At 38.4% G+C, this 144,179-nt stretch overlaps 5 protein-coding genes and 2 pseudogenes across 6 annotated transcripts; 2 read left to right on the forward strand and 5 right to left on the reverse strand.

Moving 5' to 3' along the window:
- The first annotated feature begins 5,349 nt into the window (after window positions 1–5,349).
- On the forward strand, window positions 5,350–13,538 carry LOC113331441 (annotated as a pseudogene).
- A 42-nt stretch (window positions 13,539–13,580) lies between these two features.
- On the reverse strand, window positions 13,581–16,118 carry LOC113331442. Its single transcript, XM_026578145.1, has 6 exons — window positions 15,704–16,118; window positions 15,262–15,350; window positions 14,955–15,087; window positions 14,510–14,602; window positions 14,285–14,387; window positions 13,581–14,051 (listed from the first exon to the last, which is right to left on the reverse strand). Exons 1-6 carry the CDS (start codon window positions 16,064–16,066, stop codon window positions 13,645–13,647), a joined length of 1,188 nt encoding a protein of 395 aa, XP_026433930.1. The 5' UTR covers window positions 16,067–16,118; the 3' UTR covers window positions 13,581–13,644.
- Window positions 16,119–34,578: 18,460 nt separating this feature from the next.
- LOC113331596 lies at window positions 34,579–35,130 on the reverse strand. Its single transcript, XM_026578295.1, has one exon. The coding sequence runs from the start codon at window positions 35,128–35,130 to the stop codon at window positions 34,579–34,581; it is 552 nt and encodes a 183-aa protein (XP_026434080.1).
- Window positions 35,131–46,126: 10,996 nt separating this feature from the next.
- LOC113331597 lies at window positions 46,127–46,980 on the reverse strand. The gene is made up of 2 exons (XM_026578296.1): window positions 46,348–46,980; window positions 46,127–46,201 (listed from the first exon to the last, which is right to left on the reverse strand). The coding sequence occupies exons 1-2, from the start codon at window positions 46,978–46,980 to the stop codon at window positions 46,127–46,129; spliced, it is 708 nt and encodes a 235-aa protein (XP_026434081.1).
- A 19,096-nt stretch (window positions 46,981–66,076) lies between these two features.
- Window positions 66,077–76,720, forward strand: LOC113331598 (annotated as a pseudogene).
- Window positions 76,721–76,937: 217 nt separating this feature from the next.
- Window positions 76,938–79,499, reverse strand: LOC113331626. Of its 2 annotated transcripts, none has more exons than XM_026578318.1 (2): window positions 78,187–79,499; window positions 76,938–77,374 (listed from the first exon to the last, which is right to left on the reverse strand). In XM_026578318.1, the coding sequence occupies exon 1, from the start codon at window positions 79,359–79,361 to the stop codon at window positions 78,189–78,191; it is 1,173 nt and encodes a 390-aa protein (XP_026434103.1). In that variant the 5' UTR covers window positions 79,362–79,499; the 3' UTR covers window positions 76,938–77,374; window positions 78,187–78,188. The 2 variants fall into 2 exon arrangements, with proteins under 2 accessions (XP_026434103.1, XP_026434104.1); XM_026578319.1 differs by lacking the exon at window positions 76,938–77,374 and adding an exon at window positions 77,383–77,536.
- Window positions 79,500–80,940: 1,441 nt separating this feature from the next.
- Window positions 80,941–83,266, reverse strand: LOC113331447. The gene has a single exon (XM_026578153.1). It carries the CDS (start codon window positions 83,101–83,103, stop codon window positions 81,067–81,069), a length of 2,037 nt encoding a protein of 678 aa, XP_026433938.1. The 5' UTR covers window positions 83,104–83,266; the 3' UTR covers window positions 80,941–81,066.
- Between the last annotated feature and the right edge of the window lie 60,913 nt (window positions 83,267–144,179).

A 144,179-nucleotide genomic window follows, 5' to 3' on the forward strand; every position in this document is an offset into this window, starting at 1 on the left:
CGATGCCTGCAATAGTGAGTTAGGATTTTATTTTCTAGATTATATTTGCTCGAGGAGTAGCAAATAATAAGTTTGTGTAGAATTCAGTAGGTATTTCTGTTAAGATAGAAACACTATTACACGTTCGTGTCGAGTGATATGTTCTAGCGATTAAACACAATATAGAAAACTAAGAAGAACCAAGAACGATTCAACAAAAGATTTCACTTATTCTTTGAAAAACTCTTACACAGATTTCCTCACAAGAACTAGTCACTCAAATCTCTCCCACAATAAATCTTTTGTCGAATCGTTCTTGTTTCTTCTTGGTTTTCTATATTGTGTTTCATCGCTAGAACATCTCACTCGACACGAACGTGTAGTAGTGTTTCTATCTTAACGGAAATACCTACTGAATTGTACAATTGGTGCGGTGAGCGTGGATAGTCGAGAAGGAGTTGCTACGATGGAAAAGTATGGAGAACTGAAGTCTTATAGTATGGAAAGGTTTGATGGGAATTCTTATTTTAGTCTATGGAAGAAGAATATGAAAGATTATCTTGTCGTGGTAGATTTGGATGATGCCCTAAAAGGTCTAACGATGAAGCAACAGAAAAAGAGCAATTCAGATGAGATGGAGATGGTAGAAGATGTTACTGATGCATGGAGAAAGATGGATAAAAAGTGTTTATCGGAGATTCAGATTCATCTTGCAAGAAAGGTACAAGGTCGTGATGCAATCAAGGATGCCAAATCAGCAAAACAGCTATGGGATTCTCTTGAAAGTTTGTTCATGGCTAAAACAATGACTAATAAGATCTTTATTAAGGGTCTTTTAGATGATATGAGGATGGAAGAGAATACTCCGGTGATGGATCATATTTCTGCCTTTGATTCATTAATATCGAAGCTTGAAGTTGTTGGTGACAATTTGAATGATCAAGACAAAGATCTACAGCTGATTTGGACACTTCCAGAATCGTACAAGACGTTTTCACAGAGTTTTATGAGTTGATCATCGTTTACTACATTAGAAGTATGCAACGCTTTAGCTGCGGAAGAGATGATGCGGAAGAGATATCGGGTTAGTACTGTTTCTGAAGATGCGTATGTAGCTGATGGGAAGAGAGTTGGTAACAACAAAGGAAAACGAACTGTTTTCAAAGGTGAGTGTTACAAGTGTGGTCATCCATGACATTGTGCTAGAGATTGTCCTAGGAAGAAGGAAGGTTTTGGGAAAGCTTCGGCAAACTTTCCTAAAGATACTGCAGCTTTAACGATGCTATCGGAAGAAGGTGATCGTGATGAGGTCCTACTGACGCCTGCAAATCTTAAAATTCATGGAGGATGGGTATTAGACTGTGGCGCCGTTGTGCATGTTTGCAACAATCGTTCATTATACAGCAGTTATGAAGATTGCAACGGGTTTGTCTACATGGGGAATGACTCTAGATTGCTGGTTCATGGAGTCAGTGAAGTTCGCCTGGAATTGTTTGATGGCTCAGTTCAAACAATCAAAAATTTTAGACATGTGCCGGAGATGAAGTGGAATCTAATTAGTTTACCTATATTAGAATAGAATCACTTGGAATGAGATACTCTACGAAAGATGGAGTAATGAATGTATATCATGGCAACAATGTAATCTTGATGGCAAGACGGTGCATGAGCTTGTATAGATTACATGGAAGTGCTGCTTGTGGTGGTGCTAGAAGTTTAAGAAATATCTGTTCAGGTGGTGCTGATGCAACAAGAAGGAGGTTAAGCTTAGGTGGTGCTTCTAAACGCATGTTCAAGACAACTCGACGGAAGGTGTCAGTGACTATGTCCTCTTTGGACATGGCTTAACTGTCAACCTATATAATTGAGAGCCCTTAAGGGAGGGCGACCCTGAATAAGGGTGAGACAAAAGAAGATGTTCGTATGCAAAGTGAAGAAGTAAGAAGACAGCTGCTGGTTTTGTTCACGTCATAAAAAGTGGTGATTGTTAGTTTTGTTACGTTAAGTTTTGGAATATTCCAGAACGGGTCAGAAACGTTACTTGGGTGTTTCCCAAGTTATGTGGTTTCCCAGTTGAGTCGGTTATCTATTTTAGGTAGAAAACTAACCTAGGAAGTTCTTGTGGAACAAGTTTGTGTCATCTATAAAAAGGGTCTTTAGGATCAGGGTTTAGATATCTTCTTCTTAGAGAAAAACAAACGCCTGTTTGTGAGAAAACAAAAGAGCAACTAGGGTTCTTATTGTGGGAGAGCTTTGAGTGACTAGCTCTTGTGAGGAAATCTGTGTAAGAGTTTTTCAAAAAATAAGTGAAATCTTTTGTCGAATCGTTCTTATTTCTTCTTAGTTTTCTGTATTGTGTTTAATCGCTAGAACATCTCACTCGACACGAACGTGTAGTAGTGTTTCTATCTTAACGGAAATAACCTAACAATTTGGAGGTATTTGATAGACACATTTTTGTGTTCGATTTATCTCAATTCTATATACTAATATCAAGGTTTGAAAAATGGGTCACATGCCGAGTCACGGCCTATGGACGTGACCGTTATCACGCGTTTTGGGCCAAAAACGCGCTTTTTGACTCTTTTTTTTAATTAAAATAACGGGTGTGGTAACAGTTAAATATGAAAAATAAATAAAATATGATCTAAATTTCCTATCTAACGGTTTGAACATGCATGAAAACGGTTATAACAGGTCTAAATAACGTTGTTACTACGTTTTTTTTTTCAATTTATTTGCTTCATTTTATTTATTTATTTTTGGATTTTTTACATACTAATTTATGAATATTTTGTAAAATTCACAACCATGAATCCATGACTTATAGCAATACTTTGTAGTTACCGTCTACCAACAACATTTATACACACATACTACCACTATCAACTTGATAGTTGATACTATTAAGTTGTCACTTGAATAGTTATGCACTCCCTAATTGTTGCATATTCATATTCAAAAGGGGTCAAAAGACTCAAAACTTTGTTTTCAATGATAAGTGAAACTGATGAAATGTTGTAGTACTAGAGTAATAATACTATTAGCTACTCTGTCGTAGTCATAGTCATAGAATCATAACATATAAGTAAGAATCAAAACAAGTGATTATAAAGAAATAGAGATATGTCGTTCCTTCATTTATATCCAATCAACTTCAGCTAGAGACCGCTACCAAACAAGAGATGTATAGTACTAGCTACTAGACTACCACCAAGGTGCATAGTACTAGATACAAGACTACCCACCAAGGAATGCAAGGGGAAGAGACTATCTAGAGAAGTAAAGAGTGAAGGCATGAGTCGTTTTTTTTTTTTTTGGATTTGGGGTATGTCTAACTGTGCACTCTTGACTCAAAAGTGTTTTCTTTTGTTTTGTTTTTTTAAAAAAGTAATTGTTTTCATGAAGGCATGGATAGCCTGCGTTCCTATACGCATGCAACCAAATTTCCTAATGTTTTAAGAATATATTGATTATCTAGCTACAAAATAGACATCCAAAAATTTTTATTTGTGGACACAAATTAAGCAGAGAGTCAGAAACCAAGTATAGTATTAGTGAATAAGGAAAAATAAATAGTTTGATATTATTCTTTTCTTTCTCTTCCGTAAAAATTATCCTTTAATAAATTCTGAAATTAATAGTGTTGTTATAAGCAAGATGATGTTGCTACTTTAGACTTATTACATGAAGTTATTAATCATATAGGAAACAACAAAATAGAGAGATCTTGCAGATCCGACGGTTACGAACTCGCTAGCTTATAAAGATATGCCGCACATCCGTGTGGGGCAGCATTTGTCTTTCATTTTGAAGGTTATTATTGGGGCATCACATTCCAATAGAGGGGCGTCACCTAATAGGAAAAAAACAGGTCACCCATAAGTAATATCAAAAACCCTTTATCTTAAATAATTTTATAATGACTAAAACAATCCTTATTTAGTTAATCGTAATTTAACGGTTGGAATTAATCCAAACCTAGACGTAAAATCAACTTCTGCGTTTGGAATAAATTCAAACCTGGACGTAAAATCAACTTTTACTGTTTGGTTCAAACAATACCCAGACGTAGACTATATTTTACATTTTACGGTTTGATTCAAACCAAACCTAGACGTAAGACTACATTTTACGTTCGATTCAAACAATACCTAGACGTAAAACTATATTTTACGTCTGATTCAAACAAAACCCAAGCGTAAGCCTACATGCAATTCCTATTTTACGGTTGAATTCAACACGAACCTAGACGTAAGTTCTTCAATATCAAAGTTTACGTTTAGAAACCTAGACCCGAACCCAGACATAACACTAGCAGATACGTTACTGAAACCCTAATTTTACTTCAATTTCATTCAATCTAACCTATTTTAAGCACAAAAATGAGTAAACAAAGATGTGTTTGTTCGATTATTACCTAACGATGAAGTGAATTGAAGTTGAATTTACTGTGGAGGAGGGGAAGAGAAGTAAGATGAGAAGAGGAGAAGTTTTTTTGTTGAATTAGAATAGAAAAGATTAGGGCCTGTTTGGTACAGTTTTGAAAAACAGTTTTCAAAAATAGTTTTCCACTGTTTTAAAAACATACCCTTTTTTCCTTGTTTTCATTTTCTAAAAATTATTTGGTAAACTGTTTTTGAAAACAAGGAAAACCAACTAAATCGGATCAAATGTAAAGATTCGTTTAAGAGATAGTGATATTAGCCATGACTCACTTGCAGTTATTCTCCATCTCTTACTTTGTTCTGAAAAGAAGAAAAGAATAAAGAAAAGAAAAAAAGAGAAAACACAGAAAACAATAATTTGTTGTTTTCATTTTTTTGTTTTTAAAAACAGAAAACAGATAGAAAACATTTTCTGAAAATGTCCTTACCAAACGCATTTCTCCTGTTTTCTGTTTTCTCTGTTTTTAAAAACAGAAAACTGTTTTTGAAAACTATACCAAACAGGACCTTAGGTTTTTAAGTTTTTATTTTAGTTAAAGAGTGGTAATTTTGACATTTTATATATGTATAAGGATATCCCATAATCACTTCTTTGGACACTAAAAATTCAAGTGAAACCCCTGAGTGTGACGCCCCAATAATAGGCTTCTTCATTTTACAGATGGATGGGGTAACAATGTGCAAACAAGGTAAAGATTAGTCACTCCTTGCGTACAAGTTGATGAATCTAATAGTTGAGCATCTAATATTAGGAGTGGAATCCTCCTTAACTCCTCGGTAATATGTTTAAACTTTAAACCGTTATCTGTTTTATGGAAACGGTGAAAATCGTGTTTAGTAGGGCTGTTTTGTCGTTTTCTGGAGTTTCTTCTTATTTGATTTTATTTTCCCTCTTTTGTTTATTTCTCTGCAACTCCGAGATAAAATCTCTCTTTTCTTCTTCTTCTTTTAGAACTTAGTAATCTCACTTGGTTCAGTGAACGCGTCATCTTCGTCATGCACTCTGTAATCAAATACAACTTATTTCTCTTAAAATGCTGGAAAGAGCTGAAATTTCCATTTCGAGTGATGTTAGTTTGGGAAAAATCGAGAAAAATGGCACGATAGTTGTTCGAAGAAATGCCTGTTAAAAGAAACGTGGTGGGCTTCTTTACTTGACAAATGAGTAAGTGGAAAGAAACGGAATACTGTATGTTGCTATAATCATGTATAGAAAACCCTCAGAAATGATGGAGCTTTTCAATTTTTGGATAGACAGAGGGATATTAAGAGGTGCTGAAGCAGGAATACGCGTTAACTTTAATGGTAAGAAAATCCTTTGGGCAATAAATTAAATTAATTATCAGTTTCTATCTTTTTAGACTTTTTTGTTTTTGTTTTTGTTTTTCATTCATTTCTGGAAAACAAGGAAACTACCATAAGTTCTAATTGCTTTTTTTATCTATTTTTAGTTCTACCTATTTCAACCCAAAGAATTGGTGGAATCCGAAACGAAATCACATGTTCTCTGCTTTAATTGAATATAGGAGAAGTAGGAAAAGTGGCAGAAATTATGCAGTAGTGGAGATTTGTTGTTAATAATCTGGAAATCGATATCATCAAGGATACATAGTAACTGTATTTTCCAAATTTAATTAGAAACGCGTTCCCAATGTATTTATGACCTATATATCTAGGTTACTTTCTTGTACATAGCTTTTGAAAGCTTCTGAAGAAAATGGGGAAATCGAGTTTTGGAACCCAAGCCAATGCTTTGTTTCTGAAAAACATTGCATTTCAGGTAAATAACACATGAAAGATATTCTGAAAGGATCAATATCAATTTTGCATTTTTTCCCATTAATTTCTGATTTTCTTAGGATTTTGTGATTTTTATTGGCTTTGCAGCAAAGAAATCTTGTGGAAAATATTAGGCTTATTCTATTCCCTGTTCTTCTATGTGTTGGGATTTTGGTGGCGCAATATGTAGCCTCAAAGTTGAGAAACGTTCATGCGGATGGCAAGGATAATCCGATGTCGATAGTTCTCGGAACTTCTGATGCTATACTGACACCTGAAAAGGTCCCTGTGTTTTTGCAAATACCTCTTCCTGAAGCTCGTGCCGTGAGAACCGGGTTTATTCCATATCAAGACTTGCCTGATAAATCATGTAAAGCAACAGGTTCCTGTCCAGTAACAATACTTGTTACAGGGAAGAATGAATCTCTTGGGAAAAGTATATCTCAAGCACTCCTCTTTGTTACAGTTTTTGTTTTTTCTTTTAAGGATATATATATCTATTTGTTTGTATTCCTAATATAATGTTTTATCAGGTGTTGTAAAGAACCTATTCAACAGTACAGATTTGAACTTTTCTCCTCGGGTTAGTTTTATTTTGGTTTTTGATTTGTTTCATCGTTACGGTAACATATCGATTTGATTCAATAGAAATGATTATTAAGGGGATTCAAAATGTATAGGACAAGTTTTTAGCTTTTTTGATATTAGTAGTAATATTAAGTTCGTTCATTATAATTGAAGCTGACTTTGTTATTTATGTCGATTTTGCAAACTTTCAGACGCAAGTTTCCTTGAATTCTTCAACTCCTATTGATACAAATGATCTTCTCCTGGTTAGTTTTTCTCTCTCATTCTCTTTATCGTTAGGATGAAAACTGTGGGTTGAGAAAACAAATGATTTATTGGCTTCAGATTAGTTAGGCAAAACTGAAATTTATTGGTTTCAAAGAGTTATTGACTACGATCATCATGTTGATTTCGGAACTTGCAGGGGAAAGTGGAACATATACCTAGTTACATAAGAGCCGTTAAAAAGATGACTTCAAAGTACGAAGTAATTAAAGCCCAGTGCAAATATAAAGCTAAGGTTCTTATTCTTCTCCAAACGGCGTCCGTTAATGACACAGCCGGTAGGCTTATCGTATTCGAGATCTATTGGTCCTTTATGTTTATCACCTTATTTCACTATCTCAAGTGTTTGTTTACCTTAGTAAAGTGTGAAATGCATAGTAACCTATGGCTCAACCCGCCCCTGTGTAGTTGAACTATTTTATTTTACCAAATTTTTTGAGATTGTATGACCATTTATGTGAATCTAATTGTTTCAGTTGTAGTTATGTACGGTGTTAATACGTGTCATTACTACTATGAACTATGACATGTTTGACTCTCTTAATTTGTGGTCAATCTCTTACTATTGATGTTATTTACGCGTGATGATGCTTAACTGTTATTATGTTTGAACTGGAAGCAGAGGTAAAGTGTGTTCAAGGTTTAGGCCTATGGCGCAATAGCTCTTTGTTGGTAAATGATGAGCTCTTTAAGGGCTATGCGGAAGGAAATGCGGAAGGAAATTCGGAAAATGAAGCTAACGAGATCCTTGGAGGTTGGCCTTAAAAATTAAAATATGTTTCTTTGTTTAACGTATCTTTCCAGTATAGATGAGTCACGTGCAGCTATCGAACTATTGTTGCAGCTTATGATTTCTTAAACACCGATGAGACTAACTTCAATTTGAGTATCTGGTATAACTCGACATATGAAAAGCATTCGACGATACTACGCGCTGTGAATATGGTAAGCATCACAATTCACAATCTCACAAACGATTTCTATCTTTTAGTCTCAATTCATGCATTTATTCATCTCATCGTCTAATGTCTTTTTTTTTCTTCTTTTGTTAACACGCCCACCCCCTGCTAGTTTCATTTGCATTGGTTTGTTTTTTTCCTTCACTAATACAAATCCTCACACTATCAGTACTTGGTTAAGCTAGCTGTGTATGAACCGCATTTTACTTCAACCCATTGAAATACATGTACATGCAAGAATCATGCCTAGTGGTGTAGCATCTTCTGCACTCCTTTGTACAAATGGGAAATATCATGGTTCCTCTTCCATTAGACCCATGTCGTCCTTGAGGACTTGGTATTTATGTGTATGCTTATGTACTTCTAGCTTGGCAGTGCCTTTTATCTATTTAAAAGACTAGCAGTTATGTGCATTAGAGAGTTAAAAGAGTATTTAGCTGTTGAGATCTTTTACTTGTTAAAGTTACAGGGTGTTTAATTATATCAATTTTTCAGAAAATCGATACAAAGTTTCGTCTTCCAAGGTGAATGTGCATACTTTATTTAGTGATTTTTGGGGAAATAACCTCTTGAAAACTTGTATTTGTAGAAGGAAATGGTTTGTAATCTTTCTTTCTAATTGAAGATATGTTGCTACAATTCCTAAAAGGGCCAATGGGCAACGAAACTTCATGATATGCTTCCCTTAGCTCTTTCTGATATTTGGGCCGTTTTGCAACTGATGTCTACCCTAAACGTCTTGATGGTGCATTGTTCCTGCTAACTGTTTGATTGGTCTTTTTTGTTTTTTAAATATTGTCACATGTGTCTACTGAAATGGTTGTTGTTGTTTTTCTTTTGTATATGTGTGTGTATCTGTGTCTGAATGATGTGTATTTGGTTACTGCTTCATAATATTCTACATGTTTAATAGGCTTCCAATGCGTATCTCAAATTCTTGAATGGCACGGGTATAAAGATGCTACTAGATTTTGTGGAAGGTATGCCCATGCCTCCTCATAATGACTTGGCAGGCGGCTTGGATTCATTCATTGGTGGTTCTCTTCCACACTTCTTCACATGGGTCATCTTGCAGCTTTTTCCTGTAAGTAGGTCTAACTTGACTTTCTACATTACAAGTGTTGTAGTTGTGTTTTATTTTGCATGATTTTATTTGTTTTCTGAGTATTTTCTCCTGTCCTTCTGGATTTTATATATTTTCTGAGGGGATGTACTCCTCTTAAAGCGAGGTTATTATATGACCCATGCTCTTTGAGAATTTGTAACAGTTCAGGAATAAGATTTTCGTAATTACCTGTCTATACCTCATAGGTTTTTATGTTGAATTAAGGAAGTCCTGCATCTCTCCTTATAGTTGGCATCCCTTGATACCATGTCACAGGTGAAAGTAACATGCACAAGATGATTACAAATTTCATCTACTACTCATTTAGTAGTAAACTATCCATTGTCGTCATAATTTTTCCCAGCACCAATGGTGATGTGACTTAACGTTCTAGGTAAAGCTTTGCTTTGCACGTGCAATGCTCTTGTTGTTTTTGATTCTCTTTTGCACCAATGTATAGTACTACACGAACTGACGCGCCTCAACTGTGCATTGTTCTCTTACCCGAATTGGGGCACTTGTATGACAATTTGATTGTTGATGGTTCACACATATCTATACTCATCAAATGATTTGTTGGTCAGCCATCAAAAGCTAAACTTAGATTGTTTATTTAGTAAATAATTTGTTAAAAAAATTTAATTTATGTGTTTGTTACAATGTGCCTCTTGATGAAGGTTATAGTGACAACCCTGGTTTATGAGAAGCAGCAAAATTTAAGGATGATGATGAAAATGCATTGACTTGGAGATGGTCCTTACTGGATGATAACATATTTATATTTTCTTATCCTTTCTTTTGCCTACATGTTATGTCTTATGGTATCCGGTAATCTCATAGGTAAGAAATTTCACATTTCATTCGAATTTTGTTGCTTTAATTCACGTCCTATGCGCTCAAGAATGTCACTAATTAAAAAAGCAATAATCTCCTTCTTTTCAGGGATGTCGATCTTCAAATTTACTGAACTGAGCGTACAATTTGCATTCTATTTCATATATATAAACCTACAGATTTCTTTTGGTTTTCTATTGGCGACAGCATTTTCAAATGTTAAGACAGCTACAGGTCTGTACCCTCCCACCCCCTTACATTCTATTCCTCGTATTATATAACATATTTGAATTTGGTGTCACAGTAATGGCGCACATGTATGTATTTGGATCGGGACTCATTGCAACATTTGTATTCAAGAGTCTCGTCGAATCCACGTCGTTTTCAAGTGAGTTGATCTAATTTAGGTAGTAACGGAAGGAGAGAGAAATTAGTAAAATAAAAAATAACTAATATTCTCTTGTTCGCATTATCTTATATACATATACATCCTTACTGTACAATGTATACTACACTTGTTTCTTAGGAATTTATACTTCCATTAATGTGGTTTAGAATCATCCTATTACATCTTATGGTATTCCCTAATCACATTCGAATGATCTTATGTTGTTATAGGAGGTTGGATTGTCATACTAGAGATGTGTCCTGCCTTTTCTCTATATCGTGGGCTTTATGAATTACAAGACTACTCCCAAAGAACATCTTATGTAGGTCATCTCGTTAAACTGAGTTGGAAGGGTGTGAATGATGGTGAGAATGGGATGAGAGAAGTCTTTCTTCTCATGATCGTTGAGTGGTTTGTAATGCTTATTGTTGCGTATTATTTGGATCAAGTTGTATCCGCAGGTAGTGGTGTTAGAAAGCATCCACTGTTTTTCCTAAAGAAATCAAAAAAAGGCCACCGGCTTCTTATCAGCAACCAACTACCCAGACACAGCAGCCAAACATTCATGTTGAAATTGAAAAACCTGATGTTTCCCAAAACGTAAGTTTGTTCCTTCACAAGCACTGCATACATTGCTCATTCTTGATGCATCAAGATCTAAAAGGTTGGAATGTGTAGCTTTATCAACCCATCCATGAATCGATATTTATTAGCGCGTAGATTTATAGTAACTCAAAGCCACACCTATATTGCATCGAGTCAAAATCTAAGTTCTTTGGCTTAAGCTGTGGCCTATAGATTGGATTCTCATTGTTTCCAGAAGTTTTCTTGTCTTTTATTTTCTATCCTCTGTTACTTGTGCTAATGTTATACTTTGTGCAGAGGGAAAAGGTAAAAGAGTTAATGCTCAAAAATGATACAAGTCATTCCATCGTCTGTGATACACTCAAAAAAGTTTATCCAAGTAGAGATGGTAACCCTGAAAAAATAGCGGTAAGAGGGTTGTCTCTTGCTTTGGAGCGAGGGGAATGTTTTGGCATGCTCGGTCCTAATGGTGCTGGTAAAACCTCTTTCATTAGTATGGTGAGTTTTCAGAATTGTGGATAAGTTAACATTCAGAGGCTTCATTTATTCTTTTCCAGAACCCCCGAAAACATAGAAAAAAATAGAACTACCCTGTGTTTAAAGCCTCTCAACAATTAATGGTTCTACTCTCAGATGATTGGGCTCACAAAACCAACCTCTGGCGTGGCATTCGTTAATGGATTGGACTTAGCAACTGAGATGGACGAAATATATTCCAGCATGGGTGTGTGCCCCCAGCATGAGTACGCAACTATGCTTTTCTTAATTTTCTTTGTCGAGGCACATTGTGTTATGTATTACCAGCAGTATGAAAAAGGATGGCAATTGATTTTGTTTTACGGACAACAACAGCCTGCTCTGGGAATGTCTAACAGCTAGAGAGCACCTTCTATTTTATGGTAGACTGAAGAACCTCAAAAATTCAGCCTTAACGGAGGTAAGTTTTTTTCATTTGTGATCAAAATCGTTAGTTCTCTTTTTTTGTTTCTTATTACCCATTTACTTGTACTAGCACCATTACCTACCATCATCTTAGAAACATTTTGATTTGTTCTTCTTTTGTTTTTATTCTATTATTGAAGGCAGTGGAAGAATCTCTAAAAAGTGTTAACCTATTTCATGGAGGTGTTGCCGATAAACAAGCTCAAACTTATAGTGGTGGGATGAAGAGGCGGCTTAGTGTTGCCATTTCGTTGATTGGTGATCCTAAGGTTTTGATTTTCATCTGTTCTTATTTGCAATATTTGTTGTTTCACTTGTTTGGTTGTGTGCTGTTCATCATGAAATGCTCATGGTGTGATAGGGAACTTAAAATGATCAGCAACTTGTATTTATTAGTTTCAAGTCTTGGCTAATCACATGGTTTGGTTTTCTTCTTAGTGAACACGAGTAACTAATTAGTGAATTTTTCAAGCTAGGTTGTTTTGACATCTTCATGCAGTTTTCAGTTTTCATATCATTCAGTCTTCTTATGTTAGTCTTGTTTTCGTCGTGAAAGGTGGTTTATATGGATGAACCTAGTACGGGACTGGATCCAGCTTCAAGAAACCAGTTGTGGAATATTGTGAAACGTGCAAAGAAAGACCGGGATATTATCCTTACCAGTAATTAAACTTAAATCCCAGAGTTTTACTAATTTTACTACCACTACTGTTGTGTATAAAATTGCTGAAGATAAATACTTGATGGTTTCAGCTCATTCAATGGAAGAGGCGGGAGGCACTATGTGACCGGTTGGGCATCTTTGAAGACGGAAGCTTGCAGTGCATAGGAAATCCGAAAGAGGTAAGATTAAGATTATCTTACATTTCTTCGTCTACTCTGTTTATTTACTCTTTGTCATCCTTGCTCAATACATTTTTTTCCGGTTCAACCCAAATAGAAACACAACTAAGAAACTTACCATAAAAGTAACTTCTTTAGTCGAAAGTCATCCTTCGGGTTGATGCTGACAAAAATCATCACAATTTCTCCCAATTGATTTACAATTTCTAATTTTGATTCCTGAAATTCGTTATAAATGCCAGCTAAAAGCGAGATATGGAGGATCATATGTGTTTACAATGACAACATCTGTGAGCCTAGAAGATGAAGTGGAGAACTTAGTACGTCAGCTCTCTTCAAATGCAAACAAAATCTACCACCTGTCCGGCACCCAAAAGTTTGAAATTCCTAAGAAAGATGTAAGGATTGGAGACGTTTTCCGAGCAGTTGAAAATGCTAAGACCAGGTTCGAGATCAATGCATGGGGTCTGACTGATGCCACCTTGGAGGATGTTTTCATTAAGGTAGCTCAAGCTGCAATTGCATCAACATCTACCATGTAGTAGTCCTAAAAGCGTCTCCTAGTCCCGAATCAAATCGTTGAGATTAGCCGAACTATTCAAATTGGTTGTAAATATACTTGATAGTTGTTGTCTGTAGAGAACCTTCTTTAGGTATGTCTGGTAGGAAAAAAAAATCAGTATAGAGCTTCTTTCTTTTTCCATGTATCTTTCAACTATACAGGGGTGACTTCCATGAGCTTCAGAGGATGGTGTATCACTGATTCAGATGAACCAGCTTTAGTAGGAGCTATTTTGGATAGAAACATGAAATTGCATTTGGTTCTCAGTTCTTTTATCAACCCCCAAGAAGTAAAATAGCTAAAGTTTGAGAGAAAATAAATTTTTGTCATCGGATTAATCTTTGTGCATTCTACAAATTGAAAGAAATTCAGTTTCCAAGTACATTTTTGTTTCTGCTTGAACATGTTCTGATATTATGCCCTTTCCCCTGACATGAGCTACAGATGTGAATCCTTCTATTACTACCTTCAGAAGATATTAAACCTATTGATGATTCAACAACTGGTTTCACTGTTTCCACAACACCATTAGCAGTAGGGCATGTCCTGCTATTATGTCCACTTCGACCGCAGGTTCGACAATTTCGCCGAGTTTTAGTACTTCTCGTCTTGATTTGACTTGACCTTAACTTGCAGCAGGTTTTCCGGTTATGTCCTCTTTCTCCACAAAGCCCGCATTTGAACTTTCTAATTAGTGATCCATCCTTAATAAGTTCTGGACAGTAATGTCTTCTATGGCCTTCCCTTCCACAGTTACTGCAGTAAAATCTTACACCTGCCGAAAATTGGAGCTTATCTATATTAGCTGCTAAACAAGTGTGTAACCTTTTTAACCCAAATGTAAACGCATTATGTCTAGTCTATGGATTTTAAAGTTTGCACCTAAGATTTTGAATAAGCTCAACAATCAAGTGCAAGTTCCGAAAAAACTACTGTATCGCACAAAAATCGGTTTAATATTTCCAGTACTTGCATTTGAATGATCTTAAACAAGAAAGCAAGAAGTACCTTTCATTGCAATGCTTCTCTTGCGACGGTTTTCGGGATTAAGGAAGAAAGCTTTCACAGAATCAGATGCCCTCTTCCTTGCTTCAGCAGTCCCTTTAGCTTTCTGTAATGCAAAAAAAAATAGTAATTCATATGTGATGAAGTTCTGTAATTGTTCTTCCACCAGATTATTTGAGTTCAGACGTAAAGGTTTAACATAATATATCAGAAATGTGCATTCCAGACCTTAATTGCAGCCACTCTCTGAGCATGTAACTTTGGATCGCGATGGAGAATCTTCATTCGCTTAGTAAATAATCCTGTTTTAGCATTCAGATTCTGCAAGCATCCAACTAAACAAGGAAAATCAAACTTATGATTATCTCTCCACATAATCTACCTATGCAATTATCAAAGATTTTGTGTTGCAATAAATAGATGCAAGTAAAGCATGTAAACTTAGTTACATTGTTGACTGGCGCTTACTTTTTTCAGTACACATACGTTTTATTAGAATTCTATGCAAAGGCCATGAATCTGAGAATAGATTCCTAACAAACTCAATTAATATATGAGAAATGACAAGCAAATAGTGCATATGCAGTCAGGAAAAAAAATACATTTCAACCAAAAAAAAGACAACTTCAAACAACGACGTGCATATGCAAGAGAGATTGAGTTGTGGACTAACTTTTAGTGATCTGCTGATCTTCAATCCAACTTCAGGAGAAGGTGAATGGTATATCCGCTTGGACTTTTTCCTGATATCCAACTTTATGTCTAGGTTGTCTACCTCATCATCTTCCTTGACTTTGAGCGGAGATCTGCATAACGAACATCACGCGACAATGAGCATACTCTAACTTGCACAGAGACACAACTCATTTCTGGTGCAAAATATTGGTTGCAAAAATCATCAGACCATGCAAAAAAGGGCAATTTGACCAGCATGCAATCTACTACTAAGAAGAAGCGGAAACAAGGTTTAACGATTTTACATTGAGCGAGCTTTTTCCCATGGTTGCTCGTCGATCGACTCTTCCCATATTACGCAATCTCCCAAGCATTTACTACACATTTTTGTTCCCTGGAACAGGTAAACCAAATACGAAGCACGCATTCTCTAATAAGTAAAGCTTTGATGCTCATCAACAGCTAAACATCAAGGACTTGGGCAGTGAATGCCGTATTCACAGTTGGATCCGCAACCCCTTAGGGTAAAATGCCTGGCATCTATGGTGATTAGGCCACCACATGCACCAAGTCCTCGAACATTCTCGCAACAACAAATGATGTTTAGCAAGTACTTGCTTATTGCCATCTAAACTATCAAGAACAAATCAATTTGTCTATTTTCTTCCTAGCTCATATGAAAAAAAAAAAACAATTAAAAAAAAATGAAGAAGAAAGAAAATGTGATATGTGAAAATGTGCACATACCTTCCCATTACACTGTGAACAGTCTAATTTAGACCTTTCTATGCCACACTCAATACATGGAGTATAACCTCTACCCCTACAACAAGGACAAGGCAATTCTCTAATATACTGTCCATTTGGTCCAAACCATGATCTTGGTTTAGTTGCACCAGCAATTAGTTTCCTTGGTTGAAGATCAGACTCAAGACCAAAGAAGTCCTGGGAAGGATCATAATCATTATTCGCAGAAGATGAAGAGAGTGTACAGGAAATGAAGTCAATTCTTCTTCTGTTTGAATCAAGTAAAATCCATAGATTTGATTTTCTATCTTGTTTACAATTAGGAACTACTAAGAATTTGAAAGATGAACAGATAGTTAACATTTGTTTACAGTGAGATGGTGAAAGAGGGAGTGAAGAGATGTTTTAATGGAGTTGTGTGGTGAACAAAGAGACTAGAGACGAAAAGTATAGTTTTCCTGTGGATAAAATGAATTTGGACCATTTGGTAATTTTGGAGAAATTGGGCATCGGAAATTCTACATCGAAAATGTTTGGTGTACCGAAAAGGAGCACCGTGATGTGCACCGTGATGTGCACCGTGATTTTGATGTGAGAGAAAAAAAGATGGTGAACCCCACCTCCCTGCAAATCTCACTCGGGATTGCCCTAACAGTCCTTGAATTTCTTCACGGTGCAGATCACGGGACACACCTTCGGTGTGTGTATCATCGCTGATTCTACATTGACCGCCCATCACAGGGGGTGGGACCCATTCCCATAAACCTACCTAGGGGTGTATAACGGGTCGGATGGGTCGGGTTTGACCTCACCCGCCACCCAACCCGCTGATGGCGGGTAATTGAACTCATCACCCGCACCCAACCCGTTTTACAGCGGATCGGTTTTCACCCGACCCAACCTTATTGTGGGTTAAATCGGGCGGGTGGCGGTGGGTATACTCATCCTCCTAAAAGAGTTTTAATTCTTCGAACTTTCAGTGAAAACTAGTGAACTGCCGAAAACTCTCTTTGCACACTAGTATTTGTATCATCCACATGACGAAGTGCAAAAAAAACATTATCAAAGTTTTCAAAATTAAACCCCAATTTCTTTGGCAACTAACGCCTTCGCATGAAATCTAACCTTAAAGCAAATAGAAAAAAACTCGTGAAGTGGGTAATTTTTGGTTTTTTCTCTTTCTATCCTTAAAAGCATCCATGAAATTCAGAAAATTTAACCAGAAGATTCTAACCCCATCAATGATTTGTATAAATCAATCAAACATTTCCACTAAAATTCTAATGAAATAAAGAATTTGACATGCAAGCAGCAAAATATTGAAACTTATAAAGGAGAAATAATCAAAAACACAGATAAAAATAAAAAAAGAAGCAGACAGGAGATTTCTATGAATTACAGAGATACATGGATGACTTTATAAAACCTAGAAAATCATCTACTGTGTATATTAATATGAAGGCACATGTAGAAAAATAAAACAACAATCATAGAGTAGCTATTTACAGTGAAGAAGTGGATAAATGAACAATGCACACTATCCTTACAGGCTTGGTATATGGATGATGGTACTATTATCGGGGACACCGAAGAAGTGGCAAACACACTCACAGTTGTCCAGCCGGAAGGGCCTGAGTTGGGGCTTATATTGAATATTAAGAAAACTGAAATCTTTTGGCCTCTTGTGATGGACAGAAGATAAGAGACGAGATGTTTCCTGCTGGAATCTCAAGCCCAAATAATGGGGTCAAATTATTAGGTGGTGCGGTCATCCTTGATAATGGGTTTGTGAAGGGACTTTCCATTCGGAGAGCATAGAAGGCAATAGGTTTAACACAGGTTTTATCCAAGCTCCGCGATCCTCAGAGTGAACTTTTACTCCTACGTGCATGCATGGGGATCTCCAAGATGCTCTTTGGGCTCCGGATCTGTTGCCCAGACTACGCCATAGAGGCAACAGATATTTTCGATAGAGTCCCGAGAGAGGTGGTAGAGGGTATTGTGGTTTGTGGGAGACCGTTCTTTGGAGATTTACAGTGGAGGTTATCCATCCTACCTATAGGATATGGGGGCCTTGGTTTATACACTGCTAAAGAGGTGTCTCACTATGCCTTTATAGCATCACGTGTGCAATCCTGAGGTCTGCAAGATCACATATTAAGGGGGAGTGAAGTAGAGGACATGGATGACAACTTTCATAAGGCTTTGAAGGCATTACAGGTAACTCTTCCTGATTATGACTTTAGCAGCTTCACTAGTAAGGACACCGTCCCTCTTAAAGCACAAAGTAACCTGACGAGTGCTCTTTTTGGTAAAGTGGTTAAAGATAGAGATATAGTTTATGAGTTACTGGACAAACAGAAAGCGGTCTTTGGTTGTCTGCAAACAACGCATGCCCAGGACTTTCTTCTTGCTATTCTGATTGAGGGCTTTGGACAGAAGATGTCACCCGTGGGATACCGGTCCATCCTCAAGTATAGGTTAATGATTCATTTATACCTTTCAGATTCACGTTGTTTGGCATGTATCACAGGTTGTTTAGACACATATGTGGAACACGCAGTTCATTGTAAGGTTGATCCAGGGTTCAAATACAGACATGATCATGTGAGAGATATGTTGTATGATGTGTTACAGAGAGCTGGTATTTCATCTAAGAAACAAGCGGTTGTCAACTTTTTGACAAACCCACTTGAGGGGAGATCAACATTCAGGCCAGCGGACTTTCTTATTTTTGGATGGGCTAATGGCAAACACACATGTGTTGACCTTACTGGGGTTTCTCCGTTAGTAAATATTGGACATGGTACTTTTACAGCTGGCCAAGCAACGCTGAGGGCTGTTTCAGGTAAGATAGAAAAGCATGAGAAAGCATGTGTTGATAATGGACATGCTTTTTATCCCCTTTGCTTTTGATACTTTTTGTTTCTTAGCTCCAGAGGTGGTAGGGCTACTCAAGACAGTTCAGAAAGTCATGCATAATAATGTCATGATCCTCGGTTCGAGAGAGATTGTTTTTAAGAGGATAGGTTTTGCAATTCAAAAGGGGATTGCGGCGCAGCTTGTTGCTCGCTTGCCTGCTATGTAATGTTTTTTTATTATTGTTCAAAATTAATAAAATAAATTAATATTAGGCGTCCAAGTCATCAGAGTAGCTTGGTGGTTCTACTCTTAGCTGGTGATTGATATGTCCCATCTTCGAGCCTTGCCAGTTACCACTTATTTATGCCTTCAATTTTTGGTTTCCACTTCTTATTCTTATGTATTTGAACGGCCAGGATGAGTAATATGAGTGGAATATTATGGCGGGTGGGCGGGTTGGTTCGGATGACAGAAGGTGTCACCCGCACCCGACCCAACATATGTCGGGTATTTGATGTTGCGAGTCATAGTTGACTCGTGTCTAAGTGGGTTGGGTCGGGTGTGGGTTAAAATTGGCGGGTGCAGGTTGGATCGGGTTTGTGCATCCTTAAACCCACCCCATAACATCAATAGTTAACTATTTTTCTTGTCAAGGATTTCGATTAGACTTGAATAACTGAATCCTACATACCCCAAAATTCGGATAAGGAGTAGTTATACTACCTCCATTTCTGGAAAAGAGATACTTTCACTTTTTCAATTTGGCCTATTTTTAGGCTAAAATGAAAAATGTGAAAGTATCTCTTTTCCAGAAACGGAGGGAGTATAAATCTAGGTTTTGTGGGTAGATCTCTTTGTAAACCCTCACGAGACTAAACTCGTTTGTTAGGGTCACCTACCGGTTTAAAAGCTTGTTGCACATGCTAAGTGCAGACGCGTTACCTACGACAATGAGTTAGGGTTTATTTAAGTGTGACCTTGGACTGTTTTTGTTATTTGTACCTCAATCCTTCTGCTTTGTTCCGCAAATAATAATAAATTTGCCAGTGTTTTAACAAACATGCTAAAACCATCTTTTGTAATTAATATTTCAAGCCACGCGTTCCAAACATATACCTAGTGCACCCTAAATTAAAATCAATACTGAAACAACAAAGGCACCCAACCACATTACAGGTGGACATCTACAGGGTTGTCTATAATAATCTGCGCGTTTTCTTGGAAACCATCCCCATAACGCTCCCAAATGTGCTTTGTGAGATCCAACCTCAGGCTTTCCCATGTAATTGGTTCCGCAAGAACACCGGCGTGCATTCTCAGATCACCAACCACTGGTTCAGTTGGTTGTTCCGCCATCATTCCCCAATCCGCTGCAGGATACTCGTTCTCCACAACCATGTTGTGCATTATCATGCATCTTCTCATTATGGACTTCATATCTGATTTTTTCCAATAGATACAAGGATTATTTACAACAGCAAATTTCCGTTTCATAGTACCAAAAGATCTTTCCACATCTTTCCTCTTTGCCTCTTGGTATGTGTTGAAAAGTTTCTTTTTTCAACTTAGGGTCCTTGTTAGAGCATAGCTCGGTTGAACCCACCAAGCGTTGGTATGTCAAGTTAGGTTGTCATATTTTAGTGAATCAAAACTCATTTAAAGAGTCGCTTGATTATATGCTAGAATAAACTTCGTACAAGTTAGCCTGAAAGTATTAGGATATGAGATATTACAAGTATTACGTGAAGACTTGAAGAATGTGAAGAAGTAAGGAGCTATAACGACGACATCATCCTTCCACTTGAGGTTAGTAATATTTGACTTGAACTGTTTCATTCCCTAACGTATCTTTCAAGTAGTGCACATTGAAAACATAACTGCGAAGCTATGAATGATTATACTCTAGTTGGAGGTAGTATTAAGATATCGACATAATCGTTTGAATGTTATTGTGATTATGTATGGGTATGAGGTGAAGATTTTGTCCTAGGAAACAATGTTTTACATTCGTTTAAAGGAAGTACATTCATGAACTTGTTTTGTGAATCGAAAGGGAAATTTCTAGGCATATTGGTATTGTTATTCATTGCATATATTTTGAATTACCAATATGTGTGTTTAGTATAACCGCTCATGACTTGTTTATGTTCTTGGTAAAACTATTCACAAGGCCTGACTTTTGTATTGATATGACTTTTATTAGTGAATCTGATCTTAAGTAATCACCTGAGATGGTATGATCGATTTTTTGTAATTGGTATGACCAACTCTAGACATTGGGGGAACGATCCTAGTAAGAGGTGCAACCGATCACAAAAGGGGAATCGATCCTTATAAGAGGTGCAGTGAGTTTCTACTTATTGGGAACCGATCCTATGAACATATGCAACACGTTTTTAGTTATTGGGAACCGATCCTATGGACATGTGCACCAAATACAAGTTAAATATCATATATATGTGGGAACCGATCCTAGTACCTAGTCAACCAAGTTTTGGTAACTAGCGTGACTAATTCTAGTACCCACATGGAGGTAGAACCGAAACTTGTTTTGGTAGAACCGTGAAACCCGTTTGGAAGTGTGGAAAATCAGTTCCAAGATTGTAAGTATGAAAAAGGACTTACAAAGTAAATATGTCGACATACTTTGAACATGTGCAGTAACGCTTATCTTTTATTGTTCAAAGATATTCCTTAATAGCTAAAGGAGAATCCCGGATTGAAATAAATTAAGAATTTTTTAATTAAGGTTTTTAGTTTTGCATATCTTTAAAAAATAAAAATCAGTAATGTGAATTTACTAGTTGGAGATTTTCTAAGATATTTTCGGTCAATACTTGGACAAAGCATTTCCAGGAATTATGGAAACCGAATTTGGAAATATATTGCATATCTTGAGAATATTTTCGGTTTTGGAAATTCCTTTGTGTCCAAACTTCCTTGGTCTATAAATATTGAAGTTTGCATTTCAAGCAAACTAATCCTCAGAGTCAGAAAAACTACCTAGTTGCGTTGTTACTGGTGGAGCCGCCTATTCGGAGAGGAAAGTAACCTAATTAGGAGAAATCTCTTACAACTACACGGTTTAAAGACTTCTTTGGGATTCAGAAGTTCTATTAGTATCGTTGGTGGGAAACTAGATAATTGCGGTTTATTATTAGTTTTCGATTGACTTGATTGACTAATGGTTGTTGAACTTTGATTGCACCTAGTTTGCTTATGCTTGAGAATCTTCTCTTTTGATATAAGATACACTCAAACTAGAGCGAAGTTTCGACGGGGATCTTTAGACTGTTTGTAATTCTAAAGACGTCTTGTGATGATCCATTGTTAACAGACTTCGTTCTGTGTGTGATTGATCACAAGAGATTTAAGTTGATTGTGTGCAGGTGTTTCTTGAAGATCTAAGAAGATTTGAAGATGAAGAAGATTTCTGATTTGGGTTCATAATCTTTGGTGTGCACAATACTTGTTTCGGCTGGAAAAGGATCCAACTATAATCGATTTATCTTTGTGATAGGTTTGATTGATTAGTTAAGTATATCAACATCAATATAATTCTTTGTGATTAAAAGTATTGATTGCAAAATCTTGAAAATTACTTTGGTAATTGTTATTGGATAGATCTAAGGACCTGAAAAGGGGGTTTATTGGGATAAACGGAAGAGCCTTTTGTCGAACTCATATCACTTGGTTGAAAAGAGTTGTTACCGAACATATTAGTTGTTCCTTTACTGTTTGGAATACGAACCAAATGAATTTTTCGAAGTGCGTGACTTATTAACAAGTTGGAGGCGCAGGGATACAAACGGAACTAGGTGAACTATAGGTTTAGTTGCTTAGTCTCAACTATACGAAGTTGGTTAGATTTTGTATAGCGGCTTAATCCCAAGAGTATTCAATTCTGGACAAGGTCCCGGGGTTTTTCTGCATTTTCGGTTACCTCGTTAACAAAATCTTGATGTGTCTTTTACTTTTCTATTTCCGGAATTATAATTGTTTTATTATAATTAGAAGTAAAATACACAAACGTTAATTTATATTTACTTGATAGTAATCCTATTGTGTTTGGTTAAGTCTGAACCTTTTATCAAGTAAACATACTTCGTTGTTGTATTGTCTCAATCTTGTATCCATAGTCAATCACACAAGTTATCTTGTTGTCGTATTGTCTCGATCTCGTATCCATAGATGATCACACGAAGTGTGAACCAATTAGTTGTATTGTCTCGACTCCGTACATAGATAATCACTTTCGGATAAAGGACTTATAGGTGGAAAAGTTTTAGATTGAGGTATATTTGGGTACCCTCGTCTTTTCAATTGGTATCAGAGCAGGAAAACACGAAAAGATATAATAATCTTTGTTTGGTGCGATCCAACCTGTAAGATATGAGTCAAATAAGAAAAGAAAAGCTAAATTTATGAATAACTCAGTTAACGTATGTCAAGATAATGAGAATAATATCTCAGAGAAGGTCAATGGAAATTGGTCTCGAAAGTCTTTTCGAAAATCAAATAAAAAGTCTATGACTAATAACTTGATTGCGAATCAGGTCTCTTATCAGAAAAGAAATGAATCCGAAACTCAATAAACATGTTTTGGATCCGACTCCAATCTATAGTGAAAAATCTTCTAAAAAGAGAATAGATTCACTAGTCTGCCCAAGTTCTGATTTTCATAAAATGTTAGAAAGATTTTCAAGCATGTTGAAAACTATTCAGAAAAGGGAAAGGTCATTGTCAGCCTAGATGATGTCCTAGAACTTATTGTTCAATTGAATGTAAGAATTTGTGAAGGAAAACGAGAAACACTCAGTCTTCAAAATAATATGGCAGATTATGTGGAACAAAAATTAGCTCTATGCAACAAAGTTCATCAACGGACTACAAAGTGTAAAACTCTTACTCAATCGCTGGAGCATTCACAAATAAGGAATAATATCCTTATTGAAGATCTTCTTACAGAGATATGTCGAAAGGTATTTCTAGACAAGTGTTTAGAAAAACATTTCAAACAAGGAATGGTTACCTTGAGAGGACATATAGAATGTCTTGAACAGAAGACATCAGAATTCCTTCGGATGGCAGATCTAGACCACACAGGTTCAAGCTCAAGGAATATACCATCCTGGGCACAAGATGTAATCAAGGATATAGCTTCTCAAAATATTCCTAATGAAGAGGATGTATCTAAAACCCACTCAAGGGAACATGATAATGCTCCTAAAAGAAAGAAGGAAGAAATGCCTCAAAAGGTATTGGTGATGAAGATCCTCACCCAAACGCTTAATCGCGTTGGAATGTGCATCCTTACAATACCCAATCTACTGATATAAGGAAGCACACATATCTGGGAAATCTGTGTCCTGTCATAATCACTTATTCAACATAGAGAGTTTACACAATCTATCTGAAGATGCATGATATGTCTCCATGTGTAGAAAAGTTGTCTTGCAAACAACTTGGGTAAACATGATAAGTTTCCTATCTATAAGTATCTCTTGATACTGATCTAGAAGATAATTTCTTTTCGAAGAAAGTTGTGAATCAGTAACACATAAGATGCGAAAATCTTTTCAAATCTTGTCAGAATTATTTATTTAAGGCTGATATTTATGTTTGGTATGTGTTAAAGGTATATCAAATATATGTACTCAACGTGTCTGAGAACTTATGCTAAAATATGTATTCTCAAACCAGATCTCGAGCAAAACTTCTGAAAGCCTTGAGTGGAATGACTTCTAAGGAAACTGCTCATCTTGATGATACCTTCAAGAAATATGGTTATGAAGATATATAAAATGAAAAGGAAGATGTGACTCATCTCCTTATCCAAAACAGTTTGGATGCTAAGATTGATATTATCAATCTACGAAAAGTCCTCCTCAGTACTATGGAAACTCATCATAGACAGGCAACACTACTAAGAACTGTTATCCGTAACCAAAGAAAGTTGATTAAACTTGGAATCGGTAATAGGGAGTATGCTTGGAATATTAATCAAAAGGTTAATGCTTTCGCCTGTGAATACAATCAAGGTACTGTGTGCAGAATCTAAGATATCAGTCATGATGTTGTTGATGAAGATCCTGAAAAATTCGAGGACATTGAAGGTGATGTTTAATAATCGGTTTAAAGATCTGTCATAAAGAAAATAGACATTAGTTTTTGATTATTTCAGTAAAGTCTATTATGAATAAAACTATCTTATTTATGAATAAAATTATTAGTTTATAATTTTTCTTGTAATAGTTTTTCGTTTACATAGCATGTGCTTGAATGCTTTATCTTATTGCTATGTATGTTTATGGGATGTTTGATTTCGGTTTTCATGACCTTAACATTCGACCTCATACGATGTGAACCCTTATGGTTTGGGTGACTTTTTGGTTTAGCAGGATTAAGTTCTAGCCCATGTTGGTAGGCTTTATCAAAGGATCATGACGGTATCTGATTGAAACAATATGTGAAAAAGTCACAATACGTTGAATCGTTTTTGGTTTAGCATAAAAGCATATGTGTTTCGAGGTTTCAACTTTTGCATTGCATTAGTTAAAACCGGTTTTCAACCTTTCTCTGGTAAAGGTTGGTTGTTGTTGTTCTTTTGTCTTTCAAGAGGATGACTACATAATGATATTTTGGTATCAATTCTCCCTGATAAGATGCAAACATTATTGGAGAAGAGGATGTGGAATTTGAGGTAATGACTTTGTTAGTTAATCGTTTTCCTGTTTAAGAAAAGCATGATTTTATTGCATATATTTATTGCTTTTGCTTAACAAAATTTCGATACAATTGATGTTTATTCCATTGTTTATGTATGGATGTGTGTGTGATTCTATTGTTTCCGGATAAGAAAAACTATTGTTATCTTGCTTTATTGTTTGGTATCAATCGTTTAAGCTTACAAAATTTATGTACAATTGTGGTGCTTCAGTGTCTATGTTGTTTCAATTGCTTCTGGTTGAGGTAAATAATTATGGAAGTTGATTTATTTGGTTTGTATGAATTGTTTATGGCTTTACAAAAGAAAAAGTTTTCGGGATGAATTTTTTAGTCCAATTCGATTCCGGATAAGAGAAACTAAGTTATTCTGATCTTAGTTAGACTTATCAAAGTGGAGGTTTCGGTTATTCAAGTCTAATCGAATGCCTTAACAATAAATGCTAGTTAACTAACCTAGTACTTTTCTTGTTTAAAAGTTAAAGGTCTAAGTTATATGGATAATTAGATCTTGATGAGAAAAATAAAGTTAATTATGATCTTTATTTTGGTCTTATCGAACAAGCGATTGTACTTATGCAATCGGTTTAGCAAATGGACTAAGGTGCTTAGTCGATTTTTGGTTTGCTAAACTATTAGGGAAAATTGTTTCGGGAAATTGTTTCCTTAGTAACATATCAAAACAAAATTACATTGTAGTTTCGATTTTGATATTGGTTATCCAAAATGGTGTGTGGAACCCTCGTGCTTAACTCTTATAGGGTGCAAGTCTTTTGAGATTTGTAAGATCCTTTTGCTTTGTCTTTTATTTGCTCGTACCTTTGTCATTTTGTGACAAAAGGGGGGAGAAATATATGGAGTAAGAAAGTGATATTGATATTGATTTGTATTGATTTGGTATCACTAAGGAAAGGACAATGGTGCTTAAAAGTTTTATCTAATGAAAGAGTAAAGCATAGACTAAGGGGGAGTAGTATATCATATTGATAAGGGAATAACAAAGACGTGCGGATTGAAAATATACCTATCTTACCTTTAGGGGGATTATTAGCTTTGTCATTATAATGTCAACAACGGCATTTAAAGGATTGGATGTATACAGGTTATTGTGTTGTTGAATTTGGAAATCAAGCGTCTGTGTAATGAATTCTTGTAATTTGTTTATCCATATGATGTAAGAGTTTTGTCACTAAAATTGACAAAGGGGAAGATTGTTAAATCATAGTTCGGTTGAACCAACCAAGCGTTGGTATGTCAAGTTTGGTTGTCATATTTTAGTGAATCAAAACTCATTTAATGAGTCGCTTGATTATATGCTAGAGTTAACTTCGCATAGGTTAGCTTGAAAGTATTAGGATATGTGACATTACAAGTATGACGTGAAGACTTGAAGAATGTGAAGAAGTAAAGAGCTACAACGATGACATCATCCTTCCACTTGAGGTTAGAAATATTTGACTTGAACTGTTTCATTCCCAAACATATCTTTCAAGTCGTGCATATTGAAAACATAATTGCGAAGCTATGAATGATTATACTCCAGTTAGACGTAGTATTAAGGAATACAATACGAAGTATAACGCTTATCTTTTGAAATTCGTATATAAGACATCGACATAATCGTTTGAATGCTATTGTGATTACGTATGGGTATGAGGTAAGATTTCGTCCTAGGAAACATTTACACTCGTTTAAAGGAAGTACATTCATGAACTTGTTTTGTGAATCGAAAGGGAAATCGCTAGGCTTATTGGTATTGTTATTCATTGCATATCTTTTGAGTTACCAATATGTGTGTTTAGTATAACCGCTCATGACTTGTTTATGTTCTTGGAAAAACTATTCACAAGGCTTGACTTTTGTACTTGTATGACTTTTATTAGTGAAACGGATCTTAAGTAATCACCTAAGATGGTATGATCGATTTGTTGTAATTGGTATGACCAACTCTAGACATTCGGGGACCGATCCTAGTAAGAGGTACAACCGATCACAAAAGGGGAATCGATCCTTGTAAGAGGTGCAACAAGTTTCTAGTTATTGGGAACCAATCCTATGAACATGTGCAACACGTTTTTAGTTATTGGGAACCGATCCTATGGACATGTGCACCAAATACAAGTTAGATACCATATATATGTGGGAACCGATCCTAGTACCTAGTAAACCAAGTTTTGGTAACTAGTGTGACTAATTCTATTACCCACATGGAGGCAGAACCGAAACTTGTTTTGGTAGAACCGTGAAACCCATGTTTGGTGATTTGATAGGATAATCAATCACATAGTTCTTGGAAGTCAGACGAACCAATTCTAAACTTGTTTGGAAGTGTGGAAAATCGGTTCCAAGATTGTAAGTATGAAAAATGACTTACAAAGTAAATATGTCGACATACTTTGAACATGCGCAATAACGCTTATCTTTTATTGTTCAAAGATATTCCTTAATAGCTAAAGGAGAATCCGGATCGAAATAAATTAAGAATCTTTTAATTATGGTTTTTAGTTTTGCATATCTTTAGAAAATAAAAATTAGTAATGTGCATTTACTAGTTGGAGATTTTCTAAGAGATTTTCGGTCAATATTTGGACAAAGCATTTCCAGGAATTATGGAAATCGAATTTGGAAATATATTGCATATCTTGAGAATATTTTCGGTTTTGGAAATTTCTTGGTGTCCGAACTTCTTTGGTATATAGATATTGAAGTTTGCATTTCAAGCAAAATAATCCTCAGAGCCAGTAAAACTACCTAGTTGTGTTGTTATCGGTGCAACAACCAATTCGGAGAGGAAAGTAACCTAATTAGGCGAAATCTCTTACAGCCGCTCGGTTTAAAGACTTATTTGAGATTGAGAAGCTCTATTAGTACCGTTGGTGGGAAACTAGATAATTGCGGTTTATTATTAGTTTTCGATTGATTTGATTGACTGACGGTTGTTGAACTTTGATTGCACCTAGTTTGTTTATGCCTGAGAATCTTCTCTTTGTCATGTACCCAATTATTTGAGACCGAGTCGCGTGACTGAGTTGGATTCAGACTCACCAGGTTAGCTAGGGTAATCAGTGTGTGTAGGAATTCTATTTCCTCGAGTTCCGTTTCTTGTCTCTTTTTCTTATTTGATGTATTTTGGGTCGTTGATGTCCTTCTTCTCAGACTGGTGTTTAAATACCCAATCACTGTAAGACTCTAAAATTCATGAATGAAAAACTAAATTGCTTTCAATTTTGAAGGTTAGGCTCTGCTTGCAGAGAGAAAGCAGCTTGCTTCCAGTTATCCTTGATCATTTCCTTGTAGTTGTACCTCAGTACACTACAATTGGTATCAGATTCACTCTTGGAACCTGTTTCCATGGCTAACAAACAGTCCATCGCAGAGCTCACCCAAAGTGTTGCTCAAAACACTACTTCCATCACTGAAATCAGAGATCAACTCGATTCTTTGAGTTCTTCAGTCACCGATGTCAAATCTACATTGGCTCTTATTCTTGGCTTACTGAAGAACAATCACTCACAACACCATCCAGGTCCATCTTCTGATAAATCTCAATTTACACCTCTCAACAATATCTCTCAACTCATTAAAACAATTTCTCATTCTAGCAACAATCGAATTTCCCGAACTCCAAAGGTCGATTTTCCCAGATTTAATGGCAGTAACCCTCGTGGTTGGGCTCTTAAGTTTGAAAGATATTTCGCATTTCACAAATTTCCGGAAGAGGAGCGAGTGGATTTAGATGCTATTCATTTCGATTCACAGGTGGATTCATGGTTTATGAACTATCAACAAGGTAAATAATCTATTCCTTGGACTACATTTGTTCATGATTTATGTGCTCGATTTGAGGATGTTGCACAAGATAATTATGTGGGAAGTTTCAATAAATTATCTCAAACTACAACTGTAGAAGATTATTTCGATAAAGGGGAGCACTATAAATGGTTCATGGAATCTAATAATCCTGGCTTACCTGAAAGTTTTTATACCCTTAGCTTCTTTAGTGGTTTAAAGGAGGATATCTGAGCTACTGTGTGAATGTTCAAACCAGCAACAACAACTGAGGCTTTTGTCTTAGGAAGGTTACAACAAGCTTCTTTACTTCATCACCCAAAACCTAATAAAAATTTTCTAGACCTTTTGTTCCAACACCATTATCTGTGTTCCACCCACCCTCTATTGTTAAATCATTCTTCTCTCCTCATACCACTTAAAATAAACAACTTACTTCTTCTAATCCAATTGTAACCCACCCAACTTCTCCACCAAGTACTTCCATTGACAATTCTTTACCACCTATCAAGATTCTTACTCATGCCCAAATGCAAGTGAGAAAATACAAAGGGTTATGTTATAATTGTGATGAGTTCTATAGACAGGGCCACAAGTGCAAGACACAACAGTTATTTATGCTCATACCTGATGAGGAGATGAAGGATTCAACACCAGTGTTTCCTGCTGACTTCAATGTTTCTTCACCAACTACTAGTGACTCTAATATTGAGATATCTTTACATGCTTTAACAGGACATGTAGTTCATGATACAATTAAAGTTTCAGGCCATTTGAAGAAACATCCTATTATGGTTCTAGTGGATACTGGGAGTGCCCATAGTTTCATTGACTCAAGTATTGTCAAGAAACTAAACATTCATGCTTCTCCCACAGGGCACATGGTAGTGACAGTGGCAAATGGTGAAAGAATCACTAGTCATGGTCTTTGTCAGAACATTCAATGGGAAATGCAGGGGCATCAATTTTCCTTTGACTTAAGGGTGCTACCACTAGGAGGATATGACATGGTTTTAGGATCTGATTGGTTACAAAAGTTGGGAGATGTCACATTCAACTTTACTCAGTTGAAGATTTCCTTTCTTCATCATGGAATCTATATCACACTTCAGGGAAGTTCTTCTAAACCTTCTCTTCATCTTATTGAGGGTTCTTCTTTAAGAAAGTTTATCAAGACAATACTCCAACACTAATTGGCCATTTCTTTGTTGTTTCTGCATCACCTCCTCCACCTATTTCTCCTCCAATTAGTGCAGTATTGGATACCTTTTCTGATGTATTTGCAGAACCTACTACACTCCCACCTTCCAGAACTTTGGACCACAAAATTCCACTCAAGCCAAACTCTACCCCTACTTCGCAGAGGGCTTATAAATGCCCTTACATTCATAAATATGTGGTTGAACAATTGGTCCAAGAGATGCTTTCTGCAAGGGTTATTCAAAATAGTAACAGCCCATTTACTTCCCCAATTCTCCTTGTGAAGAAGAAAGATGGCACATGGAGATTTTGTGTTGATTATAGAAAACTAAATGAGTCCACCATTAAGGATAAATTTCCTATTCCATTGATTGATGAGCTATTGGATGAACTCAAAGGAGAAGTTATCTTTTCTAAAATAGATTTAAGGTCTGGATATCATCAACTCAGAGTCTTTGGTCCTGACATTCACAAAACAGCTTTTAGAACTCATCATGGACATTACGAGTTTAAAGTGATGCCCTTTGGCCTCACCAATGCACCTGCTACATTTAAATATCTGATGAATGAAGTACTTCAGCCATTTTTAAGGAAATTTGTGCTTGTCTTCTTTGATGATATACTCATTTATAGCAAATCCATGGCAGATTTTGTTCTACACTTACAACAAGTTTTCTCTCTACTGGGGCAACATTTATTATTTTCCAAACTGTCTAAATGTGTTTTTGCTCAGCCTCAGCTAGATTATTTGGGACATCTCATCTCTGCAGAGGGAGTGGCTGCGGACCCTGACAAAATTGCTGCTATGACCACTTGGCCATTACCTACCAACTTGAAGCAGTTAAGGGGATTCTTGGGTCTCACATGCTACTATAGAATATTTACTAAGGGCTATGATACTATCTCTAAACCTCTTACTGATATGCTTAAGAAAGATGCATTTCATTGGTCAACATCAGCACATGAAACTTTCAATACACTCAAAACTGCAATGACAATGGCTTCAGCGTTGGCCCTCCCTGACTTTTCAAAACAGTTCATGCTGGAAACTGATGCTTGTGGCAGAGGAGTGGGAGCAGTGCTCATGCAAGAGGGTAGGCCAATTTTATTTTTCAGTAAATCTTTGGGTCGTAAATCTTTAGCTCTCTCCACCATGACAGAGAATTCTTGGCCATTGTTATGGTTGTATAAAAATGGAGATATTACCTTTCTCATAGTAAATTCATTATCAAGACTGATCACCAGAGTTTACAATAACTAATGGATCATGAACTTTCTACTGCCTTATAACAGAAGTGGCTAACCAAGTTGATGGGATTTGGTTATATCATCCAATACAAGAAGGGTAAAGAGAATGTGGTTGTTGATGCCTTATCCAGAGTACCAATTTTATCTGCAGACTACAATGCCATTTCTTTGAGCAATGCACAGTGGGCACAAGATATTATCTCAAGTTATAAAGGTGATTATGTGGCTCAACAACTTATAGCATCCTTACTTGTGTCTCCAGATCAGCCAAAATTTTCATATTCACAAGGCATACTCAGATTCAAAGGCAGACTATACATTGGGTCAAGTAATGAGGTGAGAAATTCCATTCTCCAATCTTTACACTCTTTTGCTATTGGGGGTCACTCAGGCATGCTAGGTACTTATCATAAAGAAAAATCTCACTTCTTTTGGCCAAATATGAAGCATGATATAATACAGTTTGTGGCTACTTGTGAGGTGTGTCAATGAAACAAGGGTTCTACTTATTTTCTTAGTGGACTTTTACAACCCTCGCCCATACCAGAGAGAGCATGGAAGGATATTTTAATGGATTTTATTGAAGGACTTCCTTTATCCAATAAGAAGAGTGTCATCTTGGTCATTATGGATATACTTACAAAATATAGTCACTTTATTCCATTGAGCCATCCCTTCACAGCTATGTCAATAGCTAAAGAGTTTCTCAACAACATATTTAAGCTACATGGCTTACCAGGCTCTATAGTAAGAGACAAAAATTTTGTAAGTCATTTTTGGCAGGCTTTGTTCAAGTCATTAGGCATCACTCTCAAGCTCTCAACTGCATACCATCCACAAACAGATGGACAAACTGAGAGAATTAATGCCTGTGTGGAGCAGTACCTACGATGTATGACTAGTTCTAATCCTAAGCGATGGACACAATGGCTAGATCTTGCAGAATGGTGGTTCAACACAAACTATCACTCTAGTCTAAAGATGTCACAATTTCAAGCCTTATATGGTTATCAGCCTCCTCATCTCATTTTTCAAGCCTTGGCTACAACTTCAGTTGCTTCTGTGGAGAGTTATTTGAAGGAGAGAGATGTTATGTTGCAACTACTGAAGGAAGATCTAGAAAAGGCATAAGATCGTATGAAGTTCTATGCTGATAAGAAAAGATTGGATAGAGAATTTTCAGTGGGTGACATGGTATTTCTTAAGCTTCAACCTTATCGTCAGTCTTCTGTTGCTATCCGCAAGAACTTCAAGCTCTATGCCAAATATTTTGGTCCCTTTGCAATTCTGAAAAGAGTTGGAGCAGTGGCTTATAAGTTACAATTGCCAGTCGGGTCTCGCATCCACCCTGTCTTCCATGTGTCCCAGCTAAAGAAACAAATTGGACTCTCAGCTTCTACTCTACCATTTTTGCCTGTGGTGGATAATAATGGTCATTTTGTTGTTGAACCAGTGGCTGTTTTGGACACTCGAAACACTCTCAAGGGAAACCAGTTTGTGCGTCAAGTTCTCATCCAATGGTTCAACTCTTCTGCGGAGGATGCTACCTGGGAAGACACGGCTCACATACAAGCTCAATTTCCAGAATTTATACTTGAGGAAAAGGATTTTTAAAGGGAGGGGCATTGTCATGTACCCAACTCCTTGAGACCGAGTCGCGTGACTGAGTTGGATACAGACTCACCAGGTTATCTAGGGTAATCAGTGTGTGTAGGAATTTTATTTCCCCAAGTTATGTTTCTTGTCTCTTTTTCTTATTTGATGTATTTTGGGCCGTTGATGTCCTTTTTCTCAGATTGGTGTTTAAATACCCAATCAATGTAAGACCCTAAAATTCATGAACGAAAAACTAAATTTCTTTCAATTTTGAAGGTTAGGCTCTGCTTGCAGAGAGAAAGCAGCTTGCTGCTAGTTATCCTTGATCATTTCCATTTAGTTATACCTCAGTACACTACACTCTTTTGATATAAGATTCACTCAAACTAGATCGAAGTTTCGACGGGGATCTTTAGACTTTTTGTAGTTCTAAAGACGTCTTGTGATAATCAATTGTTAACAGACTCCGTTCTGTGTGTGATTGATCACAAGAGATTCGAGTTGATTGTGTGCAGGTGTTCATTGAAGATCTAAGAAGATTTTAAGACGAAGAAGATTTCTGATTTGGGTTCATAACCTTTGGTGTGCACAATACTTGTTTCGTCTGGAAAAGGATCCAACTATAATCGGTTTATCTTTGTGATAGATCTGATTGATTAGTTAAGTAGATCGACATCAATACAATTATTTGTGATTAAAAGTATTGATTGCAAAATCTTGACAATTACTTTGGTAATTGTTATTGGATAGATCTAAGGACCTGACAAAGGATTTTATTGGGATAAACGGAAGAGCCTTTTTTCGAACTCATATCACTTGGTTGAAAAGAGTTGTTACCAAACAGATTTGTGTTCCTTTACTGTTTGGAATACGAACCAATGGAATTGTTCCAAGTGCGTGACTTATTAACAAGTTGGAGGCGCATGGATACAGACGGAACTAGGTGAATTATAGGTTTAATTGCTTGGTCTCAACTATACAAATTTGTTTTAGATTTTGTATAGCGGCTTAATCCTGAGAGTACTCAATTCTGGACAAGGTCCCGGGGTTTTTCTGCATTTGCGGTTTCCCTGTTAACAAAATCTTGCCGTGTCTTTTACTTTTATATTTCCGTTATTATAATTAGAAGTAAAATACACAAACATTAATTCCTATTTACTTGATAGTAATACTATTGTGTTTCGTTAAGTCTGAACCTTTTATCAAGTAAACATACTTCGTTGCTGTATTGTCTAGATCTTGTATCCATAGTCAATCACACAAGTTATCCTGCTGTGTGAACCAATTAGTTGTATTGTCTCGACTCAGTACATAGACAATCACTTTCAGAGAAAGGACTTATAGATGGAAAAGTTATAGATTGAGGTACATTTGGGTACCCTCGTCTTTTCAGTCCCTTCTTTGTAAGAATCCACGAGTACTTTATACCTTAGATATATACCATCAGCCAAGTATTAACCTTCAGTGTATCTGTGACCATTTATGACATATACGCACCGAGGGGATATACCATTATTGACGTCGTCAAACGCATCAGAATGATTCAAAACATTGATATCATTGTTCCACCCAAGCTTTCCAAAATATCCATGCCAAAACCATCTATCGAAAGAAGCAACATCCTCTAAGATGACCGTGGGTGCTCTCTTTTGGCCCGAATAAAGTTGACCTGACCTGTACGTTGGGAAGGCCCCCAATTGCCAGTGGAGACAATCAATACTTCCTAGCATCCCAGGAAAACCTCGCCCAACATTCTCTATCAACAACCTTTTTGTATCATCCTTTGAGGGCCTACGTATATATTTATCGTTAGAACCATACATCAATGCATCAAGAAACCTCTTCAGATACCTGTAGATGGTAGGCGCATCCATTGCAGTATAATCTTCAATCCTATCCGGAGGAACTGCCTTGCACAAGCACTTCATGACGACAATCATTTTCATGTGTGGTGAGTGACCCATAATTCCAGCAGCATCGGTACGTTGTTCGAAGTTAGGGTTCATCTCTATAGTTTTTCTTAAGATACGAAGAAATAGTGGTCGATACATACCAAAACGACAATGGAATTTTTTTCTTCCCGTAAACACAGTTGAAGTTGAAGTAATCTTGCACTATCCTGGCATCGGCGGAGACACGGTCCCTATGAACTATTTTCCTAGATGTCACTTGAACTGGCACAGGTTGATATAAATCACGAGCATCTTGTACAATTCTTAGATACCCTAATACGACATTATCGGTGTCTGAGTCATCCATTTCGTAATTAGCCCCCGTTTTCATTCTCATAAGTGTTCTAAAATAATTCATGGAGCACCGAAATTCGAACAACGAAGTTTTGATGATGATAATATATTGATAATTGAAAGATGAAAAATGATAATTAAAAGATTGAAGATAACTGACTTGGTGTGGTTTATATGAAGCTATGTGCTCGATATTTATATGTATTGCGTCCCTAAATTGATAGATGAAAAATGGTGGAATCCGTGACCGTTGGATTCTTTTAACCGTTGAAAATCCGGTGGCTCAAAACAGAGCGAGGATCTTGTCCTCGCTTTTATTTGGAATCGTTAGACGATCAATGGTGGAAAATCGACCGATCATCAAACTTTGGCTCCAACGTTCAAATTCTTGGGCGATGAAGGATCTTTCGCTGGGAGATGTTTAAATCCTCTCTATTGTTTTCAGATGTACGATCTCAACGTGCAGAATCATTGTGCGATTATCATCATCACCCACCAACGACTCTATTGAAATTGAAAATTCCTATATATACGGCTGTTTTGGTGAAGCAATTTTCACACCAAACTCTACATATTCATCTATCTCCTGATACCTCTTTTTTTTTTCTTCAAAAATGGTTAATTTCTCCACGAAATAAGATGTTTCCCTAGCAAGAGCCATAGTCAGTATCACAAGAGATGGGATTGTCGGACATCAACAAAGGGGTAGGAGACTTTGACATCGAATTTTAACAGAATACAACAAACAATTTACAATTCCAACCACACGAACCATAACTTTTCTCCATCACAGAGCGTATATCCTTAAAAATGAGGTTAATTTGTATGTTGCATGTGTAGACCCATATCTGAGAAGTGGACCGAGCAGTTGAGACGATGAACTGAAGGTAAAAGGTCCATGAAACCATACAAAGATTATTGTATTTATATATTTGTTTATTTTGATTAAAAAATCTATTTCTAATACGTCTTACATATGTGTTGCAGTATCAGGCAAGTCAAAGGCAATATGAGCTAGGTCCGCCCACCAATGTTTGGAAATATGAGCAAGTACTCCAAGTATGGAAAGAAACTATGGAGGATGAAAAAGCGGGGGTCTAACAACCACACCCAATATTTCGCTTAGAAATCTGTATGGACTAACTCCAATATACTTTTAAGAGGATCAACTAGACAGTCAGACTCAATCTTATTAAAAGTATATCAAAGAGTTTCGCTCCTTACATCTCTGATCCCAGCAGGATACTACGCACTTGATTTCGTTAGATGATCTCACCCACAACTAAGAGTTGCTACGACCCAAAGTCGGAGACTTTAATAAATAAATTTGTATCACACAGAAAAGTCTACGGTAATAGATAAATCTGTCTCCCACAGAAATACCTACGAGTTTTTTTTCCGTCTTTTGATAAATCAAGGTGAACATGAACCAATTGATAACCCAGACTTATATTTCCGAAAAACAGCCTAGAATTATAAATCACCTCACAATAATCTTAATCGACTAGCGAAAGAAGATATTGCGGAATCACAAACGATGAGACGAAGGTGTTTGTAACTTCTTTTATATCTTGCCTATCGGAGAAATCAATCTCAATCCAATCTTCCGATTGTACTCAAATATGATAGAAACAACAAGATCAGATCACGCAACTACAGAGAAAATAGTTGGATCTGGCTTCACAATCCCAATGAAGTCTTCAAGTCGTTAACCTACAGGGTCTCGAGAAGAAACCTAAGGTTAAAGAAAAATCGACTCTAGCTAATACAATTAGTATCACACAAGAGGTGTGGGGATTAGGTTTCCCAGTTGTTATTCTCATTTATATAGTCTTTCAAATAAGGGTTTGCAATCAATGTTATCTTAGTAACAAAGCATTCAATATTCACTGTTAGATGAAAACCTGATTAGATTCAAGCTAATATCTTTCAACCGTTAGATCGAAACTTAGCTTGAAATGCACGTTTTAGGTTTGTGTAACCGTACCCAAACATGAACATTTAGTTGGTTCAATAGTAGTTAACCAAATGGTTAGCGATATGAGCACTTTCATATCAACCATATTCTTCTTTACCACAACTAGTTCAAATGACTCAAATGGACTAGTTAGAGATTTGTTCAATTGCTTAGATCTTATAGAAGTATACAAGACACAATCGAAGAAAAAACGATTTGATTCACTCGTCAATTCATGACTTTATAGCCACGGTTTGCGATTATGCATTCCTTAGTTTATATAAGTTTGAGTTCACGAATAACCGTTTTTAGAAAATAACCAACCTAAGTACGCGGACTTAAGTACCCGGAATATGTTTGTTTTCAGTTCACAAACTCCATCAGATTTTCACGGGACGTGAACTTCCGATGGTGAGCGTACTGGTACGCGGACTTTAGTTCCGGGTTTCCTGAGAAGCAAAGTGCGCATACTTTGGTTCAAGGAATAAGGACTTACACATATGTGTAACTACACAATGTTTATATCCTTACAAGGTTATATATTTTAAACTCTCATTTTAATCATTGAAACATTCTTAGAGGACGTTTATAGTTGTTATTCACAAACCTTTTTTCGTCAAAGCCATTTTCAAGTAATTGAAACTAATATGAAATTCGTCACTAGTAAAGATGAATTTGGCCAAAGAGAAAGATTACCAACACATGTTTCGAGAAATAGATAAGCGAGATAAACTCGGCTCGAAATAGAAAATGTATATAATCATAGTCTATATAGCAATACGAATTTTTTCTCAAGATAGGAGATAAAGTAGATAGACTTTTGAGTGACAGATAAGTTCAAGTCTCCACATACCTTTTAGTCGATGAAGTTCCACAAGTTCCTTGAGTAGTTCTTCGTCTTTGTATGATGATCGCCATGGAGTCTTGATCTCAACTACACTTTTTATCCTAGTCTGAGACCTAGCTAATAGTATACTAGAAATCAAGACTTATAGTTTTGATCACTAACATTGACAAACATGCTTGAGATAGCAACGCATGCGAGTTCGACCGAGCAGTGCTCTAACAATCTCCCCCTTTATCAACTTTAGTGACAAAACTATCAATACATATGGAATACAAAATAAATAAACTTTGTAGATTTTCTTCCACATGTCTGATCTCCTTGGTTCTTCAACATTAATCGAAATCTTCGTCACTTCCAAGTACTCCAATGATTCAAAAGGTTGTAAGTTTAGCATCATCGTTGTTGAAAATTCGTAGCTATAATAATGAGAAAATAAGAATTATCAATCATTGTTACACAATGTCATAGTATTATTACACAACATCAAAGTTTAATCATATCACAACTTCGACAACAATATTATGGTGATATGTATCGCTCCCCCTTAGTCAATACTTCATCTCACATGGAAACCACTCCCCCTTACATAATGACCCGAAAAACATATGTATTTGTAGTGTGAACTACACATTAATTCTCCCCCTTTTTGTCAATAAAATTAGCAAAGGTACGAAAACTAGTGGGATCCCAATGAAATTTCCATAGAGATATTTCATGACCAAAAGCAAGAATTCTATATCAACTTTTTAGATGCAATCATAAAGCCGGAGCCAAATGCTTTCATCAAGGAGTTTATAAAGATACAAGATAACCCCTATAATACTCCACAACCGCACTCCCCACAAAGATTTAGCAATTAAGCACAAGTTCAATTAAGAACTCTCCCCCATAAAATGTCACTCCCGAAAGAACAACAAGAGCGACCTTAATTTCACAAGAAAAGAAGGATTTCTTTGGACATAACAAATCACATACGAATATGAATTTGAATCCAAAAATACTCAATTAAATTAACCACAAGAAAACCCATGACTAATTTAATTGGAAATGCTCAACATAAGAGAACTTACGCAGCAACAACTAAAAGAACCAAAAGAGAATGACTAATTTAGTTGGTTGTGCTCAACATAAGAAACCTTATGGAACAAACATTGTATATGCACAAAAAATTGGATCGAAGATCGACCAAATACTGCGGAATAGACAAGGATTTGTGACTACTCGTTTTCCCGTAGTCTACGTAATGTGTACAGCTCAGAGGATCTGATACTATGAAGTATTGATACCTCTGTTGAAATGATAATGCTAAGTGATAAATGATATCTAGGATCACAATAATAACGAAGAACATAGATATAAGTAAAAGCTTCTAAGTTATCATGAGACACAAGATATAACGTGGTTCGACATATGTCTATGTCCACGGGGTAATGAGTGATTGTATTGTATTAAGTTTGTGGTGGTTACAAAGATCTTAAATGCTTCCCAAAGTAATAGAGAGAACTCAAGTAAGAGTAAATACTTAAGTTCTAAACATTAAAGAGGTATAAGCTTAAGACTAGATCTTCTCTCATAGCAATTGAATGCCTCTAGTTTGTTGGTGAGACTCGGTATTTATAGCCCCTTCTGCTCCTGGTATATATTTGCTGCCTCTGGGTCCATCGTCCGCTGATATACCTTTCTTACCAGTGGTACCTTCGTCCACCACGCACTTCTCCAGTCGTATCTTGCCACCTCAGTTGGCCCACGTTCCTTCGGGAACTACCCAACCTTAGTACAAGTTGTACCTTCGTTCACCGCCAGCTTCCGCCAATAAGGTTATGCCACTCCTTATCTCTCCACGTGCCTTGATTCATGTGTGTAGATAAGATATTAGAGCATCTAATGCTGATTGGATGCGTCTTCTACCTCTGTCCCCTCGCCAGCTGACTCTATATAGACTAGGCTTTTTCCTTCTTTATCTTGGCCGTTCACGTCTACTTTCTTGGGATGAGATAAAGTAGATCTCCGGAGGTATACCTTGTTACCCAGGATTCTCTGTTTAGCGAAGGATACACAGTTAGGTATATATGCGGCCACTAAGATCGTGACACGTGCTCCACAGAATATTGGTATTCACAGTTTGCCCCTTTTCTTTCATCTTCTACCGTTTGGTAGAAGTGGAAGAAAACATCCGTTACGCCGCCAATTTTGCACGTACCGATTGGGTGGCCCCTACATGTCCTTTCATGCAATAACTTCCCCTTGAATTTCGGGATATCCAATTTTTTGAATTTTCCAGCCGCCTATAAGAAGAGAACAAAGAGAAGGGAATTTCATTAACTTCCTTTCTTCTCCTTCTTCGAACTGTCGCCCTCTATCTTTTCATAGAGATTTTCTTTTGCTGCTAACTGTTCTTCTTTTTTCTTAGATTCTCCGCATACTTTGGCTCCACTGCATTGATCGTACAAGTAAGTGTTACTCGTCTTTGGTCTTGATTTCCTCCATGTTTTCCTCTATTGCATCACCGTTGGACTAGAAGATTCATTGATATTTACTTCTTATGCTTGCATGTGAAAATCCTTGCTTTATTTCACTTGTTTGTGTCGTATGGGAAGTTGGGTTTTGTTCCATTTTGATTTCTGATAATGGTTTCGGCATGATAGCTTCTCGCCTGTAACTTTGATCATGCGATCAAAGGTTTTTGTTTTTGTACCATGACATGTTCAAACTGGTCCTTTTGGTTGGTTTATAGAAAACCCATTCCCAAAGTTTCCAGTTTCTTCCCTTGATTTGCTTTCGAATGCACTGTAATTTTTCGGCCGCCATTGTTGATGAAGTTCTTCTTGATGGTGTCATGTACAATGAGGATTCCAAAGAAACCTACGCGGAAGGGGTCGAAGGTGTCTTCGTCGACTGATCCTCCTCCGCGAATGGATCATCCTGATGCTACGCTATCTCCTCCTCCTGAGGATCCTGAGGCGTCTGCGAGAGCTGATATGGCTACGGCTGTTGAGGAGGCTACGGAGCCTGATGCTGAAGAGTTTTCCATTGAGGATATTCCACCTCCTCCTTCTCATTATGAACTGCAAAGGATGACGCTTGGCGACAAGGATATCTATTCCCATCTATCTTTGTCTGAGATTGCTAAGTCCTTTCGTCTTCACAAGTCTGAGATTTTCTTCTTCAATGGTCCCGATGTTCTCACCGAGTCTCTTATTCGAGATTTTTCTTATAATGAGAACCATCTTTTGATTAGCGTTAGCCAACTGGCCGCATGTATGCTTCTTCCTCTATATAGTAGAAAGGATCCTTTCTATTACGACGTTTTGTCCACTAGAGATGACCCGGCGAATAAGACCCAAATACGAGGAGTTTACCAGTATACTGGTAATTATTGGCGTGCTCTCCGTAAAAGCTGGTACCTTAGCAAGCAAAAGACCACTTTGAAGTCCTATGACCCCTTTGCTGAAGGAATGTCTAAACAGGAGGATTATACCCCTGCCAACTTCAATGCCACATATGCTGATGCGATTCAGAAAAGTAATCTTATTCCTTGGAGTGTTGATCCTCGTCGCATCCATGTTACCGCTAGGCAGCTTAGAGAAGGCAACAACCTTCGCTTGCTGGAGGAGATTGATAAGACTGGTTTGACTACCATACCTTATTCTGCTAGGCTGCCTTTGCCAAAGGCTGACCGCATTCGTCTAGATCATGATGATCGTTGGGCTCGTACTCCTCTTCATGTAGTTGGTCCTTGGGCTTATGGTTTCACCACTGCGGATCCTTCAGTTCCTCGTTCAAATCGTTCTTTGCCTGAGAAGTATGACGGATATCAACCTTGGATTTTTAATCATGCTGCTTCTCATGAGGTACCTTTGTTGTTTAACTCCTTCGTCTTGCTTAGATATCTTCATCTAATGAGATGCCTTTATTAACTTTAATATCTTCGTTTTGATGGTTTTCTTTTATAGTCTTCCCCCGCTTCTTCTGCTGGGACCGCTCCAGGCTCTGCTGGTAATTTTGTGGCCACAAGGACTAGAAAGAGGAAAGCTTTGGTTGAAAGGCCTGCGGAGGTAAGTATCATACCTTTGCGCTAGTATAATCCTTAGCACCTTGCCCCTGATCCTTAGCTGACGTGTGTGTTTCTATGTAGTCTTCTCAGCAGAAGGGTAAATTGAGGACCGTAATTGATCTTGATGCTTTGGATGATGACCCTAAGGCCGTTGTTGAGGGACCTGTTGATGAAGATATGGAGGACATCAAGGATACTGGTTTTATCCCTCATTTGGATGATATTGAGGAGGATTTTTCCAAGGATAACCCTAGCCCAGTCCGAGCTGCTTCTATTGAGGGTGAGAACCTTATTATTGGTGTCGGTCCTCGGTTGGTCGAACCTGTTAGTGTTCAAGATCCTGCACCTACGTTTTCTTTGAATATGCCTTCGTTTTCTGCTCCTAGCAAGGCTTTGCCCACTGTTTCTGCTGCTGCTGGAGCTACTGTTGTAGCTTCCAAGAGCTTACCTTCGTCTCCTGCTACCTTTCTTCAGTTTAGCGGTTCGTTTGCTAAGGTTTTTGCCCCTTCGGCTAGGGCTGGTAGCTCAGATTCCCAGCAGAAGAAAAAGGTTGTGATTTCACTAGCCAGCTTCTCCTTCAATGCTGCTCCTTCCTCGCTAGGGAGTACTCAGTCTGTTTCTACTACCCCCGTTAGTAAAGATGTTGGACCTCCACCTTCGTCACCAGAGTGGACCGTACTGGGTAATCTTCCTTCTACTGGTGACATGGATTTGGTCGGCTCTCAAGCTCCTCCCTCTGTTCCTAGTTCTCCCACCATGCCATCCCTTCGTCGTGGTGAGAGCTCAGCTGGCTTTCCCCTTGCTCGTGTGCTAACAAACGAGGGTGCAATTGTTGAATCTAGCCAGGGTCGGTTGACGGAGAGTTTGTGCTTAGGTAGTTCTGATGATGCTATTCTTGAGGCCATCCTGCGGGATTCCAAGGGTCCCTTTTCCGTAGGAGTTGATCACCATCGTCTTGGCAGTTCTTTTGAGATAGCTTCGCGGCTTGACGTGCTGTCTGCCCAATACCGTGCTGCCAAGGACTTGTTCTTTGACCCTGATTGCCTCCGCTCCAGTCAGATCTTCGGTGAGATCCGCAGGGGTAGAATTCAAGAGATGGAGGCTTTCATGGATACCTACTCCAACTTCCTCCCTCGCCTTTCTGCGTTTTCAGTAAGCGATTCTTACCTTGTTTTCTTTTTTCTTGATTTAAACTTTCGTCTGCCCTCATATTGCTTTGTTTGCAGCTTTGTAAACAGATCGATGTTGGTTATACCTTATTCAAGGTTTATAGGGCTAAGTGCACTCATTTGAGTGCTCTGTTGGAGCGTGCTCGCTAAGAATATGCCCTTGTTGTCGCTCAGCAGCCTTCGTCTAGTGATGCCACTTCTGCTGCTAAGATATCTTCATTGGAGGATGATCTGAGGAAGGCTCAGAGATCTCTGGAGGCTTGTTTATTGGATCTTGAGAGAGATAACAACGCTTCCAAGGTTGCCGAGGATGGTCATAAAGCTTCCGATACTGCCTTAGACACTGAGTCTTCTAAAGCCATAGGTTCGTTTCTCCTTCTCCTTATCTTTTCTTTAATTTCTGGTTTCATAACCCTAAGTCAACCTTCGTCTGCCAGCCGACAGATCTAGTGAACTTAGGAGTCTACGGGATCAAATGACCAAGTTAACCTCCGACGTTTGGTATTATCCAAAGAAGTCTGATAGGCTAATGAATGTAACTGTTCATAATGAGGCCCAACTTTCCCTTGAGTCTGCCCATAATGCAGATTTAGTAAAGAAGATGGCTTTGCTCCGTGAGGAATGTGACGAGGCTCTTTGTTGGAAGGAGAGTCTCATTTTAAAGCAAAGGGAGGATATTGCCTTAATTGAGAAACGCCTTTCTTCTCAAGAAGTTACCCGCAAGAAATATCATGCCGATTTTGAAGATGTTTGTGCTTCCTTAGCTAAGGTTACTGCGGAGCGTAATGTTTTGACTTCTGAGGTTTGTACTCTTTAGAACAAACTTATCGAAGCCAGCTCCATGCCTTCTTCCATGTCTCATGCATCCTTAGTAAAAAGGTTTGAAGAGTTAGAGATGTGTACCAAGCTTTTTCCTCTGAGAATGCTTCACTCTGGATAGATGTTGATGATCTTCGGACGGAAAGGGATACCCTTGTGGAAGACCTTGAAGCTGCTGAGGTGGACCTTGTTGAGGCTCATCAGTTTAGAAGAGTCCCTTAGCCATGCCGGAGGTAGATTAGGAAAATTATTTTTTTCCGTAGCATCCTTTGTATATTTAGCTCTTTGTTCTTGTTGATGATACCCTTTGTGTCTGCAGGCCTCCAAGAGCAGTTGGTGGGTGCTAAAGCCAAGATTAACCGCCTTGAGGACCAGATATCTCAACTGGAAATATCTCGCCAGTTTGATGCTGCTGCTAAGTTTAAGGCTTAGGCGTTTCAGCAAGCTAATGATCATCTTAGCGCTCAGATTAGGGAGCTTCGTCAGAAATCGGATTCGGACCTAGCGGCGTAAGTTTCCCAAATGGAGGCGCAGTTCAAGCGTTCTTTCATTGACTATATTAAGAATGCTTTTGCGGAGGCTGAGCTCCAAGCTGAGGGTGTTGTCTTCCCTCGCCTTCCTTTCCCATGATTGTGCTATGCTGACCTTGTTTTCAACTGAACTCCTTTGATGTATTATGCCCCCAGCTGAGGGGCCTTTGTTGTCTCATTTCCTTGAAACAATGCTTCGTTATTTTTTGAACCTTCGTCATCTGCAACTTTGAGATGTGCTAGTTTTATTTTGGTAGTACTTATTTTAGTACCTTTGTTATTATATATATAGACGTATTATGTCTAATTATTTGCACATTCAAGTCATCACAAGGTGTTAAGGTGTTTTTAACCTTTGGTGGAACATTCATCATCCTACCCAAGTATCCTTTGTCCAGAAGGTACCATGGTGGCGAGGGATCCTACGTGGGTAATGATTTTCCTGTAACCCTACGCGTTCAGCGATGGCTGCTTTACTTCGACAAGGTATCTCTCTTTGTGGGATATATTGCTTAGTATTTGCCTTTTAGTGGGATTCATTTCCCCTTAGGATCCGAGATTGACATACGCACAGTGACGCCGTGCCTTGCCTCATCGTCAATTCTGACGGAGGATGTCTATTCTAACCCAATTTATGTTTGATCAATCATGCACTTTTCTTAGCAAAAAGTTTCTTTCGTTGATTAGTTAGGTTTGTAGTACCTTTGATCAGGGATAGAACATGGTGGCCATTTCCCGTTCCCTTCTTCTCCTAAGTGATAACCATTCTCTTAAGGGTAGTACTTTTTTAGGTACATCGCATTCCATGAGTGTTGCAATATTTCTCCCTTGAGATTCCTTAGGTAATATGAACCCTTTCCGGCGATATCGTGTATAATGTAGGGTCCGTCCCATGTCGGAGCCAACTTTCCCCACTTTTTCTTCCTTTGATATGGCGGTATTTGGCGTAGTACGTATTCCTCCACCACAAAGTTTCTAGGAATTACCCGTTTGTTGTATTCACGATCCATCCTTCGTTGGTAGTTTACCATCCTTTGCAAAGCTACTTCCCACCTTTCTTCGAGGTCATCGAGCTTCTCTAGCATGAGGTCTGTTGTTAGATTCTTTTCCCATGCCTCTGTCTTGGTTGTTGGCAGCAATATCTCTGTTGGAATGACTGCTTCGGCTCCGTAGGTTAGCAAAAACGGAGTTTCTCCCGTGGCTGCCCTTCTTGTGGTGCGGTAGGCCCATAGGATATTGTGTAGCTGTTCGCACCATCTTTTCTTGTATGCCCCCAGCTTCTTCATTAAGTTCATTGCTATCGTCTTATTGGTGGCCTCCGCTTGTCCATTGCTCTTAGGATATATCGGAGTAGACTTGTTTTTCTGAATGTTGAAGGCGTTAAAGAGCATGTCTATGTTCTTCCCTTCCAACTGTTTTCCATTGTCGGAGACTATGGCCGCTGGTATTCCGAACCTGCAAATGATTTTCTCAAACAAGAATTTAAATACATCCGTGTCTCTGATTCTTGCCAAATCCCTTGCTTCCACCCATTTGGTGAAGTAATCCGTAGCTGCGATGAAATATCTTCTTTTTGATGTTCCCTATATCAAGGGTCCAACAGTGTCAACTCCCCATTTGGCAAATGGCCATGGACCGATGACCGAGTTAAGCTCTGTCACTGGTGCTTTAATCTTCCTGGCGTAGCGTTGGCATCTTTCACAACACCTAGCTACGTTCTTTGCGTCTTCGTCCATGCTTAGCCAATAGTATCCTTGCGTTTTAGCTTTGATTACCAAGGATCTTCTTACGCTATGATTGCCAGCTTTTCCTCTGTGTATATCGTGCAGTATTCTTTTACCTTCGGTTTGACATCGCATCAAAGGTCCAAGAAATGACCTTCTATACAGTATTCCGTCTCGTAGGCTATACATTGCTGCCTTTGATTCGAGTTTTCGGGCTTCTTTGACGTCTGCTGGTAGGGTACCTTTATCAAGGTACTGGAGAATTGGAATACTCCAATCATCTTCGGCTTCGTCCTCATCACTTCTTTCTGACATGGGTTGATCTTTGTCAGATTCATTGGCTTCGCTGTCAGGTTCATCAATTCCTTCAAAATTTTTTTCTTTTTCTGCTTCCCTCATGGCCCTGGTCTGGACGGCTAAGGCTTCTTCGGGGGCGGAGGCTATTCCGTCTATCGAAGGTTCGTAAATCCTCCCAATTTGGACTGAGGTTGTATTCCTGTCTTTCGACATTGATGATATGAATGCTAAGGCATCTGCGTGCCTGTTGTTCTTTCGGCATAAATGTCTGTACGTGACTTTGTTGATCTTTTGCGCATGCTCCTGCGTTAGCTTTAGGTACGAAGACAATATTGGATCTAAAGTTTGATATTTGAGCTTTATTTGTCTAATGACCAATTGTGAGTCACTGGTCAAACGAACATCTGACAAGCCCAGCTCATGTGCCAAGCGTAGGCTGTGTATGACTTCCTCATACTCCGTGATGTTGTTAGTGTATTGCTCGAATTCTAACCTGAATGCATAGATGAGTCGGTCTCCGGTAGGGGTTGTTATCACAATCCCTATTCCTGTGCTTTCTCCGTTTGAGGATCCATCTACGAATATCTCTCACCTTCGTAAGTTCTGCGGTTCTAAGAGGTCTTCGGGTTCCGGCTTTTCTTCTTCCATCCTTAGGATATCGTCTATCTCTACTTCGTCGTTCAGAGGTAGGTCCGCAAAAAAGTCCGCCAGAATTTGTGATTTTCCCGCCTTCCTGGTTTCAAAGATTATATGAAACTGTTTGATCATGACATTCCATTTTTCCACTCTTCCAATCTTCTCCGTGCTGACGAGGATTTGACTTATTTGGGCCTTCATGAAAACTCGGATGATGTGTGCATCGAAGTATATCCTTAGCTTATGTGTTGCCACTACTAAGTCATATATGGGTTGTTCCACCTTTATGTAGTTTCGCTCTGCTGCACTGAGTGTCTTGCTGATGTAGTATACGGGCTTTTCTCCTTTCCCTTGGTCTCTTACCAATACTGCGCTCACAGGGTAGCTTGTTGCCGCTAGGTACAGGGTGAGTATTTCACCTGGCTCCGGCTTTTGTAGGATGGGTACTGATGCTAAGTACTCCTAGATCTTGTGAAGAGCTTGTTCACACTCTTCGGTCCATGTGAACCTGCTTCCTTTCCTTAGTGTGTCAAAAAATGCTTTGCATTTATCTGATGATCTTGATATGAATCTTCCCATGGAAGCTAAAATTCCATTCAGCTTTTGAACTCCTTTTAGGGTTTGCGGAGATGGCATCTCCATTATTGCTCTGACCCTTTCAAGGTCTACTTCGATTCCTCGCTTGGTGACCAAGTAACCCAAGAATTTTCCTGAGGTAACTCCGAACGTATATTTGTCTGGGTTCACCTTCATGTGGTAGCTCCTCATGGCTTCAAATATCTCCCTTAGGTCCGAGAGATGGTTTTTTGCTTCTTTGCTCTTGACGAGCATGTCGTCTACGTAGACCTCCAGTATTTTGCCTATCCATGGCTTGAAGATTTTGTCTACTAATCGTTGGTATGTTTCCCCCGCGTTCTTTAGTCCAAAAGGCATCCTTGTATAGCAATACAAGCCTCGTGGGGTAAAGAACGCCGTATGCTCCTGATCTTCTTCCGCAAGTGCTATCTGGTTATAGCCTGAGTATCCATCCATGAAGGATAGTCTTTGGTGACCTTCGGTTGCGTTGACCAGTTGGTCAATATTTGGAAGTGGGTAACTGTCTTTGGGGCACGCTTTGTTAAGATTGCTGAAATCTATACAGATGCGTACACCTCCGTTCTTCTTTGGAACAATGACCATGTTGGATATCCATGTGGGATATTTGACTTCTCGTATGAATCCATCTTTAAGTAGCTTTTGCAATTCCTTTTCTACCCCTTCATGGTAGATGTCCGACACCTTGCGTATGCGTTGTTTGAAAGGTGGTATCTCCGGTTTGAGCCGAAGGTGGTGTGAGACCAAATTCGGATAGATTCCTGGCATGTCCTCCATTGACCATGCAAAGATATCTGCGTAGTCTTTTATTAGCCTTTGTAGTTGCACTTCCTCTTCTTCTTCAATTAAAGTCCCGATGTTTAACATCTCTGGCTCTGCCTCCGTTCCGATGTTGACTTTCTTTGTTGTTTCTATCGGTGAGCAGAATGGAGGAGTACTTTTCTGTAATTGTCATTTGGCGGAGACGTCTGCGCCTGGAGTGGCGGAGGTGATTGTCTCCGATGCTGAGACGGATTTGGGTGCTAAGGGGGCTACGTTCTGCACTTCCTTGGTATTTTTCTTGCGTCTCTTTCTTTCATGCTGTTGAGCATCAGTTCTTTCTTCGTTGAGCCTGATTTCCGCTAATTTGCATAGCCTTGCGTCCTGCTGGTCGCCTTTGATTTCCATTTCACCCATGGGTGTAGGAAAACTTAGGTATTGGTGATACGTTGAAGCTGTGCCTCGTAATCTATGGACCTATAGCCTTCCCATGATTACATTGTAGGACGAAGGTGCGTCAACTACACAAAAGCGTGTATTGGTTACTAAGGGTCCTACGTGTACCTGCAAGACAATTTCTCCCTTTGGTATAGAGACTGCTCCGTTAAAACCATATATAGTGCAAGTGGAAGAATCCATTTGCTCTGTTGTCAAACCCATGCGTAGGTAGGGTTCGTAAAATAACACATTTAACGAACTGCCCCCATCTACGAGGACCTTCGTAACATTCCATCCATGTATTGGAAGAGTGATCACTAGTGGATCGTTGTGCATTTCAACCTCCTGGTTGATGTCCTTTGTTGATAAGGTTAATGGTGTGGCCATCCATTCCTCCCAAATGCTAGTGGGTGGTCCACTTAGCTTGAACACTTCATGAGATTCAATCTTCTTTCTGTTTCGAGCTAACTCGAGTATGTGTTCGAGTACTTCGTCTTGTCTTCCATTAGAGAAAGTGATCATGTTGATGTATTTGTCGTCTTGAGGTAGTTATATCCTTTTCTTCGGATTCTCCTCAGTCTCTGCTGGCTGGAGTAGTACGTACTCCGTGAATTTACCTTCGTCAATGAATCTTTGGATTACATTGCGTAGGTGGTAGCATGCATCGGTGGGGTGTCCGTTGTACTGGTGGTACGCACAGTACTCCTTAGATTCCTTCGTCTTTTCTGGCTGCTTTCCCTTAGTATTAGGGTAAGGAAAGCCTGGCTTTGCTCCCTCTTTGCTTAGGATGTGAGAGAAAGTTGTATTCAACTTTGTGTAGACTTTATCCGTAAATTCTTCCCTGACTTTGCCTCTTTTTCCGTCTCCGTATTTGGATCATTTGTCTCGAGAGCTGGTCCTGCCCCCGGTTTCGCTTTGTCGCTTAGGTATCTCCGGAATTGGTTCCAGAGAGTTGGTTCGCTGTGGAGTTTTTGATGTCTTTGCCTGTGCCCTGGGGTTGTCCTTATGGATTTCTTCGAGCCTGATGTAACGGTCTTGTGAAACCCTGAGCTCGCCTTCGGAATCGAGGGCTCTGTTGTGAAGCTCCACGAAGATAGCTGAGGTTCTATCGAGCCCGTACTTATAGCAGTTTATGCTAATCTCTGGATTGACTTTGCCAATTGCTTGGCATGTCTTTTGCCACCTGTCTGTGTACTGCATCAGTGTCTCCCTGGGTCCGATAGCTAAAGCAAATAGCGTATCTAACCCTGCCTTTGTTGATCTGTTGTACATGTATGTCTCCAAGAACACCGTAGACAATTGCTCGAAGGAGTCAATGGAGTTTGCTGGTAAGCTGTCATACCAGGTTAGTGCTGATCCTGTTAAGCTTGCTGGGAAGTACCTGCAAAGTACCACTTCGTTTCTTTCCCAATGGGCAAGGACACGAGTGTAATGCCGCAGATAGGTTGCGGGATCTGAGGTACCGTTGTATGATTGGAACGTAAGTACCGGGCATTTCGGAGGGATTGTTTCCCTCAAAATGCGAAAAGATAGCGGTGACGTGGTTGCCTCTTGTAGTACTTCTTCTAGTCTCCCGCGTGGCCAGTTTTTAGGCCTTGGATCTCCTTCCGTATTTTCTCCATTTGTTCCATGACCATGCTCACATTGTGAGCATCTTTGGACAATGCTTCGTCGTAGTAGCTTTGGGGGGGGTTGTATGTTGAATCCGTCTTGTCTGGATCATGGTGTGCTTTCTTTGCTCCCTTAGGTGGATTCGTCTTTGGTGGGTTGAGATCCACCCTTCGTCTTCCAGAGATAGCTCCGTTTTCACGCCTCTTTTGCGGAGGGTGAGTTTGGGAACCTTCGATTTGTATATCTAGCATACCTTTGAGATTCTGGTTCTCATGGGCCATCTCGTGCATTGCATCTTCAGTTTCCTTGTTACGGAGTAACAAAGCTGCTATTTGTGCCGCCATTTGGTCTTCGTTGTGGGCTCCACCTCCCTGAGGAGTACTGTCGGCTGGATTTTCATAGTTTTCCACTCCTTCCTCTACAATTTGCGCGTCTGGATCTACCTGAATGGGAGTTAGGTTTCCCAACCCTCGTCCCGTTAGGGCTAAGGTTCTGGGTAACCCTGCATTGGCCGCAGGTGGCTTTGTAGTTGTAGCATGCTCCGGTAATGGCATGTCGTAGATTGGTTGAGCTCCCGATGTTTGCCCCATCCCTTAGGAAGGAATATGTGGTTTGTTAGCAACTGTTCTTCTTGATATTTCACTTTGTCCGTCCTCCGCTTCATTCCTTTAATTTGTTTGAGACGGCTTTTGGGATCTCCATCTTGTGATAGCTGGGCGCGAGTTTGTTGGTACATCAGCTGGTTCTGCATGCCTTCGGATTTGTTGATCCTGTAGTCACAGAAAAATCGAAAAGATCTGCTACCTGGGTACCTTCGTTAAAAGTAGCTATTAATGCTCTGATACAGAAGACTGTTAAGCAGCTTTTTCATAAAAGGGAATGAATTAATGTTTTTGACAGATAGGTATTAAATGCTTATGATACCCTTGGAAAATGCAACCTTAAAACGTCGAAAACCAATGAAAAAGGGGTGTCATATCTTGCGAAAAACAAGGTTACTAAATGCGTTAGAAGATCTTTTATCCTTAAAACTCGACTGAGATTCCTCTGTCAGTCAAAGGTTCTCAGATCTATAATATGCTCTGTTTAAGAAGGGATGTTTTAATATAAAACAAATATTTTGGCGTTTTGTGAGTATGTTTTTTGAAAGATTTGTTGTGGATCTGTAATGAGGCACGTTTTTAGAGGCTATGAACTCCAAAACATACACAAATAATGGATGGACGAATCACTAGAGAGTGAGATTCATCGGTTAAACACAGATCCCTTCGTTTCAGAAGATGCATAAGTAAAATGTAAAATTGTGCCTGAACTCAGGTCCGTGATCAAAGCACGGTGGGCGCCAAACTGTGACTACTCGTTTTCCAGTAGTCTACGTAATGTGTATAGCTCAGAGGATCTGATACTATGAAGTATTGATACCTCTGTTGAACTGATAATGCTAAGTAATAAATGATATCTAGGATCACAATAATAACGAAGAACATAGATATAAGTAAAAGCTTCTAAGTTATCATGAGACACAAGATATAACGTGGTTCGACATTTGTCTACGTCCACGGGGTAATGAGTGATTGTATTGTATTAAGTTTGTGGTGGTTACAAAGATCTTAAATGCTTCCCAAAGTAATAGAGAGAACTCAAGTAAGAGTAAATACTTAAGTTCTAAACATTAAAGAGGTATAAGCTTAAGACTAGATCTTCTCTCCTAGCAATTGAATGCCTCTAGTTTGTTGGTGAGACTCGTTATTTATAGCCCCTTCTGCTCCTGGTATATCTTTGTTGCCTCTGGGTCCATCGTCCGCTGATATACCTTTCGTACCAGTGGTACCTTCGTCCACCGCGCACTTCTCCAGTCGTATCTTGCCACCTCAGCTGGACCACGTTCCTTCGGGAACTACCCAACCTTAGTACAGGTTGTACCTTCGTTCACCGCCAGCTTCCGCCAATAAGGTTCTGCCACGCCTTCTCTCTCAACGTGCCTTGATTCACGCGTGTAGATAAGATATTAGAGCATTTAATGCTGATTGGATGCGTCATATACCTTTGTCCCCTCGCCAGATGACTCTATATAGACTAGGATTTTTCCTTCTTTATCTTGGTCGTTCACATCTACTTTCTTGGGATGAGATAAAGTAGATCTGCGGAGGTATCCCTTGTTACTCAGGCTTCTCTGTTTAGCGAAGGCTACACAGTTAGGTATATATGCGGCCACTAAGATCGTGACACGTGCTCCACAGAATATTGGTATTCACAGGATTCATCCTATTTTCCACCACTATTTGCACAATGACATACAATAGACACAATCCTTGTAAACAAAAGTTTTATCCTTTCTTCCATCAAAAATATGAGATAAAAGGTGTTGGGCGTCGTAACCACAACAAATTAATAAAGATATTCCTCACTAATTAACTGGTAATATAGCGGTAGTAAGAGATCGTTCCCACAAAGAGCTGTGTAATTGATAGGTTATTTGTATTAGCAAAACAAAGTAAATAACAAAGGGGGGTTTTGGTTTTAAGATTAATAAAAAGATAATAATAAAAGAAAGATGATCAAGGAATCCTTCGTCGTTACCAAGCGATAACTGGATTAATATACTTATCTATTGTTCGTAAGAACCATTCATCACCAACCGTGGAATAACAGCTAGCTCAGTGTTATCCCCAAAACTCCTTGTACCACGGATACGGAAGCTCTCCAATATCAGATTCTATTCAACTGAACCACCAAGTAGTAGCTCACTCAAGGTGTAATCCAATGAATGCTTTAAGCTTTGTGAATTAGGTTAATCCCAGTAGTTAAACTCTTAGCTCAAGGTTTACTTGCTGGTGTTGTATTCACACACGATTGCTCCACAGAATCCCTCTGTAAGGTCTCGCGATTTCTACTTGTGTAGATAGTTATTCGACGATTACTTATCTCCTAACTTCCACTAGCAATAGAATGATCAATAGACTAATCTAGTTGCGCACCCAAATCAATCTAAGAATCAATCATAAACCCTAGATATATTAAACACAAACGATGATGATAAAAACTCTCAATAGGTTTGTATTATTAATAAAGCTTCACGCTTGGAAAATTGAATTCATCCTTAATCAACAAAAGATTTAGCTACTCATATTACAAAGAAGATGAATAATGGTGGTTTCCCCCTAAAGGGGTAAACCCTAGGTTTTTATGTAGAACTTGTTATATGAGACGATTCTTTTTATGATTACATAACCTAATACCCTTTTTATAGGTTTACATTGCTTGTCCTTCAAGTATTTAGTTAGGTTTAAGAATCCGACCCGAAAACACGAACTAATGACTCCAAACGTGCCCTTAGGCCTTCCAAGGTGTGAATACACGTTTCCCATTTGCTAAGTGCGTGAACCCAGTCCGCAAACTTCAAATTCCAGCAGATATTTTCAGAAATAAGTCTGCGAACCCCGTCCGCAAACCCAGTTCGCGGACTTCACTGTCTTCGGTATTCAATGGAAACTGTTTTGGCCACAACTTCTTCATCCGAACTCGGAATGACCTCATTCTTTTTATCTTTCAATTCTCTTCAAGATGATGATGATAAATCCTTAATTTGAATGAGTTAAGATCGGTCTTTGGCCTGCGTCTTGATTATGAGCGTTTTGCTCCTTTTCGTCGCACTTCTTCCACTTCTCTTGGACTTGGGCGCTTGGATACTTGGGATACTTCTCTTCTTAGCTCTTTTCAGCACTTTGTAGATCCTTTGTGGATGATTCACCTATTGGAGGCAAATAAGAGAAAATCAAAGTAATAATACGAAAATATGCAAGAATAATAGCTAAAGCAAGTATGGAATGAATACTAAAATCATATGAATTATGCACTTATCAAATTCGCCCACACTTAGCTTTTGCTAGTCCTCGAGCAAACTAAATAAAACTAATCCTAAATACAACAACTCCATGTCGTGAGGATACAGTTACTCTTAGCATGAATAACAGGCCTTTAAACCCCTAGGTGTCCCTAGTGGACGAGTTATAGTCTCGTGAGGGTTTACAAGAGGTATACCCTCAAAACCTAGTCCAATCTTTCGCCTTGGAAGAACCTCTAAGGATAGACACAAATAAAAGAGCCAAATAATTAGCTTGCATAAGTTCTTTAGCTACAAACATCCCACATACATTCCAATCCGCACACACAAGCAATTACTTACGTGTGACATTCAACCTGATTGCAAAACTTTACTAAGATAGTCATTGTACTTGTTGCAACGTTTATCACAACACTCGCATACTGAAATCACATGGATATATAAGAAAATGGAAATAGAAAAGTGAAGTGTGCAAATGTTGACTTAAGTAAAAGATGTTACCCACAATACTTGTATGAATGTCGTCAAAGGAGATTTATTTATAGCGCACTAGTTGAGAGAAGCACCCATTTAACTCGACCACATGATTAAATACTCTAAGCGCATGTTCCTTTTCAGCAAGTACATGATAGTTTCCTTGGATCCTGCACTCCACGCTTGCTTAGGCGACGGAGACATGGACAACGTTTCACACATACTGCTATCAAAGTGTCAAGAACCTCATCAATAGTCTTTTTGACTTGCTATATAATGATGATATGGTTTTTTTTTTCATCGACTATGATTATCCGCGATTCCGGACCTATCATTTATTAGTGTCGAGAAATGAAGAGGAGCCTTATTTATATATATACATTTTTTTTTTCTTTTTTCTTTTTTTTTTCTATTTTTCTATATTTTTTTTCCGGCTCACTCTTTACTATTTAAGAGTGTAAGACAATTGTCTTATGGGGATTTTATATGAATTCAACCAATGATTACCTTGCTACAACATCCACGGCAGTATCAGGATCCCACCAAATCACTTTAGAGAAACATAAAACTGCAAAGATAAAAAGAAAGTGATTCAGTAATGATTAATTGCGAGGATGACTCTTTCAAACGACTACCATAGCTTATTTTTGCATTCAATTATGAAAGTAAATATTTAAGGATTGTGGAATGATAAAGTGGAACTCAATCTATAGCCGTAAGAACTGTTTCAATCTTAAAAGGTTTAGAATGCCATCCTAATTAGTTCATAATTAATTCCAAAAAATAGAGTCTCAAGAATGCAAGAAATCAAAAAGTATTATTTATTTATTATTTTGTTATATGCAAACCAAACATGCTTAACTACTTCCCCACACTTAAACTCAACATTGTCCTCAATGTTCAAAACCGAAAATTTTGATTTCTGACATAATAGCCCTGAAAAACTCAAAAACTGTACAAATGGGTAGGGAACTAGGAAAAACATCTTAAATGAAAGTTGTTCGCCTATGTCTTTTCTATAACTTGTAAAAAGTGCACAGTGTTTCGGTAAACGGTCTGACTTTTATGGCCTCCGAACTGACTGACATTCAATCTGAAAAAGTTCTGGAAAAATACCGAAACTCAAATGTCCAGGCCTATCGCTCCAACTTAACAGAATCCAAATTCAGATTTTATTTTTGTAAAATAAATGTATGTCTATCCTCTTTAAAATTTGGGGTCAACCACTCAAATCGGACTCTGTATGAAGTCTCGGGAGCTATTTTGGTGACAAGTGCGCAGTCAAAACTTTCATTATACATATAGGACTTGTAAAATCTAAGATGGGGAATGCAAGATATGATATGAAAAACTAAGAAATTAAAACCAAAAGGGATAGAGATACAAAACCGATGGGTTGCCTCCCATTAATCGCTTGGTTTAACATCGTCAAAGCCCGACGTTATTGTTATCGTCCGTACACCAACAATCTGAAAATTTGGTAATCCTTCCAAATAACAATATGTAGTTCAAATAATAGCTTCTCAAAAAAAATTGGCACAAAACATAAATATTGAAGCTATCACTTTGTTGAAGTTCCCCCCACACTTAGTCCTTTCTACATTCAGAAGTGGATAGAGAACATAGAATTCGGGAACTTCAAAAGGTTTCTCAGCTTGGTGAGCCTGCACAATACTCGAATCAAACACATCAAGTGGTGGATACTTAGAAGAAAAATAATCCGTTAAAACTTTAGAAGCACACAACTCCAATCCTAGGTGAGGTATTTTCTTAAGAGTTGGGTTAACAACTATTTGAGAAGCTACTTCGATTGGAGGAAAAGGATCAATAGATATTGAATTATGCAAAGGATTAGAAAAACCTTGTTTCGGATCCTCATTTGTAATTAACAGTGAATTATTTACCTCAAGTATATCGTGGTCCTCTATCGAACTATTATTATCTAGCTCAATTGGGTCTTCCACGACTTTAATCAATTTTGTTTCAATCTCAATCTCAATTTCTTCGTCAACCTCTTTATCGGAATCGAATTCCGTTCTCATGAACTCTTCTTCAGTATAAATTGTAAAATCTTCTTGGGAGGGTGTTACACCGTTTATAACAATAGACAAGTCACATCCAATCTCCTCCTTTTGAATAGGCGTAGGATCGTTATTATGATCCGGAATTGGAATGACTTCCTCATTGTTGCAACGCTCATACACTTTCGCGGACTCATATCTTTCCCTAAGGAATTTTTTCCAAGTACTAAATGCATCTTCCTCAAGATCTACCTTTTGAATAGGTGTTTGATCATTATTAAGATCAAGGCTCGAATAAGCTACACTAGCGTCATCAAAAGTCTCCAAAGGTTGCTCATCTTCAAAATATTCTATGTCATCCATAGGAATTTCGGAATTGGTTTGGTTTTGAGGCCATATTTCTTCCTCATCCCCTTTTTTACCGAATTGAGCAATTTGTTCGTATAATTTTTCTGAGTTCCTTTGAATTTCTCGATGTGATTCCTCGCTTTGTTGTTGAAATTCTTGCATCTTTTTTTGAAAATCCCCAATCATGGTACACATCTTATCTGCAAAACTAGAGAATTTTTGATCAAAAGTATAACTATCCTCCCATCCTTGTGATTGTTCACTTGCATGCCCATCATAAGGTTGTTGACATGTATGAGAATATCCATAAGGTTCCATGGGATACTGACCATAGCCAAAAAATTGGTTTTGGTTATACCCATAGGATGGTTGGTAGTTTTCATGTGAATGAGATTGAAAACCATATTGATTACCACTATTATATGATTGATCTTGTGCTCCGTACATGTTATTTCCGTAAGGAAACATGTCGACTCACAAGAACAAAAGAGAAAATAAAAGCAAAAACCTAAAAAACAAAAACAAGCTAAACAAATAATCAATCAGCGACTGTTCCCCGGCAGCGGCGCCAAAATTTATTGGGCGTCGTAACCACAACAAATTAATAAAGATATTTCCCAATAATTAACTGGTAATATAGCGGTAGTAAGAGATCGTTTCCACAGAGAGCTGTGTAATTGATAGGTTATTTGTATTAGCAAAACAAAGTAAATAACAAAGGGGAGTTTTGGTTTAAGATTAATAAAAAGATAATGATAAAATAAAGGTGATCAAGGAATCCTTCGCCGTTACCAAGCGATAACTGGATTAATATACTTATCTATTGTTCGTAAAAACCATTCATCACCAACCGTGGAATAACAGCTAGCTCAGTGTTATCCCCAAAACTCCTTGTACCACGGATATGGAAGCTCACCAATATCAGATTCTATTCAACTGAACCACCAAGTAGTAGCTCACTCAAGGTGTAATCCAATGAATTCTTTAAGCTTTGTGAATTAGGTTAATCCCAGTAGTTAAACTCTTAGCTCAAGGTTTAGTTACTGGTGTTGTCTTCACACACGATTTCTCCACAGAATCCCTCTATAAGGTCTCGCGATTTCTACTTGTGTAGAGAGTTATTCGACGATTACTTATCTCCTAACTTCCACTAGCAATAGAATGATCAATAGACTAATCTAGTTGCGCACCCAAATCAATCTAAGAATCAATCATAAACCCTAGATATATTAAAGACAAACGATGATGATAAAAACTCTCAATAGGTTTGTATTATTAATAAAGCTTCACGCTTGGAACATTGAATTCATCCTTAATCAACAAAGGATTTAGCTACTCATATTACAAAGAAGATGAATAATGGTGGTTTCCCCCTAAAGGGGTAAACCCTAGGTTTTTATGTAGAACTTGTTATATGAGACGATTCTTTTATGATTACATAACCTAATACCCTTTTTATAGGTTTACATTGCTTGGCCTTCAAGTATTTAGTTAGGTTTAAGAACCCGACCCGAAAACACGAACTAACGACTTCAAACGTGCCCTTAGGCCTTCTAAGGTGTGAATACACGTTTCCCATTTGCTAAGTGCGTGAAATCAGTCCGCAAACTTCAAATTCCAGCAGATATTTGCGGAAATAAGTCTGCGAACCCCGTCCGCAAACCCAGTTTGCGGACTTCACTGTCTTCGGCATTCAATGGAATCTGTTTCGGCCACAACTTCTTCATCCGAACTCGGAATGACCTCATTATTTTTTTCATTCTTTTTATCTTTAAATTCTCTTCAAGATGATGACGATAAATCCTTAATTTGAATGAGTTAAGATCGATCTTTGGTCTGTGTCTTGATTATGAGCGTTTTGCTCCTTTTCGTCGCACTTCTTACACTTCTCTTGGACTTGGGCAATTGGATACTTGGGATACTTCTCTTATTAGCTCTTTTCAGCACTTTGTAGATCCTTTGTGGATGATTCACCTATTGGAGGCAAATAAGAGAAAACCAAAGTAATAATACGAAAATATGCAAGAATAATAGCTAAAGCAAGTATGGAATGAATACTAAAATCATATGAATTATGCACTTATCAAAAGGCTTTAACTTTTTTAATGTCAAAAGTTCATTCATTCTTTTATCAATACATGCATATCGACATATGAACGACTTAACTTTTGACAAGGTATGTTTCTACTTCTAAAGTGCCATTAAAGTTGTTACATCATAATAACATTAAGTTAAAGAAGTTTAAAAAAATAACATAACATGTTTAACAACCCAAGAAAATCCAATAAGAGATTAACTAGAGCATAGATCACTTACTTCTCCCATAATAATCTCTAGCAATTTCATAAAACTTCTCGATTAATTTTGGATTTTCTGCTTCAGCATACTCCAACTGTTCTTTCATGCAATCAACTTCATCTTGAAGACGAACCAGTTCAGCATTAGCAGCTGCAGAAGAAATTGCTGGTGCACTTGATGTGGATTGCCTCATTGCGTTGATACTTTCCATACTCAGAGTCTTTGGACCACCACTCTCGGATCCAAAAGGAGTGATCTTAAAATTACCAAAAATCCTTGAGATGAGGCAGGGGAAACCTGGAGTTTTATTTGGGGTATGTTTCACACTTATCATCTGATTGACAATAAGTCCACCGAAGTCAATGTTTCTCCCTTCAACAATATAGCAAACCAATTCTGCAAGAGATCTGGTCCATAAATTGTTGTAGATGGTGCTTGGCATCATGTTGTCTACAATAAGTTTTGCTGCAACTTTCAGAAACAATTCAGCACCACGAACATTCATCTTTCCATCTTTTTGAGAAACATCTCTATCAAAGAGGAGATTAGACATCACTTATGGAGTTAATCTTTCATTTTCAGGAGGAGGAAACCGATCACCCCTAACAGGTACATTCATCAAATAAGCAATAGTATGGCGATACACAACAAATGTAATACCTCCTACCATAGTTTTGAACATACAATTTGCAGGATCCATTTCATGCATATTCGCATAAAACTGCGGAACCATTTCAAAACGAGCAGTTCCTAAAGTTTTAAGAATGATTCCCCAAGTGTGTCTTTTGAAGAAATCAGTTAAACCTTTTACTTCAATCTCTGATTCATCATAGTATCTTTCAAAGATAGGTTGTTTTTTCATATACTCCAAATAGAGCACACGATAAGATGGGTTGACAAACCTAGCACGGATACTGGAATCATAAAAGGACTCATCCCTAGGTTTTTGACTTGAGCTCCCAATATGCCTTGTTCTTTTATGTACCATAGTTGGAGAAGAAATTACAGAACAAAAGTTAGGAAACTTACTTGGTTCGTGAATTGTACCTAATGGCAGAACTCTGAACGATTGTCAACCATAAAAGATGTTCTTTACCCAACGTACACGAGCTTCTCCTGAGTTCAAAGGAACAAACCAACTTTGATTTGGTTAAGAAATGAGAAGTTGATGGAGCAAAGGTATGAGAACTGTTTGGGTTTCTCTTGCATTTTCGAACTGAGTGAACGAATAAGAGAGTGATGGAACCAAAGAGATTCTCTTCTCTTTTATATGTCATAGGAACCATTTGACACGTCCAGAATAGAGATTCGTTCATGAAGCGGTTCTGGATTCAATGTATGTGAACCACATGTGTGCTAGTGAGGGACTCGTTTGGTACAAAGAAGATAGCAAAAGATCAATACAAAAAATTTTTGAGTAATTTTTTTTTTTTGTAAGTAAAAACATGAGTCTTGCACACCATGACACCAAGAGAGGGTTTTTTTCCAACAACCCTCACACTTTTTAGCAGCGAAACACCCGAGGAACTGTCTTTTGAAGGTTATCTCAGGACTTCAAGAGATCCCAAAAGAATTTGAGTTTTTGTTTTCTTGTTTTCCATCTTGAACGTAACAGTTTTTGCAGATAGCCTTCAAGTACTGCAAGGGCAACCCTTTTTTTGTAAAAGAGAACGTTCTACCCTATTCATCCATGAAGATAATCCAACTATCTTGATGGGAAATATCAGGAATTGAACACTGAATCACTTCATGCTTTAAGGTAATGTACTCAGACGCCTGAGATTTAAACTCTTCTTGTAAAACTTTTAGTTTGTTATAACTCATTGGTTTACACAGAGGACGAGCAATGCTCTTACTGATTAATAAATCAATATCGACCTCAATATGAATATTTTTCATCATAACTTGATTTAGCCTGTCAATGGACTCTTGTTCTTTCTGGAGAAGTGAATCAATATCAGAAGATAAGCTTTCAAGTTTCTTTCACGCCCTGAAAAACTTCAAGGGATTTTAAACCTGATAGAGGTTTAGCCGGAATTTCTTCTATGGATTTAATTAAATTAGTCATGGAAGCAACTTCTGGAATCCCCAGATCTAGTGGTGCATTTATTGAGATAACACTTTTTTCCATAGAGTCAGACCGCTACAAACACAGACTTGTAAGGTCTTTAAACGTGTTTTCCTTCTCTGATACCAATTGAAAAGGCGGGGGTCTAACAACCACACCCAATATTTCTCTTAGCAATCTGTATGGACCAACTCTATTATACTTTTAAGAGAATCAACTAGACAGTCAGATTCAATCTTATTAAAACTATATCAAAGAGTTATATATCACTTTCTCGATTCAATACTTACTCAAGCAAATAGAAATATGCGAGTCTAATTGAATACAAGGGAAATCACTTGAACGGTACCAAAGACCAATGTTCAAGGATCAATCAATTTCAATCAACAACCAAAGGTTGGATTTCCCAATTGATCGATTCAACGCACAACCTGTGATATTTCAATTATATAACAAAATATAACGCGAAAAAGAATAACACAGACGCCAAAAGTTTTGTTAACGAGGAAACCGCAAATGCAGAAAAACCCTGGGACCTAGTCCAGATTGAACACACACTATATTAAGCCGCTACAGACACTAACCTTCTACAAACTAACTTCGGTCTGGACTGTAATTGAACCCCAATCAATCTCACAATGATCCAAGGTACAGTTTCGCTCCTTACATCTCTGATCCTAGCAAGATACTACGCACTTGATTTCGTTAGCTGATCTCACCCACAATTAAGAGTTGCTACGACCCAAAGGCGAAGACTTTAATAAATAAATTTGTATCACACAGAAAAGTATACGGTAATAAATAAATCTGTCTCCCACAGAAATATCTACGAGTTTTTGTTCCGTCTTTTGATAAATCAAGGTGAACATGAACCAACTGATAACCCGGACTTATATTTCCTAAAAATAGCCTAGAATTATAAATCACCTCACAATAATCTTAATCGACTAGCGAAAGAAGATATTGCAGAATCACAAACGATGAGACGAAAGTGTTTTTGACTTCTTTTATATCTTGCCTATCGGAGAAATCAATCTCAAGCCAATCTCCTGATTGTACTCAAATACGATAGAAACAGCAAGATCAGATCACGCAACTACAGAGAAAATAGTTGGGTCTGGCTTCACAATCCCAAGGAAGTCTTCAAGTCGTTAACCTACAGGGTATCGAGAAGAAACCTAAGGTTAAAGGAGAATCGACTCTAGCTAATACAACTAGTGTCACACATGAGGTGTGGGGATTAGGTTCCCAGTTGCTAGAGTTCTCCTTTATATATTCTTTCAAATCATGGTTTGCAATCAATGTTAGCTTAGTAACAAAGCATTCAATATTCACCATTAGATGAAAACCTAATTAGATTCAAGCTAATATCTTTCAACCGTTAGATCGAAACTTAGCTTGTTACACACAAATAAAATGCACGTTTTAGGTTTGTGTAACCGTACCCAAACATGTACATTTAGTTGGTTCAACAGTAGTTAGCCAAATGATTATCCATATAAGTACTTTCATATCAACCATATTCTTTTATACCACAACTAGTTCAAATGACTCAGATGAACTAGTTAGAGAGTTGTTCAATTGCTTAGATCTTATAAAAGTATACAAGACACAATCGATGCAAAAAATATTTGATTCACTCGAATCAATTCATGATCTTTATAGCCACGGTTTGCAATTATGCATTCCTTAGTTTATATAAGTTTGAGTTCACGAATAACCGTTTTTAGAAAATAACCAACCTAAGTACGCGGAATGGTACGCGAACTTAAGTACCCGGAATAAGTTTGTTTTCAGTTCACAAATTCCAGCAGATTTTCACGGGACGTAAACTTCCGATGGTGCGCGTACTGGTAAACGAACTTTAGTTCCGGTTTTCCTGAGCAACAAATTACACATACTTTGGTTCAAGGAATAAGGACTTACACATATGTGTAACTACACAATGTTTATATCCTTCCAAGGTTATATATTCTAAACTCTCATTTCAATCATTGAAACATTCTTAGAGGACGTTATATAGTTGTTATTCACAAACCATTTTTCGTCAAAGCCATTTTCAAGTAATTGAAATTAATATGACTTTCTTCACTAGTAAAGATGAATTTTGCCAAAGCGAAAGCTTACCAACACATATTTCGAGAAATAGACAAGCGAGATAAACTCGGCTCGAAATAGCAAATGTGTATAATCATAGTCTATATAGCAATACGACTTTTGTCTCAAGATAGGAGATAGAGTAGATAGTCTTTTGAGTGATATATAAGTTCAAGTCTCCACATACCTTTTAGTCGATGAATTTCCACAAGTTCCTTGAGTAGTTCTTCATCTTTGTATGATGATCGCCATGGAGTTTTGAGCTCAATTACACTTTCTATCCTAGTCCGAGACTTAGCTAATAGTAGACTAGAAATCAAGACTTATAGTTTTGATCACTAACATTGACAAACATGCTTGAGATAGCAAACGCATGCGAGTTCGACCGAGTAGTGATCTAACAAAGGATATGAACCCGGAGACTTGTAATGAAAACCGTCCCGATTCTCAAGCGGCTCCTTTTCCCAGCCCAGTATCGGGATCTATGGTTGATTTGGATGCCGATACGGATGATAGTTCTGGAACAAGTAGCCAAGAATGTCGTTAGAGATTCTATGAAGAAGACGATCCGAGAGAACTCCTAGGTAAGGATAAGATGAAGAGGGTCGCTGGACATGCCAACTTCGTCGACAGAGGATCCACTAGAATTGCGGATGCTATGAGGGACAACAACACCGCAAAATTGGCAAAGATAGACGTGGGTGACTCAATGTTTCGTGAATATTTGGATTTAGAAAAGCAAAAAAATAGAGGTGTGGAAAATGCTTTCATTAAAAAGAGCTGCAATGAAGAGATTTCAAAATCCTATTTTAATTTTGTTGTACCTTTATACTTAAACTTACCTAGCGGTTGGATTCTCGACGATTGTGTAAGTGGTTCAAAATTTGGATCAAATTATGTTAAGAAACTATTTAAATGAAACACTAATAAGTTATTGTTTGTTTATTGTAGGAAATTGCGGCGAAACAAAGATACTCAGAGACCACCAACAAATAATTTGACTTCTATGAGTGTTATTTACTGCTCAAAGAAAGGATATCCGAGTTCAATCCGGATGAAATATGTCGTGACCTACATGAAGCTCGCGATGAAGATGAGGAGTAAAGGTTTTGTGGGTAAACCTTTTGTAAACCACCCCGAGATACCACTCGGTCGGCAGGGACACCTATCGGTTTAAAGGCTTGTTGCACGTGCTCAGTGCATCCGCAGTGCATGCGACAGTGACTTAGTAGGTTTAGAATTGGTGATTGTATTGGCTAAATGTATTGTCTTACATCGTAGTTTGAAATTAACTAAATAAGTTAGATCTCATTTGAGTTCACTAAAAATAACACTCCACATTCAACGTTGTATCCAAAAATATTGTTTGTTGCTAACGAAGAAGAATATTATGTTTCAGAATGAACTACGTTTACAATTTTATAATCTATACATGTACCACATTGTCGCTCTCTGAAATTAATAAAAACATCTGACGTTAGAGTCAAAATACAGTTCCAGCGGTCGTTGTCTCCTCAATAGTTGAGTTTAGTTATTCTTTCTGGGCCACTCCACATTGATCCCAGTAGTGAACTATTAATTCTCGACTATACTTTCAAGGTTTACGAGGAGAGCATGAATTAGATAAAAAGAGTGTCAATTGTATGGTAGGGTGTAATGGGGATGTAGGAATAAAAAGGTCAAATAAGTATTTACTTTTAGCGAGGAACTGAGACTCGCTCAAAAAATGAGCGATGTCCTGCACCTCGCTCAGTAAAAGAGAGGATGGTTGCCTCGCTGAATTTTTAAAAGCGAGATTCCTTTGATCGCTTTTTCAGTTTTTCTGGCACTGATCCAAACTTCGCCTATTTTGAAATCCCCGCTCACCTTACCTGCTTTCCTTACCTGCTTTCGAGCACGGTGAAAGAGGATTAGGATTTCCAGAGGCTTTAGCGCCACTGCTGTATTTCACTTTCATAATTTCATTACCAAAAATCTCTCCACTACACTCAAGCCTACGAGTGGGCACCCCTGGACTGCCGCTTATATTTACCCTCATATTTTATCCAGAGGTCACTTTTCTCTCCGCTGTCATAGTATCTTATCTCACCAAAGAAATAAGAAGAAAAGTAGAAAACAAAAATGGAATATGTACCAACTTCTAGTTTAACTTTGCAACACCCTAAAATTACTTCACTCAAAAACAACTTTAATTCTTCCTCTATAAACCCTTCATCATCATCATCATCATCATCTTATAGTTTGACTAGAATCTGTGTAAAACCCTCTCAATCCAATAGCAAAAACAAATTTACCATCAAATGTAGAAATTTAGAGTATTTTCAGAAACAACAACAGAGATACACAAAACCTTCTGAAGAAACATTTAGTTCACAAGCTTTAGGAGGTTTGGGACTTTTTTTCATTGTCATTTTTTTAATGTTTTTACTGAATTTTTTTGGGTGCTTTTTATGGGTTTTATTTAACTGGGTTTAGGGTTTTTGGATTCTTGCAGCTGCAACAAGGGTTTTTGTTGGTCATTTTATCTATAAAGGGAAAGCAGCTCTTACCATGGAACCCATATCACCAGAATTTCTTCCTTTAGAGGTGTGCATTTACATTTTCTTCTCTTTAAATTACATGATTGTGAAATTTAGGTGTGAAAGTTCGATCTTTTTGAGGTCTTATCATTTGTTGTTTTGTGATTGCAGTCAGGCGCTTATAAGCTATCGAAAGAGGGGTTTGTTCTACTTCAGTTTGCTCCTGGTGTTGGGGTCAGGCAATATGATTGGAAATAGGAAGCAGGTTGGTGTTGTCCTCCCTCATCATTTTTATTTTTTTAAGTTTCTTCTTGGTGAATTTGTTATATTTACATTAGGCCGTGTGATAGACGCATTTATGTGTCTATTTTGTTCTCAATGTTTTGTATTGTTAGACTCGATTAAATACTTATTGTGTTATTTTATATTTTTTTGTAGATGTTTTTGGAAAAATAAGCTCTTGCGGCGAAATTGGCTCGAAAAGTGGTGTTTTACACCCTAGGATATAGTACTAAAGACACCCCAGAAATGCACCGGAGGAACCCAGAAAAAGTGTTGGAAACACCCCAGAAAAATTACTAAAGGCACCCCAAGGGACATGTGTTATTCGGACTCCAGCAACGGATAAGGGGGCGACCACTGGATAAGGGGTGACCTTCTTCACAAATTCAAAAAAAATATTTTGGCGGGAAAATATTTGCTCTTCACTGGCAGATTTTCTCGATGGCATTTGGACGTGATTTTGTGCGATTCAATCGCTGAAACTTTGTGGAAAGATGTAATATATCATAACAGAGCTGGTATGGGTGATTGTTTCGACTGAATTTGGCTGGATAATCACGTGGAAGAAATCAGGGCAACACGGGTTTGAAAATGATATTCACGGATTTTCAGCAAGTTTGATTTGTGCTGCTCGTGTTTGGATGACACTTAGTCATTGAAGATGCGTGTAGAAGCTAAATAAGGGAGTATCAGAAGCTGTTTACGCGTGGAGAATCATTTCAGGGAAGAAAATATTCGGAAAATATTTTCTTTTAACACCGAGTAATGGAGGGTCATGGAGAGTTAATGAGCGTGATTTCTTGTCGATGTTGGGTATAAATAGGTTCCCTGGGTGTCCTAGAAGGGGTGTCGAGAGTCTGGGGGGCTGAGGAGAGCTCAGGAGCGAGAAATCAAGAGTTGATGAAACTCTGTTTCTGCTCCTGCTGATGATGAATAACACCAAAAACACGAAGAACAGACTCGCAGGGACAGTCGTTTATCAACAGTGAAACAGACTCACAGGCGTGGGTCGTAGGTGTGGGTCTTAGAACCACATCGACAATAGCACTTCTCTTTTATCGTTCTTTTGTGACGCTTCTTGTGGGTCGCACATTAGCTGTTTACACCATTTTCTCTTCTTCTCTTCATTGTAAACACCATTTGAGCAATAAATAAATATTTTGAGCGTGTTTTTATCATGATGAGCTAAACCCAACAGTGGGACGACGGAGGAGGGTGAATTTCATACACGGGTAAATTTATATTCTTTTTTTATGACTTTTGCATTAATTTAAAATTGAAATATGATTTGAATTAATTAGTTGTTATTTAATTTGATGATGTATGCTTAGCTTAGGTGTTTTGATACACCATGCATAGGACTTACAGTCGATGTTTTGAGAATCTATCTTGGCAAAATCAGAGTTCATGTTAATTTTATTGAGTTTTAAATTGTCAAAGAATATATGAATGAACCCTGTGTAGTGAATTCGGCAAAATCCTTAGTCCCAGTACCTCTCGCCCATTGTTAATATTTTTTGTATATATATATATATATTTTTTTAAATCTAAAAATTACATTTCCTTCACAAGTCTGAAACGAATCTTTTTACCACTATCACTACAATAACTTTTGGAAAACCATCAAATTTTGGCGCCGCCGACGCGGATTTTTGCTTAGGTAGAACTTTTAGGTTTTTATTATTTTTTATTATTCTATTTGTTATTTTTACGTCTCTTTGGTTGTGCCTTTGTATTACAGGTTTGAAGTTGGATACTAAAGACCTTGGAATCAAAGCTTAAAGCTAAAAGAGAAGGAAAAAAGACAAAGCAAAAAAATAAAGAAAAAAGAGAGGAAAAAAAAAGAGAGATTTTTTTTTTTTTTAAGAGACTTTCCATTTTATTTTATTTTTGTAATCATTATTATTATTTTTTGTATTTCTTTTCATTGGACTGGATTTTGGACAATTTATTTTAATTTTAAACCCTACGGAAGGGTTATATAAAAAAAATTAAATATAAATTGTTTGCAGGGAAGGACGACGATTACAATATCGTCTCGGCCCCTCGGGTTCACACACTGACACCGGAGTCAGTGGACCGAGTCGACTACAACGGTTCTTCGCCCGTCTGGTACGGGAGGTAAACTTCTAAACACCCGCGAATCTCCTGTCAGCGGGTTTACTGTCTGCCTTAAGGTGATTATATGCTGAGGACTGAACCGGCTGCTTTAATTTCCTAGTAAAGGTCAAGAACTTGCCATATAAGATAAGGGTTCAGATTTCATCACCGTTCCCTTCTTGCCCGCCTTAGGAAAACGAAACCTAACGCGAACCCAAGCTTAAAATTTGGTTAGAACGAGACCGATAGGGTAACGAGCTTGGTAGGAAAATCTTTCGAAAAATATTGGTTACTCTTTTTAGCATACTTCGAAGTTCATGATGGTTTCTGTGAGTTGAACGCGTGACTGCGCCGCCTTGTGATAGCGGTGAGGCCTTGGGTATCAAAGCTCCACTGAGCTTCCCTCGCCTCAATTCAACTTACTTTGACTCGGATTGATTCCAGAGGGGTTTGCTTAAATTGTAACGAATTCCCTTTCGAAGGATTAGAAGCTGGTCTAGAAAAAATCTAAGTGGAGCCATCATGCTTGTTGTTTGCTAGATTTTATAGGTTTGATTTGGTCGAGTCAGCCTTCTTTGTGATTGTGTAGAATTCCCTTGCAATTAAGAATGTCGAACTGGTATGATAGAAGCCAATACAATGATTATCGACCTGAATTTGAATATGGACATCATCCTTTCTATGACCATGTTGGGAATAGTGGTTGGGAACGCCATCCTTTTCAAGGTTATGGTTCATACCATAGTGAGCCCAATTACTATCCACACGCGAATTGGTCTTACGAGCAATAAAATCAGGAACATTATAGTACTAGTTACGCGTTTTTAGAAAATTACTTAAAAACTAGTCCTGATTATGATATTTCTGAACCTGTTCCTTCTCTAGAAGAGACCCAACAACGTATTAAAAGGACGTATAAACGTTTAGTTGCAATGAATAGTTTAAAATAAGGGTGCACACGGTATTCTGAGATGATAAACGAGATTAGTGAACGTATAAGTGTTATGCTCAGTGAAATTCAGGCACGTCTAGAGGCAGAAAATGAACAGTTAGCTAATGCTGCTCGAAATGATCTAAATTTCCAAAATAGTGTTTCTAATTCTACCCTTGATATCAATAGTGAATATTTTCCTAATTTAGAGGACGAGGTTAGAATAAAAGACACTACTTATTTGATAAGGTTCAATCATCTTCGTACTATTATTATGAGGATAGTAGTAAAGAAGAATCTGAAATGTGTAGGCATAGTGATCAGGAATCTATTAATCCAATTGAGCTTTATAATGATTCTAGTTCAAATCCAAATAATTTTTATGATTATTCACCTATTCAAAAGGACGAGGATTTGATTAGGGATACCACCGTTTTAGACGATGTAGTTTTTCCTTTTGATTACGAAGCCGATAATGCTTTAGAGGAACGGGTTTATTCCGAAAATGCTGTTTTAGAGTCTAGCGACTTAGAAACAATAGTCTTAGACGAAGAAAATGAACTCGTAGAGCTATTAAATATGAGTAAGGATGCGTCGCTTGAGTATAACCTCGAAGGAGAAATTGACTATTTTCAGGATTCCAATGATCTAGAAATTAAGGAAATTGTAGCTAGTCTATCTAGAGATACCCAAAAATCTAAGTTTGGGAGTGATAATCATTCTCCTTGTGCCATACCTTTAGCTCTTACAAAGATCCCTCATTTTGGACTTAATATCTCTGCCTCGACCATTTTACAAGATTACCTTCATACTCGTTTTCCCGAACCTAATGATGTCCAGGAAGAAGTTCAGTCATTAGAAACCCATCCTATGGTTGATGTGGTTTGCCCAGGAAATAATACCAAGATTGAATTTGTTTTCCCACCAAATAGTTTGCTTCCAATTGTGGGAACGTATAAATTTCAAATGTGTCACTTATTAAGTTCTGAGACTAAGCCTAAGTACTTTAGGTTGATAGAATAGACACATTTTCTTAAGAATGACCACTACTCTCATTGTGGTCAGTTATGTAAGTCAAACCTGATTGACTTAGAGGATTCTCAATTATTTAGGTTATTGTTTTGTGCTTCCAAGTTCTTATTTGAGTTTTTCCAGACTCTAGGACCTAATGATTCAGATCCCACCTATGAAGAAACGCAACCAATGAAAATATTTTATTTAGACCCTTTCATAGAACACCTGAACCTGAACCACAATTAGATATAAATATCTTAATCAGGAAACTAGATAAGGGCATGCTATCCTTGTTCACTTTCTTGGGTTATTGTAGTTTCCTTTGGTCAGCTCTTTTTGGTTTTGAAGACCCACAATTATTTCGACTGTTACTTTTTGATTCTATGAGATGACTAATTCCTTCCGATGTCTGGCTGAAGACTTTAAACTTAGCGCTTCTTGGGAGGTAACCCAATCTCATGCAACACGGTAATATCTTTCCTTAACTCTTTTGCTTCAAATAGTAACAATTTCTCTCCTTGTTCATGCTTTTAATTTTATCTTTAGAACATTGAGGACAATGTTAGATTTAAGTTTGGGGGTATGGGAGAAACTTTTCAGTTGCAGAATAAATAAATAAACTCCAGAGCCTAGAAATTTATGCTTATTAAGGTTGGCACTAACCAATCTAAGTGGATGGGAACATCTTGGTTATAGGAGTTGAGGAACCAATCTGATTAGATGGAAACATCGAAAGAGTCTATTCATAAAAGCACAGATCTCAGGTGTTAGTAATAACATGATAGTTTCACCATATCTCGTTGAGTCCTTTTCACTTCTATTCTTATTTTGTTTTGTTTTTAAACTATGTTTCTCTAAGAGAGTAGGTGGGACCCACGATTCAAGTTGTTACCACTGCTAGGATGGAATAGAGTGATTGAGATACAAAAAAAAAAAAAAAAAAAAAAAAAAAAAAAAAAAGAAGAATACCATACCAATCGGAATAAACATTAACACTTGGATAGCAATATGTGTGTGTTCTCCCTGTCTCCGTCGCCTAAGCAAGCGTGGAATGCAGGACCCGTGGGAATTATCATGTAATCTGCTGACAAGAAGCATGCGCTTGGATCCAAAAGATCTATTCATGCCGTTAATCAAAAAAATAAAAATAAATAAATAAATTGTTCTATGTAGTCAATCACTGGTTCCCTTGTATATGCCAGTGTGTTGATATTAGTCAGACCGATATCTTAGTCCATTAGGATAGGTTCATCCTAGTAGTGGCCTTCAGACAGATATGGGAAACACCGGTCACCTAGTAAACATCAAAACCATCTATATAATTCTATATCCATCTCATTATCTATCTATGTGATTAGTTTTGACTCCGGTTATGATGTCCATAGTGAAATTATCTGAGTAGAGCTCTGTCACTTATATATGAATTTTGGAATTTCGCATCAGGTTACTTCCTCCTATAGTCAATGTTTGTATGCCAACCTATGAGATTCTTTAGTGCCTTCCAAGGTTTTGCGTAGATAGCTAGGTTTTGGAGTAAATGGATTTTTTGTGGGTACACCTCTGATAAACCCACCCGAGATTAACTCGGTCACTTTTCAAAAATAAATTTTTCTCGAGGACTAGCAAATAATAAGTTTGGGGGTATTTGATAGACGCATTTATGTGTCTATTTTGTTCTCAATGTTCTGTATTGTTAGACTCGATTAAATACTTATTGTGTTATTTTATATTTTTTTGTAGATGTTTTTGGAAAAATAAGCTCTTGCGGCGAAATTGGCTCGAAAAGTGGTGTTTTACATCCTAGGATATAGTACTAAAGACACCCCAGAAATGCACCGGAGGAACCCAGAAAAAGTGTTGGAAACACCCCAGAAAAATTACTAAAGGCACCCCAAGGGACATGTGTTATTCGGACTCCAGCAACGGATAAGGGGGCGACTACTGGATAAGGGGTGACCTTCTTCACAAATTCAAAAAAATATTTTGGCGGGAAAATATTTGCTCTTCACTGGCAGACTTTCTCGATTGCATTTGGACGTGATTTTGTGCGATTCAATCGCTGAAACTTTGTGGAAAGATGTAATATATCATAACAGAGCTGGTATGGGTGATTGTTTCGACTGAATTTGGTTGGATAATCACGTGGAAGAAATCAGAGCAACACGGGTTTGAAAATGATATTCACGGATTTTCAGCAAGTTTGATGTGTGCTGCTCGTGTTTGGATGACACTTAGTCATTGAAGATGCGTGTAGAAGCTAAATAAGGGAGTATCAGAAGCTTTTTACGCGTGGAGAATCATTTCAGGGAAGAAAATATTCGGACAATATTTTCTTTTAACACCGAGTAATGGAGGATCATGGAGAGTTAATGAGCGTGATTTCTTGTCGTTGTTGGGTATAAATAGGTTCCCTGGGTGTCCTAGAAGGGGTGTCGAGAGTCTGGGGGGCTGAGGAGAGCTCAGGAGCGAGAAATCAAGAGTTGATGAAACTCTGTTTCTGCTCCTGCTGATGATGAAGAACACCAAGAACACGAAGAACAGGGACAGTCGTTTATCAACAGTGAAACAGACTCACAGGCGTGGGTCGTAGGTGTGGGTCTTAGAACCACAGCGACAATAGCACTTCTCTTTTATCGTTCTTTTGTGACGCTTCTTGTGGGTCGCACATTAGCTGTTTACACCATTTTCTCTTCTTCTCTTCATTGTAAACACCATTTGAGCAATAAATAAATATTTTGAGCGTGTTTTTATCATGATGAGCTAAACCCAACACTGGGACGACGGAGGAGGGTGAATTTCATACACGGGTAAATTTATTTTATTCTTTTTTTATGACTTTTGCATTAATTTAAAATTGAAATATTATTTGAATTAATTGGTTGTTATTTAATTTGATGATGTATGCTTAGCTTAGGTGTTTTGATACATCATGCTTAGGACTTACAATCGATGTTTTGAGAATCTATCTTGGCAAAATCAGAGTCCATGTTAATTTTATTGAGTTTTAAATTGTCAAAGAATATATGAATGAACCCTGTGTAGTGAATTCGGCCAAATCCTTAGTCGCAGTACCTCTCGCCCATTGTTAATATTTTTTGTATATATATATATTTTTTTTTTAAATCTAAAAATTACATTTCCTTCACAAGTCTGAAACGAATCTTTTTACCACTATCACTACAATAACTTTTGGAAAACCATCAGCGTGTTCGAAAATAAAGACGTCAACGCATTCTGTAACTTTTATTACAATGAACCCAGATGATTAAAATCCCAAGCTACCTTCATAGTGAAATTTGTGTATACTCATGACACTTGCCTATATCCATTATCCAGAACAAGGGTATGATATTTTTATTTCCATTCTAGACTTCAACTGATCTCTGGTTTATATTTGGGAATTGGGAGTGGTGTTAGGTCGGTGAAGGTTATCGGTTTTTAGTCTTCAGCCTTCGTGTATATGAGATGATTTTAAGAGTCAAGAACCATTCTGTTTTTTTCCCCAAGCACTGGAATGCCCCAGTTTCACCGCTGTGCATATTTCTCGTTGTTCCAAAAGATACGTGTTTATCCAGGTTGCTGCAGTGTTTCGTGCGACTCATTTCTACCATATTTATAACGTGGACTTAATGATTTCCGCAGTTGTTGCCAGTCATTGCAACTTTTTAAAGGCATCGGTTTCTCTTCTTTGATTTTGGTGTTCCATGCTTAAAGAATCAGCATGTCTTGTTAACTAATATAAAGGAAATATTTCTTGTTGGCTTTTTGTTTAGGTATTCTCTCTGTCAGTGACTGAGATTGCAGCTCTGATGAACCTTGGTTTAAAGGATTCATGTGAATTCTTCCATGATCCATTTAAGGGAAAAAGGTGTGTTAGAACTCTTCCTTTCATATTAATTATTGTTTTCCTGCTTCCAGTAAACAAGCTACACTTGTTGTTAAATTGAAAGGCTGCTTGCTGACTAGTGAAAACGGTTTTGTTGTGGTCAAGTCATATTGGTCCTTTGAGTTCAAGCACTTTTGAAGTTTCTTACTAGTATTAACTATAATAAAATGAAGAGAAAGTGAGAAAATTGGAGCTTTTATTTATCATTAACAAAAATTAAAAAAAAAACGTGTGTCTCTGTAACAGTCTCACTTTTGTCGGGTCCTTCTTGCATATAAAATTTGTCTTTCTGACGCACCATAATGGCATGAACAAGTTTCTATCAAAGAATTACTCCAATTCTTGTTCTCGACATTGCTAATTAGGTTACAGGGAATACCCGGTGGAAGTAATATAACTTGAGGGAAGAACGATATATTGGCAAAGAAAATAAAGAGAACGCACACTTTGAGATGCTACATGCTGGATTTTTATCATAATTGTCTAGCAGAGACTAGTGACTCTTAAATCTTATCACTGTAACTATCATGGATTCATCTCCTTCATTTTTGTTGCACCATGCTATGCAGTTCCTTCTAAATTAATCAAACTGACAATTTGGCTCATATTGCTTATCTTGTTTTGGGTTTATATGCCATTCATGAGACAACCATATAGCAAGTCATCTGGCAGTGAACCAATGATCTTAGGTTATGAATGCAATGCTTTTCTGGTGCATGTGTACTTCATCCATCTAATTTTATGTATTTTTTTTGTTCCACAAATGATTTAGATGAGAAGTATGTGTAACTTTGAAGTGTCTCAAAGTGGAACTGATACATGTGAATTCTGCAGTGAGGAAGGCAAGGTCAGAAAGGTTTTGAAAGTGGAGCCCCTTCCTGATGGATCTGGACATTTCTTTAATCTAAGTAATATCTCGTTTACCATGTCTTTTGACTGCACTTAATGGGTGTTGGATGTTTCGCACTTGACCTATGTTTGGCTGATGGAGTATATGATGGGTAACTGGCGTAGGCTCTTCTTAGGCTCTAAAGGGCACCAAAACCTCAAATTTACTGGCCTGCGCTTTGTTTGACTGCGCCCGAAACCCACCTACTTCTGAGTCGTCATTTGTTTTTTTGTTGACGTTTAGTCACTTATTTGAATTTGGGAACAATGAATTAGTTATCCCAAGGCGCTTTGGGAGTCTGCAGTGCCGCACTGCTTTGACCTTCACCCTCCTGAACCAAATAGTCACCTGTCACTCTTACATCTTTTATTAACTTATGTAGCTCTCCAACAAGTAACACTTTCAAAATTCATCGTAACCTGTGTTTTGATATTCATGAGTTTATAGTTTAGTGTGACAAAACTGAGACCACCACTTCAAGTAATTGACTTGAAAGCTGTACTAGCTGGAAAATTGGGCCTGCCAGTCTCTGGTTTTAGAGATCTTTTAAGATCATTACAGTTGTAGCTTTAAGAGAAAAAAAATGGGTAGCAATTAAAATGCAATTTATCTGAGATACAATTTTTGTTGATCTGAACCCTGCTTTTCTTTCCATCGCAGATGTTCAAAACAAGCTCTTGAATGTGGATGAAAACATTTACATTCCTGTTACCAAGGCAGAACTAACTGTTCTAAATTCAGCCTTCAGTGTACGATTCATCCCCTAATTGTTTTGTTTCCGCAAAGCTAGAAAAAAAAATGACAAGACCACTTTCAGATTTTTTTATAAATTAGCAATGGTTATACAGAAATTTGTTTCTAACATATTTGTTTGATTTTTTTGCAGTATATCTTGCCATACCTTCTAGGTTGGCACACTTTCGTGAACTCCGTGAAGCCTAGTGATACCAGCCGTGTCAACAACACCAACATGCCGTGTCAACAACACCAACATGCGTTCTGGAGCTGAGACAGCTGATTTGGAGTGGAGCAAGTAGTAGTGGTATCTCAACTCAGCATCATTCTGACTGATAGGAGGAAAGATTTGAGATGGATAGGCTCAGCCCTAGTGCTGGACAAGCTGGCAGTTCTCTACTCAAATTTACTTTTGGGAAGAGCTTTATTACACTCCATTGCAGTTGTCCAAGTTCCAATTTTGTATGCCTCGCCACATTGACATTTGTAATCTAACAGCGCATGGATTGATTTGTTTGGTTGTTTATTTGAGAAAAAGGAAGTTAGATTTTTTGAGAAAAAATGTTAAATTTGTATCCGACACGCAAAATTAGAGAATACAAGAGGTTTTTTCTTTTTACAAGTAGTCTCAGCTAGTATGTCCTCCAAACGTGTCACTAGTTCAAAGCCATTACCCTTTAGTTCCTGACTCTCTAGATTGTCCAACAGAAAAGTTGGCCAAATTTGTCTGCCAGTATGCCTTCCTTTGGGATTGTCCCAAGCTTCTAAGTTCTAGCTGATCTCGCGCAGTAGCTGGACAGTTCCAGTGCACCTTGTAGCTGCCAATGAGGTAGTCCTAACTCCCAAATTTTCTGTGTGTAGCTGCAGTGGAGGAGTACATAGTCTACTGATTCTTGTTGACTGTTGCTTGCAGAAGCAACAACCTGTATTGGTTAATCCACCAACTCACCACAACTCTTCCGTTTAAATTCTCTTTTTATACAGCTGACCAATGAAGAACTGTACCTTGTAGGGAACACTGGTGCCTTTTCCACTGCACCACCACCATGGCTTGCATTCCCTCCTGCTAGTACAAGTAGCTCTGAACTATCAAAACCACGCCTATTTTTCTTTGTCAATATCATACCCATCAACTGTAGAAGAACTAGTATCACCATTTCATTGACATCTATGTAGTTTCGCATTAGAATCTCCACAACTTTAAACCAGATTCATATGTTATATGCTGGAGTTTCAGAAATGAAATACAAGAGTTGATATTACATAACCAAGTTTTCACTCTACCAAAATGAAATACAAGAATCGAGCAATGGATTTCAAGATTCTGGGTCACGAGTTTCAGAAATGAAATACAAAAGCCGATATTACATAACCAAGTTTTCACTCTACCAAAATGAAATACGAGCAATGAATTTCTAGATTTTGGATCACACCACAATGATGATTTATGCTTAACTGGAAGATTTTTAGGTGATAGGCCAACATACAGATCACTGAGCAGATATTAAGTCGGTGCCAAGTTTGGATGTTTTGTAGTCATGAGGCATATTTTGGCCTACCGAGGCCATCTTAGATCACACTGCTTTGAGCACACAACTGCAGAGAGTGGAGTGGGATAATCCTCCTTCTATCCTTATTTCTCTATATAGGCTAATCACATTCAAAACTCTTGATTCCACATAGAACTTAGCTAAGAGTACAAATGAATGCCAAAAAGTTTATCCTATCAAATGATTCACGATTATATTTCAAGAATGAAATAACAAAGACTCCATGAAAAAACAAAAGAGTATTCAAGATTTAAAACTTAGAGTACTATAGAGTGCATAGTTACAAAAAAAAAAAAACGAAAAAAAAATAGATATAAAATCTAACCTTCAAGCATCCCTTTGACTCTGAGTTTCCAGCTTCAAGTTCTCGACTACATCAGCAACTGAGCAACATAATCTAGCTTCCGATGCTAAAGATTGAACAACTCCATTAATCAATCTCAACTCCTCTTGAAACTCAGTATACAATACCAATTTAGAAAAATGTTCATCCAAAACCAATCCAAGATACTTCACAATTGATTTAAGTGAAGGAACCCAATCACAAGCTTTCAGTCCCAATTTCTTACCCGCTTTCGGACACGGATTTGCTTGAGGAAACTTCTCATATTTCTTCAACCATTTCCCCAAATACTTAATCAAACTCAACATCTCAGTCCCATTCAATCTTGATAAAACATATGACAATGTCAATGAATCAAGATTTGAACTTGCAAATAAATAATGCAAACAAAGCTCAGCTGGTGTAAACCCATCATAAGCTACCCAAAGTAATAGCGAAGCTTCCTTCGCCAACAAAGACTTGTCATTCTTTCTACTACTACAACTCTCTATAGCTAAACTAGCCTGGTTTTCCCAATCTTCCTTTACACCAACCATATTCTTTTTCGAAACTTTAGGCAGAGTAAGAAAGTATTTGAAAATACTCACAAAATCATCAGACTGAATATCCGAAACATGTTTAACACATAAACAAAGCAAATCAGATCTTTGTTTCCTCACCAAAATCTCAACCAAATCCACACATGTTACTCCTTGAATAATTAGGGTTTTCAATACGTCCCATACCTCCAGCTTTAAAGAAGCTTCCAGTATCAAACTCAAAAGATTTTTACCAATAAAAACACCTGATTTTTCTAGCATTAAACAAACAGAACTCGAAAGATCATCATCAGATAGATTAACTAGATCCACGATTTTCTTCAAGAAAGAATGCAAAATCTCAAGAAACTCATCTGTATTAAAGGATTTACGATTTTTCAGCTTCTTTTTCAATCTTTTGGTGAACTTGTTACCTGATTCAATGATTTCTGTATCGGTTTCTGAAACCTTCCATCCTTCAACACGTTTGATAAGTTTAATATCGTCTGTGTCATCTTTTGCAGCTTTCAAATCGCTGAGAATCGGAATTGCATTTAAAACTATTGGGTATTTTGATTCGACTGAAGTTTCAGAATCAGCAGCGGCGGCGGCTTCTTTGATGAGGTCTAGTAACGACATCTCGGTGGATGAAATGAAGACGCGAATGATTTTCTCTCAAAACTTGTTGAAGATGGAGAGAGTAGAGGCTGGAGTTGAGAAGGAAAAGAAATACAGTTTTGATTTTAGGGTTCTGCGGTGAGGAATTTTTTCTCAGGGTTTTAGAGTGTGAGCCGGGAGACTAAGGTTGAGGCTGGACTCCATTTGAGCCTTTTAAGGTAGTCCAACACATTGGCCCAAATCCTATAGACCCTTGCTGTAAGCCTGTAAGCGCAAAATCAGTCGGCACTCTCGAACAGTCAAGGTTGAGCTTGTATTCTCAATAGCAAATGCATCTGGGATTCACAGTTTGCTTCTGGAGATGTGAGGAATTCAGCTCTGAACCCACCCCTTACTTTGTTGGATATGAAGGTTGTGAAGATCAGCATAAGACTTGGAGTCTTAGAAAGGGAGATCCAATTGTTGCTCTATACGTGAATCTTAAAAAATGAAGCCTAAACAATTGCCAAGCCTTATTACTTCTGAGAGATAAACTCATTTATAGATCATAGAGCATTGCAAAAGGGAAGAAGCACAAAAAAGCAAGGCTCCACCCTAGTAACCTTAGTTTAAAAAGTAGGTGCAACTACAAAGTACAAACTAGTGACATCTGAAATCTGTAAACGATTTTTACAGAAAGATTTATAAAGCACAGACAACTCTGCATAAACTAATCAGCTAAAAGCTAGCATCTATCTTTGACTCATTCAATCGATAGACTGACCCTAATTCGAGCTGAAACCGCCTAGAGAATTTTCCAGAAGTCACAACTATCCTATACTGAAACCAGACAAGTGAAGGCGTATTGTCTCCAAACTAGTTTCACCTGTTTTCTCTAGAGACCAAACGTCCAAATTGTCCAACAGCAGTAAAGGAACAATCAAACATCCAAATGTTAATAAATCATAAGTAAATTTGTGGAACTAGAGGTGCAAAGGCCTACCACAACCACATCCAAGTATAGAAGACAATCGAACTCAGTGACGATCTATCAAAGATTTCTAGACAAGAGGCCTATGCATCACCTAATAAGCACTGAGATGAGGGATACCCAGGCAGGACTCTGACAAGCGAAACTATCAAAGAAATTAACACCAATGAAAACTCAGAGGCCCGCATTCCCGATCTTCAACCCAGCTACCAGTGTCATTCATGTTCCAGGTAATTTCCTTCACTCAGCACAGGTAATTTCTTCCTCACTTGTCATCCAAATGATATCTTTATAGAGTATGCTATGAATAAAGGAACTCAACGTACCATGTTTGAACTTTAAACCCCAAAACATCCAGGAAATTCAGATACAGTCAGTCTTCAAACATCAAACACAAGGTTTAAGCTTTCTTGTCAAGCACAACAGAAAAATGACCTTTTTGCCTCTGGACTAGATAACAGTGAGTGGTGCTATACGATAGTGGTTAATAGTTTGCAGCTAAGCATTTGCTGCATGACTTAGAGTCAGACAATACCAATATGAATTCATGAAATTTCCCTATCACGCCATTGCTAGTAACTCACAAGGAGATGAATCAAAAATAAGTCTAAACAAAAACAATGATCAAGATATGAAAAAGTATATGATGACATAAGATCAAAAAGTATATGAAAGACCTGCAGGTTATGTTCTACATTAACACATGGACAGAGCAAGATGTTCTATGGATGAAAATATCTAAATTTGTTAAAACAATCAAAACTGCTTTCTCTTGCTTTTAAAGATCTGGTCTCTTTTTGCATAGACATAAATGAAAGCAAATGTAACTGACCCAGCTATTGATACAGCACCCCACGGAAATGGTGGATCCTTGAAACAAACAAGAGATGACTCCATTTCTTCTGTGGCATGGTAAACGAGGTTGTGGATGGCAAATAAATCATGATCAGAAGACCTGTAATAATACAAAGCCTTCTCGAAATCCATATGAGACAATGCAGACACAACCTTGTCCAACTTGTACTTTAGCATATTCCATCGCTGTACGAACTCAACATGCCGACCTTGTTTAAGAAGTTTTCTATCTCCCCCATGTGCAGATATTGATTCTAGCAAATTGATTGCACTAGTAACTGAGTCATTCAAAGCTGAAACAAGAACATTTCTTCGAGCGGCATCCTTTTGAACAAAAGATAAAGTCGACGACTCCGAAAATGGCCCAAATGGAGTTTGCCCAATACTCCAAGTATAATCTACCAAAGTGTTATTATGTCTTGGGCTCCATTTCAAATGGGTTGGCGAAACTCCCCACATACTCTGTAAGATAGAACCTACAATTGGTCGCTCAAGCTTGCGTGTTTGTGTCATCACGTGTCGACCATTACAGCTATAATCACTTACGGTTTGAGTGTTCTTTGTTCTAACAGCAATTACCATATCTTTAAAAGCAATCGATTGGTGATACCTATCGAGCATCATCAATCTATTATACTCCAAATCAAATACATAAACTGGAAGTACATGACTACTATAATCCTCCTCGGGAATTCCAGCAGCCTTTCTCAATTCATCTACAGAATCCGAAAGAATTTGATGCAATCTTTTGGAATCCAAATACTCACTAGCAATCAAAGTATAATTCTCAAACAAGAACCTCGAAGTAAAAGAATTTGTTGAAGCCGCGATAGCATAAGTACATAAAGGACAATCTTTAAAACTAACATCATATGTTCTAAACTTTAATGATTGACCACCAAGTAACAAGCCCCCTGCATTTGCTTCATCCATGAAAGTTCTCTCAATAGAATTCCAATCTAAACCATTTACATCCTTATTTTCAGATTCATGAACATGTATAAACTCAACTATAAGCGAATTCATTAGCGGAACAGAAACCCTCAAAGAAGGAACTAAAAGTACCTGATAAGCACTCCAAACCAACGAAGCTAAATCCGAAAGCAATGCTTTCTGCGATTTCGGCCTTCCATGTAAAGCCGCCAAAGGATGAAATTCACCTTTAGGCATAACTCCATCACCAGACAAAGCTGGACCATAATTAACAGGTCCAGCAGCTAAATCAATCCAAAGATACCTCTCTTTACCAGTCCAAATACTCCCAGCACATTTCGTATAAGCCAATGAACTCTCCCCAGCTCCATAACTATACGCATATGGTTTCGGCTGCGAATTCAAATTCAACAAATAAATATAAACACCTTGAGCAGGTTGTTCTTTCTCAAAATCCTTCTTAACAATTTTATCCACAACCGAGTAAGGAATTGAGACCAACGTTGTTCTCAAATTCGTAGTCGTCACACCGATTTCAGATTTGATGGATTCAGCGATTTGGGTAGAAAGAGATGGTGAATGAGAAACATCAAGATGAAGAGAGTGTTTAATAGAGAGATGATGGTCATGAGTATCAGATCCAATGATTTGAAACTGATCAGAGAAATGAGCAGCGGAGATGAAATTGGTGAGAAGAGATTCAGAATCAGATGAGAAAGAACCAACGAGTTTGAGATGGATAGGAACTGAGATTTCTAACGAGAGAAGTGAAGTGATAAGAGATGATATAGTAGTGAATGATTGTGTTGAGAGTGTTTTTTTGAGTTGTGATGGTAGTAGCAGGAAGGAATCGTTGTTTGCTTGTGGATCAAGATGAGTTTGTTGAGTATGGAATGAGTCTAGACCTAGAATTGGAAGTGATGTAATTGTAGGTGAGATAAGTAGGAGGAGGTGGAGGAGGAGGAGAAAGGTGGCAGCGGTGGTGGGTGTGGTGGTAGAGGGCATTTTTGTTAGTGATTGTTTCGAATTAGGGTTTAGGGATTTGACATGGGAAGATTTTCTCTGGTTTGGAAAAAAATCCCCAAATGGAAGAAGACGTTGAATTGGAGACTGTGGAGTCGAGAGTCCTGAGTCTTTTGACTTCTGAGTGTGATGCGAGATGAAGCGGCCTAAGTGAGACCGGCTATTACTGTACTAACCTAGGGAAAAGAACCGGTAACACTCGATCAACATCGCTATGCATCTTTTTTTTTTTTGAAGCATACATCGCTATGCATCTCATCGCATGTGCTATAGGGGTTCCTATGGGTGTGGCAATTCTTTTGCACCCACTATGGAACTGGCCAAATGAATCACTTAAGCCGGTTCATATGCATAATGATAAAAGAACTTGTTTCCTCTATCAGGTGGCCTGGAAAATTAATCGCGCTACTATGAAAAACCGGTTCAGCAATGGAAATGCTATTGAGCAATTTTAACTATAGCTTTAGGGATAGAGTCTTTATCGCTAGTAATTTTGTTTATATCGCTGGAGATAATTAATATCGCTAAAGATCGACTCCATCCCGCCTATAAATAATTACATTTTCCACTATTTCTCTTCAGACCTTCTTTTCTTTCTCCAATTTTTTCTAGATAAAACTCTTTGACCCCCAGTTACTTCGGTCTTGGGACAGTTCTACCATGATTCCCAAACTAAGTTAGGATTGGTTATACCATGACTCCGAATATAGGTTATAACCGGTTATACCCTGCTTCCAATACTAGTTAGGATTGGTTATACCATGTCACTAGATATAGGTTATGACCGGTTCTACCTTGTCTTCCAATACTAGTTAGGATCGGTTATACCTTGTCCGCAATATAGGTTATACCAGTTCTACCTTGATTCTCAACGTAAGTTAAGACCGGTTCTACCTTGTCACCTTGCATTGGTCATCCAAATATTCTTCAATGAAAACCGGACCAACACAATTATTGATTTCTCTTTCGATTACGAAACAACTTTGTTCATCTACTTCTTTAAGCCAATATAATAATACATAGTTTCTTAGGATGAAATTTCACTTATATCCCACACATAATCAAGTAACTATATACATGAATTATGTTGATGTCGTATTTACGAAGTTCAAAAGATAAGCGTTATACTTCATAATTCAATATAATTCCTTGACACTTTGATTATAATAATATGACCAAGTTTAATACTAGAGTTTCATAAATATATAACTTCGCATTTATGTTTTCAATCAAAAGCGACTTGAAAGATGTGTTAGGAGTAGAAACAAGTCAAGTCAGTATTGTTAGAGCACTGCTCGGTCGAACTCGCAAGTGTTGCTATCTCAGGCTTGTTGTCAAGTTTAGTTGCCAAAACTATAAGTCTTGATTTCTAGTCTACTTATAGCTAAGTCTCGAATTAGGATAGAAAGTGTAGTTGAGCTTTAGACTTCAAGGCGTTCATCGATCAAAAACGAAGAACTACTAAGGGGAGCTTGTGGAACTTCATCAACAAAAAGGTATGTGGAGACTTGAACTCATCTATCACTCAAAATTCTATCTGCTCTATCTCCTATTTGAGACAAAAGTTGGATAGCTATATAGACTTCGATTATACACATCTGATATTTCGAGCTGAGTTTAACTCGCTCACATATTTCTCGAAATACGTGTTGATAATCTTTCGCTTTAACCAAGTTCATCTTATATTCTTGACGAAAGTCAAAAGATGATCATGTGAAAATCGTCTGGTAACATCTTACATGATTTGTGTGAGACAGTCATTTGATGTAGACTCGAAATGTTTCTATTGATCATTCGATCACTTGAAAATTGTTTTGAAGCTAATAGTTTGTGTGAGACAACTATTGTCGTCTTCCGAGAGTATTTCAATGGTTGAAATGAGAGTTTAGAATAATTGGATATAAGCACAGTATGCGTACTTGCATATGTGGGTATGCGTACCGATTGGTTTGGTCAAGGTCCGAGAACCGAGTACGCATACCAGTACGCGTACTGGCGTGAGGTTCAAGTTCCGGGACTTTACTGAGTTTGGTGGTATGCGTACACGTTCGCGTACTGGCGAACCCAAACTTAATCGGGACACTTAGGTATGCGTACCCGTTTGCATACTTGAGTGGATTATGTTGTAACATCAGGTTTGTTCATGAACTAATATATTTATATAATAAGGAATGCACTCTTTTGCAAGCCGTGGCTATGATGTTCATGAATTGATTCGAGTGATTCAAAATCGATTTTGCTTCAATTGTGTCATGTATACTTCTATGAGAATACTAACAATTGAACAACTCTAGAACTAGTTTCATTTGAGTCATTTGAACTTGTTATGGTTAAGATGAATAAGGTTGATATGAAAGTGTTCATATGGCTAACTTCGGTTACTATTGTTGAGCCAACAAAGGTGCACACGTTTAGATACGGTTACTCATATCTAAATGAAGTCACTTTTCATTTTTTTGTAGCAAGCTAAGTTTGATCTAACGGTTGAAAGATATTAGCTTGAGTCTAATAAGGTTTTCATCTAACGGTGAATATTGAATGCTTTATTACCAAGGTAACATTGATTGCAAACCCTGATTTGAAGACTATATAAGGGACAACTCTAGCAACTAGGAAACCTAATCCCCACACCTCATGTGTGATACTAGTTGCGACTAGAGTCGATTCTCCTGTAACCTTAGGTTTTTCACGAAACCCTGTAGGTTAACGACTTGAATACTTCATTGGGATTGTGAAGCCAGACCCAACTATTTTCTCTGTAGTTGCGTGTTGTGATCTTGCTGTTTTATATCGTGATTGGGCATTATCTTCTTTAAGATTTGCTCGAGATTTAATCTCCGATAGGCAAGAGAAAAAGTAGTCACAAACATCTTCGTCTCATAGTTTGTGATTCCACAATATCTTGTTATACGATTAAGATTATTGTGAGGTGATTGATATTTCTAGGCTGATCTTCGGGAATATAAGTGCGGTATATCAATTGGTTATTGTTCACCTTGATTTTCAAAATAAGGAACAAAACTTATAGGTATATCCGTGGGAGACAGATTTATCTATTCAGTAGACTTTTTTGTGTGAGACAGATTGGTTTATCAAGTCTTCGACTTTGGGTCGTAGCAACTCTAAGTTGTGGGTGAGATCATCTAAGGGAATCAAGTACGTAGAGTCCTGTTGGGATTCAGGGAAGTAAGGAGCGGCTTAATACAGTGTGGTGTTCAAATATGAACTAGGTCCCGGGGTTTTTCTATATTTGCGATTTCCTCGTTAACAAAACTTCTGGTTTCTGTGTTATTTCTTTTCCGCATTATATTTGTTTATATAATTGAAATATCATAGGTTGTGCGTAAGTTCAGTCAATTGTTAATCCAACCTTTGGTTGTTGATTAAATTGATTGACATTTAGATATTGGTTTTTGATAACGTCAAAGTTATTTCTTATATTCAATCGGGCCCGCAAATTCCTATTTGTTTGATTGCAGATTGAACTGAGAAATAGAGATATACTCTTTGATATACTTTTCTTAAGATTGAGTCTTACTGTCTAGTTGATTCTCTTGAAAGTATATTGGAGTTATTCCATATAGATTGCTAAGCAAAATATTGGGTGTGGTTGTTAGACCCCCACTTTTTCAATTGGTATCAGAGCAGGCAAACACGTTTAAAACCTTATAAGTCTGTGTTGGTAGCGATACGACTCTATGGACAGAAGTGTTATCTCAGTAAACGTACCACCAGTCTTCGATAGCTCAAATTACTTATGGTGGAAAATTTTTATGCGTGCATTTATTCAAGCGCATGATTTTCAATCATGGGTTTATGTTGTTAATGGTTATGATCCTCCAATTGTTATAGCAGACGGTGTTTCTGTTGCAAAGGATATTGGTAGATATGAACCCAATGAGATACTTGCTGCAAAGAAAAATTATGAAGGTTTAAATGCTATCATTCATGCCATTACCCCAGATCTTCAGCATCATGTGACTACGTGCACTCTATCTAAAGATGCGTGGGATATCTTAGAAACCGTATTTGAAGGGAATACCTGTGAAAAAGAATCTAGGCTTCAAAACCTAAATTCTGATTGGGAAAACCTTCGTATGGCAGATGAAGATTCATTTAATGATTTTAATCACAAAGTGTCTGAAATTGTTAATGCATCTTTTGGGTTGGGTAAGACTATTCCTGAAAAGGACATTGTGATGAAAATTCTCAGATCATTGCCATTTATTTACGATTCTAAGAAACATGCCATCATTGAAGGAAATAACCTTGATGCGCTTTCCAGAAATACTCTCGTTGGGAAGTTAAAAGATCTTTGATCATGAGCATGTATTCAAATATGGAAAGGATATTGCTTTCAAGCACCAAAGAACACTAAATTACTTGAAAAAAGTAAAAGTGTTGGCATCTCTGAAGATGATCCTTCTGAGACTGATTCATCAGATGAAGATCTTAACAAGTCAGTCTCTTTTATCACAAGACAGATTAGAGATCTTCTTTTGAAGAGAAGTAAACGGTTCACTGGAGATAAACTTAAGTCATCAGTCAGACCTCATAATCGTGTTCCCTCTAAAAACAGGTATACTGACGATACTGATGACGAGATATGCCATAATGCTTCAAGTGTAAAGGCTTTGGTCATTTTGAAAATGAATGTCTGAAACGTAGAAAATACACTAGAATTAAAGGTCTTGCTGCAACTCTTGATGAAATGTTTGGTCACTATGATTTTGATGAAGACGAAAAATCAAGTGTTGCACTTTTCTGTGAAAATGTTGATTTTGGTAATTGTAGCAATACGTACATCAATATCGATGTTCTTCCGGGAGAAACTTCAACCACTTTGGAGGATATAATCGATCTCTCTTTGTCTACTGGAAATTCTATTTCAACTTTTTCATGTTCTACTGTTTGTCTAGCATCCTGCACAGCTATGACGTCTGAACCGTCATCCATATTGACATGTTCGTATTGTACTCTCAAGGGTCATGAACTCTCCTAATGTTTCAAGTACAAACATAAGATAAGATATGTCAAAAAACTTCAGTGAAGAGCAAATCAATTAGCAAATAAGCTCAAACTTGTTCAAAAATCTTCTGAGGTATGTAATCTCATCTCTTCCCCGAAGAAGTTAATTTTTAAAGAAAAAATTATACCACTAGAGAAAAGAGTATGGTCTAAACAGTCTGTGAAACAGGGTTATAAGAATTCCGTTCAAGAAGGTTATGGTGGACAGATTATTCTTCACCCCAATACAACTTAAATATTTTGGTTGTGTATCTGGTCTCATGTGCTTGGTTCAAAAGAGACAAGAGATTGCACATTTCAGGCTTTAGGGTAAAAAAAAATGGATTTTTTTTTTTTCTGTTTTGTTTTTGTTTTTGGGTTTGTTTTCATCGATCTTGAATTCTTCATTCTTTTCATATCTAATTGATATTGAAAGGGTTGTACTCTGTTTGATCAATAAAAGAGGGTTAAAATCGACAATTCTGCCTTCTTTAGGGTTGTGAATTATGCGTATGTGAATCCTTTTAGTGTATAAAGGTTTTGTAACCCTACATTCCCTTTTCCTTCTCTGAAAAAATCTTTTTATCACAAGATAGCTCGTTGAGTCTGATCTGTGAATTCCTTTCACAATCTCATACTGGTATGGAGAATCCAAGCAGTATGTCTTCTGATGGAAAATATGTTATTATGATTTTTAAGCCATCAATCATGAAGGAAAAAGATAAATCTCTTGTACCTTCAACTTTCAAAAGAAAAAGGAGGAATGCGAGGAAACCAAGAGTTGTTCCTTCTAAGCTACAGAAAATTTCTGGGGTTCTTGAAGAGTTGAAAGAAAACAAGAAAGGAGATTCAGCAAATGAAGGCTATTGTTTTGAGGACTCTTGAAATTCAGAAGGCCCTGGTTCGACATCAGTCTAGAAGTTTTGTTGGAATTGATTTCTGTCTTCATGAACCTTATGTTCTTATGGCTGTTGACGACAAGGAGTTGTGGGACGATAAAGAATTTTTTAGAGGCCTTAATGTCTAGGAAACTTCTTATGATAATTTATTCTTGTGTTTTAAGAAGGATAACTAGGGTTTGGAATAACCATTATTGTGAGTACACATAGATATTTCCAACGATTTTCATCTTGCAATGTTTTTAGATTTATTTACTTAAATTCTAAAGTTTATTTGGAAGATGATTCTGCATTATTAATCTTTTTGGTTTTATATATTGCAACTTGTTATGGGATATGTGTGTTTGCGTCGGTGAACAATGATTGTCCCATATATGCTCAAAAGTTAAGTCAATCATATGTCTTTATGTGATTATTGATAAAAGATATAATGAACTTTTGACAACAAAAGTCTATTATGTATATCATATGTCTATTACAAAGATTAAGTCTATTATCATATGTCTTTTATCATATGTCTTTATTATGTAATTATTATGCAAATATTGATGGAAGATATGATGAACTTTTTTTACAAAGATTAAGTCTATTACATGTCTCCATGCAAATATTGATGAAAAATAGAATGAATCTTTGTATATCCCGCGGATTGATCTTTCCCTGATCCACTTCTATGTGAAAGTATTGTGTGGCTCCTTAAGTTCACTTATGTTGAGCATTTACGATTAAATTAATCATGGGTTCTATTATGGTTAATTTAATTGAGATTTATTGATACAAATTCATGTTTCATGTAATTTGTTAATGTCCAAAGAAATCCTTCTTTTCTTTTAAAAGTAAGGTCACTCTTGTTGTTCTCTCGGGAATGACATTTTATGGGGGGGAGTTCTTTATTGAATTGTGCTTAATTGCCAAATCTTTGTGGAGAGTGCGGAAGTGGAATATTGTAAGAGTTTTCTTGTATCTTTATAAACTCCTTGATGAATACACTAAGTTTCGACTATGTGAAATCATCGAAACAAAGTTGATATGTTCTCTTTTGGTCCTGAAGTATCTCTATGGAAATTTCATTAGGATCCCACTAGTTTTCGTACCTTTTCCAATTTTATTGACGAAAAGGGGGAGAATTAATGTGTACTTCACACTACAAATACACATGGTTTACGGATCATTATGTAAGGGGGAGTGGTTTTCATGTGAGATGAAGTATTTACTAAGGGGGAGTGATACATATCACCATAGTATTGTTTTCAAAGTTTTTATAGCTATGGATCTTCAATAACTATGATGATGAGTTGAACACATTCAGAATCACTGAAGTACTTGGAAGTGACGAAGATTTCGAGTAATGTTGAAGAACCAAGGAAATAAAGCATTTGGATTGAGAACTAAAAAGTTTATTTATTTTGTATTCCATATGTATTGATAGTTTTGTCACTAAAATTAACAAAGGGGGAGATTGTTAGAGCACTGCTCGGTCGAACTCGCAAGCGTTGCTATCTCAAGCTTGTTGTCAAGTTTAGTTGCCGAAACTATATGTCTTGCTTTCTAGTCTACTTATATCTAACTCTCGGATTATGATAGAAAGTGTAGTTGAGCTTTAGACTTCACGGCGTTCATCGATCAAATACGAATAACTACTAAGAAGATTTATCTTATTATTTTTCGTATCTTGTGATTTTCTTGCACACATTTTGTGATTTATCTTAGACATCGTGAATGTTTACCAGAGACCTCAGAAGGATCATCAGAAAGGTCGTAATATTTTTGGAACAAAGAATATGTTCTTCTTCCTCAAGATAGTAGCCAAGAATATCCATATAAGCATCTTCCATTTTACAATATTCCTTGTCTGGACGCTCAAAATTGAGATGTCCAAAACCATGACACTTTGTATACTGAGGAGTATTATCTTTCTTCCAGATTTCTTCCTTAGTACTCCATCCGTTACTTTTTAATAGGCCAGTTTCTTTTTTTGAGAAAATTAAGGAAATTAAGAGAACTAATTATTGAAAGTGGTCCTCTAGACACTTGTCAATAAAAGAAGTGAAGTGAAATGGTCCCCATGACACTTGTCAGCCAAAGAAATAAGTGAAATGGTCTACATAACACTTGTCATCAAAAAAAGTTAAAAGAAAAGTGGTCCCAAAAAATTAAAGTAACATTTGACTTTCCCAATTAGGAAACTGACCTATTTTTTTGAAATATTTATTTATAGAAACTGGCCTATTAAAAAGTAACGGAGGGAGTATGTAATTTGGAAGATAGTTTTTTTTTATGAGATTTCCTTTTTCTTATTCTAAGAACTTTCTTGAATTTTTGAGAGAACAAAGACAAGATGGAGTTCAAGGTCGTCTCATCTTCCTGACATACAATTTCCTGACAGAAGGTGACAAAAGGGTAATCAATAGGATCACACACTTTTACAGCTTTTAGTGACTCAAATTCTGATCCTGTTCAAAATCAAATATCTTCAACTTTCCAACAAGATTGCTTCTTGGAAAAGTTGAAAAATCGTTTTCTCTTGTGTTGACATATTTCTTAGATTCGTATCGAGATGGCAAAGATCTCAGCATTTTTAACACAATATCATTTTCTAAAATAATTTTTCCTAACACCTGAGAGACATTCACTATTTCAAAAAGTTTGTGATTAAATTCCTCAGATGAATCTTCATCAGTCATACTAAGATTTTTCAAGTCATAAGTTAGGTTTTGAAGTCGTGCCTTCTTTTCTAAAGTGTTTCCTTAGAATGATGTTTATAAGCTATCTCAGGCTTGATTCGACGTCTCACATGTAGACACGTGATATTAAAGATTTGGGCTTACGACATGTATAATAACATTCAATCCATCTGAATTATGCTTTACAACAAGAATTTCATAGCGTCGCGTCATATTCACCAATATCCTTGGAAGAGGTTACTGTGCCAATAATAACTGTTAAACGAGTGTATCCTTTGAAAAACTTCGCCATGTAGAGACATCACGGGCTTGTAAGAAAGAATGCGTAGCTATTCTCCACCATATGTAATTTGTTCTATCAAAGGTTGGTATTACGTTATTGGAGAAAGAACTCATGTCGATAGATTTCAGATCGCTTCAAACACAGGCAATTACGTCTTTATGGCATTTGTCATCTATGATACCATTTGTAAAAGAGGGGGTACCATGAACACCAACAAGATTTAATTTGGAAAACTCTATATGAGCAAACTTGTCTCGCTCAGTAGCTCAGATCAACAGTAAAGATCCAATACCTGATATTATAGAGATAAGGACGTTATCAGAAATCAATATCCAAGTAATAACATTGTATGTACTCGAACTATAACACGAACAGAATTCCAACATGAACAAGTCTTGTGTAATATTTCTTTCAAGATATGAATTCTCTAAGATAAATCTTGTAGGTTCTGTACAGTCTTTTAGGCTTAGAAACTGTCTAGATAATATATTTTAATGTAGTACTTTATGATATTTTAATTATAAAGATTGAAAAAACCGGGGTCTAACAACACCACCCAATATTTCGATTAGCAATCTGTATGGACTAACTCCGAAACACTTACTAGAGAATCAACTATACAATCATACTCAATCTAGATAAAAGTATCTCAAGGAGTTAATATCTCTCTATTGTTTTGATTCACTCAAGCTAATAAAAATCAGCGAGTCTATCATCAAACACAAGGAATACTTGGACGGTACCAAAGACCAATGTCCAAGGATCAATCAATATCAATCAACAACCAAAGGTCGGATTTCCAATTGATGATCACCAACGCACAACCTGTATTATTTCAATTAAATAAAATATAATGCGGAAATAGAAATAACACAGACACCGGAATTTTGTTAACGAGGAAACAGCAAATGCAGAAAAACCCCGGGACCTAGTCCAGATTGAATACACACTGTATTAAGACGCTACAAACACTAGCCTACTACAAGCTACCTTCGGACTGGACTATAGTTGAACCCCAATCAGTCTCCAACTGATCTACGGTACAGTTGCACCCCTACGCCTCTGATCCCAGCAGGATACTGCGCCCTTGATTCCCTTAGTTGATCTCACCCACAACTAAGAGTTGCTACGACCCAAAATCGCAGGCTTTAACAATAAACAAATCTGTCTCACACAGACAAGTCTATCAAAGGATAAATCTATCTCCCACAGATAAACCCTAAAAGAGTTTGTTCCGTCTTTTGATAATAATCAAGGTGAACTGGAAACAATAGATAATCCGGTCTTATATTCCCGAAGAACAACCTAGATTAATCAATCACCTCACAACAATCTTAATCGACTTGCGAAACAAGATGTTTCAGAATCACAAACGATGAGACGAAGGCGTTTGTGATTACTTTTTATATCTTGCCTATCGGAGAACTCTCACGATCTCAAGCCAATCAATATGATTGTACTTGTACGATAGAAGATGCAAGATCAGATCACACAACTACGATAAAAGTAGTATCGGTCTGGCTTCACAATCCCAATGAAGTCTTTAAGTCGTTAACTCGAGTTTAGAGAAGAAACTCAAGAGTTAATGGAGATCGACTCTAGCGAGCGCACTAGTAGCACACAGACGTGTGGGGATTAAGTTTTGCTCTAGTTAGATGTCTCTTATATATAGCCTTTCAAATCAGGGTTTGCCTTAGGTACAAAGAAAACTCTATCCACTGTTAGATGAAAACCTGATTTAGATTCAAGCCAATATCTCTCAACCGTTAGATCGAAATACATAGCTTGTCACACACACTTGGGTGAAAGTTTACTGGGATTGAGAAAACCATGCCCAAACGAGTACACGTATGTTGGTTCAACATGATAACCCAAAAGGTCAACCATATGAGCATCTCATATTAATCATGTTCTTCTTCACCATAACTAGTGTAATTGACTCAAATGAACTAGTTAAGAGTTGTTCAATTGCTATGAGATCTTATGTAGCTACACAAGACACAATTGAAACAAAGATGATTCGATTCGATTAGAATCGACTCTTGAACATTATAGCCACGGTTTGCATAAAGCATTCCTTAATAATTAATGTTTCATGTTCAGAGCACATCTTTAGATCATAACCTCTTAAGTTCACAAACAAGTTCGCGGACTTAAGTTAATCGGTTGAGTTTTTCAAAGTCAGCAGAAATTCTTGGATCGAGAACTTCCGCCAGTTCGCGGACTTAGCACACAAACGAGTTTTGGAAATCTCAGCAGAAATTCTCGATCGAGAACTTCCGTCAGTTCGTGGACTGAGTCTGCGGACTGGGTTCGCGGACTTGGCATACCAATTCCACAATCCTACCGATTTCTCTTGATCAACAAAGTTCGAAAACTTCGGTTCAAGAAATACATGGTTATATAATCTAAACTCTCATTTCAATCATTGAAACATTCTCAGAGGGCGATATTCAGTCGTGAAGAACAACAGACCTTTATCGTCATAGCAATTTCCCAAGTAATTGAAATTTTCATGACTTTCGTCACTAGGTGAAGATAAACCTGATCAAAGCGAAACGCTTTACCAACACATGATTTCGAGTAAAATATAAGCAATGAATACTCAGCTCGAAATATCAAGTGTATATGATCTAGTCTATATAGCATACAACTTTTGTCTCATAAGAAGTAGGAGAAGAATAGATAGACTTTCGAGTGATAGATAAGTTCAAGTCTTCACATACCTTTTTGTTGATGAAGTTCCACGGTTCCTTGGTGTAGACCTTCATCATTGTCGTTGAATCATCATGAAGTCCTTGAGCTCAACTACACTTTTCCTATCCTAGTCCGAGACTTAGCTAATAGTCTAGAAATCAAAACTTTATAGTTTTGATCACTAACATTGACAAACATGCTTGATATAGCAACGCATGCGAGGTTGACCGAGCTACGCTCTAACAAACATGCTTGATACTATCATATCATTCTTTCATTTCTTTCATTCATTCTTTCATTCTCATAATATCATATAATTCGAAGCAAAGCAAATATTCAATAGAAATTCTAATACATTGTAATTCTGAAATCTTTGTAATTATGAAATTTTTGTAATTCTTCGATTGTATCGCGTTTTGTAAATAAAAAAATATTTCATTTTCAGTAAAAGAAATATTCTGGAAAAATATATAAATTGAATTTTCTCGGTTTTTTGTAATTTTGAAATCTTTGTAGTCCTGCGATTGTATCGCTTTTTGTCAATCAAATAAAAAATCTTTTATTTTCTATAAGTAAAATAAAATGTTCAAGGAAGTGGTACTTAGCTTTCATGTGATTTGTTGTTGCTGTCGTCTCGCGCGAAGTACATGGTTTGCTTGCGAAATTAGCATCCTTGAAATGTATACATGTCGCACAAAATAAATGTGCGAGAAGTAAGAATTGATCCTGCTACCTGCTGCTTGCATTCATGCCTCTTGACCAACTGTGCTAGTTTTCTTGTATGCGAAATTCCTGTGCGAAGCTGATCTTCTTCTCTTGTTTGCGAAGGAATGAAATTCTTTGTAAAAATGGAAGTTTAAAAATACGCAGAAGATGAGATTCGAACTTGCGTCTTCAAGCTCATTGATTACACCCTGAACCATCTGTACTGACCTTCAATTGTGTTAGTTTGGTAAACTTTGCGTATCTTATTCTTTTGTAATCGTTCTTTGTATATATTTTGTCTTGTCTTTCTTTTCTTCTCCCGTGTAGGTGATATTTCTCCATTAGTTACTTACTCTTTTGCTTTCTCTCCCTTAACTTCTCGTGCTTCCTTGATGAACTTTCTTTGCTGAGACTTTTCCTCCCTTGTTCATGGTAGAAGTTTATGTGATGATGAAACAAGAGCATCTATTGCATTTTTTTTTGCGTGATTGTTCATGGTAGAAATCTACTGCATTTTGTTTTGCGAAATTCGCATAGCTCATTTGGATGACTCCTTTTATAAGTTGTCCCTCTTTGCGAGATGAGCTGTTCCGGGTGTTTATTTCGCAAGTTTATTTGTTCGAAAATAATCCTCTTCTTGCCAATTAATCTTTACTGAGCTGACGGTGAACTTCGTCTACTGCTTGACCAAGTCATGTTTCTCTTGATGTTTTGCTGGTGATATGGTTGTTTTGGTGCGAGTTAATCTATCTCTGCTCTACTTATCTTCGTTGCGTTTGGCTTGAAACTAGCTCCATTTGGACTTGCATGTCCTCTTTAATTGTTTCCGTTATTGAGCCAGATGATTGTTCAGCTCCATTTCATCTCCTATTGATATACATGTTCCTGTGAGTACCATTAACTGTTAATAATTGTCATGTGAAGCCTAATACAAATCATAAAACTCTAATTTGAATTTGCGACATTATCTGATATACTCTACATAATTTTTAAAGTCAAAGGTGGTAAAAGAAAGAATACGTCCCTCTCAATCGTTCTACTCGTTTCCTTCGGATTTGTGGTTGATCTTTTCCAGTGAACCAACTACGTATGCAAGTAACTCTAACGATTTGAATGGATTTTCTTCTCTGAATTGATATATGTTCCGAACTGGATAGGTGATGAAGAAAAGCACTCTAGCGAAGTACACTGATTCATTGAGTCTGTCTTGTGAAGTAAATTTTGAATAGTTTATCTCTTTTCTTCGCTGGTTAGTTCCGATTTTATTTTCTCCAAAGTTGTTTGTTGGCGAAGAAAGTTTTGCTTCCGAACTTCTATCTTTGTTCACTGTCCTTCTAGTTTGGATAGCATTGCTTGTATCTTTTCGAATTATCTTGTCACCTTGTAGGATATTATCTCTTTGTAGAATCTTATTTCGCCATTCTGTGTTGATTGCTTTGCCTTTAGCAAAGGTATACATAGACTAGTAGTTTCTTTTAATTGTAATCTCTTGGAACTGGTTGAGGTTCTTTTTTTGCTGTGTTTTGTGCTTTTTTCCCCTGTTAAATAATATCACACAAAGTCACGAAGTTACAATCTCGCCAAGCAAATATAGATACAATCCTGAATGCTTCATGTTGAATTCTGCTCGAATTGATTTTCCTGGCAATCTAACTTAAGATTTCATCTTCGCGGATTCATTTCAAACTCGTTGCCTTCTTACGAAGATGTCATTTTCTCCTCTTCTGAAGCTATTCTAGCTCATTTTAATTCGTATGACTTCTTCCCTTTATGTTCGCATGGAGAAAGTCCTTATGTTCGCTGCAAAATAATTCTTCTCTGAAAAATAATTCCTCCCATTCTTTTGTAATTTCCCATCATCAGTCCAACTAGCCTTTGCTGGTCTCCTGTTTCATCATCAGTCCAAGCTTCCCAAATCCGAAAGTTGAACACAAAATCACAAATATGAGGAATCAATTCGGTTTTTTGAACGAGTTGTTGAGGCAGTTTGTTTAGATCTTTCTCCAATTGATGACGCTGGTTCTTTATCTGAAATCATGAGATTTCATTGTATTTTCCATAGTCGCCCTTAAATCTCATATATCCAACGTAATCTCTCACCAACAATTGTTAATTTCTTTGATTCTTCTTTAATCAAACAAGCAGGTCCCTGTGTTCTAGCGCCATTATATAGTTGCAGGAAATCCCACAACACACCCCCTATAATATCATGATAATAATTTCTAGATCTAAACTTATTTGATATGAAAATAAAGATAAAGATAATAAAAATAGAACATAAGACACAAGATTTACGTGGTTCGATCAATGTGATCTACATCCACGGGGTTAGGGATCTTCACTATAATTGTTTGTAATTACATATGGATTACAATTGAGACTCCATTAATGAGTATTTGGAGTTCTTGGTTGAAGAAGGAAGAAGAAGATAATAATAATCCAGTTCTCCCTTTCTCTCTCCTACCTTTCTCTTTATATAGGATTCTACCTAGTGGGTGACAGCTCATATTTCCTTTTATTTCATATTTCCTTTTATTTCCTATTTACTTTTATTTCTTATCCTCCTGCGACGTTATCGCACAGCCTTTTATGAATCTCGCACATTTACAAATACTTGTGCGATATTTGGATCCTACACCCTACACTTGATTTGCTATCTTCATCAGAATCATAAGTTTCAGACATTTCATCAAGTGTTACAGCTAGACCTTTGTTCCCAGTGTATTTTCTACGATTAGGGCATTCGTTTGCAAAATGGCCAAACCTCTTGCACTTAAAGCACTGAGGCATGTCCTCGTCATCAGCCTCGTCAGCATCCCTGTTTTTAGGAGGTACGCGACCGTGAGGTTTGTCTGATGACCTAGGTTTGTCTCTTGAAAACCGTTTACTTCTCTTCAACAGAAGATCCCTAAACTGTCTTGTGATCAAGGAGACCGACTTGTCAAGGTCTTCATCTGAAAAATCATTCTCAGACTGATCATCCTCCGAGACATGAACACTTTTACCTTTGGCAAGTAATTTAGTGCTCTTCTGTGATTTAAAGGCAACATCCTTAACGAATTTGGATGTATGCTCATGATCAAAGATCTTTAGCTTCCCAACCAAGGTGTTTCTGGAGAGATTATTAAGGTTATTCCCCTCAACGATGGCATGCTTCTTAAACTCGTATCTGGATGACAACGATCTGAGAATTTTCATCACAATGTCCTTTTCAAGAATAGTCTTACCCAATGCAAAAGATGCATTAACAATTTCATACACTTTGTGATTAAACTCATCAAATGTTTGTTCATCTACCATACGAAGGTTCTCCCAATCGGAATTAAGGTTTTGAAGACTAGCTTCCTTTTCACTGGAGTTTCCTTCAAATACGGTTTCTAAGATATCCCAAGCATCTTTAGACCTAGTGCAATTAGACACATGGTGTTGAAGACTTGGGGCAATGACATGTATGATAACATTCAGCCATTCAGAATTTTGCTTTGCAGCAAGAATCTCGGCAGCATTATATTCACCAATATTCTTGGGAACAGTTCTGTTTCCGGCTGCAACAACGGGCGCATCATAGCCATTGACTACATATACCCACCTTTGAAAATCACGCAATTGAAGAAAAGCTCGCATAGAAATTTTCCACTATAAGTAATTTGAGCCATTGAAGACTGGTGGTACGTTAATAGAGATAATACTTTTGTCCATAGATTCAGATCGCTACAAACACAGACTGATGAGGTCTTTAACGTGTTTTCCTGCTCTGATACCAATTGAAAAAACGGGGGTCTAACAACACCACCCAATATTTCTCTTAGCAATATGTATGGACTAACTCCGAAATACTTTGCTAGAGAATCAACTAGACAGTCAGACTCAATCTAGATAAAAAGTATCTCAAGGAGTTATTATCTCAATCTCTCGATTTGATCTTTACTCAAGCAAATAGAAATCTGCGAGTCTTTATCAAAGAGAGATAACTTGGACGGTACCAAAGACCAACGTCCAAGGATCAATCAACTACAATCAACAACCAAAGGTTGGATTAGAGAAGTTGATGATCTTAACGCACAACTTGTATTATTTCTATTATATAAAATATAATGCGGAAAAGAAATAACACAGACACCAGAAAATTTTTTAATGAGAAAACCGCAAATGCAGAAAAACCCCGTGACCTAGTCCAGATTGAATACACATTGTATTAAGCCGCTACAGACACTAGCCTACCGCAAACTAACTTCGAACTGATCTATAGTTGAACCCCTACCAATCTCCCACTGATACAAGGTACACTTGTACTCCTACGCCTCTGATCCCAACAGGACACTGCGTACTTGATTCCCTTAGATGATCTCACCAACAACTAAGAGTTGCTGCAACCCAAAATCACAGACTTGATAATAAACGAATCTGTCTCACACAGAAAAGTCTATCGAAAGGATAAATCTGTCTCCCACATATAAACCCTAGGTTTTGTTCCGTCTTTAGATATAAAATCAAGATAACATGAACCAATTGATAATCCAGACTTATATTCCCGAAGAACAGCCTAGATTAATCAATCACCTCTCTATAATCCCCTGACTACACAAGCGGATTGTCGAGGAATCACAAACAGTGAGACGAAGATGTTTGTTACTTCTTTATCTTTCCTATCGAAGAACTCTCACGATCTCAAGCCAATCAATCAATTGTACTCGTACGATAGAAGATGCAAGATCAGATCACACAACTACGATAAAAGTAGTATCGGTCTGGCTTCACAATCTCAATGAAGTCTTTAAGTCGTTAACTCGAGTTTAGAGAAGAAACTCAAGAGTTAATGGAGATCGAATCTAGCGAGCGCACTAGTAACACACAGACGTGTAGGGATTAAGTTTTGCTCTAACTAGATGTATCCTATATATAGCCTTTCAAACCAGGGTTTTTCCTTGGGTAAAAATCAAACTCTATCCGCTGTTAGATGAAAAACTGATTTAGATTCAAGCCAATATCTCTCAACCGTTAGATCGAAATACATAGCTTGTCACAAACACTTGGGTACACGTTTACTGGGTTTGAGAAAACCATGCCCAAACGAGTACATGTATGTTGGTTCAACATGATAACCCAAAAGGTCAACCATATGAGCATATCATATTAATCATGTTCTTCTTCACCATAACTAGTTCAAATGACTCAAATGAACTAGTTAAGAGTTGTTCAATTGCTATGAGATCTTATGTAACTACACAAGACACAACTGAAACAAAGATGATTCGATTCGATTAGAATCGGCTCATGAACATTATAGCCACGGTTTGCATAAAGCATTCTTTAATAATTAATGTTTCATGTTCAGAGCACATCTTTAGATCATAACCTCTTAAGTTCACAAACAAGTTCGCGGACTTAAGTTAATCGGTTGAGTTTTCCAAAGTCAGCAGAAATTCTCGGGTCGAGAACTTCCGCCAGTTCGCAGACTGGGTTCGCGTACTGATTTCGCGTACTTAGCACACAAACGAGTTTTGGAAATCCCAGCAAAAATTCTCGGTCGAGTCCGTCAGTTCGCAGACTGAGTCTTCGGACTAGGTTCGCGGACTTGGCAAGCCAATTCTACAATCCTACCGATTTCTCTTGATCAACAAAGTTCGAAAACTTCGGTTCAAGGAATACATGGTTATATAATCTAAACTCTCATTTCAATCATTGAAACATTCTCAGAGGGCGATATTCAGTCATGAAGAACAACAAACCTTTCTCGCCAGAGCAATTTCCAAAGTGATTGAAACTATCATGACTTTCGTCACTAGGTGAAGATAAACCTGATCAAAGCGAAACGCTTTACCAACACATGATTTCGAGTAAAAGATAAACAATGAATACTCAGCTCAAAATATCAAGTGTATATGATTTAGTCTATAAAGCATACGACTTTTGTCTCATAAGAAGTAGGAGAAGAATAGATAGACTTTCGACTGATAGATAAGTTCAAGTCTTCACATACCTTTTTGTTGATGAAGTTCCACGGTTCCTTGGTGTAGATCTTCGTCATTGTCATTGAATCACCATGAAGTCCTTGAGCTCAACTACACTTCTCCTATCCTAGTCCGAGACTTAGATAATAGGCTAGAAATCAAGATTTTATAGTTTTGATCACTAACATTGACAAACATGCTTGATATAGCAACGCATGCGAGGTTGCTATGCTCTAACATAATCTAAACAAATCAAACCACAAGTGATTTAGATATCTATCTTATGAAATCGCAAAGTCTGGGACGAAAAGAATATACCGATCTTCAACATATACTGACATGATTTACAATTACATTGATGATTCATTTTCATATAGATAATAGAATAACTCACTAATCCTAGAAGAGAAGTACCAAATATAACTATCTTGACTAGGTGGGACTTATCTAACTATTTACCAGCTAGTTTATATAATTTTATTAATGAATTAGTCTTCTTAATATCTTCTATGTCGTGTCTTTAATACACGAAAAACTGAACAGATTTGGTTCACGACCACCTCGCTTATCTCGGTGGCATATGTGTAATATATTTCGATAATATGAATCCAAATATGAGCGTAACTTTGTGCACCACCCTAAAACCGGGGTGCACATCCGGCTGCGCTCATTGCGTAATTTTGTTGGCTGAAATCACTAATATTTTAGATATTTTTTTCAATAACAACACCCTCTTTTTACTCCAAAAAACTAGGTGAGTTATGCCTCCACTCTCTCTCCACTTTAAGTATGTTCCAACATCGTCTTCAACTATTTTTTTTTTATCGGCATCTTCAACTAATTTTTAGACACGATTTTTTTTTGTATGAGAAAGATGCTTGTGATTAAAAACGATTGTTCTTATACGAGTGATATAAAGCTCTTAATAATCTCTTGATCTTAAGCTCATTTGACTAGTATACAAGCTTAATCACAGTACTATCAAGAAACAATTTTCTTCCCACATAAGGGCTTCGTCTAAAGAATGGTTGGAATGGTATCTTTAATACTTTAACATACCCTTTAATATTGTAAGTCAATCATTATTTTGAAAAATATAACGATGAAAGAAATGCTTATTGACCCCAACGGAAGTTGTAGTGCCTTGTCTCTCCCGATAGTGCCACTTCTATCGTGGTGCCATTTTCGTGTATTTAAGATTGAGTTCAGATGGGATTGAAAGTGATCATTCAGCATAAATTGAAGAACAGTAGAAGGTGGATTTGAAGGTTTATCACAGCGATAAAGGACGATAACGTTGATCGTCATCAATTGAATTACGATCTGTCTAAATGTGTATGAAATCACCATTTTTATGTCTTACAAGGTTTGAATCATCTTCGATCTGGATTGGAGGTATAAAAATGAAAAACGCGAATCAAATGCTTAAAAGAACAAGAGAAAAAAGGTAGGATTTATTTTACATGGAAACTTATGTTTTATGGCCAGAACATTATTGTTGGAAACTGGAGAGTAAAAACCAACACCGGTTTTCATTCCATAAAATTCTCCACTAAGGAGAGCTGCAATGTGCACCCCGGTTTTAGAAGGGTGCACAAAGTTACACTATCCAAATATATTTATTTTCGTGTAAGCAGTATTTTAATTTGATGAATGAAAATTCATGAAAGTTATGACAGAATGGGTCTAATACAAATACAAAATACATAGAAAAAATGAAACAAACGGAGTGGGTTACGCCATAAACCACACCACTTATGTCCCCATCTCCCCAGTATTTCCGGACCATAGGTCAACAAGGGTATCATGAATTGCAAGGATATAATCGAGGAATGACTAGCCTAACAACAAAAAGATTTCAAAAAGATATGCCCATATTTATATCGTCCTGAATTCTATTTTCAAAAATATTTATTCCCTAGTCGTTCAAATAAATTTTTATTTTGCAGGGAAATGGTACCTCATACTTTACAGATATATCATATCTTGTGTTTGTTTTAATGTATGTGGCCCGAAAACTGTCATACTTATTATGTATAAAGTTATTTCACATAAGTATCCTCATTCCATATTCACTTTTGAAAGGTTTTTAAGGATATCCATTTTACATAAATGTTGATAATAAAGTTGGTATTATAATAACAAGAGTATTTTGCTTTCATTGTGACCCAAAAGGATAAAACAACGAAGTGATCATGCAATTCTTCTATAGGAAGCTCTATTGAAAATCAAAGGAGTAATATAAGGACGCTCAATGGATAAAATACAAAACAAAAAAAGAATGACTTTTAGAAAGATCTTTATATTGTATAGAAGAGAATATTTCCTAAAAAAATATTTGCTGGCAGATAATCTAATAAAGTTTAATGGAATCTTTCCTAAACTCGTATCAATTTTTGATTACCTTTTTTACAAGCCGAAATCAGTGGACTTTTTTTAATTTTATTCACCTACCAATATATACCATATTTCATTTTGTTCTTTCTAGAATACGTTTTCTTTTCTTAAATACCATATTTCATTTATTTTTTTTTCCTAGATTACGTTTTTTTTTTTCTTAAACTTGTTATTTTATCTACAACCGAATGGATTTTTTTAATTACATAGTAAATAGAGTTTCAAAAGGGACTTTATTATCAACCGAACTTTATTATCAAATAAATGCAGCATTTGAAGGGACTTTTATCTAATGATGCAATTTTCAACGAAAAAGACGGTTGGCAAGGATACACCTTAAAGTGATCATAATGACTGTTGGAAAATATATGTTTCGGTAAACAGAATGTGTAAAATTAGTTGAAAAAAAAGAAAATAAAAATCATAATGTGTGAGATTTGAGTATAAAGTAAAAAAGATGATAAATTTTTTTACATGAGTTAAGGAAAGATTAATGAATTTTATAGGAAAACCCAACATCAAACATTAATCAGAGCATTTAGTTTGAAAAGTAATTATTGGATTAAGTTAAACAAGTAATTATTAAGATACGTGTCAAAAGTAGATAAAGTATTATTGACATTAAACATTACTCAGAGCATTCTTTTTTTGTGTTGTTAATAGTTTTTCAGATATGAATACAAAGTTTTGGCGAAGCTATTGAGAGTTTTTCTCGACAGACAGTTGGAACGTGTAAAAAAAATAATTATTTCTATTCAACAGCTGTTGAAATGTAATTAGAACGTTTGAACATTGATGACAAAAAAACAAAGGAACTTATTATATAAGGTACGTCTTCAAAAGCAAAATCCGAACAAGTAACCCAAAATAAGTCTGTTTTCTTCCTGCAACATAAAACATGTTTCTATCCATAGCTTGATTTCTGCAAACTCTCTATATCTCTCAACATGAATCAAATTCAAAATTTGTTTGAATTTCAAATATCCACCAATATCAAACGTTGGATGTGGGTACTCCCTCTTAATAAAGGGATACCACAATCAGTTGGAAAAAGAGTTCACTGGTTCACACCCGAACCAAGTTATGTGAGAATTGTGATTTTTGTTTTTTTGGGTATGATAATCAAAAGAGGAATGAATAAAAAGAGTAAATAGAGTATAAAATGCGTGAGATGAATATTTTTCAAATCAATTAAAAAATTCTTAACGTAAATACAAATCTCAGTAAAAAAGGGAATCATAATATCTAAGAAATGAGTATAAAGTAAAGAGGGTGATAAGGTATTTTATGCGGTTTGAGGAAAGGTTAATGAATTTATAAGAAATTAGACATTAAATATTAACAAAAGCATTTTGTTTGAAAATTAATCATCGGATTAAATTAAGCAAGTTAGAAAATGAATTGTTGGGATCCGCATGTCAAAAGTAGATATGGTATTATTCGAGAAGACGAAAAAAATTGAGATTCTTTAAGGGTCATCCAAATGTTATAAAGATTACTAGTAATGGAAGCTGGAAGTTGAATTTGAATCCAGGACTTCGCGGCAACCAAAGGATTAACAACATACCCATTCTCCGAGGCTCATGGCCGGATGTTCCTATCAAAAAGTTGCATGGGATATATTTTTATCAGGGAACAAAGGTGATGTTACGAGAGACTTGGCGCCCAAATCCTAATCTCACTCGTTACCCAGTCAATGGTTCTTTTGCTACTATTGTTTATCATGAACATCTCGACGAGGACAGTGCATACGATTATCAATTCAATTGTGATGGGTCTTTCGACGGCATCAGAGGTCGTATCAGTATCGTTATTAGTGGTCGAGACGGCAGAATTACAAATACTATTTTTGTAGATTCAACAAGAGTTAGAAAATCTCACATTTCATGATACGAATGCGATACAACTTTGTTTTCGACAGACAACTCGACCATATCAATAAAAGAAAGAATTTTTTTTTTTTTTGTTAAAACAGCCAGAATACACGTGTTTGAACATTGATGACGAAGAAACAAAGAAACTCATTGATGAAGAAGTAACCCAAAATGGGTTTTTTTTCCGGCAACATAAAACATCTTTTTATTCAGAGCTTGATTTTAGCGAACTCTCTCTATATCTCATAATAAGAATCAAATTCAAAATGTGTTTGAATTTCAATTTCCCAATATGAGATATTTTAATTATGTAACATCCAAAAAAAAAAAAAAATTTGATGCAAAGTTTTGTTTTCGGTACTTGTGAGAGAATTGCTAGGTTGAAGCCACCAAGCGTTGGTATGTTAAGTTTGGTTGTCATATTTTAGTTCCACAACTCGAATTTGTTTTATTTGATTACTAGAGTCAACTTCATTAAGTTAGACTATGAACATAGAAATTTTGAGACTCACTTTTGTTACTCATGAAGAACCTGAAAACGTACATTATCGAACACATCATCCTTCAGTTCGAGGTTAGTAATAACATGCTTGTCTTGTTCCATTTATATCTTTGTTCCTTCAAGTCAGTATTTATTAAAAACATAACACACGAAGTAAAGTTTGTTTACTTATCTCTATTATCGGTGACTTGGTTATTATACTAAGATCAAAGTATCGAGGAAAGATCTATTAGTTCTTTCGTACAACTTGAGTATATGAAGTTACAAAGTATAGCTTATCTATAGACTTCGTGAATCGATATAACACTAATTGGTAACTTGTAATTGTTTGATGTGATTGAACTTCCGGAAAGAAGTTCATCATTGGGATTATACATGAAGGAATATCATAAACATGGCATAAGGAAGTAGACTTGCGAAATTCTGTTTAGTAGTCAAAAGTGCATTCAAGATCGATCCCAATTGTAAGATCAATCCCTTTTGGCAAGGACCTCTCCCAGGACCGATATAAGGTATTGGACCGATCCTGTAGAAGTTTAATCCGTAATAACATTTTCAATATGTTTGGTGATCTTCGGGTTTGTACAAACATCGAGATATACATATTAAACTTGGAATATTCACACAATATAGACATAATGATTTGAACATGTGCGAAACTCTTATTACTTAATGTTCAAGTAGTTTCCTTTGATACCCAAGGCGAGATCCTGAAACCGAAATATTCAAACATCTTTTAGATATTCGAATTTACGTGCTTACCATATCCCAGAAGTTTGCATATCTCTAGTTATTATATTAGTATAGTATATGAATGTATGCTAGTTAATATTAGTTGTCTACTAAGAGTGATTTCACTATATTGGTTTGATTACAATTGGAATTTGTCAAAATCGATAATACACATTTATTTCATATCTTAAGGATTTTCAGCTTTGGTAATTTCTTGTTGTCCAGCAAAACCTTGGCTATAACACTATAAATAGTGAGGCTTGTATTCTTGCAAACTCATTCCTTGATACACTGCCTAAACCGTTTGCATGGGAAGTCAACTCGTTGATAGAGGAGAGTAATATAATTAGGTGAATCTCTTGTGTTGCCTTCATTCAAAGTCTTCTTTGGGATTAAGAAGTTGTTAGTAGTACCATTGGCGAAAAACTAAATCGTGTTGTTATTTAGTTTTTGATTTCTGATTTGGTTGATTAACGGTATGGCTATCCTTGACTAATCAAAATTGATTTTTCCATGGTCCTTTTCGTATGATATAAGGCTACTAGAGTTTGTTTGGGGATTAAATATTTCAAATATATAGTTATTCGGGATCTGAAGATAGAACTAGTGGCCATCCAACGTGAGCAAACTCGTTCTATGTGTGATTGATCATTAGTAGGAATCAAGTTGTTTGTGCACCTGATACTTTGAAGATCGAAGACTAATTATTATTATTTTGTTATTATGATCTTTATGATACTTCGTGCACACTTGATTCTCTAGGATTCAAACAAGAATTTTATTTTGATAGATATCATGCTTGTTGAAAGATCGAACAAACTTTCTAGTTTCTTTTCCTTGTAGAGTTTCTTGGATAGAGATTGTTCACTAAGATAGATTATTTTTTAAATTTTTCTCTTGGTTTGATGTTTGACCAAATGGGTTTGTATTAAATAAATGGAAGATCCTTTATACTCAACTTATCTCTGGCCATTACCGGGTTTGGGAGGTACACAATGAGTTGGTTACTAAAACAATGTTAGTCCTCCACTATTATACGATCCAAAGGAGTTGAGAGCACAAGTCTTCACAGTAAGTGAATCAACTTGAGATAGTGGACTTTATCTTGGGATTCATGTGCATGGACCAAGGTTACTGCAGAAATATCCGAAGGAGAAGCCGAGGCAGATCCAAAGGAAGAAGCAGCAGCGGCCTGCGATGATGATATTGAAGTAGACTCCAGAAGTGGTGAAGACACGGTCGATCTCCTTGATGACTGAATCTCCCTTTCCCCCCACCCTTTTTTTTTGAAGAATATTTTCTCGTAATTTGTGAACATTTTCTCCTTGTACTCAGTGACAGCTGAGTTCAAGGTTTTCTTCCTTTTTCTTGCTTGTTTGAACAAGGGTTTTTTATTTATGTTAGAAATAAATCTTCTATTAAGGATGTATCAGAATCTCAGCGATGTGCCTCCATGTGATCACACGCTATGCTTGCGATGAAAAAGCAATGCCGTGATGAAATACCACGAACCTGTCTACCCTCCTATTGCGAGACCCATCCGATTTCTGTTGGAGTAGCCTGCTCAAGGCGTTTTTCCCTTTTTCTCTGTACATATTCCTCCAACGTTTTCAAAGGATACGAAAGGTTTTTCTTTTTAGGTTTTTCTTTCTAGTTTAATCTGGTGGGTAATGATGATTCAGGATGACTCAGAATTTTGTGTCATCTCTAAGAAATAAAGAAATTTCTTAAAAGGAAATAATATTTTGATTAATTTGAAAATTGAAACCCTAACTATGAATGCAAGCAGTGCAATCATTTTGGAGGAATTCCAAATATTTCACGAAAATGGGAATTGCTGGAAGGAATATTAAAAAAAAACACTGGATGAAAGAACATCACAACGTTTATGGAGAACGCTGGAGGAAGTGGTAGCACAACGTCTATGGATAACGCTGGAGGAAGTGGTAGCATATCGTCTTAAGTGTTGTAGAGTTTGATCCAACGTGAGTGAATCGTCACGCCTTCCAGTTTGTCGGCATTGATAAGCTTGCAGTAACCGCCTAAGATGACATCTGCCACTAGATACGGCTTATCTTCCCTTTCTGTAGGTGAATAAAACTGAGCGGTTACTTTCACTGTCACATCCCCAACTTGAAGCGCGGTCGCCTTTGTTACCAAATCTCCAATTTGAAATGGGTTTGGGCGTTGTGCAACTGCCTGGTCCTTTGACCCGTCATCTTTAATCGAGATAACTTCTAAACTTTTGACAAATCGTTTAAAAGGACCGGCCTCCCATTCACACCTCCTAGTGGTGGTTGGATTGTTGAGTTGATCGAGTCCCCAGGACTTATCAGAAGGAGAAGTGACTGGGTGTAAAAAGAATTGTTTGATGAGACTTGCTTGAGCTCGGAAACTTTTAAGGTATGCTTACAGGCTCTCTCTGGGAAGTTGTGTCACATCTGCAAGATGCCGATACGGCAACAGGTAGTCTTCAGGACTGGATGGTTTGCCGGAAATCCTTTCAGGTGTTGAAATCGGCAAAGGACATATTCCCAGCGTTACTTTGTTTTCGTGTATCCACGAGCGTTCCAGGACCATATCATAATTCAGGTGTTCCTTGACTATGTAAAATTTAGCATGTGTCATAGCATCACCCACTTTAACTTCGAGATCGATGTACCCATAGGCGTTCATGAATTCTCCTTCTGAATTTCTGATTATGGTTGGGCTGCAAATAGCTTCATGTCTTGAGATCTTTGCGGTTTTCAGGGTCTTGACAATGATGATGTTGAATTCAGAGGCTGCATCAATCAATGTGCTATCGAATTCAATATCCTTTAAATGAGTGACAATCAAGAGTCCCCAGTTACTCTTTCCGGTTGCATCTTCTAAGAAAGACTGAGGTTTCGAAATTGTTTCCCCTTATGGATATATACGCCTGCCTAACACAATGTGGTTGAGGGCTGCAAATATGTATTGACGCTATGCCTTGGAGAAATACAAGATTTCACACAAATGTTCCATCATAAACTGTACAGTCTTGTGAACAGAATCTCCGGAGATCATGCATCTCCTAATAGGAAGAGGATCCCTATGAACTCCTTCATTTCCTAACTGGAGTTCTCCTGCCTCTACCTTTTCTCTGAAAATGTGCTTCAATTTGTTGCAATATTTAGTCGGGTGATGGACGAACCTACGGCAACGGCAATATTTGGGATTTTCCATCTCTTCCTCGGTTGGCGGACGTCTAAGAGGAGGTAGCTTGATCGCGTTATCTTGAATCCATGCTTCTAAGAATTCTATGACTTCATTCATGGGAAATGGGAAGTACGGAACTGTATCTCCAGCTTCTTGCACAGGAGCCTTGCCCGCTCCCTTTAGAGATGAATTTTTCTGCACTAGAGCTACACGTTTCGGTTGCCGCTCTGTTTCTGAAGCTTTCCTTTTTTCCTCCTTCGCCCACCATGCTCACAGAAGGACCAGTGTTATACATCTTGTTGATGGGACGACTGCTTCCTCGACTCTCGCGTGTATCTTCGTTTCGAACAATTCTGGTTCTTTCTAACAATGCTGGGGCTGTCGTGGCCGAACTCTTAGCGGCTTCACGGAGCTCTGAAAATGTTTGAAAGCCTAGATTCTCCAACAAAGCACGGTATATGGGGACCATTACATTAATGCATAACTCCAACAACTGGCGTTCGATGACGTTCGGATCATGACAATCCAATGCTTAAATCCTAAACCTCTTAACGAAGTCGTTTGGATGCTCGTTGTTTCGTTGAAAGATTCTTCCCAAGCCTGAAAAGGTGATCTTCTCAGACACAAACAAGTACTTCCTGTAAAAGGAACTAACCATCTCACTCCAATTGGATATGCTGTTAGGTACGATATTGTTGTACCATGTGTATGCTCTTCCAGTAAGTGACTTCGAGAACTCTTTCAGGCGGAGAACATGGTTGTATTCATGTTCTCCTAAAGATTCCAAAAATCGAGAGATATGTTCACGAGCGTTACCAGTACTATCGTAAAGAGAAAATTGAGGAGAGGTGTAGCCTTTTGGAAGAAGAATCTGTTGCACGTCTTGAGGGTATGAAGGTTGATGCTGGTGCGCTTCCATTGAATTTTCTTTGCCCCGGTTTTGAAGGAGTCGCTTCAGGTCCTCACGCGTAGTGAAGCTGGATGACTGGTCCCTTTCCCTTGGGAGCTCAGGAGCAAAGTGAGTACCTCTTTCAGAGTTGCAGCCATGTCTGTCTGATTATTAGCAAGAACTTCTTGTCTTTCCATCAAATCCACAATGGTAACAGGGGGTTGTCCTGCTCTTGTTCCTCCAGTCCCTCTCCCTGATGGGGGAGTGGCCGCGACTCTAGTGACGACTGGAGGCGTTACACTTGAAGAAATGCCGGGGTTTGCGGCTGCTCTGTCTTTAGTGATAGGAGGCGTCACACCCATTGGAATATCTCGTGCTCCGCTGGTGTTTGTGGTACAAGAGACCTCTCCACGAGATGTATTGATCACATTCTGCACGGCGGTTCCACTGACAGGGATATCAACACCAAACGTGTCGTCGGCGCTAGTTCCATCGGAATTGATCGTTGATCCTGACCTAAGTTCTACCATCTTGCAATTTGAACAAATTGAAATAAAATTAAAAATTGATCTTGCAACCGAGAGATTAATTTCCCGTTGTGGTTGCCAATTGTTTATGGCTGAAAACTGTTTCTGCTGTTTTTGGTGATTTTGGGTGGGTGTGGATGAGAAACGAATCTAAACCCTAAACAAATGCACTGCACGGGAGTGCTTTTTATTCGAGAGATCAATCTATACTATTCTGGCCTAAACCAAGAAATGGCCGTTCCAGACTTGCTTCGGTCAAAAAGTGAAGGAGATGGGTTTGATCTTAGGGAGGGAAGCGAAGAAGGTATTGAGAATGTGAAGGTGATGGCTGTTTATGACTTGTATCAGAATGATGAAACTGGCTTGCACAATGTAATCTATCAGTTCTGGGTGTTTTCTGGATACTGATGACAACACTTGGTTTTTTCTGTGTCGTTTGGAAATAAGTGAAGGACCTCTGTATACAAGTCATTAAGCGCAACCCTCATCTCGTAGGAAGTGGAGGAGGTGAAGTAATGGAGTAGTGGGTCGTGTAGGAGTGGTGATTGTCACACGATCATACCTTTGCCCACTTCACTCATCACTGTTAACTGTCCACCTTTTCCCGACACGTTCTTGTAATGGCGCATTGCACGCTGCACACTGTAAACCGCCTGACCAATACCCCAGTAAGTATCCCCCAGTTTGTGACATGATTGATGTCTCGAGTGAGTGGGCCGATTCGTGGGACCCACCGCAGGAAATAGCATGTGATGCTATTAGGTTAAATAACTAAGTTATTTATATTCACGAAGTATCGTGTAATGCATCGAATACAATCGATATGTATGAAGCGTCATTGTTTTAAAACTTGACCGAATAAGTCGCGGATCAAGCGTCTTAAAATAACATCACGTCCAACCATCTTCGAGTGATCGTTTGGAGGCGACTTGGGCTAGCCATGCTTTGTTCGATCACTCCCTGTAGTAGAGTGGCGGACGGTGATCACCAAGGTGCCTCATTGGCCGTTTAACTTTTAGCCTAGGATGTCCGACCAAGCTTTCAAAGTTGGACGGACGAGATGATCTACGACACATGTTTGCGGCCATTGATGGATTTTAGGGTTTTAAAGAGGTGCGCAAGCATCACTCTTTAGCTTGACCGAAACCAAGCATGGATAAAGTTTTTGGTGGGACCGATCGGGCATGTATGTAGACGGTTTGCCGGTGTACAAGTCCATGCTACGTTGTCTTGCGGAGGTGTGATCTAGGACACTCAATTTTTTGGCAAAGATGAGTGGTCATGATTGATTTGCGACAGAAATCCATTGTCGTAAAGGATTTGGAAGCCGCGCGACATGCCTTTTTTGGGCGTGCGTTTCGAGGTGCTCGGCCATGGTTGGCCTAGGCCGATATGTCACACGCATAGGTGGGCCCATGGTGATCTCGTTGATACTCTCGGGACCTCTTAACTCTATATCTACACCCTCCATCTAGGCTGGTGAAGATGGATGGTCGTGATCGAACTACAACAGTTATGCAGTGCCGCAAACCCTAATTAGGGTTTTGAAGCAGTCACGCATACATGACTTTGGCCAACCGGTTTGGAAATCCATGCTTCCCTTTGGAGAAACCGACCATGTGGGGCTCACGTTGGGCTGGCGGTGATCATATGTGCACCTCCCTGACGGTCCTAGGCGCGATCTAAGCCATCCAAATATGCTGGAAAAGTTGGATGGTTGTGATCGATTTAAGACGCTAGTGGAGTTTCCAAGACCCTTTAAGCATCACTCCAACCTCACTTCGAGCAAGCGTTCATTGCTCTAGGGCTAGTTCGTGAGAAAACCGATCAACTAGATGAGGAGTGGGCCCGCTAATGTGTGCATTAGCGCTTCACTGATCAATCGCGGGATGATCTAATCCGTCCAACCATGCTGGTGAAGTTGGACGGTTGTGATCGTTTTAAGACTGCCCTAAGCAGTCTACGTTCGATCGAATCTCTACAAAGAAGCACGACCACCCTACTTAGGGTTGGCGTTTGACGTTGCTAGGAGATGTTCGTGTGACGTCCGACCAGCTAGGGCATAAGTGGGCCCGCCGGTGGTCATCATGACAATCACCTATTCTTGCCAAGGTTTGGCTAGGCTTGTTAAATTGTGGGGAAAACTTGTGTGGCCGCGATCGTTTCTGAGACTGATATGGACAGTTTAGATTCCCTTTAGGGAATTGAACATGCTCGATCGGGTTAATATAGGCATGCCGATGTGAGATTCTCTTTAGAGAGTGACGTAGCCTGTACGGGTATTTCACGCATGTCTCGAATTTTGGCACTTGGAGATTCATGCTACTCTGCTGAGAGTGAACACTCAGTCGTCATGTCATGCTAATAATGAGAGTTCGGCGTGGAACAACACATGAAATACTAGGCTAATCACGCATTAATTAATAATGCTAAAAATCCACAGAATATTTGGGATTGTTGCTACATGCACCATTCTGGGTGAATTTTATACATTTATTGAATTTCTTTAAACAAAATAAAGCGAGAGGTTTTCTGCGCTCATCGCTTATCAAACGGCTTTATCCTTTGCAGGATGTCAGCGTATTAAAATTGGTTTTAAAATTTTAGCCCTGAACTAAAATCCACCATCAACATTACGTCCCCTGCCTAGCACATAATGGTTACACTATTGTGGGGTAGGCATTAGATGGTGACAAATAAAAAGAAATTCACAGAAGAGGTTTCAGCACGTGTTACCAGGATGGAGTCTGGCTCGTTCATTGGGCGAGATGCATTTCCTCTTACTGCATGGTAACTGCCCTCAAATATTCGATAAACATCCACTGATTGTTATCCCGCATTTGTATCCTTTGCAGACGGCAAGTGGAGATTTCTTTTCTTCCCGGGATCTTGTTAACTTGTGAAAATATAAAGAAAGCTCTGAAACTCCTCCCATCGCAAAACCGTTTCCTCCTCTATTCCAGGTATTGCTCCAGGCTTATCAGATCTTCTGATTGATCATGATGATTATTTTTTTTATACATATATCTATAATGATGCAATCATAACCTCTTCCTGCAGAATTTCATGGAGGCTGCTGGTGATGACTACTCTGGTACCTCTCCGGAAAGAAGCTTCGAAGTCAACAAACTTGAGGCTGACGCATTCGAGATGGTGATGGCTAAAATTGATCTCCCACTTCGCGAGGCTGGTTATGCTATGCAGAGCATGTCAATTCTGCATCTGCACATCGCTCGAAAGCGCATTCAAACTCTCTTGGCTTCAATCAACGAAGAAATCGACGAAGAAGAAAAAAGGAGACACAATGAAGCGTCGCTATCATCGATAAACGCGAGGGCGGAGAGGTTTACGGCACGGCTGAAGAGACGAAGAGTTGAACATGAACACCCTCCAAGTGAAGATAAGTGTGATTATGTGATCCAAAATGGCGTGATAATCCTTGATTCTGATACGGATGAACCCGAGCACCCAAAGGTTGTCAGCACAATTTCCAACGTCGAGGTGGCCCTTGAGGAAGATATGGAGGCTATCCCTACTGAGGATGTTGAAGAGGAGAAGGTCACTGCAGAAATATCCGAAGAAGAAGTCGAGGCAGATCCAAAGGAAGAAGCAGAGGCGGCCCGCGATGATGATGTTGAAGTAGACTCCAGCGGTGGTGAAGACACGGTCGATCTCCTTGATGACTGAATCTCCCTTTTCCCCCTTTTTTTGACGAGTATTTTCTCGTAATTTGTGAACATTTTCTCCTTGTACTCAGTGGCAGCTGAATTCAAGGTCTTCCTCTTTTTTCTTGCTTGTTTGAAGAAGAGTTTTTATTTATGTTAGAAATAAATCTTCTATTAAGGATGTATCAGAATCTCAGCGATGTGCCTCCATGTGATCGTACGCTATGCTTGCGATGAAAAAGAAATGCCGTGATGGAATACCAGGAACCTGTCTACCCTCCTATCGCGAGACCCATCCGATTTCTTTGGGAGTAGCCTGCTCAAGGCGCTTTCCACTTTTTATCTATACGTATTCCTCCAACATTTTCAAAGGATACGAAAGGTTTTTCTTTTTAGGGTTTTCTTTATGGTTTAATCTGGTGGGTAATGATGATTCAGGATGAGTCGGAATTTTGTGTCATCTCTAAGAAGTAAAGAAATTTATTAAAAGGAAATAATACTTTGATTAATTTGAAAATTGAAAGCCTAACTATGAATGCAAGCAGTGCAATCATTTTGGAGGAATTACAAATATTGCACGAAAAGGGAAATTACTGGAAGGAATATTAAAGAGAACACTGGAGGAAAGAACATCACAACGTTTATGGAGAACGCTGGAGGAAGTGGTAGCACAACGTTTATGGAGAACGCTGGAGGAAGTGGTAGCACAACGTCTTAAGTGTTGTAGAGTTTGAGCCAACGTGACTGAATCATCACGCCTTCCAGTTTGTCGGCATTGATAAGCTTGCAGTAACCGCCTAAGATGATATCTCCCATTAGATACGGCTTATATTCCCTTTCTGTAGGTGAATCAGACTGAGCGGTTACTTTCACTGTCACATCCCCAACTTGAAACGCGGTCGCCTTTGTTACCAAATCTCCAATTTGAAATGGATTTGGGCATTGTGCAACTACCTGGTCCTTTGACCCGCCATCTTTAATCGAGATAGCTTCTAAACTTTTGACAAATCGTTTAAAAGGACTGGCCTCCCATTCACACCTCCTAGTGGTGGTTGGATTGTTGATTGGATTGAGTCCCCAGGACTTATCAGAAGGAAAAGTGACTGGTTGTAAAAAGGGTTGTTTGATGAGACTTGCTTGAGCTCGGAACCTTTTAAGGTATGCTGACGGGCTCTCTCTGGGAAGTTGTGTCACATCTGCAAGATGTCGATACGGCAACAGTTAGTCTTCAGAACTGGATGGTTTGCTGGAAATCCTTTCAGGTGTTGAAATCGACAAAGGACATATTCCCAGCGTTACTTTGTTGTCGTGTATCCACGAGCGTTCCAGGACCATATCATAATTCAGGTGTTCCTTGACTATGTAAAATTTAGCATGTGTCGTAGCATCATCCATTTTAACTTCGAGATCGATGTACCCATAGGCGTCCACGAATTCTCCTTCTGAATTCCTGATTATGGTTGGGCTGCGAATAGCTTCCTGTCTTGAGATCTTTGCGGTTTTCAGGGTCTTGACAGTGATGATGTTGAATTCGGAGGATGCATCAATCAATGTTCCATCGAATTCGACATCCTTCAAATGAGTGACAAGCAAGAGTCCCCAGTTACTCTTGCCGGTTGCATCTTCTAAGAAAGACCGAGGTTTCGAAATTGTTTCCCCTTTTGGATATATACGCCTCCCTAACACAATGCGGTTGAGGGCTGCAAATATGTCTTGACGTTGTGCCTTGGAGAAATACAGGATTTCACACAAATGTTCCATCATAGACTGTACAGTCTTGTGAACATAATCTCCGGAGATCATGCAGCTCCTAATAGGAAGAGGATCCCTATGAACTCCTTCATTTCCTAACTGGAGTTCTCCTGCCTCTACCTTTTCTCTGAAAATGTGCATCAATTTGTTGCAATCTTTAGTCGGGTGATGGACGAACCTACGGTAACGGAAATATTTGGGATTTGCCATCTCTTCCTCGGTTGGCGGACGTTTAAGAGGAGGTAGCTTGATCGCGTTATCTTGAATCCATGCTTCTAAGAGTTCTATGACTTCATTCATGGGAAATGAGAAGTCCGGGAAGGTATCTCCAGCTTCTTGCACAGGAGCCTTGCCAGTTCCCTTTCGAGATGAAGTTGTCTGCGCTGGAGCTGCACGCTTCGGTTGCCGCTCTGTTGCTGAAGCTTTACTTTTTCTTCCTTCGCCCACCACGCTCACAGAAAGACCAGTGTTATACTGCTTGTTGATGAGACGCCGGCTTCCTCGACTATCGCGTGTATCTTCGTTTCGAACAATTCTGGTTCTTTCTAACAATGCTGGGGATGTCGTAGACGAACGCTTAGCGGCTTAACGGAGCTCTAAAAATGTTTGAAAGCCCAGATTCTCCAACAAAGCACGGTATATGGGGACCATTATATTAATGCATAACTCCACCAACTGGCGTTCGATGACGTTCGGATCATGACAATCCAACGCTTGAATCCTAAACCTCTTAACGAAGTCGTTTGGATGCTCGTTGTTTCGTTGAAAGATTCTTCCCAAGTATTAAAAGGTGATCTGCTCAGACACAAAGAAGTACTTCATGTAGAAGGCACTAACCATCTCACTCCAATTGGATATGCTGTTAGGTGCGATATTGTTGTACCAGGTGTATGCTCTTCCAGTAAGTGACTTCGAGAACTCTTTCAGGCGGAGAACATGGTTGTATTCATGTTCTCGTAAAGATTCCAAAAATCGAGAGATATGTTCATGAGCGTTACCAGTACCATCGTAAAGGAAAAATTGAGGAGAGGTGTAGCCTCTTGGAAGAGGAATCCGTTGCACGTCTTGAGGGTATGGAGTTTGATGCTGGTGCGCTACCATTGAATTTCCTTTGCCCCGGTTTTGAAGGAGTCGCTCCAGGTCCTCACGCGTAATGAAGCTGGATGACTGGTCCCTTTCCCTTGGGCACTTAGGAGCAACACGAGTTTCTTCGTCCATGTAGGCCCGCGCTGAAGTGCCTTCTCCAGGTGTATTGACTGTGCTCCTTGTTGGCTCCGGGGACTGTCGTGGCTCCTGTGGCAACCGTTCAGTCAATATCTTGAGAAAAGTGAGTACCTCTTTGTAGATGGTGGATTTTCGACAAAGGCTAAATTCGTAAACTCATAATCATACAAAACTATGATTCAACAATCAGACGTGAGTATCGAGACACGAGTCTCTCATCGAATTCTCAACAGAGGGTACTTTCTCTCAGAGTACATGTAGATATGAAGTCTCACGACTGGACAACGGCATATCTCATGAATACTGAATACTTTCAGTGATTATTTCTATATAGCATCACGTGATGGACGGCTCCTAGACAGCTTGCTCTGCTAGTATAGAGCGATAACGTCTTCAGGAACAAACAACAAGTTTACCCTGACTATATAAAAGATATGACTTACCGACAAGATATGACTTACCCTGCTACTATGAATTAATAATAAACATCTTATTGCTCAGTTTTGTGAATTATTCTCCATCGAATTCCACAATTAGTAATAAATAATAAACAACCGGGCGTCTGAGCTACCTCTAAGTAAGCCCCGATTCAAATGGTAAAAGTGTATTCAACGATGATACACTAACAGTCACCACACGAACGAGTATTTCAAAAATACAATGAAACGATGAACCTATGCAAAATAGAGAAGAAAATAATAAATAATTAAAATATTGACCAGGGTGCTGGGAGCACGGACACACGATCAACCGACCGTGTCGTGGTCAATCCTACGCCAGTTTTATATTTTAATGCATTTTTATTATTTTTCATGATTTGATGAAAATTCTCTCATTTTATCAAATTTCCTTCGTCTCGAGGAAACTCCTCGGTTTCACGGTACTTCCATAAATCCATAAAAAATAATAATATAAAACTAAGGAAAGGACTATGAGGCGTGACCATTGGCCAACCGGCCATGCCTTGGTCCCAACCGGCCCCACACCCACGGTTCCTTATTATTTTATTATTATTATTATTATTATTTCTCTAATTTCATGGAAAAACTCCTTGATTTCATGGTATTTTTGCATAAATCATCAAATAATAATAAAATAATATAAATTATGAAAACTTGTGGGACCGGGCCTTGGCCGGCCGGCCATGCCCTAGCCGGTCCCACACGCCCATTTATTTTATTATTTTATTATAGTTTTCCTTGAATTCATCAAATTCCTTGATTTCATGGTATTTCTCTCAAATTAGGAAAAATTCCCTCAAATCATCAAAAATACATAAAAAATATTAAAAAATTATGAAAACTCGTGAGACCGGGCCCAAGCCGGCCGACCATGCCTCCATGGTCCCACACACCCTTGTTTTTATTATTTTAATATTTTTTGCTTCCCTGAACTCATGAAAACTTCTTCAGCTCATGAAAACTCCTTCAATTCATGGAAACTCCCAAAATTCATCAAATTTCTCAAAATTCATGAATTTTTCATAAAATCATCAAAATATTATAAAATTAAGGAAAAGGCACCACGGGACCGTGGTCACGACCGGCCGACCATGCCTTGACCACGGCGGTCCCACGCCTCCTCATTCCTTATTTTATAATTATTTTTCATCATCTCATGGTGTTTTTCCTCAGTTTCGTCAAAACCCTAATTTTGGCATATTTTCTCGAATGGATGCTCAATTGCACGCCAGAAAATACCAAAATTCTCAGGACTGAGACACGGACGCCTTGGGGACACGAGCACGCTATCTTGACCGACCAAGATTGGCTCTTTGGCTCACAGAAGCCGGTCCCATCAATTTCACAGTTTTGACCTAATTTGCACAATTCCTCGTATTAGGTCCAAAACTCTCCCAAACACTTTGGATTTTCATGAAGTGATCGTCAGGCGGTCATGAGATAACCCATGGCCGGTTTCATGACTCCATGGTCAGTCCCTTGCCTCGTCATAATTAATTAGGTTTTCTCACCTAAGGCTCAGACGAGCATTTTTTGAATAAATGATTAAACCAGCATTTAATCATTCTTGCACCAACAAATCGTCAACTCTTCAGGAGTTCTTTGTATTTGCTCACGTGAGCATATGGACACTACATGGTTGATCCACGGTCCCATGTAGTCGCTCCCTCCTTCGTCCCATGGTTGAAATTCTGACAACCATGAATTGATCATCAATTGATCAAATTAGGGTTTCTGAATCCAAGGATCATCATTCCAGATTCCAACCTTAATAATTTTACGACGACCTCATGGTCATTAATTAATTATGCTCGGTTCAACAACCAGTACTTTAATTAATATTTTTGGTATGCTGCCAATAATCCATCAGATGAGCAACACATGCTCAGACGATCAAATATTCAACAATTCATCACATGAGACACTTGCTCAGATGAAATATTTCTCAAACCAAGGAATATTGGTTCAACAATCAATATTCAACGATCCATCGAATGAGCAATACTTGCTCACTTCATCGTAAGAACTATACCTCTGTCTCATGACATGTTCAATTCATGAGTTTCAGAACATCATGTTCAACTCAACGACTACATGGACTCATCGTCCCATCAAACCACGAAGTCATCAATTGACTAACAAACCACGAGACGTCAATCGTGTCACTTGGGGGATATCACTTAGGGTTTTGGTCTGGCGGTCTACGGCACGTGTGTTCAAACACACGATGGAATGTGAGCAAGTCGTGCAATCAGTTGAAGGAATTCACGAGGTAGTGGGTGGAAAATCGACCAAGTCTCCACACGTTGAGCAACTGGTTTCAAACACGATCTCCACTTCCCCACTCCTTGATTCCATCAACTGTCACACTTCATGGAATCATGGTGTCTACAATTCCAGCAATATAAATAAGTCGAATCATGATTGAATCATCATCATCAGTATCATCAATCTCACGTCTCATCGACAACACGAGATCATCAACTCATCAATTGAGCAACTACTCTCAATTGAGCAATTTCAATCACTCAGAGCTTATCGTATTCAGAATTCACACACCCACAATCTTTGATTACCATTGATTCCACACATTTCTCAGCTTCCCTCCTACAGATCAACCCATCCTCTCTTGTGACCGAATTTACTCTGGAACGGTCATTGTCTTGATTTAGGCCGGAGTACTACAGATTGATCTCTCGAATCTAAAGCACCCCCTTTGCAGCGGTGCATCTGTGTGAGGTTTAACATTTCGCTCGGTTCGAGGAGTCTCCTCCGTACGGTCGTCTCCTCAATTCCTTAAAAAACCAGCAAATCGTTTTTCCCCATCTACAGATTGGCGACCACAGTGGGAGATCATTCTCTCGGTTGCAATCTCACAATTTCACAAGATGGTTGATCTCAGGTCAGGTTCAGTTACGAATCCTAACACAAACCGTGCTAGCACTAGCAACAACAACAATCAGAATATCCCGGAGACAATTCCGACCTCCAACACTGATGGTGGTGACACTACTCCTCCTCACGCCGAAGGTCATCCACTGTCCGGACGACACCCTGAAGAAGTCAGAGGAGATCCACCACCTACCATTGCTGATCTTATCAAAGCGCAGAGACTCTTGCAAAGAACCAGACTGACATGGCTGCTACACAGAAGGAGCTGTGTAATTATCTCAAAACTCTTACTGACAAGATGTCAGAGAAGACTCAAGAGAAGGGAAAGGAGAAGGAGAAATCCTCAGACGACGGTCCTGAAGTAATTCCAATCCATACAGTAGAAGACGACGAAGTCCACAAAACTGCTGCAGACAACTCATCAGCGAAGGGATCATCGAATTTCATCACTCGCGAGGATCTGGAGCACCTTTGGAGAACCATGGAAAAGGCAAACATCGCATGACCATCGTCATCAACCTCCTTATCCTGCCGCTACGCAGAGGATTCCACTCCCCAAAGGTTACGTTTCTCCAACTTCACCTTGTATGATGGAACTGGCAATGCTCGGGAACATGTCTCTCGTTTTCTCGAAGCCTGGGAGAACATGAACATAATCATGTCGTCCGTCTCAAGGAATTCTCAAAATCTCTGAAAGGCAGGCATACACCTGGTATAAACATCACACCAGGGACATCAACAATTGGGGAGAAATGGTTAACGCATTTACAGGAAATACTTCTTCGTGTCAGAACAAGTCACCCTCTCCGACCTTGGAAGATGTTTCAGAGGGTCAGTGAAAATCCCAATGATTATGTGAAAAGGTTCAGAGTCCAAGCCCTGGATTGTCATGACCCAAACGTCACGGAGCAACAACTGGTGGACTTGTGCATCAATGGCATGCTCCCGGTCTACAGGGCCTTGCTAGAAAACCTTCGATTCCAGACTTTCTCAGAGCTTCACGAAGCTGCGAAGAGGTCGGCAACCACTGCACCCGCTCTTTTGGAAAGAGCAAAGTCTACAAAGACTGAAGATTCAAAAGACACTCGAGGAAGCAGGCGTTGATCAACAAGCAGTATAACCTGCAACCTTCAACAAATGCTGTCGCGGAAGGGAGTAAGCGAAAAGCAGAACCACAACACAAGCAGACTTCCTCCACCCCTTCAAAGACACACAAGAAGGAGAATTCGAAAATCCCTCCTCAGCATACGGAAGATCCAGAAGCACCTGATTTTCCCTGTTCAATGGAAGAAGTTAATGAACTACTCGATGCCTGGATTCAAGACGGCGCAATCAAATTGCCTTATGTCAAGAAGGAACCAACTGAAGAGGCCATGGAAAATCCTCGGTATTGTCGCTTCCATAGATACGTCAGCCATCCCACGAGTGATTGCAAAATTTTGAAGCGCATATTCAAAGAAAAGGTCGAATCAGGAGAGCTCAACCTGGGGACTGAGGGGTGCACAAAACCCCCTCCCAGTCAGAACTTTTACCATCTCGAACCTCCTGTCAAGGAAACGGTCCAATCTCTGATCGAACATGTCTGCGAGTGTTGTATCTTTCGAAAGCTCAAAGGAAAGACATGTTTGCTGCACTGAACCACATCGTGTCCGGAAGACGTCCGCTGATCCAAGAGACTACCACCGGACCTTCAGCCACCGACACAGAAATGTATGACTGGGGACTGCTCACCACAGTGCACATTAAAGGAAATGAGTTCAAGAGGGCGTTCGATGTTGGTACCGCCGTCAACATCCCTTTGAAAACTCTCAGAGCTGCTGGTATTACTCGACGGGAAGCCACCCACGCTCCCATAGCAATCAGGGACCACGAAGGAATCTCCAGAAACGCATACGGCTTCATCACTCTCAAAGTTACGGAAAGATGATCTGCACTGAGGCCAAGTTTTTCATAATCCGGGAAGACCCTGGATACGACATGGTCCTTGGGAGAACTTGGATTCATGCTGAAAGGACAACGATGCCTTCAACACATCCTGTCATCGACAAGGATTCCGAGTCGGAAGACGAAGCAGAGGACGCACCACCGTTTGAGCATCTGGAAGAAAAAACTCTGATGGGACTTACGCAGGAACTTGGAAAATCCGCACACCTTTGTCAGAAGGTTTCGAGCTCAGGCAAGTCTTATTCTCCTCTTGCTCCAATATTACCAATGTTCAAATACGCTACTATGGTCCAGGGACTTCTCCCCATGAATAATTTAGCAGTCATCAAAAGCTACGAGTGGGTAACTTCACCTCAGCAATATTACACTCAATGGTTGGGTTCAGAACTTCTTCAAATCGGTCACTCCATCGAGAGGTTTATTGCTGAAGACTTGGCTAAGCATGATCAACACTATGCTGGATACTCTCTTCCGCGCGAGTGTCCATACGGGCCACAATCGTGGAATTCCATCAAACAGGGAATTCCGAATCAGCGGAAGATATTCAAGGCACGATCGACCAAGCCTAACAAGTTTCATGAAGGGGACCTGGTTCTCAAAGCAGTTCAGCGCGGTCTTCATTCTACAAGGAACTCCAATTGGGAAGGACCATTCATGGTCGCTGAGTCCGTGGCCGGAGGATACTACAAATTGACCAACACAGATGGCAGAACCCTACCAGTAATTCACGAAAATTGGCTCAAGGCGTTTATCTGAAATTATTGGACATTTAAGGTATTGGGCGTTTGAAGCACTCATGGCGTTGGGATTTAACATTTAGGATTTTCTTTCATTTGTATTTCAATTCCTCCAAAACATTTGCAATACTTGCAATCAGTATTTGAATTCAGCAATTTATCAAAATTCAGTTCATATTTCGTAAAAGAAAATCTCTATCAAATCTACAAGAAAATCCTAACCATCAGTCAATCCAAAACCATCTAAATATCAAAACCCAAGTATAAACCTCACATCTCTCAGAAGTTCAGAAGTTCAAGAGATCAGCAAGAAAAGGCTTTCGCTCATCAGCATCCTTCAAGATTTGCAAAGCCGCCCTCTCCTTGTTCAACTCCTCGGTCAGCTTGGCAATCTTGTCCTCCTTCTCCTTCACAGCATCTTGGAAAGGGTATGTTCTTCTCACATGAATCCTTGATAACGTTTATTTGCTTACGAAGCCATTTCACGTTGAGGCCAAGTCTTTCTGAATTCTCCAAGTTAAACTCCCAATCAAAGAGTATATCTGGAGTCACGGTATTCCTGGGTCTCGTATGCATATCACTCACGACACGCAAGATAACGCCTACTTGCATGGTTAAAGCATAAGCACGCCCAGGGTTCCTGTCAACGATCATGTGGCCAAACTTCTTCCATATCGTCTCGTACAAGCGTGCATATCCAATGGGAACGCTGAATCCACCGACCAGTTCATGATACGGGAGTGAAGTGTTAAAGGGAGGATCGAGAAAACCCCTGCAGTTGGATATTCATACACTATTATACGGTTCTCAGTCACTGGAGCGGCTTCCACGACCAAAGCAACAGTTCCTTCGGTATTCTCCGCTGCTATCTCGGTTTCTTCTATCACTGAGGCAACAACCATCTGGGTTTCCATAACACAAGCGACCTTCTCATGGCCTCGAAGTGCAGGGATGTCTCTTCATCAATAACTTCGGAAGGGTTAGAGTTGTCATCATTGGCTCCAGTATCCTCAACTTCGGTATTTAGCACCTAATACGAAGATTACATGAGGTTAGAGTCACGAAGCCAAAGGAGATTATGAAACACAGTATACCGCAAGGCAAATCATCAAAGTTCATCATACTACATTCAAGGCACGAGCAAATAACATGAAAGTCATGAAAACACTTTTACGATGAGTCCGTCTGAAGAAACTGAACTCTTCCCTGTACTAAGACGAACTGGGAGCAATCTACAAGGAATCTGAGGATGGGTCATATCCATTCTCTTCGTATGGATGTCCTCTATGACATGTCAAAATTTCATGACAATCCGATGAACGAGCGAGTAGATGTGGCCAAAATATCAAGTGAGCGCAATCTGAAAAAGTTCTGGAAGTCTCCTGGAAGTTTACTATTTCGCCTTTTTCAGCTCTGAACGTGCTCAAAACTTAAAAATCTTCTTTTAAAGCTTGGAAATTTTCCGGGCTTGAATTTGCACATGCAGATCATCAAAATCCGACTCCGGACGAAGATTCTACAGCGTTTTACTAAAAGCTGGGTTCTGAATTTTCTGACGACGAATTCGACTAAGTTTTCATTATTCATTTTTCATTCACAGTCAGCACTTTTATACTTCTATGAAGAATATACAGGATATATACTTACTTGAGGAGTCTCCAAAGTGTCCAAGGGGTTGGAATTGTCCACATCAACGACAAGAGGAACATCACTTCCATCCGGCTCCGAATCTTGGGAATTACCTCCATTCCCTTCCCAGAGGATGATTGAGTTCCAGAATTCTCCATCTCCATGACGACATCCTCCTGTACACGTCCTTTACAATCAATATTTTCATCTATGAAGCACCACATTTGAACATGTGAAGAAATACTTACAGTTTCTTCGTCACTCAAATCAGCGATTGCTTGTTCAGTAGCAGAAAATTGAAGACCTTCAAGACTTGATGGAGTAAAATTCTGCAAAAAATTAACAACGTTGGCTTCATGATTCTAATGTTAATAGCAATGAAAGTCACGGTGAGAAATATTGGGAACTCACCAAAGCACCAACTGGGGACTTTACGGTAGGTAACACTTATAACCTTTATGCCTGCCTTCTCCGCCATGAATAACCGCCTCAGTCTCTGAGAAATCTACACCGATTCGAGGTCGTATATTACGACCGTCCTGTGGTGAAATCCAGTAATATAATCAGAATACAGTTCTTATAATTTCGTGAAGATTATAGAAGAAACATACCTGAGAGCATCCTGGAGACGACTTTCGTTTATCACCAGAAAGATACTTCAATCTTGGTCGACTGGAAATCATCTCAGCCGAAGGAAGATCCTTGAATGGGGTCTGGGAAATCTTACAAAGCCACGCAAACGCCCAAGTTGCTGATCCCAGAATTCTACATAACCTGGGGTTACATAGGCGAATCTATCAGAACCAGGAAACCAGTAGCTACTCCCCCACGTGAGTATGATCCAAATGAGTCCTGAGTTGCTCAACTGATGGCTTCCTTCTCCGTATGGTTGGAACACACTGATCCATACCCATTTGTCGATGCTCTATCAATATTATACTCCTCCACTGAAAGCTCTCCAAACGTGACTGATAGCAAATGACCAGGAGTGCAACTCAACATGAAAGATCTTTCGCCATCACTCAGATGCGCACCAGACGTCAAACTCGTGCCTTCTCCAGTATTGAAAGTCATCGGCTGAGAAACATAATCAGGGACTGACACCCACGGGCGAAAATTGAACTCAGATTCTTCATCTAACACATCAATAAAACGTATTTTAGAACGAGGCTGCTTGGTGGACCAACGCATGATCCTAGCATTATTCTCAGGGAAAGTATGGCGCGCATCAGTATTCGGTCCTTGCAGAACATTACGTGGAGTAGGTGCATAATTCTTAAAATGCTCCCACATCAAAGCTTGAAGAAACATCGTGTTGGCATAACACTCAATCTTCATAGAGCCGTTCGACACACTGGAGTCTATAATCAAGGAGTCCAGGTTGTAATACAAGGAGCCTAAGAATAAACTACCTATCGGAAGTTGCTCACCTTGAGCCATCTTAATAGCAAAGGGAATCACAAAAGGCTTCAACAAGTTTCCACTGTCTTCAAAAACGTCTCTGGACAACCATAAACATAAGAAAGAAGCAATGGGTAACATACCGTCGATGGGTTTATCAGAAACCTCGTCTTTGGGCCACCAGTGTGTCAACCAGGAAGCATAGCATCCTTTACTACCAGCCTTATTCGCTTTCTCCATTGCAGCTGTCAAGACATGAGAAACGACGGTCTCCTCATCTGAAAGATCCCCAGGAAGATTGCCCGTGATCGGGAGATGCATCAGAGCCGCCACGTCTTCCAAGGTAATGGTAAACTCTCCCCATCTACATATGAAAGTGTGAGTGGGAATGCACCAGCGAGCAAACAGAGCCACAATACCACTTGCGTCATGATAAATGAACAACTCTCCAGAAGCTTGAATAGCTCTCGTCACCTGCGCCTGGTCGAGCATAGTCCTCACATGAGGAAAACCCAACATATGCCTCGCCCAGCCGGCAAATTTCTCCAAAGGTCGTCGAGAAAGCTTAAACTCTATGATTGATGAGGCGAAGACCCCTCGTTCAAGACAAAATCGAATCACTGTCTTAGGAGTCACCAATTTCTTCTGAGTAACAGTTCTGGGATTTATCAAAAGACGATACACTGGGGATTTCAAATGTTGCTCAGCTCCTGGAATATCTTTTTCAAAGAATGCATCATCTATGTTCGGGACATTCTTAATCCCAGGGATTTCGTCTTCGTCTCCCCCAACGGAAGTTTCATCCATGCATGTCTCATCTCTGGAGATACCATCATCAACGCACATCTCTTCCCTCGAGGCGTCGTCAGCTTGGGAATTGGACATCTTTGCTAAGTAGCTGAAAAGGTTCACACTACATTCTACTTCAGTATGCCGTCCAGATATAAATCAAGGAAATACAAGCAAAAATGGTAACTCTTAACTCTTACCTTTTATACTTCCACTAACAATAGTGATAGTAATGCTAGAGTTAACACCTCAAAATCGTTCGTCTCTTCGAAAACTGCAAAAAACGAAACTTTATTTAATTTCCGAAACTGATTTTTCATGAAATCACGGACACAATTTCATAATGTGAACATTCACACAACTGACCTATGAAGTTTACAACAATAAAATATTTCATCATAAATATATTGTCTATCTTCGAAGGTTCCTCAAAACCCACGTTTCTGATTTTTCGAAAAAACAGCAATTAATGCAACTTGCATACATAAATTCTCAAGGATTTTATTAATGAAAACAAATCATGCAAATAAAATATCATCATATTTTGCACAATATATGTCACGGCATATATATATATATATAAAAAAAAATTATTTTTCTTCGTATCGTCGTTATTTGTCTTTAAAACGAAGGTTTATTTCAAAAAATATTGTGAAAGCTCACATCTCATACATATGATAAAGTTTTGTATTTACATGAAAGCTCATAAGCAAAATTTTATCACTGGACACAAGTTCATCATACATATTTTCCTTCGTGTCATCATTATTTGTCTTTAAAACGAAGGATTTTCCAATTTCATGAAAATTCACTTCTTTTATGATGAAACCTTGGTATACATGAAAGCTCATACACTAAGTTTTATCACTGGACCTAGGTTCATATAAAAAAAAATCTCTCCTAAATCAGGGATTATAGTTAGTTTTCAAAACTAACGATCGAACGAACATACGTTTTCAAAAACGAGGGTTTTTTCATAAAACTCACACTAATATACACACATGTATATAACTTCATCATGATCAAAGCATGAAAACTCATGAGGATCATAAAATCAGCAAAAAAAAAAAAAACGTACCTGGAGCGCCGGCCGGAAATTGGCCGACGGCGCAACGACGGCGACGGCGCGGCAGGTGGTGGCGCGGCGGCGGGAACTTCCTCCCTGGCGTGAAGGTGATGAGGCTGGTCGTGTGTGAGGAAAAAAAAAAAGGATTAATCCCTTTTATATCAATTTTATTTCCAAAACCTAATTTTCTAAGGATTTCCTTATTGGGCCCGACCCGCGAATCCTAACCGACCACGGACTCGTCGTCCAAACCAGCGGTTCAACACCAATTTATGCTCATCAAACGACGCTCCAATCATGACATTGAAGCCTTCATCAAGTCGTGGTTTGCTCATGCTCTCTAAATCCGGTAACGTCTCAACTTACGACTAAGTTCAATTACTGGTATTATTATTTATGGCCGGAAAATCACCATTTAATGCTGACTGAGGAACACACTTTCCTCAGTAAGCAGGGGACTTAATGTAGATGGTGGATTTTCGACAAAGGCTAAATTCGTAAACTTAATATACGAAGCTCTGATTCAGCAATCAGACGTGAGTATCGAGACACGGGTCTCTCATCGAATTCTCAACGGAGAGTACTTCTCTCAGAGTACATGTAGATATGTAGTCTCACGACTGGACAACGGCATATCTCATGAATACTGAATACTTTCAGTGATTATTTCTATATAGCATCACGAGATGGACGGCTCCTAGACAGCTTGCTCTGCTAGTATAGAGCGATAACGTCTTCAGGAACAAAACAAGTTTACCCTGACTATATAAAAGATATGACTTACCGACAAGCTCATATTGGGATGATTAATGCTCCTAGACAGCTTGCTCTACAGTATGGAGCCACAAAGTTAATTATTCCTAATTGCTTCCATTCCATGGTCGAATCCACGACTGGTCCCATGGAATGAAGATAACAATTGTCCTGATTCTATGATCGAATCCACGACTTGATCTCATAGAATAGCAATAACTATATTATCTCATTACTCCGATTTCATGATCGAATCCACAACTGGTCTCATAAATGGTAATAGATAAATCTTAATTACTCCGATTCTATGGTCGAATCTACGATCCCATGGAATGGTAATGCTCACTTTATTATTCTGAATTCGTAGTCGAATCCTCAGCTGATCCTATGAATTAATAATAAACATCTTATTGCTCAGTTTTGTGAATTATTCTCCATCGAATTCCACAATTAGTAATAAATAATCAACAACCGGGCGTCTGAGCTACCTCTAAGTAAGCCCCGATTCAAATGGTAAAAGTGTATTCAACGATGATACACTAACAGTCACCGCACGAATGAGTATTTCAAAAATACAATGAAACGATGAACCTATGCAAAATAGAAAAGAAAATAATAAATAATTAAAATATTGACCAGGGTGCTGGGAGCACGGACACACGACCAACCGACCGTGTCGTGGTGAATCCCACGCCAGTTTTATATTTTAATGCATTTTTATTATTTTTCATGATTTGATGAAAATTCTCTCATTTTATCAAATTTTCTTCGTCTCGAGGAAACTCCTCGGTTTCATGGTACTTCCATAAATCCATAAAAAATAACGTATAAAATTAAGAAAAGGACTGTGGGGCGTGACCACTGGCCAACCAGCCATGCCTTGGTCCCAACCGGCCCCACACCCACGGTTCCTTATTATTATTATTTCTATAATTTCATGAAAAAACTCCTTGATTTCATGGTATTTTTGCACAAATCATCAAATAATAATAAAATAATATAAATTATGGAAACTTGTGGGACCGGGCCTTGGCCGACCGACCATGCCCTAGCGGTCCCATACGCCTCTTTGTTTTATTATTTTATTATTAGTTTTCCTTGAATTCATCAAATTCCTTGATTTCATGGTATTTCTCTCAAATTAGGAAAAATTCCCTCAAATCATCAAAAATACATAAAAAATATTAAAAAATTATGAAAACTCGTGAGACCGGGCCCAAGACAGCCGGCCATGCCTCCACGGTTCCACACACCCTTGTTTTTATTATTTTAATATTTTTTGCTTCCCTGAACTCATGAAAACTCCTTCAGCTCATGAAAACTCCTTCAATTCATGGAAACTCTCAAAATTCATCAAATTTCTCAAAATTCATGAATTTTTCATAAAATCATCAAAATATTATAAAATTAAGGAAAAGGCACCACGGGACCGTGGTCATGACCGGCCAACCATGCCTTGACCACGGAGGTCCCACGCCTCCTCATTCCTTATTTTATAATTATTTTTCATCATCTCATGGTGTTTTTCCTCAGTTTCGTCGAAACCCTAATTTTGGCATATTTTCTCGAATGGATGCTCAATTGCACGCCAGAAAATATCAAAATTCTCAGGACTGAGACGTGGACGCCTTGGGGACGCGAGAACGCTATCTTGACCGACCAAGATTGGCTCTTTGGCTCACAGAAGCCGGTCCCATCAATTTTTACAGTTTTGACCTAATTTGCACAATTGCTCGCATTAGGTCCAAAACTCTCCCAAACACTTTGGATTTTCATGAAGTGATCGTCAGGCGGTCATGGGATAACCCAGGGACGGTTTCATGACTCCATGGTCGGTCCCTCGCCTCGTCATAATTAATTAGGTTTTCTCACCTAAGGCTCAGACGAGCATTTTTTGAATAAATGATTAAAACAACATTTAATCATTCTTCCACCAACAAATCGTTAACTCTTCAGGAGTTCTTTGTATTTTCTCACGTGAACATATGGACACTACATGGTTGATCCACGGTCCCATGTAGTCGCTCCTTCCTTCGTCCCATGGTTGAAATTCTGACAACCATGAATTGATCATCAATTCATCAAATTAGGGTTTCTGAATCCAAGGATCATCATTCCAGATTCCAACCTTAATAATTTTACGACGACCTCATGGTCATTAATCTTATTAATTATGCTCAGTTCAACAACCAGTACTTTAATTAATATTTTTGGTATGCTGCCAATAATCCATCAGATGAGCAACACATGCTCATACGATCAAAAATTCAACAATTCATCACATGAGCAACATTTTCTCAGATGAGGAATATTTTCTCAAACCAAGGAATATTGGCTCAACAATCGATAATCGACGATCCATCGAATGAGCAATACTTGCTCACTTCATCGTAAGAACTATACCTCTATCTCATGACATGTTCAATTCATGAGTTTCAGAACATCATGTTCAGCTTAACGACTACATGGACTCATCGTCCCACCAAACCACGAAGTCATCTATTGACTAACAAACCACGAGACGTCAATCGTGTCACTTGGGGGGATATCACTTAGGGTTTTGGTCTGGCGGTCTACGACACGCGTGTTCAAACACATGATGGAATGTGAGCAAGTCGTGCATCAGTTGAAGGAATTCACGAGGTAGTGGGTGGAAAATCGACCAAGTCTCCACACGTTGAGAAACTGGTTTCAAACACGATCTCCACTTCCCCACTCATTGATTCCATCAACTGTCACACTTCATGGAATCATGGTGTCTACAATTCCAGCAATATAAATAAGTCTCTGGATCATGATAGAATCATCATCATCAGTATCATCAATCTTACGTCTCATCGACAACACGAGATCATCAACTCATCAATTGAGCAACTAATCTCAGTTGAGCAATTTCAATCACTCAGAGTTTATCGTATTCAGAATTCACACACCCACAATATTTGATTACCATTGATTCCACACATTTCTCAGCTTCCCTCCTACAGATCAACCCACCCTCTCTTGTGATCGAATTTACTCTGGAATGGTCATTGTCTTGATTTAGGCCAGAGAACTACAGATTGATCTCTCGAATCTAAAGCACCCCCTTTGCAGCGGTGCATCTGTGTGAGGTTTAACATTTTTCTCGGTTCGAGGAGTCTCCTCCGTACGGTCGTCTCCTCAATTCCTTAAAAAACAGCAAATCGTTTTTCTCCATCCACACTCTTTCAGAGTTGAAGCCATGTCTCTCTGAGTGTTAGAAAGAACTTCCTGTCTTTCCATCAAATCCACTATGGTAACAGGGGGTTGACCTGCTGTTGTTCCTCCAGTCCCTCGCCCTGATGGGGGACTGGCTGCGGCTCTAGTGACGACTGGAGGCGTTACACTTGAAGAAATGCTGGGGTTTGCGTCTGCTCTGGCTCTCCTGATAGGAAGTGTCACACCCACTGGAATATCTCCTGCTCCGCTGGTGTTTGTGGTACAAGAGACCGCTCCACGGGATGTATTGATTACATTCTGCACGACGGTTCCACTGACAGGGATATCGACACCAAGCGTGTCGTCGACGCTAGTTCCATCAGAATTGATCGCTGATCCTGACATATGTTCTACCATCTTGCAATTTGAACAAATTGAAATAAAATTAAAAATTGATGTTGCAACCGAGAGTTTAATCTCCCGCTGTGGTCGCCAATTGTTTATGGCTGAAAACTGTTTCTGCTGTTTTTGGTGATTTTGGGTGTGTCTGGATGAGAAACGAATCTAAACCCTAAACAAATGCACTGCACGGGAGTGCTTTTGATTCGAGAGATCAATCTATATAATTCTGGCCTAAACCAAGAAATGGCCGTTCCAGACTTGCTTGGTCACAAAGTGAAGGAGATGGGGTTGATCTTAGGGAGTGAAGCGAAGAAGGTATTGAGGATGTGAAGATGTTGGTTGTTTATGACTTCTATCAGAATGATGAACTGTGTTGCACAATGTAAGCTATCAGTTCTGGGTGTTTTCTGGATACTGATGACAACACTTGGTTTTTTCTGTGTCGTTTGGAAATAGGTAAAGGACCTATTTATACAAGTCATTGAGCGTAACCCTCATCTCGTAGGAAGTGGAGGAGGTGAAGTGATGGAGTAGTGGTTCATGTAGGAGTGGTGATTGTCACACGATCACACCTTTGCCCACTTCCCTCATCACTGTTAATTGTCCACCTTTTCCCGACACGTTCTTGTAATGGCGCGTTGCACGCTGCACGCTGTAAACTTCCAGACCAATACCCCAATAAGTATCCCCCAGTTTGTGACATGATTGATGTATCGAGTGAGTGGGTCGAGTCGTGAGACCCGCCGCAGGAAATAACATGTGATGCTATTAGGTTAAATAACTAAGTTATTTATATTCACGAAGTATCGTGTAATGCATCGAATACAATCAATATGTATGAAGCATCATTGTTTTTAAAGATTGACCGAATAAGTCGCGGATCAAGCGTCTTAAAATAACATCACGTCCAACCATCTTCGTGTGATCGTTTGGAGGCGACTTGGGCGAGCCATGCTTTGTTCGATCACTCCCTGTGGTAGAGTGGCGATGGTGATCACCAAGGTGCCTCATTGGCCGTTTAACTTTTAGCCTAGGATGTCCGACCAAGCTTGCAAAGTTGGACGGACGAGATGATCTACGACACATGTTTGCGACCGTTGATGGACTTTAGGGTTTTAAAGAGGTGCGCAAGCATCACTCTTTAGCTTGACCGAGACCAAGCATTGATAAAGTTTTTGGTGGGACCGATCGGGCATGCGTGTAGACGGCTTGTCGGTGTACAAGTACATGCTACTCTGTCTTGCGGAGGTGTGATCTAGGCCACTCAATTTTTCTGGCAAAGATGAGTGGTCATGATCGATTTGCGACAGAAATCCATTGTCGTAAAGGATTTGGAAGCCGCGCGACATGCCTTTTTTGGGCGTGCGTTTCGAGGAGCTCGACCATGGTTGTCCTAGGACGATCAGTCACATGCGTAGGTGGGCCCATGGTGATCTCGTTGATACTCTCGGGACCTCTTAAGTCTATATCTACACCCTACATCTAGGCTGGTGAAGATGGATGGTCGTGATCGAACTACGAAAGTCGTGCAATGCCGCAAACCCTAATTAGGGTTTTGAAGCAGTCACACATACATGACTTTGGCCAACCGGTTTGGAAAGCCATGCTTCCCTTTGGAGAAACCGACCATGTGGGGCCCACGTTGGGCTAGCGGTGATCATATGTGCACCTCCCTGACGGTCCTAGGCGCGATCTAAGCCATCCAAATATGATGGCGAAGTTGGATGGTTGTGATCAATTTAAGACGCTAATGGAGTTTCAACGACCCTTTAAGCATCACACCAGCCTCACTTCGAGAAAGCGTTCACTTCTCTAGGGCTAGGTCGTGAGAAAACCGATCAACTGGATGAGGAGTGGGCCCGCTAATGTGTGCATTAGCGCTTCACCGATCAATCACGGTATGATCTAATCCGTCTAACCATGCTGGTGAAGTTGGACGATTGTGATCGTTTTAAGACTGCCCTAAGCAGTCTACGTTCGATCGAATCTCTACAAAGCAGCACGGTCACCCTACTTAGGGTTGGCGTTTGACGTTTCTAGGAGATGTTTGTGTGACGTCCGACCAGCTAGGTCATAAGTGGGCCCGCCGGTGGTCATCATGACAATAACCTATTCTTGCCAAGGTTTGGCTAGGCTTGTTAAATTGTGGGGCCAACTTGTGTGACCGCAATCGTTTCTGAGACTGATATGGACAGTCTAGATTCCCTTTAGGGAATTGAACATGCTCAATCAGGCTAATATAGGCATGCCGATGTGAGATTCTCTTTAAAGAGTGATGTAGCCTGTACGAGTATTGCACGCATGTCTCGAATTTTGGCACTTGGAGATTCATGTTACTCTGCTGAGAGTGAACACTCAGTCGTCATGTCATGCTAATAATCAGAGTTCGGCGTGGAACAACACATGAAATACTAGGCTAATCACGCATTAATTTATAATGCTAAAAATTCACAGAATATTTGGGATTGTTGCTACATGCACCACTCTGGGTGAATTTTATGTATTTATTGAATTGCTTTAAATAAATAAAGCGAGAGGTTTTCTGCACTCATCGCTTATCAAACGGCTTTATCCTTTGCAGGATGTCAGAGTATTAGAATTGGTTTTACAATTTTAGCCCTGAACTAAAATCCACCATCAACATTAAGTCCCTTGCCTAGCGCATAATGGTTACACTATTGTCGGGTAGGCATTAGGTGACAAATAAAAAGAAATTCACAGAAGAGGTTTCAGCGCGTGTTACCAGGATGGAGTCTGGCTCGTTCCTTGGGCGAGATGCATTTCCTCTTACTGCATGGTAACTGCCCTCAAATATTTGATAAACATCCACTGATTGTTATCCCGCATCTATAGCCTTTGCAGACGGCAAGTGGAGACTTCTTTTCTTCCCAGGATCTTGTTAACTTGTAAAATATAAAGAAAGCTCTGAAACTCCTCCCATCGCAAAACTGTTTCCTCCTCTGTTCCAGGTATTGCTTCAGGCTTATCAGATCTTCTGATTGATCATGATGATTTTTTTTATGCATATATCTATAATGATGCAATCATAACCTCTTCCTGCAGAATCTCATGGAGGCTGCTGGTGATGACTACTCTGGTACCTCTCCGGAAAGAAGCTTCAAAGTCAACAAACCTGAGGCTGACGCATTCGAGATGGTGATGGCTAAAATTAATCTCCCACTTCTCCAGGATGGTTATGCTATGCAGGCCATGTCAATTCTGCATCTGCACATCGCTCGAAAGCGCATTCAAAATCTCTTGGCTTCAATCGACGAAGAAGAAAAAAGGAGACACGATGAAGCGTCGCTATCATCGGTAAGCGTGAGGGCTGAGAGGTATACGGCACGGATGAAGAGGCGAAGAGTTGAACATGAACGACCTCCGAGTGAAGATAAGTGTGATTATGTGATCCACAATGGCGTGATAATCCTTGATTCTGATACGGATGAACCCGAGCACCCAAAGGTTGTCAGCACAATTTCCAACGCCGCGGTGGCCCTTGAGGAAGATATGGAAGCTATCCCTATTGAGGATGTTGAAGCGGAGAAGGTCACTGCAAAAATATTCGAAAGAGAAGTCGAGGCAGATCCAAAGGAAGAAGCAGCAGCGGCCCGCGATGATGATGTTGAAGTAGACTCCAGCGGTGGTGAAGACACGGTCAATCTCCTTGATGACTGAATCTCCCTTTCCCCCTTTTTTTTGACGAGTATTTTCATGTAATTTGTGAATATTTTCTCCTTGTATTCAGTGGAAGATGAGTTCAAGGTCTTCCTCCTTTTGCTTGCTTGTTTGAACAAGGGCTTTTATTTATGCTAGAAATAAATCTTCTATTAAGGATGTATCAGAATCTCAGCGATGTGCCTCCATGTGATCGCACGCTATGCTTGCGATGAAAAAGAAATGTCGTGATGAAATACCATAAACATGTCTACCCTCCTATCGTGAGACCCATCCGATTTCTGTTGGAGTAGCCTGCTCAAGGCGTTTTCCCCTTTTTCTCTGTACATATTCCTCCAACGTTTTCAAAGGATACGAAAGGTTTTTCTTTTTAGGGTTTTCTTTCTGGTTTAATCTGGTGGGTAATGATTATTCTAGAGGACTCAGAATTTTGTGTCATCTCTAAGAAGTAAAGAAATTTCTTAAAGGAAATAATACTTTGATTAATTTGAAAATTTAAACCCCCAACTATGAATGCAAGCAGTGCAATCATTTTGGAGGAATTACAAATATTGCATGAAAAGGGAAATTGTTGGAAGGAATATTAAAGAAAACACTGGAGTAAAGAAAAACACAACGTTTATGGAGAACGTTGAAGGAAGTGGTAGCACAACGTCTATGGAGAACTATGGAGGAAGTGGTAGCACATCGTCTTAAGTGTTGTAGAGTTTGAGCCAACGTGAGTGAATCTTCACGCCTTCCAGTTTATCGGCATTGATAAGCTTGCAGTAACCGCCTAAGATGACATCTTCCACTAGATACGACTTATCTTCCCTTTTTGTAGGTGAATCAGACTGAGTGGTTACTTTCACTGTCACATCCCCAACTTGAAACGCCGTCGACTTTGTTACCAAATCTACAATTTAAAATGGGTTTGGGCGTTGTGCAACTACCTAGTCCTTTGACCCGTCATCTTTAATCGAGATAGCTTCTAAACTTTTGACAAATCGTTTAAAAGGACCGGCCTCTTATTCACACCTCCTAGTGGTGGTTGGATTATTGATTGGAGCGAGTCCCCAGGACTTATCAGAAGAAGAAGTGGCTGGTTGTAAAAAGGGTTGTTTGATGAGACTTACTTGAGCTTGGAACCTTTTAAGGTATGCTGACGGGCTCTCTCCGGGAAGTTGTGTCACATGTGCAAGATGTTGATACGGCAACAGGTAGTCTTCAGGACTGGATGGTTTGTTGGAAATCCTTTCAGGTGTTGGAATCGGCAAAGGACATACTCCCGGCGTTGCTTTGTTGTCGTGTATCCACGAGCGTCCCAGGACCATATCATAATTCAGGTGTTCCTTGACTATGTAAAATTTAGCATGTGTCATAGCATCACCCACTTTAACTTCGAGATCGATGTACCCATAGGCGTCCACGAATTCTCCTTCTGAATTCCTGATTATGGTTGGGCTGCTAATAGCTTCCTGTCTTGAGATCATTGCGGTTTTCAGGATCTTGACAGTGATGATGTTGAATTCGGAGGCTGCATCAATCAATGTGCTATCGAATTCGACATCCTTCAAATGAGTGACAATCAAGAGTCCCCAGTTACTCTTTCCGGTTGCATCTTCTAGGAAATACTGAGGTTTCGAAATTGTTTCCCCTTCTGGATATATACGCCTGCCTGACACAATGCGGTTGAGGGATGCAAATATGTCTTGACGCCGTGCCTTGGAGAAATACAGGATTTCACACAAATGTTCCATCATAGACTGTACAGTCTTGTGAACAGAATCTCCGGAAATCATGCAGCTCCTAATAGGAAGAGGATCCCTATGAGCTCCTTCATTTCCTAACTGGATCTCTCATGCCTCTACCTTTTCTCTGCTGAAAATGTGCTTCAATTTGTTGCAATATTTAGTCGGATGATGGACGAAGCTATGGTAACGGTAATATTTGGGATTTGCAATCTCTTCCTCGGCTGGCGAACGTTTAAGAGGAGGTAGCTTGATCGCGTTATCTTGAATCCATGCTTCTAAGATTTTTATGACTTCAGTCATGGGAAGTGGGAAGTCCGGGACGGTATCTCCAGCTTCTTGCACAGGAGCCTTGCATGTTCCCTTTCGAGATGAAGTTGTTTGCGCTGGAGCTGCACGCTTCGGTTGCCGCTCTGTTGCTGAAGCTTTCCTTTTTCCTCCTTCACCCACCACGCTCACATAAGGACCAGTGTTATACTGATTGTTGATGAGACGCCTGCTTCCTCGACTCTCGCGTGTATCTTCAATTCAAACAATTATGGTTCTTTCTAACAATATTGGGGATGTCGTGGCCGAACGCTTAAAAGCTTCATGGAGCTCTGAAAATGTTTGAAAGCCCAGATTCTCCAACAAAGCACGGTATATGGGGACCATTCCATTAAGGCGCAACTCCACCAACTGGCATTCGGCGACGTTCGGATCATGACAATCCAACGCTTGAATCCTAAACCTCTTAACGAAGTCGTTTGGATGCTCGCTGTTTTGTTGAAAGATTCTTCCCAAGTTTGAAAAGGTGATCTTCTCAGACACAAAGAAGTACTTACTGTACAAGACTAGATGGGGAAAAACGATTTGCTGGTTTTTAAGGAATTGAGGAGACGACCGTACGGAAGAGACTCCCCGAGCCGAGTGAAATTTTAAACCTCACACAGATGCACCGCTGCAAAGGGTGTGCTTTAGATTCGAGAGATCAATCTGTAGTACTCCGGCCTAATCAAGACAATGACCGTTCCAGAGTAAATTCGGTCACAAGAGAGGATGGGTTGATCTGTAGGAGGGAAGCTGGGAAATGTGTGGAATCAATGGTAATCAAACATTGTGGGTGTGTGAATTCTGAATATGATAAGCTCTGAATGATTGAAATTTCTCAATTGAGAGTAGTTGCTCAATTGATGAGTTGATGATCTCGTGTTGTGGATGAGACGTGAGATTGATGATACTTTTGATGCTGATGATTCAATCATGATTCAGAGACTTATTTATATTGTTGGAAATTTAGACACCATGATCCCATGAAGTGTGACAGTTGATGGAATCAAGGAGTGGGGAAGTGGAGATCGTGTTTGAAACCAGTTGCTCAACGTGTGGAGACTTGGTCGATTTTCCACCCACTACCTCGTGAATTCCTTCAACTGATTGCACGACTTGCTCACATTCCATCGTGTGTTTGAACACATGTTCCGTAGACCGCCAGACCAAAACCCTAAGTGATATACCCCAAAGTGACACGATTGACGTCTCGTGGTACGTTAGTCAATTGATGACTTCGTGGTTTGATGGGACGATGAGTCCATGTAGTTGCTGAGTTGAACATGATGTTATGAAACTCATGAGTTGAACATGTCATGAGACAGAGGTATAGTTCTTACGATGAAGTGAGAAAGTATTGCTCATTCGATGGATCGTTGAATATTGATTGTTGAACCAATATTCCTTGAGCAAATATTTATCATATGCCCACGTGAGAAAATACAAAGAACTCTTGAAGAGTTGACGATTTGTTGGAAAATGCTCATCTGAGCCTTAGGTGAGAAAACCTAATTAATTATGACGGAGTGAGGGACCGACCATGGGGTCATGAAACCGGCCCTGGGTAGTCACGTGACTGCCTGATGATCACTTCATGAAAATATAAAGTGTTTGGAAGAGTCTTGGACCTAATACGTGCAATTGTGCAAATTAGGTCAAAACTGTGAAACTTGATGGGACCGGCTTCTGTAATCCAAAGAGCCAATCTTGGTCGGTCAAGATAGCGTGCTCGTGTCCCCAAGGCGTCCGCGTCTCAGTCCTGAGAATTTTGATATTTTCTGGCGTGCAATTGAGCATCCATTCGAGAAAATATGCCAAAATTAGAGTTTCGACGAAACTGAGGAAAACACCATGAGATGATGGAAAATAATTATAAAATAAGGAATGAGGAGGCGTGGGACCGTGAAACCAAGGTATGGTCGGCCAGTCATGACCACGGTTCCATGGTGCCTTTCCTTAATTTTATAATATTTTTCATGATTTTATGAAAATATCATGGATTTAAAGAGTTTTGATGAATTTAAGGAGTTTCCCTGAAGTGAAGGAGTTTTCATGAGTTCAAGGAAGCAAAAATATTAAAATAATAAAAACAAGGGCGTGTGGGGCCGTGGGGAGGCATGGCCGGCCGGCTAGGGTCCGGTCCCACAAGTTTTCATAATTTTATATATTTTTTTAATGTATTTTTATGATTTGAGGGAATTTTTCCTAATTTGAGAGAAATACCATGAAATCAAGGAATTTGATAAATTTAAGGAAAGTAAAATAAATAATAATAAAATAAAGGAGCATGTGGGACCGTCTAGGGCCCGGTCCCACGAGTTTTCATAATTTTATATTATTTATCAAAACTAGTCATAAAAGCCCAAGGTGACCAAACTTGTGGTACAAAACCCCACTCAAATGTTGGGATTAATTAACACTCCATCTTAAACTAAATAATACAAAAACCCCAAAATTTTAAAAAATTGATACAAAAACCCCAATTTCAAAATTGGTTTCATCAAATTTTATGATGAAACCAAAAATTGGTTTCGTCAAATTATATGAGGTTTCATCAAATTTTATGATGAAACCAAATTTTGGTTTCATCAAAATTTTGTTTTTTGGGGTTTTTGTGTTACTTTTGTTTTGGCGGGTTTTTTGTGGATACCATGAAATCAAGGAGTTTTTTTTCATGAAATCAGAGAAATAATAATAATAATAATAAAATAATGAGGAACCATAAGGTGTGGAGCCGGCTGGGACCAAGGCATGGCCGGTTGGCCAATGGTCACGCCCCACACTATTTTTCCTTAATTTTATATTATTTTCATGGGTTTATAAAAACACCATGAAGTCGAGGAGTTTCCTCGAGACGAAGGAGATTTGTTCAAATGAAAGGATTTTCATCAGATGAAGGAAAATAATAAAAATATGATAAAATATAAAACTGGCGTGGGATTGGTCATGGCATGGTCGTCCAGTCAATGAGTCCAATCCCTTGGCGTCTTGGTCAATATTTTGATTATTTATTGTTTTCTTTGCAATAGGTCAATCGTTCCGTCGTATTTTGAAATACTCGTTCGTGCGGTGACTGTTAGTGCATTGTCGTTGAATACACTTTCACCATATAAATCGGGGCTTACTTAGAGGTAGCTCAGAGTTGTTGATTATTTATTACTAATTGTGGAATTCAGTGGAGAATAATTCAGAAAACTGAGTAATAAGATGTTTATTATTAATTCATAGGATCAGCTGAGGATTCGACTACGAATTCAGAATAATAAAGTGAACATTACCATTCCATGGGATCGTAGATTCGACCACAGAATCAGAGTAATTAAGTTTTATCTATTACCATTTATGAGACCAGTTGTGGATTCAATCATGAAATCGGAGTAATGAGATAATATAATTATTGTCATTCTATGAGATCAAGCCGTGGATTCGATCATAGAATCAGAACAATTGTTTATTGCCATTCCATGGGACCAGTCGTGGATTCGACCATGGAATATGAGCAATTGTTATTGCCATTCCATGGGACCATTCGTGGATTCGACCATGGAATAGGAGAAATAATAGATTATTCTGGGAATTCAGTAGTGAATGTCACGGCATAATTAATCTTAATTAGGAATAATTAACTTTGTGGTTCTATACTAGCAGAGCAAGCTGTCTAGGAGCATTAATTATCCCGATATGAGCTTTTCAGTAAGTCATATCCTTTATATAGTCAGGGTAAACTCGTTGTTTGTTCCTGAAGACGTTATCGCTCTATACTAGCAGATCAAGCTGTCTAGGAGCCGTCCATCTCGTGATACTATATAGAAATAATCACTGAAAGTGTTAAGTGTTCATGAGATATGTCGTTGTCCAGTCGTGAGACTACATATCTACATGTACTCTGAGAGAAAGTACTCTCCGTTGAGAATTCGATGAGAGACCCGTGTCTCAATACTCACGTCTGATTGCTGGATCAGAGCTTCGTATAATTATGAGTTCACGATTTTAGCCCTTGTCGAAAATCCACCATATACATTAAGTCCCCTGCTTACTGAGGAAAGCGGTGTTCTTCAGTCAACATTATATGGTAATTTTCCGTCCATAAATAACAATACCAGTAATTGAACTTAGTCGTAAGTTGAGACGTTACCGGATTTAGAGAGCATGAGAAGATCACGACTTGATTAAGGCTTCAATGTCATGATTAGAGTGTCGTTTGGTGAGCATAAATTGGTGTTGAACCGCTGGTTTGGACGACAGAACCTTGGTCGTTTAGGATTTGCGGGCCGGGCCCAATAAGGAAATCCTTGTGAAATTAGGTTTTGGAAATAAAATTTGGTATAAAAGGAATTAATCCTTTTCTTTTTCTTTTTATTTCTCCTTCACACACACACGGCCAGCACCTTCATCACCTCTCCATCACCTTCACGTCAGCAGCGAGTGGAGGAATTTTTTTTGCCGGAGCTTCGCCGCCGTTGCCGCCGGCCAACTTCCGGCCGACTCGCCCAGGTTGTTTTTTTTTTTTGATGATTTCCACGAGTATCATGGGTTGTTCATGCTTTGATCATGATGAATTTATATACATGTGTGTATATTAGTGTGAGTTTTATGAAAAACCCTCGTTTTTGAAAACGTATGTTCGTTCGATCGTTAGTTTTTAAAACTAACTATAAACCCTGATTTAGGAGATTTTTTTTTAGTATATGAACCTAGGTCCAGTGATAAAACTTAGTGTATGAGCTTTCATGTGTGCCATGGTTTTATCATAAAAGGAGTAAATTTTCACGAAATCGAAATAATCCTTCATTTTAAAGACAAATTACGACGACTCGAAGGAAAATTCATATGATGAACTTGTGTCCAGTGATAAAATTTTGCTTATGAGCTTTCATCTAAATACAAAACTTTATCATATGTATGAGATGTGAGCTTTCACAATATTTTTGAAATAATCCTTCGTTGTAAAGATATATAATGACGATACGAAGCAAAAATAGTTTTTTTTTATATGCAGCCGTGACATATATTGTGCAAAATATGATGGTATATTTTAGTTGCATGAATTTGTTTTCATTAGATAAAAATCCTTGAGAATTTATGCATGCAAGTTGCATTAATTGCTGCTTTTTTCGAA

Source organism: Papaver somniferum, unplaced genomic scaffold (assembly GCF_003573695.1).
Source record: "Papaver somniferum cultivar HN1 unplaced genomic scaffold, ASM357369v1 unplaced-scaffold_125, whole genome shotgun sequence".
NCBI classification, from domain to species: Eukaryota; Viridiplantae; Streptophyta; class Magnoliopsida; order Ranunculales; family Papaveraceae; genus Papaver; species Papaver somniferum.

Coding starts and splice junctions, on each gene's coding strand:
- LOC113331442 (XM_026578145.1), bottom strand. CDS start 16,066: ATGTTAACTATCTGTTCATCTTTCAAATTCTTAGTAGTTCCTAATTGT. Junction 15,351..15,703: donor GTTCACAGTGTAATGGGAAG/GTATGTGCACAT, acceptor TACCTGTTCCAG/GGAACAAAAATGTGTAGTAA. Junction 14,388..14,509: donor AGAGAGTGGCTGCAATTAAG/GTCTGGAATGCA, acceptor TTTGCATTACAG/AAAGCTAAAGGGACTGCTGA.
- LOC113331596 (XM_026578295.1), bottom strand. CDS start 35,130: ATGAACCCTAACTTCGAACAACGTACCGATGCTGCTGGAATTATGGGT.
- LOC113331597 (XM_026578296.1), bottom strand. CDS start 46,980: ATGTCGAAAGACAGGAATACAACCTCAGTCCAAATTGGGAGGATTTAC. Junction 46,202..46,347: donor CCAAATGGGGAGTTGACACT/GTTGGACCCTTG, acceptor AATCATTTGCAG/GTTCGGAATACCAGCGGCCA.
- LOC113331626 (XM_026578318.1), bottom strand. CDS start 79,361: ATGTCGTTACTAGACCTCATCAAAGAAGCCGCCGCCGCTGCTGATTCT.
- LOC113331447 (XM_026578153.1), bottom strand. CDS start 83,103: ATGCCCTCTACCACCACACCCACCACCGCTGCCACCTTTCTCCTCCTC.